Below are 144,179 nucleotides of genomic sequence, written 5' to 3' on the forward strand. Positions count from 1 at the left end.
CTAGCCATTTGCTTGAAGGTTTTAGGCTCAAATGCAAATACTGATATAATTTGGGAGAACAATTTCACCCAATTATCTTCTATCGACTGGAATACTCTACAGAGTAAAGATAGACCATGAAGCGGTCCAGAATCTGCCACTGTGGCATAAAAATTATTTTGAGCAGAGGCACTTAACTTCCTGCAATCTCTTATCTGCCTGAAAGAAGAGCCTTCCAAAAAAACCTGAATAGAATCCAATTGCCATGAATCAACAAGAGAAGATTGGTTCTTATCACCAAAGATGTCGAAAAGTGCCCACATCACACCAAACAGACATTGCCACCAAAACTATCATCCTCATTCCTAAGGGCCCATTCGTTTTTCCAAAACCTCACGTTCTCCCCATACATTCCCTTTCTCTCCCTCCCCTCCCCTTATTAGTGAATCTTTCACTGTTCTGTAAGTGCCCTTCTCCCTATCCCGGCCCCCATTAAGATGGTATATAAGTCCCCAAGTCTAACTGCCCCTTTGAATACTGACAGGATAAAGTCAGCCCCATTTATTATCGTGGCACCATTTGCTGAGCAGGCCTGTGACCTTTTGAAGGGTGACTGCCATTTCACTCTCCTGAGCTTGTCCCCAGGACTGGAAATTACGGGAAAGGAAGAACAGAACTAACTGCTCCTGGCAGCCACAGGCAGAAGATAACACTGAAACAAACTGCAGCCCCCACAGCCCAGGGGACAGCCCTCCACCCTGTTTTAACCCAACTGTAATCCAGTAAAAACTCAAAGCCCCCCCCCTCCCCTCCAAGGCGGGTGTATCTCTCCACACCCTGCCCCTCCCCTTCCTTGGGAAAGTAAAAATAAAAACCCTTTACACTCTGCACTTTCTTCTCTTAGTGAACTCTTTCACAGCCCACCTCACCAACAACCCGAACAAGAATTTCTGCACAAACATCAATAAAAATATGTGATTTTTTGTCTTTTCACTTGCAAATCCTTCTTTTGTCAGGTTTAATTCAAAGGCCCCCAACAACTGAACCCAAGAGAGCAAAGGAAAAGAGTTTCTTCCCTGGCAACCTTATGATCTAGTTTTCCAATACTTCTTTGCTAATGCTGAATGCTAAAGCTAAGAGAGTGAGCATGTACGGTTATTATATTAGCACTACATTTGGAAGCTACAAGCCAGGTAATTACTGCCCTGGCTGCCCCTGCCCACTCCACCCACGCTGGAACTCGGAAATAAGATTGCAATCAGTCACAGAGGAGATATGTCAAGGGACCCAGAAGAGAAGTCCAAATGCTTTCATGAGGTAAGCCTGGACCAAAACCAGACTGAACATGTAATAGAGCTACAGAATAAGGAGTCTGAGAAGGTCGATTGGTCAAACTTGAAAGAAAAAAAGAGAGAGAGAGAGAGAAAGCAGCAGCAGAGGGTACAGTCTTCCCCTAATGCCTGCATTACCTGGGGTAGGGTCAATTGGCCACTACACTGGAACAGTATGGTCTCCACAGCAGGGAGGAGCAGTCTCTCCCAAACTTCCTCAGCTGAAGAGTCCTTACAATCTCATTCCTTGGCTCCAACACTGAGTTGGCACTCACTAAGTAAGTGCATATACTGTATGAAGGAAGGAAGGAACAAGGTTCCCACGTGCAATTGTCCGACTGTAATCTGGCTTCCCTGTAACTTCCTGTGGGGAGAGAAGATGCTGACAAGGACGCTTGTTTTTTGCATATTAATAAATGAGCAAAAGAGGGTGGCGCAAAGTTGGGTTAACAAGCTGCTTCCCCAGGGTTTCAAGCAATGTAAGGACCGATTAGGAGAACCAGGCTCTGACAGCGCTCAGCCAAGCTGAGAGCGTGACATGGTGTGAGGGAGCAGCCAGCAACCCACAAGACTCCACCGTCAATCCCACCCTCCTCCACAGCGCTTACCAATCACACAGCTCCCACTGATCCCCCAACACCTGCCCCATCCTTTCATTCAACGGTATTTACTAAGTGTGTAAATACTAAGTGTAGAAGGGCCAAAGACTAAACTGTGTGTACGCCTAGGAAACAGGGTTCTTGGCCTCCTGAAGATTGAGGTCTGTTTATCTGGGTGTACAGATTAGCAGACAGTTGAGATCAACACAGTGGGCTAACATCTATGGGAAAGGCATATGGGAGCGCCAAACTCTGGTGGATGGGGGTGGTGATTTCTAAATTAAAAACTGAAGGAGTAGGAGCCAACTTTGTGGAGAGGAGGTGGTCCAGGTGGAGGGTAAGCAGAGGCAAACCCCTGGAAGTAAGAATATTTAGGAACTGAAAAATGTTTAGTGAAGCTAGACTTTAAAAGAGGCAGTGGTGGCGGGGGTGGGGGGAGGGAAGCAAGGGGAGGAAAGGAACAAGGCAAGGTTTGAAGTCTGAAAGGCCATTGAAAATCATTTTCAATTTTATCCCGAGGGTAATAGGGAGGTACTGAGGTGTGCTGGCCAAGAGAGAAACCAGATGAGGTTTTCTTCTTAAAAATACCACAATCTAAAGCAAGAACAAAGGAGGGGTTGGAGGAAGACAGGCAGCATGGAGTACTTTCAGTATCTTAGGCAGCTGGCATAGTAACTTACCTTTCGTTCATAATTTCCTCCCTCTTTTGCTAATCATTTGATTTATAAGATGTTCTCCAGGTCACTTCATTTTCTTATTATGACTTTCATTAAAAGATCATTTTAACCTAACTGTAATTTCACTTTATTCATTTGGTCCACGTCTGTTATCTACCTCAGAGTAAATCCTTCTCTTTTTTCCCTTTATTTTTTAAAAAAAAATTGACTCTAGAGAGAGAGGAAGGAAGGGAGAACGACAGGGAGAGAAACATCAATGTGAGAGAGAAACATCCATCAGCTGCCTCTTGCATGCGCCCTGACTGGGGACCGAAAGGGCAACCATAACCAGGACCTGTTCCCTGACCGGGAATCACACCTGTGACCTTTTGGTCCAACCAACTGAGTCACACCAGCCAGGGCATAAATGCTTCTCTTCGTAAATTTTGAATCTTGGGCAAAAATGCAAAGCCTTGTGTAATTTTTCTATACATCTTTATTTTTTTTTTACTTCTAGCCCTGCCCAGAGATCTCCTGAACCCAAGAGCCAAACTTGGAAAGGTAATGCCCAGAGGGGATAAACCCCAGACAGACGGGTCTCAGGTACACTGAACTGCATCCAGTCCCACCTGGAGTTCCTCAGAGATGCAAAGTGCTCGCTGGAGGAAGGAGAACATCCATAAAAGCCTGGGCTGCACCTTCAGGCTACCTAGGAGGCAAAGGCCCAACCAGAGAAAGCAAGAGCTAAGGGAAACTGGTTTTATTCTCCAAGTAAAAACCGAGGTAGAAGCAACTGGGGATTCCATATCACCATTACAACAGAAGTCGGGGATTATAGATAAGAGCCAGATTTCCTCGCTTGGGTACTTTCTTATGCCTTTTTCCTGAGGATGATCTCCAGTCAGTTACTCTGTAGAGATTAGTTATAAAGCTTATTTAACAAACAAAAGGCCTGTGCTGGTCAGAATAGCCTGGTTGGAAAACCCAGAGTGTACTCCACTCAGCACTAAACCTGAAGGAGAGGGGGAGCCCTGAGAAAGGGTAGAGGAACGTGGGCACAGAGCGGGCCCAGAGGCTAAGAAGTGAAAGGGCCTCACCCTGGGAAAGGTTCTACAGCCACTGGGAGGAGCCTGCCATTTAAACGGGCATCAAAAAGAGAGGGTAGAAGGAGAGCTCTGTGGCAGAGGGCTACGAAGAAGGAATGAGTGCAGAAGTTTCTCCATATCTACAGACTGTTAGATGTCAGAAAGTTTCACTGACATCTAAAACTCATGGATAATAGTAATAATATCTATCATTGTTAATGTGTTTACTGAACGCAGGAATAGTGCTTAGACTAATGAGCACTCGCGAGGTGGCAGGCACTGTTTTAAGTTTTTACGCACACAGACACACGTGGATGAAAGGTGGCTCAGGCGAATACAAAAACGCACACACATCACTACTCACTTATTTAATCCTCATTAATCTGCACAGCAGTCCTATCAGGTCAGTTCTATTATTATTTCCACCTTGTAGATGAAGAAACAGTCTCAGAGAGGTTATATACGTAACAAGATATAATGCACATGTGAGTCCTTTGGATATTCTATTAAGATCCTACTTACTCTCAAACTTCAGGCACTCTAACAAACCTGGCTATTGAGGCATTATTGTACATTCCTGCATAATGTCGTAGACTCTGGAAACAGACTGGTTGTGAATCCCAAGCACTACCTCTTGCTAGCTGTGTGACTTTGCCCAAAAGACCATAGCATGGGATACCCTACACTGTCTACCCTACAGGGCAGTTACAAGTTAATATGAGATATATTAGCTAAGATATGCAAAGTCCTTAGAACAATGCCTGGAACACAGTCTCCACTCATAAAAGCTGGCTACTACTAAAGGTCCACATTAGATCACAAGTCATGAATTAGAGGGCAAAGCACTATTCTGCATAGCAAGGGGAACTGGAAGCTAACAACCTTCCCAACCGAAGAGCAGAGCCTAATAAAAGGTATGTGTATGACCTGTGACCCTGGAGTCCTACACACTCACAACCAGGTTAGGGTGAAGGAAGGAACCTGAGATATCTATTACATTTAAGGCAATTATCGAATTGATGAATGAGGATGCCATGCACATTTCTTCTATAAAGGATAATTACTGGTTAGCATCATTATAATCCTGTGGTGTAACAAATCAATTTAGAAAAATATTGATTGTGATGGGTAATTCAAATGATGAAAAATTTTAGGTAGTAGCTAATAAGCTCAGTAATCAATGCATGTGAAAGCTATTGTTCCAGGAACTGAAGGTATGACCCACCCTGACTCCAGTTCCACTCTCGTGCCTGAGGAGGTCTGCAAGCAATCAAGATGGGATTTGAGCCATTGTAACCCACCACCCAGACGCAGATAAAGACCACCGCCAAGGACACAGAAGAGAGAATGCTGCAGCTTTTAGCTGATTAACTTTCCCCCTCAATTCCAAACCCCTGACCTAAGTTTTTACCCCCTTATAAAAAGGAATTTACCCCCTGGCTTAAAAGGAATTTAAGATGGTCTGTTAGGCTATAAAGTCACTGTCTTCTCAGACTGTGGCCATCTGAATAAAGCGCCCACAGAGATTCAATCCCTGTCTCTGCTCATCGGGTCTGGCAAGTGACAACAGGAACAGCAGCTTTCCCGGTTTCGGTCGGGCCTTCACCTTGTCAAATATAAATCTTATAAAATTAAAATCAACTTTATTTTTCCAAAGTTATAGTAACTATAGAGCAAAATAGGATTTAAGGAATATAGAATCTATTATTCAATATTAAGTATTACTTAATTTTTGTGTTATTTTATTGATTATGCTATTAAAGTTGTCCTCTTTGTTCCCCCTTTGCCCCTCCACACGGCATCCCCCACTCCCTCAGGCTGTCCCCACACCACTGCTCAAATCCATGGGTCTCGAGTGTAAGTTCTTTGGCCACTCCATTTCCTATATTGTACTTTGCATCCCCATGGCTATTCTGTAACTACCTATTTATACTTCTTAATCCCCTCACCTCCTTATCCAAGCCCTCACTGCCACCCCCCATCTGGCAACCATCAAAACACTTTACATATCCATGATTCTGGCTCTGTTCTTCTTGTTTGCTTAGTTTGTTTTTAAGATTCAATTGTTGATAGATATGTATTTTGCTATTTTACTGTTCATAGTGTTGATCTTCTTCTTTTTAAATGAGTCCCTTTATCATTTCATATAATAATGGTTTGGTGATGATAAACTCCTTTAGTTTTTTCTTTTCTGGGAAGCTCTTTATCTGCCTATCAATTCTAAACGATAGCTTTACTGGGTAGAGTAAACTTGGCTGGAGGTTGCTGCTTTTCATGACTTTGAATGTTTGCCAATCCCTTCTAGCCTGCAAAGTTTCTTTTGAGAAATCAGCTGACAGCCTTATGGGAACTCTCCTGTAGGCAACTAACTTCTTTTCTCTTGCTGTTCTCTTTATCTTTATTAAACGTTTGGCATTTTAATTATGATGTGTCTTAGAGTGGGCTTCTTTGCATCCATCATAATTAGGATTTTCTGTGCTTCCTGGACTTGCCTGTCTACTTCCTTCACCAAATCAGGGAAGTTTTCTTTCATTATTCTTTCAAATAGATCTTCAATTTCTTGTTCCTTCTCTTTTCCTTCTGGCAGTCCTACGATGCTAATGTTGGACCTCTTGAACTTGTCTCAGAGGCTGCTTATACTATGCTCATTTTTTGGATACTGTTTCCTCTTATTCTGATTGGTTGTTGGTTTTTGTTTTTTTCCTAAGATTTTATTCATTTACATATTTATAGAGAGAGGGGAAAGGAGGGAGAAAAAGAAAGAGAAAGAAACATCGATGTGTGCAAGATATATCAATCGGCCTACAAACCAGGGATATGTCCTGACTGGGAATTGAACTAGCAACCTTTTGGTTCACAGGCCGGCATTCAACCCATTGAGCTACACCTGTCAGGGCTGGTTGTTGTTTTTTGCTTCCTTATGTTCCAAATCACTGGTTTGACCCTCAGCTTACCATACTCTACTGTTGTTTTCCTAGAAACTGTTCTTTATTTCAATTATTTCAAGTGTATCTTTCATTTCTGACTGGATCTTTTTTATGCTGGTGAGGTTCTCACTAAGTTCCTTAAGCATCTTGCAACCAGTGTTTTGAAGTCTGCACCTGATAGATTGTTTATCTCAATGTCGTTTCATTTTTTTTCCCTGGAGTTTTGTTCTGTTCTGTTCTTTGGGCCATGTTTCTTTGTTTCCTCATTTTGGCAGCCTTCCTGTGTTTATTTTCATGTATTACGTAGAGCTGCTTTGACCAAATGTCTTGGTAGTATGCTCTAATGTAGTAAGTGTCTTATAGGGGCCAGTGGCACAGTCTCCTCTATCACTCAAGCTGGGTACTCAAGGTGCACCCTTGGTGTGGGCTGCATATACCCTCCTCTTGTAGTTGAGACTTGGTTCCTGTTGCCAAGTCAATAGGAGGGATTTACCCAGGCCAGTCAGCTACAAGGATTGGCTGTGACCACTGACCACCAACCTCTACCCTCCGTGGCAGATCAGCTGTGCAGGGACAGGGTGGTGGTGCTCTGATGTGGTCTGTAGTCATCCACTCGCCCTGGGGTTTCCTGGGTTGTGCAAGCCAAGGTCAGCCCCCACTTGTGTTTTGCCCACGGCCACCCTGCCTGAGCCATAAAGCAATCTGAGATGGCTGCTACTTGGGCTGGGCTTGGAGATTCCCAGGCAAAGCCAGGCTGTGAAGCGACCTAGGCTAGCTGCAGCTAATGCCAAGCCTGAGACTCACTGAGGCCAGCTGTTGCTTGTTTGAGAGGATTTAGGAAGTTGTGCAGCAGAAGCCAAGACCAGTCATTCATAGGAAAAAGTAGTGTGGGTGGGTCTGTAAGTTGGGTGTGGCAGAGCCTCTGGGAATCTGCAAGGCAAGTCAGAGCTTGTTAGCCAAGTTGGTGGAGTCTCAGATATGGCACCAACTTGCTGGCTCTGTGTGGGGGAGGGCCCCTCAAAAAGACAATGGCCTCTGCTCACCTTGATGCAAGACTTCAATTTCTCCCTGTTTGCCACTGGTACTCTTCAAGCTGTTTCCCCAGTGCTGGAGCTCAGAGAGAGTAAGTCTGTGTAGGTGAGTCTGTGTGTGGGTTTTTAAAGAACTGCTTGTGGCTCCAGCAGTTTCTTGCACCAACTCAATCCCTGCTTGTGTTTGCAGCCAGCAGTTGTGGGAACTTATCTTTCTGGCACTGAACTCTGGGCTGTGGAGCTGGGACCCCTTGCTCCCGAGATGTCCCTCCTGAATTTTTTCCCACCAAATGTTAGTGTAGCACCGGGCCGTTTCGTGTCTGTGACCCCTCTACCAGTCTGGATGGATGTGGTTTTTAATTCCATAGTCTTCCATCCAACTCGATTCCTGAGGGTTGAGTGAGGGTTGTTCTATACTTTAGGCATAATTTTGATGTTGTTGTATGAACGATTAGGAATGTGCTATAAACTGAAATGACTACTCCCTCCTGGGGGACAGGCATTGTTTGCAGGGAAGTATCCTGCAAAGCATACTTCAAACCAGAAAACCAGGCACTTTGAGAGTGGGTCTTAGGAAGGTTGTCAGGGCCTGTCCCTTGCCCTGCCTCTCAGGCTGGTCTTGAGCAATCTGGGTAACTACCCCTCTCCCTCACCGGGCTCATTTCTGAGAAGGGACCTTCCATTTCGTTCCGGCCCCGTAGTACCAAGCCTGGTAAATGATTCCTGGATGTAGGGAGTGAAGGGGGGCCGGATCAGTGATGATCAGAACTACAATCTGCATCAGTAGTTCAAGAGCTAGGAAGACAGGACCTCCAGGGAGCTGCAAGGTGAGACTCAATAGCTTTCCTTATAAAACAGATTATCTAGATTCACATCACTCTCACTCTCAGTGTGTAATGCTCGGTGGTATCTTGCAAATAGAACCCAACCTTAGGCTGGGCTGTAGACTTGACTAGAAGCCAGTAGTGAATGATGCACAGCCTTGGAAAGGAAACAGTGCCCCCAAGAGGCCAACACACTGGAGAGACCTAGGAAGGTACATCTCTTGGAGAACAGATTATGACCCACTTGATCCTCTCTACTCAAATCTCCTTATTTAAGTTTAAAGGCTCATTTTTATTTTAAAAGTTTCATTATTTTAACAGATATTGTGAGGGTTGCTAACCTGTTAATCATGACTACTTTTAACGCCATCAGCTCACCTTCAGCTTCAAGTTGGTGCAATAGTCTGAATATTTGTGTCCTCCCCAATTTCTATGTTGAAATCCTAACATCCAATGTGATAGTACTTTAGGGTGAGTCTTTGGAAGGTTATCAGGTCACAAAGGCTCCAAATGGGATTAGTGCCCTTATAAAGGAGGCCCAAGAAACCTCGCCTGTCCCCTCTGCCATGTGAGGACACAGTAGAAAGGGAGCAGTATATGAAATAGGAAGTGGGTTCCACCACACAGGATTCTGCCCGTGCGTGCCCTGATCGTAGGCCTCCAGCCTCCAGAACTGTGAGAAACAAGTTTCTGTTGTTCATAAGCCACCTAGTCTATGGTATTCTGTCATTAGTGGCTCAAAAGGACAAAGACACTTGGGTAATAACGAAACAGCTCTGATGACTATTGGCTTCAATTTTATGAGAGGATATAAGCTAAAGTTGGCTAGTTAGGTTTAATGAAGAAACAAAACGCTTAAAGCTTGTTGTACATCCACTACATAAATAGGTACAGTGCCAGGTACTAAGCACTAAGCTATTATTGAACACTAATGATAGCTTATATAAATGGCAAAGTGCTTGGACCGCTTCCTGATGGATGGTGGATGACTCAACGTAAGAAACTAAGATGGCAGTCGCTCCTTGTCTCCATTTGTTCAGGCAAGATCACAGCTTTGTCACAGCCTAGAAGCAACTGGAAAATACTGTTACCGGGTAGACCTCTGTAACACATTGGATGGTGTTCCTTGTCTTACAAATTAACTATTTCAAAGTGAGGCAGCTTAGCTGGGGAAAATGAGAACCAGGAAAAGGCTACAGCAGTTGTCAGAAGCAGCCAATGGCATGACTATGGGTTGGTTTGGGAAGCAGGAGAGGGAACAAGTCCTGAGAAAGCTCAGATCAAATCCCAGTCACGGAGCTTGTGACCTTGGCAAGTAACTGAACTACTTCCCTTCAGTATTCTCCTCTCACATAAAGGGGATGAAAGAAGGAAAGTTGAGAGAGTTAATGGAGATGATACATGTAAAATGCTTAGCACACAAAATTGTCGGTAGTAATTGTTGTTATAAAATAATATCAACCACCCCTACAGTCAGGTAAAATAGGATATTCCAAAGGATCTTCACAATAAGATTCACCAAATCTGTCCTTCCACCCTTCTTACACTCCGTAAGCCAAAGTAAAGGAGAGCACAGGCAATAATAATAAGGCAACGTTTATTAAGCCCAGCTCATAACTGGACCAGGATGGACACCTGACTCAAGCTGAGCCAGTTAGATTCCCAGAATCATCCTGAGACAGTTGTGGGGAGCTGAGCTGTGAGGCTATGAGGAGTTTAAGCTGGGGTCTGGGCAGTGATAAGCCAAAGCCACTCACAACCTTGGCAACAGAGAGGCTGTGAGTTGGCAGAGAAAGCAGGTCACAGAGAGAAGCAAGAGAATGAATTAGACTCATGAAAAAGCAAATATGAGACTATGAAATGTCTCCTACCACACACACAGTACCTGCGTGGAATTCAGTTTTTATGAGGCTGGGCTGTGCTTCCTGAAAATTTTCTTGAAGATTCCCCTATGTCCTTACAACAGACCCTTATTTCCTGAGTTATTTTGTAAGATTTTCTGTTTCTTTAAACAGGAGATGCTTTACAGTCTCACAGAACTTCTTTGCAGCCTTAAATAATGTAATATCAGAATAAAAGAAATAGAGGCACCACTGTGGTTAAGGTGAAGAGTGAATCAAAGGGAGGATGTGGGTTATAGACATGCAAGTATAAATGACAGTAACACCTCACCATCTACACATCTTAAATTTTATTTTCAGAGACCCCAGGGTCTCTGACAGATAGTGAACCATCATTTAAAAATGTGATCAAGAGGCAAGCCACTGACTGAGTAGAGGGCCTGTGTGGGCACCTCAATGGGGCAATGACTAATCTTTACTTACTATTTATTTATATGTTTGGATGTGTGTGCGCATTTATGCATTTATTTACATCTTGCACATTTTGTGAGAGAGATGGCAAATACTCCAGGAGTACCTGACAATGTGAGGGATCTGGGAAGGCCACAGATAGAGCTCTCAAGAATGTCCTCGTTCTAATGTGCTCTTTCAAAAAACTCCAGCTATGAACGGAAGGAGGAATAGTGGTACCCAAACCTCGGAAGACTTCTGGATCTTTTCCCAAGACAGACTCATGTGTTAAGGGTGAAATTTGTTCCCACAACCCTACCACTGTTATTTTTCATTTTTATTGCCCTTCTTAAATTACCTCTTGCCACAGGACCCTCCTACTGCCAAAATCCACTCAAGTCTACCCCGTCTGGATAAAACCTAGTATCCCTTTCTTCAATTAAAATGTTTATTCATGCCCTGACTGGTGTAGCACAGTGTATTGAGTGTGGGGAGTAAAACCAAAGGGTCACTGGTTCGATTCCCAGTCAGGGGACATACCTGGGTTGTGGGCTACATCCCCAGTGCGGGGCTCATGAGAGGCAACCACACATTGATGTTTCTCTCCCTCTCTTTCTCCTTCCCTTCCCCTCTCTCTAAAAATTAAATAAATAAAATCTTTAAAAAATGTTTATTCTTGCAAAACATGGCTCTCATTTAGCTCCTGAGATATGTTGACCAAAAAAAAGCTAAGTTTTTTACAGCATAATTTTATGTGTTATAACTGCCTGGTTCGGCAGCTAATTTTTGATTCAAGGGTCTTTCTAGAACCTCCTAAATCACACTGTCTCCCCTCACTAGAATATAAGTTTCACAAAGACCATTAAAAAAAAGATCATTGCTGAATCTCCAGTGCCTAAGACAGTGCATAGCATACTGGCTGCTCAATTTGTTTATTGAATGACTATGTAATGATGGCAACATTCAAATCTAAGTCTGTCTGGCTCTAAAGTATAACATTCTTACTACTGTATCAAACTGTCTCTTTCTTATAAATAATCTCTTCTCCTACCTTAAAGTAGGGAGCAAAGAGAAAAAGAAATAAAGGAATGAAAGAGGGAGGAAAATAGCTGGTACCAAAGTAATGAAATGAAATTCAGATTCAGACATCAGCTGCAAGCTGTATGGAGCCCCTTGGGCCTCTCCTTGCAAGCACACTAATAGGTTCTTAGGGCTCCAGATGCTTCTCTTCCAAAACTGTTTCTATTTAATATCTTTTCTAAGTTTATTATTTGTGACTTTTTTTAAAGGCATGCTTGCTTAAAACAAAATTACTCAGTGTTAATTATGGAACAGTTGAAAGGAGAAAACATCATCCAGATCCTTCCATCTAAAGGTAACCACCCTGCCCATCTTATTACATTTCCTTCTACCCCAGGGGTGTCAAACTCATTTTCACAGGGGCAACATCAGCCTGCGGTTGCCTTCCAAGGGCTGGAATAATTTTAGGACTGTATGAATGTAACTACTCCTTAGCTGTAAGGAATTGAAATTACATTTGGCCCGTTGAAGGCAACTGCAGGGCTAATGTGGCCGCCAGTGAAAATGAGTGAGACGCCCCTGTTCTAGGCGTCTTCCTATGTATATATTTTAACCTTAGCTATGATCATTTGGCACATATAATTTTGTATCCTGATTTATCACTTTTCTACCTCAACTTTTAATTTCTGTCACTAATATCATCATGATGATATTATTCTATGACATTCAGGGTAAAACTCTCAGTTAAATGAAGTGAGATTTGACTGCCAATTGTTATTAAAATTTCATGTTCTTTTATGCTGATTCTGTGATAAGGGAATTTTAAAATTCCAATTCCTATCCCTGGTATGATACAAAAGATCTTTATAATTCTTGCTCTCTTTCTGTTAAATATTTTTTAAGTGCAAATAATTAACAGAACATGCAGTTGTGTTTACTTATAAGGCTGAGCAAATATCGTCATTATCTGGCCATTTTCCCCTCCCAGATCTGTCTGGATCATGATCCCTAGAGGGAATTAATAGTCATTTCCCCAAAAGAGAACTTTCTTGGACTTTATGGAGGTGACTGTGCTGGAATAGAAAGAAATTTGAATCAACTATAGATAAATGATAGACAGATAGATACAATGCTGGCTTTATCTAGCAAATAGGATCATTCTACAAACCCATATGTACATTATTACAGTATAGAGATAGTTTTAGTTGTACAGCTGAAAACATGCCAAAAGATTTAAGAGAATATACAGAATTTCTAAAACCAGCAAAGGAAACTACGGTGTACTGACTCAGGTTTACAGACCTATTTTGTCATTTACTAGGTATGTGGCCACAAGTGATCAAAGATAAACAAACAAACAAACTAAACCCAGTTCCCACAGGTTGGGGAGGGATATATATATATATATATATATATTTTTTTTTTTATTGATCTTTAGAGAGAGGGGAAGGGAGGTAGAGAGGGAGAGAAACATCAGTGTGTGGTTGCCTGCACTGGGGGCCCAGCCTACAACCCAGGCATGCTCCCTGGCTGGAAATTGAACTGGCAACGCCCTCCCCCCCAAAACCGCCCACCCCCATGTTTGCAGATTGGCACTCAATCCACTGAGCCACACCAGCCGGGGCCAGGGAGGAATATTTTTAAGTATCAATTGTGTTACAGGCTCCTTGGTAGATGTTTTACAAACATTATTTAATTTAATCCTTATCATGATACTAGTGGGTTGGCAAGTTGCTTACCAAGTTTATTTTCTTCTCTTTACTAAGAGAACCCCAGTTTTCTTGGGAGGGCAACATGCCCATTCCAAAACAAAACAATATACTAATGCATTTGACAGGCAGTGTTGCAGCTAAGGCTGGACACAGTTCTTAACAAAACAAGTGGAAATCGAAAGATGAAGCTTCCTGGAAAGCTTTTTATACAAAAAAAAAAAAAAAAAAGCTTTGAGGCCAACTGGCAACCACCAATGATTCAGGCAAGAATAGCAATAAATGCTAAAGCAGGAAGCTGACAGTCTGATGAGACATAATATATTTATCAGTATTAAGTATGCCCCCAACTAATACTTACTAATGACAAACTGTACAGTGGAGAACTTTGGCAGATAACACCTTAAACAGATGATCAAAGTTAGTATCATTGATAACTGGACAAAGATGTTATGTACCTCCCGACATGATGCACAGTGAGGAGAGCACTTCTGTGATGCTCCTGCCAAAGATGCACAATCTGAACCTAATCATGAAGCAGGATCAGACAAACCCCAATTGAGGGACATGCTACAAAAGAACTGACCTGTCTTGTACTCTCCAAAATATCAAAACCATGAAAGACAAAGAAAGACAGAGGAACTGTTCCAGATTAAAGGCAGCAGAAGAGACATAAGGTCTAAATGCAACGTGTCATCCTGGACTTGATATTGGATTTTGAGGAAAAAAATTTTTTTTCTCAAAAAGGAAATTAGTAGGACTACTGGCGAGATTTGAATAAGGTCTGTAGATTAGATCATTGCAATGTTTCCAGTGTCAATTTCCTGGCTTTGATTATTGTATTATGTTATTTAAGAAAATGTTTTTGCTGTTAGGAATAAAACACAAGTATTTGAGGAGTGAAAGGGGGATCGTGCACATAAATTCTTCTCCAGATGGTTCAGGAGGGAAATGTATATATTTAGAGAAAAAATGTGATAAAGTAATTGGGTGAAACATTAGGAAAATCTGGATGAAGAGTGTATGAAAATTCTTTATACAATTTTTCCAACCTTTCCACAATTCTGAAATTAGTTCAAAATAAGAGTGGGAGATGGGTGTCAGTTGATAGATAACTTTGCCCTTCACCTGTGCCCTTCTTCCTGTTCAGAATAAGGATGCAAGGCTGGAGATGAAGCAGCTGTCTTGTAACCGCAAAGATGAAAGTCTCAAGCCAAGGAGGTCTGAGCAGAAAGATTCCAACTGAGATCCTAGCTGGCAAATTAGAGCCTCTGTATCAGTCCTGCACTGCCTACCTCCTGGTTTAAGACACTGATTTTCTGTTGCAAGGCATGAAAATCACAACCGGCACAGCCAAGTTAAATAATTTGCCCAGGGCTACACAGTCCAAAAATGGTTCAACTAAAATGAAGACCCAAGTCTGTCTAGCTTTGCAAACAAAACATGCGTTTCTGTTCTATAGCATGCTGAAGCCCAAGCCTCTCCCTTTGAAATAAGAGTAAGAATTTTTAGCACTCCAGAATGAGATTACACACTAGAGAGTACCCACAGCAGAGCCTGGCAGAGGGCAGAGGTTCAAATGTTTGCTGAATCAATAGTTCAAGAAACCAAGTACATCTGTTTTCAATATTCTGCTACACCGAGCTATTTTAAGTACCGGGGAAAAAAAACTGCATTAATGTGGGTGTAATACTCTAGAGCTGCAGGTATTAGTCAGCAGTTTCATTCAGTTTCTTGTATCTCTCTTGCCACTCTCTCTCCTTCTTCTTTTTGCCTCTACTTCATAGAAGTCCTAAAACCTTCTCTTTATTTGTCAGCTCTTGTAACTCCATCTACCTGCCCCAATCTCCCCACTTACCCACTCTTCCACCTCAAAAAAAAAAAGGGACGGGCTAAGCACGGATCCTGTTAGAAAGGCTCTCATGGCCCTCACCAGTGTGGTTCAGTTGGCTGGGTGTCATCCCATGAAGCAAAAGGTCGAGGTTCACTTCCTGGTCAGGGCACATGCCTGGGTTGTGGGCCAAGTCCCCAGTGGGGGGCATGCTAGAGGCAACCAATGGATGTTTCTCTCGCATATCAATCTTTCTCTCCCTTTCTTTCTCCCACTGTTCCCCTCTAAGAATAAATAAATTTTAAAAAGGAAAAAAGAAAGAANGATCCTGTTAGAAAGGCTCTCATGGCCCTCACCAGTGTGGTTCAGTTGGCTGGGTGTCATCCCATGAAGCAAAAGGTTGAGGTTCACTTCCTGGTCAGGGCACATGCCTGGGTTGTAGGCCAAGTCCCCAGTGGGGGGCATGCTAGAGGCAACCAATGGATGTTTCTCTCGCATATCAATCTTTCTCTCCCTTTCTTTCTCCCACTGTTCCCCTCTAAGAATAAATAAATTTTAAAAAGGAAAAAAGAAAGAAAGGTTCTCTATGAACGAAGTGGCTTATTCTGCTGGGGAAGGCAGGAGTTAGCCAACAGAAAAGACCATCCTTCCCAGGTAGGCAGGAAACACCAAAAAACAGGGAGCCCTGGCCTCTGGCGAGAGCTAAGCAGTTTACCTAGAGGCCAAAGTTCTATAAAGCTCCAGGCAGAAGAGTTAAAGGTGCAGGAAGGCACTGAATCTGGCCTGGATCAAAACTATCAAACGTGCAACTCTTCTGAAGTTAAAGGACACGGCAGAATTTGGAATGGCTAGTTTCTGCTAAAATGAAATGTGTTTAATATGGAGTACCACTGATTTGTTTTGAATTCTGAGCTTTGAAAAAGCAAAAATTTTGGTACTTATACCATGAAATTAGTATTGAAACACCAATATAGTCATTTTGCTCTGTTCCAGACACCAGAACCAGACCTAGATGGCAACACCCTGCCGGGAAGGAGACAGGCTGTGGCAAGACCTATTGAGATGCTGGAGGCTAAGCTATTTAGAAGTCACTATTCATGAACCTGGGGGAGAGGGAATAGTTTTAGGACTTGGGTCTGGGTCACTTCGGTCTCAGATGGTGGGCCTGCCCTGTGGGTGGTTGCGGGTACTGGAATTGGGGAAAGGGCGGTGGGGAGAGCAGGCTGGAGCTCTTCCAGCTCTTTATACTACCCACCAGTAGCGTGATGTTCGTGATGTTTGTGATGGGCAAGCAGCATCAGAGAACAGTCAGTGCAAAAGGAAGACTGTTTTGCAACAGTCTTCATGTGCTCTCTGTGCTCATGACCTTCGCATCTTCCATTCCTCTGCCCATGGGCTCCAGAGCTGCTGGCAGAGAATTATGTCCACACTCAACTGTCTCTTTCCCCCAAGCCACCTGCCTATGCCAGTTCTAGACATGCCACCTACTAGCTGCAAGTTATTGAGCCCATCCCAACCATCTGGGTAGTGTGTTCACAATCGCAGGCCACAGACACTTTACAGTCAATTAAAGAGCTAGACTTGGGAAGTGAGGGGTTGTATGGAAGTGTGGGCTGGCTTTGAAGGTTCTGGTCCAGGGCAGCTACCATCCTGCTGGCCATGAGGCCCAATCTACCTTGATCTCAAAAGACAGCTTACAGAGTTCCCTGCCACCCGTCTCCCCACCCATACTTACTTGGGCGACAGACTCAGGCACATGAGATAGATCAGCTACACCTTGTTTTGGGACCATGGATTACTGGTGAAAAGTGACAGTGACTACATAATAAACCTTCTTTTTAAAAAATATTTATTTATTTTTAGAGAAAGGGGAAGGGGAGGGAAAAAGTGGGAGAGAAACACCAATGTGTGATTGCCTCTCATGTGTCCCCTACTGGGGGACCTGGCCTACAACCCAGGCATATGCCCTGAATGGGAATCGAACCAACAACCTTTGCTTCACAGGCCCATGCTGAATCCACTAAGCTACACCACTCAGGGCCGTAATATACCATCTTAAGCTGCACCACGGAATATTGGCAGTGATGTGAACTTAAAAGGATGTGGTCTGGCTGTGGAATGGGACAGTAAAGCTTCAATCCTATTCTGGCTAATTAGGACCTGCCTGTCCACTGACTGATGGGGGAGGAGAAAGAGAGCGGGTGTACAGAGATGACCGTCAAATTCTCCACAGGGGGCAAGAGTGCCAGGGCCTGGATCTGAAAAATTCGTCCCTCAATAAAGTTTTATAAACAGTTCTTTGAAACTGAAAATGGGGTTTCCTAATTTAGGTGTTTCATAAGTAAGCATTTGTTTATTCTATTCTTTTCTTTTTAAAAGATTTTATTTATTTTTAGAGAGGGGAAGGGAGAGAGAAAAAAAGGGAAAGAAACATTTATGTGTGGTTGCCCCTCCCATACCCTTCACATGCCCCTCACATGCCCACAACCCAGGCATGTGCCCTGACTGGGAATTGAACCGGCAACCCTTTGGTTCACAGGCTAGAACTCAATCCAATGAGCCAAACCAGCCAGGGCTGTTTATTCTATTTTCTTAACAGTGAAAACAAAACTGGACTGTACTTCTTAAAAAGGGTGTAGATCCAGCTTTGCTTGCCGATGTAAATACGAAGCAATGTAAAAGTACTTCTGTTAAATACTGCAACATGATCTTTTGAACCTTTTGCAGAGCAATACAACTGATGCTAGCAATATGCTAGCAGCATGGCTAGAAACATATTTTTCTAAAAAATTGGCCAGCAGTCAAGTCCATTAGGGGACATAGCAAACATCTGTTGTTTTTTCTATCCTGATAAACCTTCTCTTGGCACAGGATTCCAGCTCTTCTCCGAAGGCAGGCCCCTGTTTTTCTGCCATGTCCTTTGAGATGAGGGGAGGGTTCCCACTGCTTGCTTCGAGGTGGGCGTGTGAACCACAGCCACTCAGAGCATCTCACACACTAGACTACAGGAACTGGCCCAACACAGGGCCAAAGACCTAATCAGATCCAGTAAGTAAGGAGAATTTTACTGGGATTCTAAGGAGAGAAGTTAGATGTTCTTAATGAACTTGGACCTGGAAGATTTTAGGACTACATGTACTGACAGCCATCTTGCCCTTACATGGAGTCTGAGAAACCAATAAAAAGAGCAGAGTCTAAAAACAGAGAAAGCCCAAATCCTGGGGAGGTTGTCTTGTCCCAGATTAAGCCATAATGAAGTAACAGACTTTTCAGTGACATAAGCCCATGAGGTTTGAGATGAGTACCATTATGGGGTAATATTTTCAAATACTCGGTTGTTAAGAAATTGATGACCTGGGCCTCTGCTCTAACCTTTAGTGTATACTTAACCATGTTTCATGTACTAAAGTACTAGGCACATTAAAGCTATCTGATAAAAAATCCTAACAACCACATGAGGAGAGTACTATTATCGTTCTCTTCAAAACAGGCAGAGCAGTCTACAGCATGCAAGAGTGACTTGCCTTTTCCAAGTCCTTGCCTTGGTCACGTTTCATATCTCTTAAGGCAGATGGCTAACATTTTAGCCTCTGAAACTTGTCAAATGATATAGGAAGTATAAACAAATGAAATCAATCAAATGGAGCAGGATGGAGGGCGAGGAGGCAGAACCCTCTTCCTTGCGCTCTCCTCCCCCAAGGAATATCTAGAGCTTTAAAAACTATTTTGGGAAAAGATAGTGATGGACGGAGACTCGACTTGGTTGGTGAACACACAATACAGTGTATAGATGATGTGTTGTAGAATTATGGACCAGAAACCTGTACAATTTTGTTAACCAGGGTCAACCCAATAGAGTCAATTAAAAAAATGAGAAGTACTTCATGGAACACAACAAGAAATAGCACTGTTTGTATGGTACAATTTTCAAGATATATTAAACAGAAAAAAGTAAGGTGTAGACCTTGCTAGTGTAACTCAGTGGATTGAGCAAAGACCTGTAAACCAAAAAGTCACGGGTTTGATTCCCAGTCAGGGCATATGCCTCGGTTGTGGGCCAGGTCCCGGGTAGGGAGTACACAAGAGGCAACCACTGATTGATATTTCTCTTTCTCTCTTTCCCCCTCCCTTCTCCTCTCTCTCAAAATAAATAAATAAAATCTTTTTAAAAAGTAAGGTGTAGAACTGTGTGTGCAATGTGCTATATGTTTTTCCCCCAAGGGAGATTATATATGCATCTATGTATATATGAAAATAAACAAGAATTGTTTACATTAATTGCCTTGGTACCAAGGACTAGAAGGGAGACTCTTCATTATATACCCTTTGTACTTTTTATTTTAAGCTGTTTTAAAAAGAAAGAGGAGGCCCTGGCTGGTGTGGCTCAGTGGATTGAGTATTGGCCTGTGAACCAAAGGGTCACTGGTTCAATTCCCAGTTGGGGCACATTGCCTGGATTGCAGCTGGGTCTCCAGTGGGGGGCACACATGAGGCAACCACACATTGATGTTTCTCTCCCCTTTCTTCTCTCTCTAAAAATAAATAAATGGAGGAGAAAGAGAAAAGAACCACTGCATAAGTGTAATGACTTTCAAACCAAGGTGAGTGCCCCCTGGAAGATTGAGATGGCTCTCCCAATGGGTGGTAATCTGATTCTAAAAATGTAAGTCCTTTCTTGCACAGTCATTTATCTTTACATATGACCAAATATTAATTACTAAGTTGATCAGTGAAGACCAACGAAATATTCATAAACTAAAAGTAGGTAATAACATTTTCTGAGGAGCCTAACTCAACCTCAGTTTGGGAAGTCTGGCTGCCAGGCGATGCTTAGCAACATTGCAGAATTTCTGTTCCCATGCGCACAGTCAAAAGAGAAAATTTCCTCCTTTGGGGAATTCATTCATCCACTAAAGTTACCAAGTGCTTACTGTGTGTCCTACACTCTGCCAAGCCCTGAAAAGAAAGCAATTTACAAAGGGACTAAAATCTCTGCCCTTGTGGTTCACATCCTGGTAGTGGTGAAGAAAGAGACGATAAACAAGAAGGAAGTAAAACATATACTGTATTCCATTATTCTTACAGTTAACACTTTTCACATTTTATAAAACTTGAAATTTATCTTTTACTAATTAAATGTATTGGGGTGACATTGGTTAATAAAATTGTATAGGTTTCAAGTGTACATTTCCATGATACATGATCTGCACACTGTATTGTGTGCCCACCACCCAAAGTCAAATCCTCTTCTGCCACCATACACTTGGTCCCCTTTACCACCCCTCTTCCCTCTGGTCTTTGAGTAAAACCTGAAATTTAGATACATCTGTGGAAAAATGGCTTCTTACAACCTGGCCGGGTTTTTCTTTCCGGGATACACTTGATGTCGTCTTAGATCTGATGAAATATGGGAAAATAACACATATGGAAAAATAATGTTTCAGACTGATCAGTGCTTCAGAGAAGAATAACCAGCAGAGGGAGAAGTATAGGGAGACTGCAACTTAGGACAGTCGGGAAAGACCTAAGTAACATCTGAGCTGACTTCAATAGGGTGAAGGAGTGAGCCATTCCTCTATGTGGGTGGAGCAGCAAGTATCCAAAATATAGGAAAGAACAAGTGCAAGGGCCAGGAGGCAAGAGCAAGTTTCAGAAACACAAGAAAACCAGTGTAGCTGGAGTGGAGGGAACGTAGCAGGAGATGAGGTCAGAGAGACAACAGAGGGGCCAGATTATGTAAGGACTTGTAGACCACTTAGTGCAAGGTCCAGCCCTTGAGTCTAGACCTGCAGAGAGAGCGGTCAAAAAAATTACAACACAGGTTGCGTGCATCTAAGACATAATATTCATTACTAATATGTGTTGAAATGCAGGGGAAAATTGAAAGCACTGCAAATATGCATTTATTATATTTATATAATACACAATTTTTATTCATTTTCCCTTACAACCTAGAAATTATTAAACAAAGAAATATAAAAACATAAAGAATATACCCTGGCTGATGTGGCTCAGTGGATTAAGCACCAGCCTGTGAAGCAAAGGGTCACCAGTTTGATTCCCAGTCAGGGCACATGCCTGGGTTGCAGACCAGGTCCCCAGTCAGGGGCATGTGAGAGGCAACCACACATTGATGTTTCTCTCCCTGTCATTCTTACTCCCTTCCTCTCTAAAAATAAATACAAATAAAATAATTTTAAAAAGAAGAATAAAAATTTTTATTTTCAAATAATGGAAACATGGATAATTGCTAAAAAACTCAACCCAAAACTCTCTTTTTGCAAAAAAAAAAGATTTTATTTTTTAGAGAGACGGGAAGGGAGGGAGAAAGAGAGGGAGAGAAGCATCAATGTGTGGTTGCCTCTCACATGCCTTCCACTGGGAACCTGGTCCGCAACCCAGGCATGTGCCCTGACTAAGAATTGAACTGGTGACCCTTTGGTTCACAGCCGGTGCTTGATCCATTGAGCCACACCAGCCAGGGCCAAAAAAAGTCTTTAATTATTAATGAATCACACTCCTCAATGGTTGGTTTTGCAAAACGTTTGTAACAGTCATCACAATCTTGCTATGCTCAAGGCATAAATACTTTTCACAACACTTGCAAAAATATTTTGATAAGTGACTCATTTTGGATGCACAGTACTTAACACATCCTTTTCTTTTTCTGCTTGTCGAGGGAGCTGTATTATGTCATTAAAATTTCCTTCAATTTGTGTTTGAAATTGGTGAAGTATCAGGTGTAAAGGCTTATACACATCTGTAGAGATTTCTAAACACCTTCTTATTTGTTCTGACACGAACTGCATTACGAGATTTCTAATAAATATTCTGTGCCTTATTCCACATTGCTATTCAGCATATAAATAGTCTGAGCATTTATTCCTGCAATATTCAAAATTGTGTAGAATATAAACACAGGCCATCTTCTGATGTTCCTGGCCACATTATTTGTGCCTGTCATCTGGTTTACAGTGTCAACTTCTTACTTTATTTGGTTGTAATATTTTATTATGTCATGTGTTGTAACCAAAATCACAGCTTAAACGTTATGGCTTAACATTAATTATGTACAAATGTGCAGCTAGTCATGACCTTGAACCTACGAACTCAATATATGTAGCAATATTTAAGAAAAGAGTTTGTTTGTACCTCAGACCAGCTGCAACCTCCAAAGGGCTAGAGAGGTTAGACAAAAAAGTACAAAAGAATTAAGACTTTGGAGTCAAACTGCCAATTTATGACCCAGCTCTGCTACTTCCTAACTATATGAAAATGGACAGGTTACTCTGAGTGCCTTTTTTGCCACCAGCATAATGCAACTGATAACACTACCTATTTCATAAGGCTGTTGTGAGGATTAAATATATTATTTTATGTAAAGTACTTTGAATAAATAGAGACTAGCATACATGAAGCACAAATATGTGTTCAATGTTATTATTATTGATTGGTTATGAATTTCAATTGCTGTTTCATCATTACTGACTTATTTTGCAATGTGTTGTTCACTGAAGCCACACCTGTCAGGGCCAAAAAAAGTCTTTAATTACTAATGAATTCAATGTGTCTCTCTTCAATGGTTGGTTTTGCAAAATGTTTATAAGTCATCACAAATAATCTTGCTATGCTTAATAGCTTAATAGATAGTAATGCATAACTGTATCAACAATAGTTTTGGATACCGATTTCCCAGTAACTAGTCTTTAAAAACCTATATGTGGGTATTTGTAAGAGACTCACTTCAGATGGAAAGACACAAACATAGTGAAAGTAAATGGATGAAAAAACGTATTTCCTGAAAATAAAATGAAGAAAAAAAAAAGCCTGTGTATCAAATACTTACACCAGACAACATAGACTTTAAAACAGAAGCTATAAACAAAACAAATCAGGCTGAAAATCACATGTAAGATAAACCTTGAGTATCGCTACTAGCACATGGAACTAATTGCAATCAGAGCTAAGAAGCCTACTAGGTTTTGGGAGAAATTACACAGATGAACGTGGAATAAAAAGCCTTTTACTTAAAAAAAAAAAAGCTATAATAAGAGACAAAGAAGGACCGAGGAGTCCCACTTCTGAATGTTGATCTGAAGAAACACAAAACACTATTTTGAAAAGACACAACTATGCATCCGTATGTTCATCGCAGCATTACTTACAACAGCTGAGGTACAGGAGCAACCTAAGTGTCCATCAATAGATGAATGGATAAAGAAGTGATGCATATATATAATGGAATATGATTGAAATCTTGCCATTGTTATTGTTGAGTTTGTTACTAAAAATAAGAAAGGATGGGGAAAATGGGCCACTGAACGGCAGGATAGTAAGGAAACAATTTAAAAAATGAATTTAAAACCAATGACTTTTGTTAGTTGCTCTGGTGTCAGGTTTGCTTTAGTAAAAGAAAAATCATTTTTATTTACCAAAGTTAAAATTTTGGATTATGTGTATTTTAATGATTCATGCCATTCTTATCCTAAGTGTTTAGATTTATGAAAGTCAGAAGTATAATGGTGTAAGTCAGGCAGTAACAATTTTTTCATGTCTTTTTCTCCTTGACTTAAGAAATGGTTCTTAAGCATCTATCATAATAAAGGAATTATGCTAGATGATTAAAGAGTACAAACAGAAACAGGACACGGGCCCTGACTTTATAGAATCAGTGGAGGTGAATTCACATGTCCCTTTCTCTTAAACAAGGAGTCCATTTCATGGCTGTTCCACATGATTATGACTCTGCTCCCCTTTCAGACCCCAAATGAGGGACAAATTAGCCACTGTACAGTCTCTTCCTCCTCTTGAACCTAGAAGTAGCGGGCAGCTCCAGCCTTTCCCAGACATAGGGAAAAAGGCAAGACTGAGAGGTCAGGAAGGAGTCTGGGGGCTCCACCCTCATCTCTTCTGCACCCAAATGTCCATCCCTCCTGCCCAGTCCTTCCTGCCCAGTGATACTGTTAAGGAAGGGGTCAAATGAGGGGAAAACTCATTGTGACCTACTATACTCACCAAAACTTAAAACAAAGCAGGACATTTTGAAAAGTTCAGTGCCCTTAAACAATTTAGCTAAAATGTAAAAGCACTGCTTTTTATTACCAAATCATACATGTAGTAGACATCCAATGAGCCCCACTCCATCTTACAGCTTTATCCCTGATAATGGGGTAGAATAGGGCATGGGGAAGAAGCGAGGAGAGGCTCAGGGAGGGATGTGGCTTAGGGACTGGGTAAAGTTGTTTGCACACATTACTTGATAATAAAAAAGGTGAGCATTGGTCAGTTACTTTTTTTAGAATGCAACAAAATGCCCCCATGGAAAATGTGTGATGCAAAATGTCAAGTGTCTGGTTTTAAAGCAGTGGACAATGTTTAGTGCACAGTATTTTTGGCAGTACGACCCCCACCATTACCCAAGTCATTCAGGCTTAACACCTGGACACTATAAAAGGAACTTTTACCATAGCCTTTGTGATATGTGTTATCTACAATTCTACCTTACAGATGAACAAAGGACCCTCCTCCTCAGCATAATATTCATATATCCTTTAATGTTTTCTTCATTTATCCATCAATACCACCTCTTATGAGATAGTGCTAAACCACAGATACAATAATAAATATAATCCTGCCCTTAACATAAGCATTTATTGAGTTTACCACATATTAACAATTGCAAAGTGCACCATACAGATTTCAGGGAAAGCTTTCGAAGATGACTGAGTGAAGGCTTCAGCAGGAGTTTCCTTGATGAAGAGGAGGAAGGGGAAGGGCATATACCAGAATATGTGAGGAAGGCAGGAGCTGTAAGGATAAGCAGGAGCCGGAACATAATAGGTCTGTATTCCAAATTAAGGAGTTTGGATTTTATTATGAAGAGAATGGGCAACCACTGGAGGATTTTATATATGAGGACGGTCATGGACAGATGTTTTGTCACTGCTAGAGAAGTCAGGGCTTTAATAATGACAAACTAGTTAGGAAGCTATTGCCATAATCTTGGTGAAAAATGATGACAACATAAACTATCTCAGAGGCAGAGAGGATTCCACCTATTGCAGGAATACTGTATTCTATAGACATGACAGAACTAGACATGTGGGGGTGAAATCCAGAGTTTGTCTTCCCAGGTTTCTCCTTCTAGCTTAGGCAATTATTTGGCTAGTGTGGTACTATTGATCATGTTAGGGTACAGGAAGCACATTGATTTTTTTCTTTAAGGGACTCTAGGGAATCTGAAACCTGTGAGGGATCCTAGTGAAGAGGCACATGAATCAGTTGCCTAACTAGACCCTGGCTTTTTATGCTCAAGAAATCTACAAGACCACTCCAGAAAGATATATACTTGGCAATCTCATTTTGAAAAGAACAAGTCATACGATTTGAAAATACATTTTTCAGCGATAAAAAACCACCGAAATGCAGAGGTTGCGAGTTAATAACAAAACATTACGCTATTTGCTGTCAAGCTGACACTGCAGATCAATGTTATGTTCTGTGGTAAGCTAAATGCAGAGTTCGATTGGTCTCCTCCTCACACCAGTTGGAAATAGCAGTGTACCTGGCGTTTAGATCTAGAAATTCCTTTCAGCGGGATTGTAGAGCAAGATCTGAGAAGTGCGCCCCCCTGTGGCAGCGGGATGAGGGGGCTCTAGCATCCTTTTTATCACCAAACAAAGCCCCGTAAAAAGATACAATTTAGGGGGATCCGAAGGGCACAATGCTCATAGTGCTAACCGCAAAATCAAATGAACCCTCCCAGCGTCCGGGATTCCTTACCTGTCACGTCGGCCGAAGAAAAATTTCACTTTCGACTCAACGAAATACGACCCGAGATTTGACAGGTCACAGGTTCGGCGACAACGGAACAGCAGCGAGCAAAAACACGCACTCTATCCGGATCGTTTCTAGCCTGCAGGGCCCGGCTTCGACCACGTGGGTGATTAAGGTCAGCGAGAGCCGTCTGCTAGGGAAGGGTGTAGGAGGCGTGTCCCTGCGGAAGGAGGCGGTACCTGAGCAGTGGGCGGGGCTTGAACGAACCCGCGCTAGAGCCTCCTCTCTTCTTCTGTCTCCCTTTACCTTCGCCCTTCGAGCCGCCACGTAATGCCACGTATTCGCGCGTGCGCATCTCGACTGCTAGTGTTTCCGGGCTTAGGGGGCTGGAGCGGCCGCCGAGTAGGAGGTGGTGTTGACGGCGGCCGCCGAGTGTGAAGTGCAAGCTATAGCTAGGGTCAGCCCCTGCGGAGGGCAGGGGAAGTTATTCTTTCTTTTCCGAAGGGGCTGGTAGAGCCAGTCGCTCAACGACAAGATGAATTTCCTCCGCGGGGTAATGGGCGGTCAGAGTGCCGGACCACAGCACACAGAAGCCGAGACGGTGAGAGGGGCGGCCGGTCCGAGACTTGGGAAGGGTCCGGGCAGGAAGGGCGATGGAGGACTCCCGCGCCCCACCTTGGGGCCACATGCTGCCTATCCCTTTGCCTCCCTTTTTCTCCTGAGACCCCCGAGTTATTTCCTTACGCCCCCAGCACAGTCCCCACCGCGGCGGCTCGGCCCTGCTGACTGCAGCCGCATCCCCAAGTTCCGCAGGCCTCGCGAGGAGGGTGGTCTGTGGATGGTACCGCCCGGGAAGGGGTTAATACAGGGCAGAGGTGGCCTGACCAGTCTCCCACGCCCCTGGAGGCCACGGGCCTCTCTCTTTTGCAAGTGTCTCCACTGGCGGAGACGAGCCTGAAGTCCTGCTCCCTCTCTCGCGGTCTGGAATGGGGCATTGGGGAAGACTGAGTTTAAAACCCAGCTGTTAAGGAGAGCGTGTGGCTAAGAATAAAAAGATAGTTTAGGGCACAGAGCCACCTGCTCCTGTCCCATCAACTGGAGGATGGTCTTCTGCCAGGTGCTATAAGTTCGAATCCCCGTTTTACGGGCATACGCAAATATATGACATTTGGGAACTACTTTGACGTTGCAGGGATCTTTAGATCTTAGACTGCTTTGCAGGACACATCCGTCACTTTCCCTTCCGCTCACCCTATTTAGAGTCTGAATTCGTGGTAACAGGATTTTCGGCATCACGTTAGAAAAATTCTTAACCACTGAAAACAGTCTGATAGATGGTTCAATTTTGGGTTTACGGTAAATTTTGTGACTTTTGGTTAGTGTCTATTACAAGTTAGTGTGTATGACTTTTCAAAAATTAACATTTTATGTTAGGTCTACAGAAAAGTGACAAAGTATGACATTTTAAAGTCAAACTTTGGATAGTATTCATACACATAATTGGAATGTCTATGAACATAAATACCATGTTCTATGTTCCTAGGATCCTGAAGGGTAATAATAACTTTAATTGCCAAGCTCTGACCTTGTGCTAGGAATTGTGATGAATTCTTAAATCCACATTCTCCTTTAATCCCTAACCACCCTGTCAGATAGGTGATAGGAACCTCACTTTACAAATGAAAAATTGAGGTTGAGAGAGGTGAAGTAACTTGGCCAAGGTCACACTACTAGTAATAGAACCAGGGTTTGACCAAGGTTTGCTTTATTCACAGCCTAGGCTTTATTGCTTGTGCCCATAGTTTAAAAGTCATCTGGGAATTTTGTAGATTTATGTAATATTAAAAGTAACCTCACAGATCTGGGTTAGAACTATTTAAAGCAGAGATTTAAAAACGGTGAATCTTTTTTCCTTTATTTGAAAATCAGGAGATTTCCTACACTAATGTGCAACTGATATTTGGCTTCTCTTGTTAGTTCCCACATGGCTACAAGGCAACTGAGCTGCCCTTGTTAGAAGATCATGCCTCCCCTTATTACCATAGTCACAGTCACCACCCACCTCTTCAGCTTGTTTTTTTTTTCTTTATCTGTGGTATTTGCTTTTGTTTGGGGCACTGACTTTTAAAGTGTGGTTTACTACAACTTGCTTTGGAGTTAGACCTTAATTTGAATTCTTGTCTTCCACCCCTAACTTGATTGAACAGGTAAAAGATGGCCAATACCCTATATGTAAAAAGAAGGTAATTGCCTGCTCTTAATGGGTATAACGAGGATTAAGTGAAATAAGAAATAGAGCTGACACTTAGTGTGTGCTCAGTAAAGCATACTTTTTATTATGTTTTTTGGCAAAGAATACTCTTTTTTAGTTGGAAGGTGGTGTAAAATTGAGCATAGGATTTTAAAGCTGGAAGGTCCTTTGCAGCCCTTGCAAGTTGAATCTCCCTCAATTTGCAAATTAGGAGACTGAGGCCCAGAGCACCAAAACAACTTGCACGGTATTGCAGAACTGAGACTGGAACACTTTGATCTTGCCACAGTGAATGGAACAACAGATCTTTTTACATCAGATTCCAAAACCATTTTCATCCTCATCAAACTGTTCACAGTTTAGAGTCAGAAACTTTTAAATTTTATTTCTCTTATTTAAATTAGGTAGAAAAAGGCACTGATTCCTGATGATTAAAGCCTCCTAATAACTCTTCACATACTTTGCTGGGTGTAAATTATTTTTACTAATTATAATAAAAGTGCTACTCATTTTTTTGAATGCTTGCACAGGCTTAGGTTTAATTTTCTGTCTACTTCCCAACTAATGCCTTTTTAAAAGCTAGTATTTTGAAAATCCCAAGACAGGTGTTAACTACATTTTATGGTAAATCATAGGGAAGTTTTCCCTTGGCAAGTTGTATCCCAAGGCATGAAAAGTTGGCTAAAGTACACAAAAGTATGCAGAGTTAACATGCTGTTGGGCTATCTCTTTTTGGATCAAACTTTGATCAGCTGGCTTAAAAAGCCAATATAGACAGCTGTACTTTCTTTTAATAAAAATTGAGTGTGCATTTAAATTTAGACATGGTTTTGTCAAGCACATTTTATACCAGTGTCATAACTGGTATGTATTTTCTCTCTCGACTTTCTTGCAGTAAATGTCAGAGAATAATGATTTCTATATGTCAGTACCTGTTAAATTTTTTAAAAGATTTTACTTACTTTTAGAGTGAGTGTGGGGAGGGTGGAAGAGAGAGCGACAGAGAAACATTGATGTGAGAGAGAAGCATCGTAACTGCCCGAAGGAGGTCTGCATGAGTTATCCAACCATGTGGCCTGACTGGAAATCAAACCAGCAACCTTTCGCCTTGCCAGACGATGCCCCATCCATCATTTGAGCCTCACCAATCAAGGAGTGTCTGTTAAATTTTAAATATTCCTTCAGCATTCTAGTTTTGCAGCACCTTCTCTTTTTTCCGTTTTACTTTTCAGTGGTTTTTCACTTACACGTTCCTCATCTCACTTTTTGCTTCCCTAGTCTTTCTTATTCCCTTCGCTTCTCTTTTGGTCTCCTGTGTGTGTCACTTTTTTAACAAATTGAATCTTGATTGTGTTTTTCCCCATTACCATTTGGTGCCCTTACTCCCAGCCGTGTATCACTTACTAAAATAATAAGTGGCACCATTGGGTAGCAGATCAAATAAACATTAATTAGGTTGTAATTTTGATTACGAATTACAATTTACCAGTTGTTAGTGGGGTTATTTGCCCTTCTCATGTTTTTCTTGATAGGTGGAATTATAAATCTTGCGTGGGAATTACTGAAAACAAAAAAGTTTTGATACATAATCACCTGCACATAATGTTATGCCCATTATTTGATTACTAAGACTTCATTTTTTTAATTATACAAAGTAGCAGGTAGTACTAGTAAAGTTTAAGTCCCTTTGACTACCATCTCCAATTTCAGTTCCTTTTCAAAAAATAACCACTATTCTCAGTTGGTTATAAATCTTTTCAGACTTTTATGCATAATCATGCATTTTTCATATTTGCAATATGGAATTGTGTATTTGTATGAGGATATTTATCCCTTTTTTCACAAATGATATAGTGTTTATGGTTTTCTGTAGCTTATCTTTTTCGTTGATTGATCTCTCTTAGAGAACTTTGCGTGTTAAAACATGGAGCTACTTTATTAGAAATTATTTAAAATACCAGATTTTTTGTTATTTTTGTTCATTATATTAACTGTCTTCTAATAGACTGTAAAAGCATCTTTATAAAAGGTTTTATGACTAATTCATCATCTTTATTTCTCACAGCACTTTATACCTAGTTAGTATAATATGACTTTGTTGAAGAGCTATCTTTTTTTTCTTTTTTAATCCTCACCTGAGTATATGTTTATTGATTTTAGAGAGAGGAAGTTGGGTGGGGGGAGAGAAAAACATTGAGGTGAGAGTGAAACATCAATCTGTTGCCACCCACGTGTGTCGTAGCTGGGGATGGAACCCACAACCTAGGTATGTACTGTGACCAGGGGTTGAACCCACAGCCTTTTGGTGTACAGGACAACACTCCAGCTGAGCGACCCAGCCAGGGCTAGTTGAAGAACTGCTGTCTCTTGAGTTTTCCTTGTTATCCTTTTCTGGTCCCTCTAAATAAAACTAACTCTGGATTAAATTTTACTCAAAAATACCTTTTTCTCTTTAAACCTGCTTTTTGTTAATACGTAATATTCTGTTGCTTAATGCAAGAGTCACAGATTCAAATTTTAACACCGCCATTTGGATAACATCATTGTTCAATGAAATAGGTTGGGTTAGAGAAGAGAGCAGAGGTCCGGGATGAAACTAGAGCCTGCGTATCCTGGCTTGAGAGTGTAGCTAGTGCTCAAAGCCAGCCAGTTGTTGCCTCCAGGAATGTAGGCCCAGAGATAAAATTTAACCCAGTGATTAAGCACTAAAGCTGCTTGGCTTTGAATGCCATCCTACCATTTACTAGTTTTGTGAACTTGGACAAGTCACCCACTTGTCACCCAAGATAGAAAAATAGTGTCTATCAAATAGGATTCTTTTGAAGGTTAATATAATTAAAAATATAACGAACTTCAGAACACAACTGGCACATAATAAGTGCTATATACTCCAGATTTTAATGATTCTTAGATGCACATTTGCATTTAAAGATCTCTAAAATCAGGTTGTATCTTGTCATTATAATTGTCGCTATTTCTTTGTTTTTGGTAATACATTAAAAATGGTGGATTTGCCCTGGTTGGTGTAGCTCAGTGGATTGAGCGTGGGCCTGCGAACCAAACAACCACAGTCCGATTCCCAGTCAGGGCACATGCCTGGGTTGCAGACCAGTTCCCAGCAGGGGACTCACGAGAGGCAACCATACATTGATATTTCTCTCCCTGTCTCCTTCCCTTCCCCTCTAAAGATAAATAAATAAAATCTTTTTAAAAAATGGTGGATCTTATAATTGTTGGCTCCTTAAACTGTATGAAGTACAGTGTGAGCTATTACTTACCAGGCTGATTTTTCTTCAACAAAAGGTGGGAATATTTATATGAAATTTTTAGATTTTGAAATGTTGGCTTAAAAATTATTTTAAATACTGCATTACCATGTTCCCCTACTTACCAAAAATATCTTGCAGTCCCTGTGTAGTTTGCAGCAGGTACTCAGACCAGCATTTCTCTGCATGGGAAGCAGAATAGGATGGTAAAAAAAATGTGGGCCTTGGCGTGATAGATCTGAAGACCAGTTAGAATCTGAATTGTGCCACCAAATAAGCAGTGAGTTTTTCATTTCATTGCTTATTTCTTCTTTTTTTAAAAATGTTTTGTTGTTTATGCTATTACAATTATCCCATTCCCCCCTTTTGCCACCCTCCACCCAGCGTGCCTCCCTCATTGCTTATTTCTGAGCCTGATTTTGTCCTCTGTAAAATTAGTTTATTAGTTTAGATACTGGGTTAGCTGCTGGAACTGAGGCCAGTAAACAGAGGTCCAACCAAGGCAAAGTCAGGCTTTCTCCCCTAAATGGCCAATTAGAAGGCTATGCCTAGGGCAGGGTAGTTCTGCTTTCAGGGGAGTCCAGGCACCTAGGTGCTGCTTTTCATGTTGCTCTGCTGTCCCTAGGATGCTGCCCTTACGTGAATTGTTAGAGATGCCTCGTTGAACCAGATTCAGGCTCCAGGCTGAGGGAATGAGGAAGAGAAATGAAGAACAATTAGCTTCCTTCTAGGAACATGACCTGGACGTCACTGCCTACATGTAAGGAAAGTTTGGAAGGTAGTCTAAGGGACAGCTGTGTGCAGGCTAAAACATGTACGGTTCTAATCACTAAAAGGAAGAGAGAATGGAAAAAGAGGCACAACTGTACTATACTGAGTTGGTTTTTCAGCTAAGGAATAAATGAAATAATGGTCTTCAGATCTACAATTTCTGAGTGTAAGTTAAACATACTTGTGTGCTGCAAAAATTTTTTTCATTAAATACCAACTGAAAAATATAGACCCGTGTTTGGCCTAAACACTAAGTCTTTATAATGTTTGGAATATGTATAATATGTTTTTCTTACATTTGGCTTCAATTGTCTGTAAAGAGTAGCAACATCGCACTTTATTATGGAGAGATCACTTACTCAGAAGCTTCAACCCTCAGGACTATTATCAGGAGGTAATAAGGCTTTCACATAGCAAAGCAGAAGTTGCCAAATTTGTGTACTCAATCTTGATTTCAAACCCAAGTAATTTTTGGTTGTAGCCATATTACTCTCTTGCTTCATTCTCATATTTCTTAGTAACAAAACACAATCTTCAAAATTTAAATAACCTGTCCGAAACATAAATGATGGAAATGACAGCCACAACCTAGTAGAAGAATAATACAAAAAAAGTCATAAGAATCTTAGTAAAATTAAAATTCATTAGTATTTGAGTATTTGTAGGTACCAGGTACTATCCAGAAACTTTTATATTCATCACTTCATTTAACACCTTAAATATCTCTATATATGATATTGGTAAGGATTTAGGTTTAAATCTAAGAAAGATTATAAAATTCAGTTCTTTGAGAAGACAGAGAAGCTTGTAATTAGTTTTGGTTACTATCAAATGTCACTAAAATGGAAGACCATTTTGGTACCTGACAGAAAATATCTGAAATAGCTCAATTATGATTCTGGATAAGTAAGTTGTATTCAATTTCCACTCTCATTGGTTTCCAGTATGGTTGACTGATTTGTGTTTAATTCTCTGAAGTCACTACAGAAAAAGTTTTGATGAAAACCCCCAACTGGGAAGAATATGTACTTGCCAATAACACCCAAGTTTAATAGATAAAATGCATATTTATATTTCTAAAAATAGTCTCAATATATATCCAAGCTTGAGAATGAATGGATTTTATTACTGTAAGTATAAATAGTATACTTTAAATCGTGATTAATTTTAATATAAGATATATTACTTTAGGTCCTCGCCCAAGTAAATGCTTATTGATTTGGGAAGGGAAGGAGAGAAATATCCATGTGAGAGAGAAACATCAATCAGTCCCTGGTTGGGGCCAAAACCACATCCCAGGCATGTGTCCTGACTGGGAATTGAACCAATGAGCTTTCAGTTTGCAGGATGGCACTCCAACCAGCTAAGCCACACCAGCCAGGGAAGGGAAGTTACATTGTGTAATTACCTTTAAAAATTGTGATCAATCATCATTCCCAGAAACAACAGGCATTTAGAATTATTATAAAAGGAAATGATCATATTTGCCTGTGCAAGCTCCAGAGACCATAGCTCTATTTTGGGTAGCACAAGAGCAAAGATACATGCGTAGTCAATGTGTTTGAGTAATAACTGGATTATAATCTTAAAAATTTGTACTTTATCCTATAAGCAACAAGGAGCCAATTGAAAATACTTTTATAGTAGTTTATCAATGAAGAGCTGATTTTATGTTGTTATGATCAATGGAGTGAAAATAGCATCTTTGGGAGTGAGGGCATGGGTGGAGTAGGGGTGAGCAATGAGGGAAAAGGCAGGACAACTGTAACCGAACAATACATATTTTTAGAAAAAGATATTTTCAGACAAAAAATAACAATACAGAACCTGTAACACAGTAGTTCATTTTACCTGCCCTGTAACAATTATACTTAAAACTAACACTGTCTCTACCTTTGACACTGTAATATTCTCATGGTAGAAATAACTTGAATTTTAACTTCCAGTGGGTTCTCAGTCCTATACTTTACCATGAAACTAAGCCCAAATAAAAGGTTTTACAATAAATAAATAAATAAAATCTTTATTTCCTTATTTCTTTTTTCTGCTTATAAAGGTAATACTATTATTATCATATTTCAAACATTAGGAGTAATGTAGAAAATGAACGTTTCCACCTACCCCCTTAAAAGATAGTATGGTACACAGTGTTTTGTTTTGTTTTGTTTTTAAGATTTTATTTACTTATTTTTAGAGAGAGGGGAAGGGAGGGAAAAAGAGAGGGAGAGAAAAATCAATGTGTGGTTGCCTCTCGTGTGCCCCCCACTGAGGACCTGGCCTGCAACCCCTGTATGTCCCCACCCGGAATCGAACCTGCAACCCTTTGATTCGCAGGTCAGCACTCAGTCCACTGAGCCACACCAGTCAAGGCAGTATGATTCATGATCTTAATTTTTTCAATATATATTCTAATGGGTTGTTATTAATACAGTTTTAAACTGAAATGAGCTTATGTTAAGCATTGTATTTATAGTTTCCTTTTTCCAGTGAGTATGTTTTGAATATCTTTCCTTGTTAGTGTATATGGATCTGCTTCATTAAACTCAGTCAGCTGTATGATGTGCAGGGTGAGATGAAAGCAGATTTACTGTTGTGAGTACACGAAACAGTTTATTCTTGTATTATTTACTGATTATTGTATTACTTTTTTATAAAAACAATTGTATACCTACTTTTGCCCCATCCTGTATGTGTACCATGTATTAGTTCACTGCTCTCTGGCAGATAGATTAACCTTCAGATCTTTTAATTGAATAAACATTAGAAATTTATTGCTCCCAGTTCTGGAGGCTGGAAATCTGAGGTCAAGGTGCCAGCATAGTGGAGTTAGGACCTTCTTCCATATAGCACACTTATATCTGTACAGGGTAGAAGGCAGATTTCCTTTTTAGCTATTAAAAATGTTGCTACAGAGAATGCTCTTGTATATAATATGATGTAGTTGTGGGCATATTTTTAAAGGATAAATTCCCAGAAGTAGGAATGCCTGGCTAAATGGATATGAGCATTTTAAGTTGTAATATTTTTGTCAAATTGCCACTTTTTTAGGTTACCTTCCTTCTGAGAGAATATAAGCAAGTTCACTAATTTCTATCTTTGTCCTGGGTAGTTCTGTTATAAAATTTTTGAAGGTTATTTAATTAATTTACTTATTAATGAAAAGATTTTATTTATTTATTTTTAGAGAGAGGGGAAGGAAGAGAGAGAAACACTGATGTGCAAGAAAAACATTGATCGGTTGGTTGCCTCTCACACGCCCCTAACCAGGTACCTGGCCTGCACCTCAGGCATGTGCCCCGATTGGGATTCAAGCTGGCAGCCTTTCAGTTCATAGGCCAGTGTTCAACCCACTGAACCACACCAGCCAGGGCAATTATGAAAAATTCATTGAAATGTACAGAAATGTACACATGTCATATGTGTAAACCTTAATCTGAAATTACCCAGATAAACATCACCCAGATCAAGGAACAGAAGGCCATTGCTAGCACTGTTGAAGTCCTGGTTGTGCTTCATTCAGTCACTGCCAGCCTCCATGAGTAATCAGTCGCTGTCCTGACTTCTAATAGCATAGATTACTTTTGCCTGATTTTGATTTCATAAAAATGGAATCATATGATATGTGCTATTTTAATTTTAATTTTGTGTGGCTGTTAGATAAAAATAACCTCATTGCTATTTTACTGATCTTCATTATAACTGCGATTACCATCTTTGTGTATATTTCAAAGCTTTAAAAAAAAATTAACAGTGCTACCCTGGCTGTGCAGCTCAGTTTGTTAGAGCATCTTCCTGATCCAGGGGTGTCCAAACTTTTGGCGTCTCTGTGCCACACTGGAAGAAGAGTTGTCTTGGGCCACACATTAAATACATTGTGACATATAATCACAAAAACAATTCATAATGTTTTCAGTAAATTTATGATTTTTTGTTGGGCTGCATTCACAGCCATTCTGGGTTGCATGCAACCCACAGGTTGGACACCCCAGTGTGAGTACACCAAGTTTGCAGGTCTGATCCCTGGTCAGGGCACATACAAAAATTAACCAATGAATGCATGAATAAGTGGATAAATTAATGGTTATCTCTTTCTCTCTCCCACCCTCGCTCGCTCGCTCTCTCTCAAAGCAATCACTAAATTTTAAAAATTATTTTAAAAAATTTTTTCAATATAAAACTTGGGCCTGTGAACCAAAGGATCACAGTTCGATTCCCAGTCAGGGCACAGGCCTGGATTGCAGGCCAGTTCCCAGCAGGGGACGCACCAAAGGCAGCCATACCTTGACATTTCTCTCCCTTTCTCCTTCCCTTCCCCTCCCCTCTAAAGATAAATAAATAAAATCTTTACAAAAATAAAAGACAATTGAAAAAAATTTTAATGTAAAACTAATGGGGAAATGTTAGTTTTCAAAAGAAATGACTGACAATAAAAACAAAGCAAACCCTGCCCTCGCCAGTGTGGCTCAGTTGGTTGGACGTTGTCCTGCAAACCGAGAAGTCTCTGGTTTGATTCCTGGTCAGTGTACATGGCCTGAGTTTCAGGTTCAGTCCCTGGTCAGGGCACTTACAGAAAGCAACCAATCAGTTATAAAGTACCTAGAAAAAAAATTAAAGGTGTACAAGACCCAAATAGAGGAAATTATACTCATGCTTATTAGGAGAACTATTTTGGCCTAAGACATTTTTTAACTTGGGTAACAAGGTTTATGTTTGCAAAAGACAACTGCGTAGGTTTTAATGGTAGTTTTTCTAATGGTAATAAAAATTATACTAGGAAAATAGTCAACCAGTTATTTCATAAGGAGAAAGTTGTATTATTTCCAACTTGGAAAGTCACTATAATTATTATGAAAGTAAATACAATTTAAGATAAGAATAATCTCTAAATGAGAGCAGTTAGAATGAATAAAGTAAAGCTAAGCTTGGTCATCATACTGTATCTGCTGTATGAAGAAATGGAAATCAGCACAGTGAAGACTTAGAAATCCTGCAGTGCAGAAACCTATTTAATTTTGTCTAATCTTGTGTTTCCCACTGCTTCTGTGGTCATAGAAAATCTATTAATATCTTCAGGGGCACTATACATTCGGTGCAAAAATTTGAGTGATATGCCAAAATCTAATTTATAGAATCTTAGGAAGAACTGTCATTAAGAATGAATAATAACTTCTAGTAAAATAGTAACTGAGTGTTAGCACTACATAGGACCTGAGTGTGGTGGTTTTAAAAACCGTGCTTTCTCAGATGTTCTCCAAGTATTTTCATCCAGTCTGTGGCTTTTCATTCTCTTGACAGGATCTTTTTAAGAGCAGAAGTGATAAAGTTCAATTTATTATGTTTGTCTTTCATGGAATGTTTTCTCAATATATACCTGAGAAATAATTGCCTAACTAAAGGTCACAAAGATTTTCTTCTATGCTTGCTTCTAGAAGTTTTATAGTTTTAAGTTTCCAAATTTTATTAGTTTTAATTTGTTTTTGAAATCTTCATTGTATTTTTTTCCATTACCATTTATCTCCTATACCCATCTTCCACCTCCACCTACTCCCACCCCCTAAGCAAGCACCACACTGTTGTTCATGTCCATGAGCCTTTTTCCTTCTTTGCTCTATCCCACCACCCCCTAACCACCACCAGAGCTGTCAGCCTGCTCTCTGTCTATGAGTCTGCCTATATTTTGCTTGTTAATTCAGTTTGTTCATAGGTTCCACATATTAGTGAAATCATATGGTATTTGTCCTTCTCTGACTGGCTCATTTCACTTAGCATAATGTTCTCCAGGCCTATCCATGCTGTTAAAAAGGGTAAAAGTATCTCCTTTTATACAGCCAAGTAGCATTCCATTGTGTAAATGTCCCGTAGTTTTATCCACTCATCTACTGATGGACACTTGGATTGCTTCCATATTTTGGCAATTGTAAATAATGCTACAGTGAACATAGGGGTGCTTATGTTCTTTCGAATAAGTGTTTCCAGTTTCTTTGGATATATTGCCAGAAGTGTGTATGCTGGGTCAAGAGGCAGATCCATTTTTAATTTTTTGAGGTATCTCCATACTACTTTGCACAGTGGCTGCACCAGTCTGCATTCCCACCAATAGTGCAAAAGGGTTCCCCTTTCTTCACATCCTTGCCAGCACTTGTTTGTTGATTCATTGATGATAGCCATTCTGACAGGTGTGAGATGATACCTCATTGTGGTTTTAATTTGACATTTCTCTGATGATGAGTGACATTGGGCATCTTTTCATATGTCTATCGGCTATCTGTATATTCTTTTGGAGAAGGGTTTATTCAGGCCCTTTGCCCATTTTTAATTAGATTATTTGGGCATTTTTTGGTGTTGAGTTATGTAAGTTCTTTATAAATCTTGGATATTAATCTCTTATCAGATGTATTGGCAAACATGTTCTCCCATTCAGTGACTTGTCTTTTTATTTTATTAATGTTTCCTTTGCAGTGCAAACACCTTTTAGTTTGATATAGTTCCATTTGTTTTTTCTTTTGTTTAATTGCCTGAGGAGATATATTAGAAAAACTATTGCTATGAGCAGTGTCCAAGATGTTACTGCCTATGTTTTCTTCTAGGATTTTTATGGGTTTGTGTCTAATATTTAAGTCTTTAATCCATTTTGAGTTTATTCTTGTGTGTGGTGTACGAAGGTGGTCTAGTTTTATTTTTCTGCAGGTATCTGTCCACTTTTCTCAACATCATTTATTGAATAAACTACCTTTAGCCCACTGTATGTTTGCTTCCTCTGTCAAATATTAACTGACTATAAAGATGTGGGTTTATTTCTAGGCTCTCTATTCTGTTCCATTAATCTATGTGTCTGTCTCCAATTTTTGTTAATGAAAATTGACATACACACACAGTTTGGTATTTTTGCTTCAGTAGGGTCACAATTTACATACATTTTTACAACTTGCTTTTTTTTCACTATTTATTTAAATCATAGTATTTTCATATCTGTTCAGTTAATTCTTTTGAGTAGCTGCATAGTATTCCACCAAAGAATGTACCACAGTTTACTTTTTCTTTTGCTGAACAGTTAAGTTCTTTTCAGTTTTTTTCTATTGTAAATAATGCTCGAGGTTTATTTTAAAATTTAATTTGAATTTTAACTCTTGTAAATTTATTGTAAAGTTTTTATAGTAGAAATTTTATAATATTTTATAATTATAATAGAAATATAATTTTATAATAAAAATTTATTGTAAAACTTTTATTAATAGAAATTTATTGTAAAGCTTTTATAATAGAACTTTTCCTTCCTTGTAGATTATCATGTACACTCAAAACTAAAAAATTCTTATATATAGTTCTCATTTGTTCAAATGTAGAGTGAATTTATGATGTAAACAATTATTGTTTACAAGGTTTTAAAAATAACTTTCAATCTTCTACCATAACACTAATAGATTATGCTCTCCTCTTTGTTCAAAGCATGTTTAGAGAACTCTGGTTCTACTAATGGTTTCTCAATTTACATGACATTTTATTTGACTTCTCTTCTGCCATTTTCATTTTTCGAGTCTTTGTGAAAAATGTTTGTTCTCCGTAATGAGATTATAATATTACCCAGTTATTTAGATTTATGTGAGATCATTTTCATGACATCCCATTTGTTGATTTTTTTTAATGTGGTGTTATAAATTTGAGGAAAACTTCATGCTCCTTTTTTTCCTCCTGTTCTGTTAATGCTATTTCATTTTTCCATGACAGATTCAAAAGCTTTGTGACAGAGTAGCTTCATCTACTTTACTCGATGATCGAAGAAATGCTGTGCGTGCTCTCAAATCATTATCTAAGGTCTGTAACATATCATTAGCTATTAAGTTTATTAAGTTGGATATTAGTTTCTTGAACATTTTTCTTTTTGTACAGAAATATCGCTTGGAAGTGGGTAGTCAAGCTATGGAACATCTCACCCGTGTATTACAAACAGATCGGTAAGTCTCTTTAATGATTTTCCTCCCTAATTTTTCTTGAAATTTTAATTAATTTGTTTTAGAGTCTCTAGTAAGGGAATGATGGACATATTACAATTACAGCTATTAATTTTTACTTTTAGTTGTCATTTCAATAAATATATATTGGTGTACACCACTGTGCTAAGTATTAGGACAATCTCAACCCTGGGGGACTGAAAACTTTCCATTATTTAAAAATGGAATGAAGTATCTGCTGATTAAAAGATTAAGATCTTATGTTTGAATGGGCAAATGGATGTTTTGATATTCACATAAATATACTATGATGTACTATTCTATAATGTATACATGTTATGATAATCAGTTATCCAGACTTGGTTTTTTTGGAGAAATAAACTGTACTAATAGAAGTGTTAAATCTGAACAGAAAGATCATTCAACCTACTTTTAGCTCTTTCAGTTTCTCTTTAAGAGATTGTATCTGCATTTTTGGTTTTAATTAATAACTAATTATGGATACCTTTTAAGTTTTACCTCTACTTAAGTGTATCTTATAAGCTTTAGTTACTTAGTGGACATTTTTACCACATCAAAATCTCTCATAAGATTCCAGATATAAGATGTTCGGAAGTTAATTTATCTTTGGTTGCCCTTCTTGTAATTGCCTTCCCTCCAACCCATGCATCTCCTTCAACTTCCTTGTGACCCAGGTTCATCCCAGTTGATGGCACCTCCGATTCAAGGAGGAAACTGGGAACTTGGGCTGAATTGATCCATCTTCTTATCCCATTATGCCCATCAAGACCAAAAAACAGCTAGAATCCATGAATTTCTCTTAATTTCCTTTGTTGGTCTTAGTTCTGTCTCTCAATATCAATCACTTAAATAATTTTCATATCTTCCTTATTGGCTATCTTTTGCTGCATAGCAAATTACCTCAAAACTTAGTGACTCAAAATAGTATCTCACAGTTTCTGTGGATCAGGAATTAAGAAGTGGCTTAGGTAGGTGATTCTGGCTCAGGGTCTCATGAGGTTTCAGTCAAGTTGACAGCGAGGAATTCAGTCATCTGAAGGCTTGACTAGGACTGGAAGCTATAATTGCAGGATGGCCCATTCACATTGCTGTTCACCTCAGTACCTCACCGTGTCTCTCTGTAGGGCGGCTTGGGCGTCCTCATGATAGGGCAGTTGGATTCTCCAAGAGCGAGGGATCTTGAACTAAAGGAGAGACACAATGCGTGTTAGGACTTAGTCTCAGGTCACATCACATCAGTCCCACCACATTGTATCAATAATTGTTAGAAAAAAGTTAATAAATACAGCCTGTATTTATGAGGAAGAGAATTAGTTTCCATCTTTTGAAAGGAGGTCTATCAAAGAGTTTTTGGAAATAGTTTAAAACCACCACCAACCTTCAAACTGTATTCTTTGCCTGGGATCTCTTTGATCTTGCACTCATTCTATGTATTGCAAAAATTATGTCTAAAATGTTAATCTTCTATCACTCACCTATTTAATGGATTTCATTAGCTCAGTGCAATATGAAGTCCAAGTTTCTCAAAGCAAAGCATATAAGCTTTTGAAAAATTTTAATGCTGCCTTTCTGTCTAACTCAGGGGTGTCAAACTCATTTTTAACCAGGGACCGCATTAGCCTTGTGGTTGCCTTCAAAGAGCCAAATGTAATTTTAAGACTGTGTAAATGTAACTACTCCTTAACAGTTAAGCAAGAGCTCAGTGCTGTCACTGGGTAGAAGCAAGGTGCTGAGCTGGGTAAAACAAGGTGGAGGGCTAGATTTGGCCCACTGGCCTTGTGTTTGCCACCTGTGGTCTACCCTAATAGCCTCTTTTTCCATTGTATGTTAGCAATGTGCAGTTGATACCAGTTAGAACCTTTTCTCCACAGAAAGTGTAACCCATATTGGTTACTTTTTCAAAGCCAGCTAATTATAATGCATTTGAATAAATGCATTGTATGTATCAGGACTGTCTGTGTTATTAAGACCAAAGTGAGTAATTGGCAGGCAGAATAATGCCTCACCCCCAAAGATGTTCACAGCATAATCACCACAGCCTATGAATGTGACCCTAGATGGCAAAAGGAGCTTTGCGTATATGATTAAATTAAGGACTTGGTTATGGGGATATTGTGCTGCATTACCCAGGTAGGCCCCAGTGTATGTAGTCACAATCAATGCTCCTTAAAAGTGGAAAAGGAGTGCAAAAGAGGAGGTCTGAATGAGGTGATGGGAGATGACCTCCATCGGATTTTGCTGGCTTGAAGATGGAGGAAGCCAGCTTGTAGAGCTGTAAAAGGCAAGGAAGTGGGTTTTCCCCTGGAGCCTACAGAAAGGAAGGCAGCCCTGCCAAGAGCTTGATTTTAGTCCAGTGAGACCCATTTCAGACTTCTGACTTCTGTAAGTGTAAGAGGACATATTTGTATGGTTTATGCCACAAAGTTTGTGGTAATTTGTTATAGCATCAAAACTAATACATTAAGTTAGTTATCTTTTAAACAATATTCCAAGTTAGAAAAAAGGGATCCTATTTCAAAAAAAACTTTAGTGTGATGATTATACATGCATGTAATCTTTCTTTTTCATTCCCTGTATTTTTATTCCATGTATCATGTTTTCACTTGAGTCTTATAAAGTTAGTAATGAAATGACTTTCTCAATATGAAAAACAGAATGCTGCGTCTTATATAAAGTAGCATTTATTGTCATTTTTAGTGCACAGCAGAAAATGTGCAGATACTTTTGATATAAAAGTTAAGGAATACATTTTTAAAAACATTTATTTCACATTTATTGTGTACAAGGCGCTGTGCTTAGAAATAGGTGTACCACACAGTGTTACGCATGTGTGAACTACCAATTGTGTCAGATTAAAGGTGGCTGCCTCACAGAGAGCTGTTTCCTCTCTTGGCATGACCTAAAACTACAGCCATGGCTTCCCTACAGGCACCTTGAGAAGAGCTGTGTATTCTCCTAAATCTCACATTCACAGCTTGAACACTGTCTAGTTCTCATTGATGTTTCCAAAGCACTACATCTCAATAGTTTTTTTTATTGAGATATAATTTATGTACATAAAGTCCACCTTTTCTAAATGTACATATCAGTGGGTTTAGTATTTTCACAAATTTGTGCAACTATCATTACTATCTAATTCCAGACCGTTTACATCACTTCAGAAGAAATCAGTTCTCCATTAGCTGTCATTCTTTATTCCTTCATCCCTGCCAGTGTCTGGCAACTACTAATCTACTTTCTGTCTGTATGGATTTGAGTATCTTGAACATTTTATGTAGATGGAATCGTACAATATGTGGCTTTTCTGTTGGGCTTCTTTTACTTAGTGTAATATATCAAGATTTATCCATGTTGTAACATATTAGTATTTCACTTTTTAAAATAATTTTTAAAGATTTTATTACTTTTTTTAGATAAGAGGGGAAGGTAAGGAGAAAGAGATGGAGAGAAACATCAATGTGTGGTTGCCTTTCACCCACCCCCAATTGGGGACCTGGCCTGCAACCCAGGGATGTGCCTGATGCTCATATATGATCAGTTTGTCGCTTTCTGCACAAATGACAGCTAAGATTTTTATAGGGATGTGTGAATCTGTAAATCAAGACAGAAAATATTACCATCTTAATAATTAAACCTCTCTATCCATGAACACAATGTCTTTTTACTTATTTGACTTTGGGGTTTTTTATATTGACCATGCACCTTCAACTTTGCTGAATTTATTTACTAGTTTAAGTAGTTTTTTGCTGGATTCTATAGGATTTCCTATATACAAGAATGTCATCTGTGGTTAGGTGTAGTTTTACTTCTTACTTTCCTATTCGTGTGCCTTTTATTTCCTTTTCTTGTCAAATTGCTCTAGAACCTAGAACCTACAGTTCCTAGTTGGGTAGAGATGGTTAGAGGGGATATCTCTGACTTGTTCTTGATCTTACGGATAAAACATTCAGTTTCTCACCATTGCATTTTCATAGATTCCCTTTGTCATTTCAAAGAAGTGCCCTTCTATTCCTAGTTTCTCAAAAGGCTTTTAAAAGAAATCCCTCAAAATTTCTCAAAAACAAAATGATAAATGATAATGATTGTAAAATCCACTTTGTTTGAGATTTACATCCTCTCATTATGACCCCCTGTGTTCCTCATCGGTGCTTTCACCTACCACACCTAACCACTCATGTTCACCGATCTCTACGACTGGGGTCTGATTCTTGCTTTTCACTCTAAATGCCATCATCATCCATCTTGCTTTCAACATTTGTGTTTATCAATGACTATAAAATATTATACTTCTTGTTATAATAAATAGTGCATATTTACCAAAAGGTTTTTTTATAGTTTAGAAAATAAAGTATGGAGCAAGGAAATAAACTCTAGTAATCCAAGTAGAGATAACACTATTATGTTTATATAAACACTATGTATATGTGTCACAAAGCATATATATAAACATAACACATCTATAACATTTCCTAGGTTGAACTAATTTTACTGGTTTTAAAGTGAATTTATTTTACAAATTTATAGGAATTTTTCAACATATAAAGACAGATAAATATATATTTTGCTAAATGGGATCATTCTGTACATTAATTTTTATATTCACCATTTTCCTACTGGCATTAAGCCAAGGATATTTTCATTAAACATTCTTTGAAATATATTTTTATTGTTGCTTTATGTACGAATTAACTATACTATTTTTGTTGTTATTGGACATTTAGCTTGCTTCTACTTTTTCACTATTACAAATAAACTTTTACCTATACCACTGCTGATATCATCTATGATGGCCTGAGGGTGGTGGCCAACAATGTTGCAGCCCACAGTCTGGGCAGTCCCAGGATCCCTTTAATGGTTTCAGAGAGTTCTCTAGCTAAATATTGGTGCTGGTCTTTGGGGCAGTGGCAGTCTGTCTCATCAAAAGTTATTTCCACTGTGTGTAATGTTTTTTTGCTTCTTTTTGTCTCGGGGTGGTTTTTTGAGGGCTTTGATCATCACGGCACAGGCAGAAGGCACTACTTCAGTCTGGGCCTGTCTGTCCTGTATGGTCAATTTCACTGTAATCCTCAGACGTTCCAATGACCAGTGCTTGGGCGATGTCGATGTCATTACAAACCTTTTTTGGAGACAGGTCCAGGGGGCTGGTCTCGGGGCCCTGGGCAGACATAGCACCGACTTCCCCAGCTGGTGCACCTCAGGTATATGACTTTGATCTTGGGATCAAACTCCAGCAGTATGGTGGAGACAACTGCTTGGTGTTGGATGACCTGGGATTCGGGACCACCAAAGAAAGTTGCCCCTTCACCTCCTCAGAGCCAAAAGCAGGATAAATTTTAGAAATAAAATTAATTTTTCATAAAATTTTGCTAAATAACTGACTAAAAATGGTCCTAACAGTCCATACTCTAACTAACAATGTATAAATGTAATAATTTCTTTTTTCCAGATCAGATTCTGAAATAATAGGTTATGCTTTGGACACACTATATAATATAATATCTAATGATGAAGAAGAAGTAGGTAAGTTTCTTTCACTGTGTTTTTTGTGTATAAACTTAACTGGATTGTACTAATTTTGCTGGTTTTAAAAGTTGAATTTATTTTACAAATTCATTTATGTGTTTTTCTTTTTGTTAATTTTTTTAATCAATAAAGGAAAGATATATACTTAGTTCCAGAAAAGTATCTTTAAAATGATTGCCTTGTATGTCATTTGGAAATAGAATTAGATTCTTCTCTTTTAAAAAATACCTGTCAGAGTGTTTGGTTTTAGGTTAGCACTATGAATATTAGTAATTTCTGGATTTAAGTAATCATTTTTGGCTATTGATTGAAAATTAAACATTTTTATTTATATGTTATCTGTTGAGTAGTGTGGAGAGTTTTTCCATAATAAATACATAAAAACTTTTACCATAGGACTCATGTTAATTTATAAATAACAACAATTTGTTAAATTTAGAAAGTTTTTTTTACATTGAATCTGTTTGCTGTGACATATGTATGAATCAGTACATTTCTTTGTACATCCTTCCTTTCATGTTTCAAGTTACTTGCATACTAAAAATGAGGTAGTATTTCATTTACTTTATTTTATTGTCAATGTGTGAAACACTTGACTGGAAGTGTATATACAGTCTGTCTGTGTATTGTAAGGAAACACACGCATTGAATGGCATTTCACAGTGACGTTGGAGAGTGCTGTCCTCACAGCAGATTGGCTGTCGCGGTGGGATATAGTGGGTTTTTCATTATTCTAGACCGTCGGAATGATGGACAGATGCATGCATTTTATAAGTCTAATTTGTATTGAAATCATAGGATCTTTTAAAATTCTGAGTTAATGAGTCAGAAAGAAATGTAGATGATACTGAGTATGTAGTGTTTTATTTTTTAATAAAAGTAGAGCAGAAATATGTGGAAATATTAACTTCACAGAATATCAGTAATGGGAGCATTTGAAACTGGATTGTGTTGAATAGTCAACAATTTCTTAGACTTAAAATTTTTCTTAAATTTTATTTCTCTGTTATATCTAGCTTACATTTAACTTTATTCATTTCTCAGAGATGAAAAATCTTTAGTAAACATAATTTGGTACCCATGGAAAATGAATCTGTCAGTCAATACACACAAGAAAATACTTTGAGGAAAAAGATACTTATTTTTCTAGTTATTTCTCTAATAAAATTAGGTGTAACACTTGTTATAATATGTTAAAAGACTTTCCGCTGTTTCAGATTAGAAATTTATCTCTTTCTAGTTAGTGTATAGCAGATGATTTTTGTTTTAAGAAATCATGTAGCAGCAATAATCTTTAGTTAGGTGGTTTCCTTTGTCATAAATTGATAATAATCATGTTTGGAATCCAATTTTTTGTTTCTCTTTATGTATTGGGGCTCTTTATTTGTAATTTAATATCCAAAAAGGACCCTTTGTCTAAAACAAGATAAATAGTTCAGTAGAGAAACAGTACTAGAATCACTTATTTGAGGGAAGATTAAAATAGGAACTTAAATTTTTATCAAAAGGTACTTCTTACCTGACATAATGAACTTCCTCTGAGTTATTTACCTTGGAAATATTTTATAACCCTTTAATTTATTGAAAAAAATCTGCCTTATCATACTGAATATATAGTATATGCTGTATGTCTTTTGCTATCAAGTAAAATGAATGTGAGTCTCTTCTGTCAAAAGATTATATTGCTTATTTGACATTTTAAGCTTTTATTTATTTTATTCTACATAAACTGTTTTCATCATCACCCATATTTACATATTTATTTATTTATTTATTTATTTATTTTTGTCTACCTTTTCAGATGATGTTGAAGGTAAAATACTGTATTTACATGTGCATGATGCTTTGAGGCATACATTCTGGTAATATAAAAGGACACTGTCAAGTGATGCTTCTTCTGGCTCGTAGATCGAGATTCGTTTCACTGTATAAGAGTTCCTTAATTAAAAAAGGAATATCTGATCATTGTAGAACAATCAATTTAACTTACTTTTCATGTGCTTTCTAGAAAAATTTGAGATAATTTATTTAAAAATAAAAATAGTATTTGAATATGTATACATACATCTGTATGCATATGAATTTTACCCATATACAGTAAGAACTGGAAAGTTTTTCAGTTCGGAGAATACTTAAATGTTGATATTGTCCCTTTAAAATTATGCATGTTCAATAACATCTGGTTACTAACATTTTTAATAGTAATTCATAGAACTCACCAATATTGTATTTCTTTTTTTTTTTTGGTAGTCTGTTTCAAGTTCCATTTACTTTTAACATTCATATTTCTTTAACTCATAATTTAAGTTACTAAGTTTTATTTTATTTTGTTTTACTATTTTTTCTGAGGTCCTCAACTTTTTTAAATAAGGAAGGGAAGTCCTGGCTGGGTGGCTCAGTTGGCTGGAGCATCATCTCATACACAAAAAGTTGCAGGTTCCATCTGTGAGGAGGGCACGTACCTAGGTTGTCATCCAGTTCCCTGTTGGGGTGCATACGGGAGGCAATTGATGGATGTCTCTCTCTCTCTCACAGCATTCCCCCCACCCCCCAGCAGAATCAATAAACATATCCTCAGGTGAGGATTTAAAAATAATGAAAAAATAAAATAAAATAAGGAAGAGAATATTCTTATCTACAGGCAGTTTAAAATGGTACACAACAGAGTTGCCTACACCTAACAAAAAACTAACAAAGAAACTAACTTATTAAGGTGTGTAGTATTACCTTTTGTGACGTTTGAGTCCCTTGTTTGAAAACAGAAAACACCTAAGCCCTATACCGTGATTCTTATGACAGTAAGCTGTTACCTGGTGGCTAGCACAGATCAGTAGTTATTTCTGCCATTGTGTCATCGTACTTGTGTGGAATAATAAAACTTACAGTGCTTTTATGTCCATTATCTTACTTGATCTTCATAGCAACCTTGAGGTATGTGGTATTTTTCTGTTTTCTAAAAATGGAAGCCTAGAGACCTGTAACTTATATACTGTCATCTAGTAAGTAGGATAACGGTATTTTTGGATACATTCTTTTTTTTCCTTTTTCTATATATTTCATAGATTTCAGATTAATAAATTACGGCCATTTTCCTAACTAGATTCTTTATTAAAATTTATAATTTACATAAAGAGTTTATAGAAAATGCAGACAAGCATTTAAAAATATAAGTGTACTTGTTTAACTAATTAACCATGGTACAAAAGAAGATAACTTAATATTCCCTTACTCTGAGTTAGGACAACTTTTTTAAAAAATATATTTTATTGATTATGCTATTACAGTTGTTCCATTTCCTCCTTTCATTCCCCTCCATCCTGCACTTCCCTTCCCACCCACATTCCCCCCATTTAGTTCATGTTCATGTGTTACAAATTCTTTAGCTTGTGTGTTTCCCACACTACTCTTGCCCTTCCACTATTTTCTACCTACCATCTATGATACTATTCTCTGTACCTTCTCCCCCTCTCTCCTCCTCCCACTCCTCCTGTTGCTAACCTTCCATGTGATCTCCATTTCTGTGGCTCCACTCCTGTTTTAAGTGCCTGCTTAGTTTGCTTTTGTTTTAGGTGTGGCTGTTAATAGCTGTGAATTTGCTGTCTTTTTACTGTTCATATTTTTTATCTTCTTTTTCTTAGATAAGTCTCTTTAACATTTCATATAGTAAGGGCTTGGTGATAATGAACTCCTTGAACTTGACCTTATCTGAGAAGCACTTTATCTGCCCTTTCATTCTAAATGAAAGCCTTGCTGGATAGAGCAATCTTGGATGTAGATTCTTGCTTTTCATGATTTGGAATACTTTTTTCTAGCCCCTTCTTGCCTGTAAGGTCTCTTTTGAGAAATCCACTGACAGTCTGATGGGAACTCCTTTGTAGGTGACTGACCCCTTAATCTCTTGCTGCTTCTAGGATTCTCTCCTTCATTTTAATCTTGGCTAATGTAATTATGATGTGCCTTGGTGTGTTCCTCCTTGGGTCCACTTTCTTTGGGACCCTCTGAGCTCCCTGGACTTCCTGGAAGTCTATTGCCTTTGCCAGGTTGGGGAAGTTCTCCTTTATTTGTTCAATAAGTGTTCCACTTGTTGCTTGTCCTCTTCCCCTTCTGGTACCCCTATAATTCGGATGTTGGAATGTTTAAAGATGTCCTGGAGGTTCCTAAGCCTCTCCTCATTTTTTTTGAATTCTTGTGTCTTCATTCATTTCTGTTTGGTTGTTTCTTTCTTCCTCTGGTTCACTTCATTGATTTGAGTCCCAGTTTTCTTCCCATCACTATTGGTTCCCTGTGCATTTTCCTTAATTTTACTTAGTGTAGCCTTCATGTTTTCATCTAATTTGCAACCAAATCAACCAATTCTGAGAACATCCTGATCACCAGTACTTTGAGCCGTGCATCTGATAGGTTGGCTATTTTTTGGTCGCTTAGCTGTACTGGCTCTGGGGCTTTGAGCTGTTTTTTCATTTGGGCAATTTTTTTTGTCTTGATATGCCTGTTATGTATGAGGAGCAGAGCCTTAGGTGTTCACCAGGGCGGGGCAGCTCAGTTGCTGAGTTGCGATGCTGTATATGGGGGCGGGGTCTGGGAGGGAACAGTGGCACTTGCTCTGCTCTCTGTCGGGTCTCAGTCACTTCCACCACTTCCTCCAAGCAAACTGGGCCTTTCTGGTGCTGATTCCCGTGTGGGTGGGCTTATGTACATTCTAGGACCCCGTGGGTCTCTCCAACGAACTCTCCTGTGAGGCTAGGAGTTTCTCCCGGCACCTCAATCCCCACAGATGTTTTCAAGTGGGTGTTTTGAGGCTTTATTGCCCCGTGCTGGGACCCTGGGTTGTGCAGTTTGTCTTGCTCCCCGATTTCACCTGGTTTTCCTGCACATCAATGTGGGAACGCCCGGTCAGCGGCCTTGCTCGAAGTGCCTCACTTCACATTCGCCACCTCGCTAGGTCTACCCGCTGCCACCCTGTGCCTGGGGTCTGCCAGTCACTGCCTGCGCACCCAGGGTCCACCCACTTCGGTCTTGCGCACCTGAGGTGCCTTTGAGCCCAGTGCCATCACTTTTTGTGCCACAACCCCTCTCCATTCAGCTGCCCGACTTTGCCCCACTTACCACTCTGGATGAATGTCTATTTTATCCCTTGATTGTCAGACATCCATACAGTTCACTTTTCTGTCAGTTCTGGTTGTTATTTTGTTTCTAAATTATTGTTTTTCTTATTTTGGTTGTGGGAGGAGGCACAGTGTGTCTGCCTACACCTCCATCTTGGCCAGAAGTCCAGGATAACTTTTATTAGAATACTTCTTTCTATAAAATAGTTTTATCCTCCATAATAGGAGTTAGGAATTTGATATGGAGTGGAGTTCTGAAAAGAAGGTCCACAAATATTTTTGAATATTGTTTTTACCTGAAAATATAGTGGTAAATACACTAGAAGAATAAATATATATACACACTTAGTTAAAAGCCAATCATATAAATAGATTTGAAATGTTTTCGGGGCTATATAAGGACTTTTTAAAAAGCAATCATTAATTCTGTATACCTGTCTTAGGTTTGTTTTCACTATAGTAACAATAGGCCATTTAGTTCTTGTTATGTTTTTTCATTATCTTACAATAGTCACTTCTACAGACTATAATAAATATAGCATATAGTATGTAAAACATAGGATGCAAAAATATACTTAGTTCTAGAAGTTTTTTAATAAGCATATTATGCATTGGCTGGTGTAGCTCAATTAGTGGATTTGAGTGCAAGCCTGTAAACCAAAGGTTCGCTGGTTCAATTACCAGTTAGGGCACATGCCTAGGTTGCAGGCCATTTCCCCAGTAGATGGTGCAGGAGAGGCAACCACACATTGATGTTTCTCTCCCCCTCTTTCTGCCTCCCTTTCCCTCTCTCTAAAAATAAATAAATAGTCTTTAAAAAATAAAAGTAAATAAAATTAAGTAAGTATATTGTTTGTCTCGTATCTTTGGTTACATATAAAAGAGGTATAATTCTTCATGGGTCTAGTTTTAGTTTATAACTTTTAGATATAATTAATGTAGTAGTTTATAGTAGTTTTAGCTTACTGTACTGCTACACCAAAGTAGCTAATTGCTTAGCTAATTTTTGTGGGCCTCTAAAGTTCTGAAGTGCTATTTTACACTTAAAGGAAGTAGAGTTTATCTCATTAGCAGCTTTTTTTTTTTTTTTTTTTTTAAAGAATAAAGCTTTTGTTCACTCTCCAAGAAAGGGAAGTGGCCTGGTGTAGAGAGACTCTCCAGCATGGAGGGTTGGGGGCTTTGAGTTTTTACAGGATTACAGTTGGATTAAAAAAGGGTGGAGGGCTGCTGTCATGTGGTCCCTGGCTGCATGAGGGGTTACATGAGTCCCACCAAACATGAGCTGTTAGTTTGTCACAGTTTTTTAAAACTGACAACATTAAACCAGAAGGAACTGTAGATCCTTGGAACAGGATCATACTTAAAAGTTTCCTTATACTTAAATGTTTGTAACCTTGCTCTCCTCCTTCTAGTCCCTTTAATCACATATACGCTTTTGTCACTGTAGATTACTTTACATTTTTCTAGAATTTTATATAAATGAAATTATACAGTATGTATTCTCTTAGCTTTGGATTGCTTTGCTTTTCTTGTCATCTGATTTTTTTCCATTTCTAAATTATATTAATATTAAAATCTCACATTTGAAAAAGAACTGTTTGAGGGATAATAAATAGGTTTGATCCTGATTGCCAGCTTCATTGATTTATAGTCACTGCCAGGAACAATATGTAGAAAAGGATTCTGATGTGCAGCAGATGCTGTGATCAGTTGGCTGTGTCTGGTGTGGGTTAGGGAATGAGGAGTAATGTATTTGTCATCTCTATATCATGTTTATAGTATAGGCAGACTTTAAATGATAATTTTCTTTGGCAGTTGTTGCTTCAGTAATTTTTATTGATCCTTTATACTTTTTTGACAAAGTACACTTGTCAAAAACAACAAATAGTTTAATCTAAAGACTTTTAAGTTTTAAGGACAAATATCAAATCCTATAAAGAGTAAATGAGAGCTTAAATGGCCCTAGCTGGTATGGGTCAGTGGATTGAGTGCCAGCGTGCGAACAAGGGGGTCACTGGTTCAACTCTGGGTCAGGGCACATGTCTGGGTTGCAGGCCAGGTCCCCAGTCAGGGGCACGTGAGAGGCAACCACACATTGATGTTTCTCCCCCTTTCTCCTTTCCTTCCTCTCTCTCTAAAAAATAAAATCTTTTTTTTTAAATGAGAGATTATATGTCAAGTTCTGATTTTATTGTCAAATAACCTTATAAGATATATATGTTAATTTTTTTAAAGAAAGACACTGAAGAATCTGCAACTACTGGTTAATTTTATAATATTATTTAACACAGTAACACTGTCAGTAAGGACTATATGTTCAGTGTTTTCAAGGCAGGGAGTTTTGAGGCATAATTTACATAGAATAAAATTTACTTCTTGGGGTTTTATCATCCCTATGTGTTTGGGCAGATACATACACAGTAATGTAACCATAGTCACATTAGAGATAGGATATTTCCATCGCCTCAGTAAGTTTCCTTGTACCCTAATTAGAAGTTTAACCTAAAAATGTCCTCAAGAACTGTCTTACCATATTTATATATTTAAAGAATTAAGATTTGAATTTTGCCATTTTCAGCAACATGGATGGCATTTCAGAGTATTATGCTAGGTAAAATAAGTCATGGAAAAGGACAAGAACCATATGATTTCACTCATATGGGGTATGAAATAAAAAGCAATAAACAAATAATTAATAAAAAAACAAACTCAGGCCCTGGCTGGTGTAGCTCAATGGATTGAGTGCGGGCCTGCGAACCACACGATCACAGTTTGATTCCTAGTCAGGGCACATGCCTGGGTTGCAGGCCAGTTCCCAGCAGGGGACTCACGAGAAGCAACCATACATTGATATTTCTCTCCTTCTCTCCTTCTCTTCCCCTGTGGAGATAAATAAATAAAATCTTATTAAAAAAAAAAAAACTCATAGTACAGACAACTTAATGGCGGTTACCAGAGGGGAAAAACAGGGAGGATGAAGAGGGTGAAGGGGGTCAAATGCATAGAGACAGAAGGAGATGAGACTTCAGGTGGTTAGCACACAGTAAAGTATACAGATGTGTTACGAAGTTGTTCACCTGAAGCTTATATAATGTTATTAGCCAGTGTTACCCCAATAACTGTAATAATAAAAAAGAATAGAAATTTATTTAAATGACATTGAAAATTATTTTAAGGATATGTTTTCCTTGGAACAGTTTGGTACTCGCCACACTATTCCAAGGAAATTATCGTTTCTGCCTAGTTCCCTCAAAAAAAGGAGACTTTAGCATAACAACATCATAGTGAAATGCTTTATCTTTGACTGTTACAGAAGAAAATTCCACAAGACAGAGTGAGGATTTGGGGAGCCAGTTTACAGAAATTTTCATTAAGCAGCAGGAAAATGTCACTCTCCTATTATCTTTATTGGAGGTAAATCAAGAATCTTGCTATTTTTTTATCTTAATAAGCTTCTTTTTGTTACTGTTGGGCTGAAGCATCATATACAATAGCTTTTTAAGATAGTGAAATTTGTTGGATCATTGCAAGAGATTCACATGCCTATTTTAAGACCTATATACTCTATTAAAATGCTGTTGGCTTATTTCCATTTTTACAAAGTACTGTTTATCTAGTCATTAACAGTGAATAAGTTTGATCAATTTGTATTAAGTATTTTTTTATTTCTAAGTTTGCTTAATTTTTGTTTATAGTTGTTTGTACCACTATTAAGTTGGTATTTCTTAATGTAAATTATAGATGTTAAATATTTTGAATTCTTATATTGCAGGAGTTTGATTTCCATGTCCGCTGGCCTGGTGTGAAGCTTCTTACTTCTCTCCTAAAACACTTAGGGCCTCAGGTGCAGCAGATTATTTTGGTTAGTCCCATGGGTAAGTGACTTACCTTCCTTACAACACTTTGATTTAAAAGTGAGGATTGTTCCTAAAGAAGAGGACTGAAATCAAGTGTAATACATTTTTTATGATTTGAATCACCATTTGTGTTTTTGATCTGCTAGTATTTTTCACATGTTTGTGTTCTAGGTGTTTCAAGATTGATGGACTTATTAGCAGATTCCAGGGAGGTTATACGTAATGATGTAAGTTAACTTTGAAAAAGAAGCCTCAGTGCAGCTTTTTTCTCTGTATGCAGATCAAATATCTGTTGACCCTTACTTATAGTCATAAGGAGTTGGATTTGGAAAATTGGGCTAATGCCAATCTTTCAGACATTTTTAAGTTACATACAAGACCATAGTATTTCTTTTTTTCCTGCCTACCTAGTATTCTGACTTAGACAAATGAATTTGCTATTCATATTTATGCATTCCACAAGTTTAGGATTCCTTCCATTCTCTTCTAAAAGTCTGTCTCAAGAGGGAGTAGAGGAAACATCCCTAGAGTGTAAAGTTTGCACATTGAACTATGTAAACTTAAAACATTGCATTTGGAATCCTCCCTTCATTTGATTGAACACATTTTCAGTGGTTCTTTCTTGTAATCTCTATTTAACTATAGAGCGTGATTTGCTCTGCAGTTGTTTTCCATTCTGATTTATTTTAATATTTGCATATAAGTTGAATATATTGTGTTAATGTGATGTTTTGTTACTTGAATATTGTTCTCTATTATTTACAGCTGTATCAAAACTGTAATATTTAACAGCAATTAAATTCTAGAGCTAGGAGAGCATATCACACTAATTTAATCTCCACATTACACTGAGATGCCCAAAATTCATGGAAACTAAGTGACTTCTTTGTTAGTGATGTCTTACTTATAATTGTATTTTGATTTTGAATCTGTGCCTTACTCATCCTAAGTGCTACTAAATATCATTTGGATTGATCTTGGCTTCACAACTGGTTAGCAGCAAAGCAGAGAAAAAACTGAAATGCCTTTGACTTCTAGTCCATACAGACAATTTTTTAGCTTTGCATTTAAAAATTTGTAGTATATATGTCAATGCAGTATCATGAGTGGTGAAATAACATAGTAATGTAATTCATGAGATGAGCGTGTTTATCTTTAATCTTCTTTTAAGAGTTGTTTTATTTAAATGGATACCTATTTAATGTGAGTATTTTTCCTTGACTAAAATATTACTGTTTATCATAAACCTTGTTTCTAACTTTCCCTCTTAGCCTTCAGTTTAAATAAGATGATATCATACAAACTAATAAATTCTTCCTGGGGTGGTGTTAGTATCATTACCATTTAGTTTCATTTCCAGATAAATTTTTTTTGTTTTGTATAACTAACTGTATTGTCCTGATTCTCAAACCATTTTTTTAGGTTTCTACTCTTCTTTCCTGCTCCTAACCTTGTTTATGTCATTTTTCATCAAATTTATGGTTAGGGATTAACTTATTTTTGGTGTAGCGTCTAAATTCTTGGTTTTTACATGCTTTCTAGTTATCTTTTCTTTGATTTCTATAAACCTGTTTATTTGGAATTCTTATGGATACTCACTTGTAACATTAGGTAAGGTTATATATTACACTATAGAGTGTTATATCAGCCGTAACATACCGCAGTTGACAGCAGCAACCAGAGGCAAGGAACTCAAACCTCTGGCAGTGATTAGTCTTACTCTGTGACTGCCGGGAACAATGTACTACTTTTCCCCCCTCTTTTATGTCTTTTGTTTTCTTTAGCCTTCTTTAAAAATTCTCTTTTCTTTCCCTTCTTCCTTTTTTTAAAAATAAAATTTATTTTTTTATTTATTTAAGAGAATGGGGAAGAGAGGGAGAAACATTGATGTGCAAGAGATACATCAGTCAGTTGCCTTTCACATGCCCTCAGCTGGGAACCTGTCCCATAATGCAGATATGTGCCCTGACAGGGAACTGAACTGGCAGCCTTTCAGTCTGCGGGCTGGTGCTCAATCCATTGAGCCACACCAGCCAGGGCGATCAACTTTCTAACTGATTTCAGTGACAGTTATCAACACAGACTAGCCTCTCTGGGAACATATTGGTAAAGATTTTTAGCCCCAGTTGTGTTATATTTAAAACATTGATCTGGATATAGAGAACTAGTTGTCATTTATTATAAGTGCATGACACTATCACATTTATTTGTTACTTAGTGCTTAAAAATTATTTTTAAAGTTTCAGAAAACTATTTATGAATTAACTACAAGTTCAGTTCTAAGTGATAGACTATAATTTCATTCTTAAATGAAATTAAAGAGAGAACACAGACAAACCCACCCCCCTGAATCCATCAATTTTTAAGATTTTGTTACAATTGCTTTATTTGTGCCTCTCCTCACCACTCTCCTTTGATTTTTTGACTGGAGTATTTAAAAGCAATCAAACCATCAGTATAATTTCACCATTACATACTTCAGTATACATGTCGAAAAATACACACACACTTTCTTATATGACAACATCATTGGCACATTTAACAAGTTAACAATGGTATCTAAGCCCATAGTTTGAATAGGATAACCATTACACATCCTGGTTTCCCAGTTGTCTCAGAAATGTCTTTTACAGTTGCTTTCTGCAAATCAGGATCCAGTCAAGGTTTCTCTCATTACATTTGATTGTTATTTAACTTAATCTAAAGGGCTTGATTAGGTTCCAGTTTACCTTTTTGCTAGGATATTTCCTAGGTGATCAGTGTACTTATTGCAATACATCAGGAAATGTGTAATATCTGGCTGTCTGACTTTTAGTGATCACTGGGTTTGATTCAGGTAGTGACAGCTGGAACCCTCCATTGCGAAGCTCTCTACCAACCTTAACTCAGATTTATCCATTTCATGTGATCATCCATTGATGGGCATTGCCTAAATTGGTTATTTTGTTAACAATCAAAAAATGATTTTTATAATTTTATAATTATTCCACATTTATTAAGTTATAATCTTACACAAAGAATTTACTGCATCAAGTAGTCTTATTTTATTTATTCTGAAATATATTTTATACATGAAAGAAGACCAAATAAATAAATTAGCCCTTTAGTTATGTTTTTAAAATAAGGAATTGGTACCCACTTACTTTCAATGACCAGTGAGCATACTTTTATTCTTTTTTTTTTTTTAAGATTCTTATTTATTTATCTTTAGAGGGGAAGGGAAGGAGAGAGGGAGAGAAACATCAATGTATGGTTACCTCTCGTGAGTCCCCTCCTGGGACCTGGCCTGCAACCCAGGCATGTGCCCTGACTGGGAATCGAACCGCAATCCTCTGGTTTGCAGGCCTGTGCTCAATCCACTGAACTACACCAGCCAGGGCTATTTTTATTCTTAATAGCATTTTAATGGATGTGTTTGATTAGAGCAATGTATTTCTTTTATTTTAACAGATTTTTTTATAATCCTCACCTGAGGATATTTTTACCAATTTTTATAGAGAAAGAGGAAGGAAGGGAGGGAAGCATCAATCGATTGCCTCCTATACACATCCCACCTGGAGAGCAAACGTGCAATTTAGGCATGTGCCCTGACCGGGAATCTAATCAACAACGTTTGGTGTAGGGGAGCAATGCTCCAACCACTGATCCACCCGGCCAGGGCAGCAACATATTTCTTAATGGTCAGGTAAAAGAAACTAACATTGAGAAATTAAAAGTAGCATGCAATGTCTGTCCAGGGGGAATCCCGCCATGTAATATGGAAAGTATTTATTTTTCCATTTATTGAAGAAGATAACAAGATACAAAAACTTTGTACATGGGACAATGATGCCTCAGCCCCCTTCAAAGTAGGCGTGTTGGAAGCTTGCACAGTTCTCCTAATCACCATCTGCTGCCCTATCATATTTTCCTGAATCTCATCTGCAGTCTGAAATCTCCTCTCTTTCAAAGGTGATTTTAGTTTTGGGAAAAGCCAGAAGTTGCAGGGCACAAATCTGGGCTGTGGAAGTGGGAGATGCCGAGTCACCTGGGTGATTCAATATTTCACAAAGAACTGCATGAGTCGTGATGCATGAGTGGGTACGTTGTTGTGATGAAGCTGCCAATCACCTGTTCCCCATAGCTGCAGCCTTCTGATACCCAAATAGTTTCTGTGGAAAAATGTTCAAGTCTAACACAAAATTTGATGCAGATTCATTTGTCCACACAGTCATTTTGAATGCAACAGCCACATAGTACACATGCTCATTTAGTACACACCACCCCCACAGACTAGTACAGTGAAGTCATCACTGTTCACACATGAGTATTCCAGTCCACTGTCCTTGGCTGTAAGGTTACATGGGTGCCACGAATACCATTCTCGTTATATTAACAATGGCTGGACTTTTTCTGGACAGACCTTGTAAAATGTACATAGTATGTTTTATAAAAGTTATTTATCTCCTTTTGTCCTCGGAGAAACCCTGTGACAAAAATATTAACTTTGTTTTACACGTGGATTTACTAATACTCAGAACTTACATAATTTGCTTAAAGTTGCACAACTAGTGAGTAGGACAACCGTTTTTAAAACCCACTTTATCCTGTAACTCAGAACCTCAGTATGCTTCCTATTCTATTCCTTCCTCCCTTTATTAGCAGTTAAACTCAATTTGGTAGGATTAAGTAGGAGAATTTCATGTCTAAAAATAATCACTTTTGTCTTTCTCATCTTACTGTTGAGACTTGACAGGAGAATGAGGAGAGCAGGCCCAATAAGGCCACGGACACTTTTGTCTTCCATGAGTATCATCTGCCCAGTACTGATAGTCAATAGCTAATTTCCCTCTTTGGAACTTTGGAACTATCTGTTTGCTATTCCTTTTTCTCTGAAGTAATACTTGTTTTTTGTTTGTTTTTTTTCCCATAAAATATTTGTGTCTCTTTGAACACTGTGGTATTGTAGGGCTCTTTGGGGCTCATAAATACTTGCTGTTTGATAGTGAAAGAAGCATAAATGGGTATCATTGAGTTTTTCTTGAGTGGTAAGAGTTGCAGAATTATATAAATAAAATCCAGCATAACAGGAGCTTAGGAAAGCTAAAAATCAGAAGCAAAAACTACCGTAAATTGTCTCATGCCAGATATGCCATTTAGAGGTGTGAATTCTCATTTCTTCCCAATCACCTAATAATTGAATTTTGGGAATTTGGGATTTATGAGAATACCCAACTTTCTCTACTAGAATGTGGTGATGTGTGTTGACTTATACTCTCGAATTCACACTTGCATGTAATTACATTGTGAAGCATGTGCAGAGGCATTTCTGAGATACATGTAATCATGCTCAACTATTACATTACCATGAAAATTGTGTAATGATAGATGAATATGCAAGAATTGTTGAATATATTGCATGGTGAAAAGAGAACTGAGTTAGGCATTGGTAGACATGGAGTTTAGTCTAGTCTCTGTCCCTTTGAGATTAACCATAAGGAGGCGTATTGGTCATTTTCTCAGTACTTGTTTTTCTTATCTATAAATTAAAGTAGTTGGACTTGTGAAATTTCTACCTATTCTAAAATTTTATGTTTTTAAAAATAATTTTAAAATGTCTTATAAAAGTTGTACTCCACTAAACATTGTCTTTTCTCCCCATAAGGGTGTCTTACTGCTGCAGGCACTGACAAGAAGCAATGGAGCCATCCAGAAAATTGTTGCTTTTGAAAATGCTTTTGAGAGACTACTGGACATTATTACAGAGGAGGGCAACAGTGATGGAGGTAGAGTATGAAAAGGTTGATTTAAGAAATTCCTTTTGTACTCACTAAATTATTATGTGCTTCTAGAGAAATAATGGAGGGAGAATTGAGGACTCACTGTATTCTTTCTTTCACTATGGTGTGTTGAGTATGGATTTCTTTTTATTTATTCTGTTTGATACTTGTTAGGCTTCTGGAATCTAGGTTGATATCCATCATCATTTCTGGAAAATCCCAGCTATGTCTCTTCAAATACTGCTCCGCCACATTTTCTCCTTTCTAAACTCAGATTCAGATCTCTGTCATATGATTTATCTTTCTCTTACTTGTTCTTCTGTTTTGTCCATATGTTCATCTTTCCAGGCTTTATTCTGGATTAGTTTTTCTGACTTGTTTTCTGTTTCAACAATTCTCTCTTTGCCTGTATTTAATTTGCAAATAAAAGTGTTCATTAAGGGTTTTTCCCCCAGTTGTATTAAGATAGAGTTGACATACAGCACTGTACACATTTTAGGTATACAGCGTAATGACTGCTTCACATGTGTTGTGAAATGATTACCATAGTAACTTTAGTTAACATTCATCCATTGAGGTTTTTTTGTTTGTTTGTTTTTTAAGATTTTATTTATTTATCTTTAGAGGGGAAGGGAAGGAGAGAAGGAGAGAAACATCAATGAATGGTTGCCTCTCGTGGGTCCCCTGCTGGGAACTGGCCTGCAACCCAGGCATGTGCCCTGACTGGGAATCGAACTGCAATACTCTGGTTTGCAGGCTTGCGCTCAATCCACTGAGCTACACCAGCCAGGGCCCATTGAGTTTTTAATGTTTCTTTTCTACAAGTTCTATTTGGTTCTTGGCTGTGTGGTTTTTTATAATTTTTTTTTCTACAGATGTTTTCACCTATCTCCTATTTCTTTGAACATAAGAAACAATTATTTCATAGTCTAATCCCAATATTTTAAGTCTTTGTTGGCCTGGCACTTTTGCTCTGCTCATTCTTGTACATGGTACAATGTTTTCTGTGTTCATGATTATCATTGACTTTCTGTTGTGTTGTACATAACAGAATTATAGGAATTTGAAGCCTAGGAAGAAGATAATTTCTTTAAGAGAAAACTTATTTTTTGCCAAGCCCTATGGGTGCAATTTATTTGGGATCCCATTAATCCAGAGTCAAGTTGGGATTTCCTAGGCCACTCAGGTAATACCAACCTAGGCTGCAAGACCTATGAGGACTAGTTAACTTTTGGTTTTCTCACTGTCAAGATAAAGCTTTTGAAGTGCCCCCCCAACTTAACTAAAGGGAGAGCTTTCTATTAGATTTTCTTCCCACTTGTATATGCTCAGGGCTGTGGTTTCATTTTTCTTCTGCCTCATGAGACTGTCTTAATGAAAGTTCTAGATTTTTCAAGAATGAGAAATGTACTCCCAGCCAAAAAGTACTTTATATATGTTTACCTCTCTAGATATTTATTTTCTCTTGAGTTTTAGCTTGCTAAACTGTCAACTGTTCATTGCTACCAAGGCTTTTTCCTTTTTAAATTCAGCATTATTAGTTGTTTTTAATGATAAGTTGGTCCAAAAACCTAGCACTAGGGTCAGAGGAGAAAATTAGTTTATTTTTGTTCACTAAACTGGGACAGAAGTGAACTGGCCAGAAGAATAGAATAGCCAACAGCTGGCTATATGAAATTGGAGAGGAGAACCAGCCTGAAGATAAAGATTTTGGAGTCTTTAGAATAGGTGAAACAATTAGATAAAAAAAGATTAGATGAGTCACTTAGGGTGAGTGAAGAATGAGAAGGGAAGTGCTGGGATAGAACCCAAGGTAGACCAGTAGTTATGGGATAGTAAAGGAACAGTTGGTAAAAGAGACTGAGAAGAAAAAGGCTGGGAGACAGGAGGAAAATTTCATTTTTAGAAGGGTTAGGGGAGTGGGTAGCAGTGTTAGAATTTGGTGAGATATGAAACCAGATAAGGGCAGAAATGTATCTCTGGGATTTAGAATATGGACATCATCAGTGACTTAAGGAGAACAGTTGTGTATAGTTTTTACCTTGGAATCCAGATTGCAGTCTCAAAGGAGTGAGTTAGAAGTGGGAAAATAAAATAGTAAATAAAATTTATACAAGGAATTTGGAAAAAGCAGGGAAGAGAAGTAAATAGGAACTGGAAGTAGAAACATAATTTTTGTGTTCTTAAATTTTTTTTATTGAGACATGAAATATTTCAAACATACAGAAAACAATAGAATATAACATAACAAACATTTATGCATCTACCATCCAGTTCTATTAAATGCTTACATTTTGCCATATATATTTCAGATTTTTTAAAGAAATAAAACACAACAGATAAAGTTCTTTATGTAACCATTCTGATATGTTCCTCAACCTTCTTTCTATTTTTAATATTTATTTATTTTTAGAAAGAGGGAAAGGAGGGAAAAAGAGAGGGAGAGAAACATCAATGTGCAAAAGAAACATCTATTAGTTGCCTCTCGCATGCCTACCCTGGGGATCCAGCCTGCAACCCAGGCGTGTGCCCAGACTGGGAAGTGAACTGGTGATCCAGCTTACAGAACAACTCACAATCCACTGAGCTACACCAGTCAGGGTGTTTTCAACTTTTAATCTTTTTGTGTGATTGTGTATATACACATACATATATATCCATAAACAATATATAGTATTCTGAAATATATGTATAGTATTATATAGATAAAAATATCCTGCTGAATATATTGATGATTTTACAATGCTCTTTTTATTCAATATTTTGTTTTTGAAATTTATTTATGTTAACTGTTACTGTATTTAAGTGCTACATATCATTCTGTAGAATTAATGTTCGGTGATCTATTGTTTTTTTACCAAGTTGACAATTAGGTTGTATCTGTTTTTGCTAACATAAGCTGTTGCTGTGAATTCTTTATGTATCTACTTATGTATAAAGTTTCTCTATTTTATTTACCTACATAGAGAATTATACTTTTTTCATCTTTACTAGGTATTTGTCAAATGGCTTTTTAAAGTGGTTTTATCGGTCAATCTATTCATTAGCAGTGTTTCCAAGTTTGTTTTTTTCTACATTCTTGCTTGCCAATCTGATGGATGTGAGATTCATCTCACATCCATCAGATTTATCTCACTGAGATTTTATTTTATTTCTTAAACAAATGAGATTAAAGCATATTTTCATGGGTATATTTACCATCTGTTTTTCTCTATTTGTTTGTCTTTTGCCCCTCTGAATAACCTACATGCCAATTTTAATATCTTTGCTTTTCTGGTTGGTTACTGGGAGTTCTTTTCGTATTCTGGATACTCATCCTTTGTTGATTGTATATTTCTTGGTCTGCTTATAGTATTTCTATTAAAGTTTAAAAATGTAATATAGTCACTTTTTATAGGTTATGTTTTTGTGGTTTTTTGGTATGACATCTATTTCTTTTTTCTTTTTTCTTTTTATTCTTCAAGTACTGTTGTCTCCATTTTCACCCCACCACCTCACCCATCCCTGCTTCCCACCGTTAAACCTACTCCCTTTGGTTTTGTCCATGTGTTCTTTATACATGTTCCTTGTAAGACATGTATTTCCAGTTCAAGGTAGTAAAGAGAATTTCCATCATTTTCTTCTAAAGACTGTAAAATTTTGTCTTTTACATTTATTGAACATGTATTTTTGCATTTTAACAATGGTATGAGATTTGTAATTAAATTTTCATATGTGTGAAGGTCTATTTTTGAGTTCCCTGTTCTGTTCCAAGAGTGTGTTTCTTTAGCTCTACACTAAAACAACACTCTTTTTACTTAATAAAACTTTATAATAATCTCTTATCTTTTAGAGTAGAGGAAAAATCTCCTATCTTGGCTCTTTTCAGAATTGTCTTAAGTGCCTTTTCCTTTTTGTCTTTTCATTTGAGTGAAACTTGTTTGCTAGTAAAATTTTATGGAATCCCTGTTGGAATTTTGATTGGAAATATTGAATTTACAGATTAAGGAGAATTGTCATCTTTACTGTATGGAGTTTTCTACCCCTAAACCCTGGTATATCTCGTAATTTATGCAGATCTTATGTCTTTCAGTTACGTTTTATCCTTTTGAGGAAAGGAGTCATACCTTTTTTATTAGATTCTTTCTTAGGCATCTTTTTTTTGTTACCATATAAATGGAATCTTTTTCTATTATATTCTCAAATTGGGGGTTACTATGAATAATTGATTTTAATATGTTGATCTTATATCCAATCACCTCATTAAACTATTAGTTCTAATGGGCTTTTTGTATAGGTAACCACATTTTCTACAAATAAGAATAATCTTTTTCTCTTTTTCACTTCTCATACTACTTTTGTTTTTACCTTACTGCACTAATTACAACCTTTACAGTGTTGAATATTGCTAACTTTAATGAGAATGTTGATGCTTTACCATTAAGTTTGATTTCTGTTTTTATTATGAATGACTTGAATTTTATTAAGTGATTTTCTACATCTACAGAGATGATCAGATTATTCTTCTCCTTTAATCTAAAAGGGCTCTTTTTTAAAAAATGGAAGAGACTCCGCCCTGTGAGGGTAGCTTAGTTGGTCAGAGCATCGTCCTGATGAGCCAAGGTTGCGGGTTCGGTCCCTGGTCAGGGCATGTACAAGAATCAACTAGCGCATACATAAATAAGCGGAACAACAAATTGGTATTTCCCTTTCCCCCTTTCTTCCTCCCCCTCTTTCTCTTTCTAAAAATCAGTAAATAAAAAAATATTTTCTTTACTTAAAAAAAGGGGTGGGGGCGAGTCTCCAATCAATATAAGCAAATAAGAGGAAGAGATACAGGAGAGAGAGGATGATCAGTCAGTGGTACATAATACCTGAAAAAGGAGGAAGGAATGGAATCCAGAGTAGAGGAAGGAGGAGTTAAATTGAAGAAACAGTCATATTCAAAGAGTGGAAGAGAAGGACACAGTTAATAATCATGGAGAAGGTTTAAAAATAATTATTTTGGAGAATAGGAAAGTCAGTTGACTCTTTTAATTAGGAATTTACAGACAGGGCTATAACGTCCTCATTAATAGTGTTTACCATCATTTTACAGCAGCACAAACTGTTTATGTGGTTCCTGCCTCTTCCTCACCACCCCAAATGCTCAGCTACCTAGGTGAAGGTATAGGGAAAAAGCAAGGTAGGTAGTTTTTCACAGGATTGTGCCCTTTCCAAGAAGGTGCTATGAAAAGACAGTAAGACAAGGAAGTTTAGCATATTATCTATAGAGTAGAAGGAGTGAAGGTCTGTATAATCTTATTTAGATAGGAAAGGAAGTAAAGATGAAAGAGGTTTATAAAAAGTGAGAAAGAAGACTTGTTGATGGGTTGGATGTTTCGGGGAAGTCACAGAACAGGAATATTGACAATACCTGAGCTGGAAAGATAGCAGATTTTAGAAACAGAATGGCAATTATCTCTGAAGATGATGCTGAGGACCTGAGAGGTCCTGGTACTGGGTTGTCATTGAAATTGAAATCAAGAGTGACAGCAAATTTGGCAAAAGGCTTTAAGCAAGGTGCTCCTGGTGTTTTCAGTGAACAAAGAATAGTGGCATAATATAAGAGATAGTACAGCTGAATAGCCTGAGGCTCGAGGGAGTGAGAGGTTTTACCAGAGGGTAGGGGAACTAGGATCTCCGGAAAGTACTCTGAGATATGAAGGATTGAGAGCATGAGTTGCCTTCACTTGATAATATTCCAGTGTAAGGCAGGCTCTTAGAAGAAAAAGGAGTCTTTCTTGAAGTAATTGAGGATGTAGTGGATTTTATTAACCAGTATTTGGGAGTTTAAGGTAGCATCATGAAAGGGTTTGAACAGAGATTATGTGGGGAGAGGAAGCCCAAAGCATTCTAAGGTGAGGAAATGGAAGAGCATAGGTGACCAGAGAGGTGAATATTTTCAGAGGAAAACTGGATTTTAAAGCAAGGTTGAATTACCTAGACTTAAGGGTCACTAAGACAAGTTCCAACAGCTCCTTGTAACTGGTGTGGGCCTTCATGTCTAGAATTCATCTTACACACTGGAAGGAGAGCCTACCAGTTACAGTGAGGGCTTTGATATTCTGTTTCCTCCAGAGCCTTCAGATGGTCCTAATGGCAGATCTTATTTAATGGAGATTTATGGTCCTACATAAGAGACAGATGTAGTGGTTTCTCCTCATGAGGTGAGGATCAGTCACATGGTTCAGCAACATGAGGTAAGGAAGCCTTCAATCTGGAGAGATCAGGACTGGTTAAATTTGAGATTCTTTAAAAGTACTTAAAATATGCACCTTAAACATTTTAAATAAAATATAATAAATGTTTTTAAATGGACATTTTTGTACTGATTTTTTGAAGTACAGCCAGAACTTTTTCTCTGAATATGGGTTTGCTGATTGGAGTTTTTTGTCATCTTTCTTGCATGTATCACACCTATAACACATCATGTAGGATTTGCATTTTGGTTTCTTTAAAATAGAGTGCAAGATCTCTGTGGGTTTCTACAGTTATTTTCCTTGTTCTAGACTTGTCTTACCCCTACATAACAACAGTCATTTTTAATGACTTGCTTTCATTGAGTTTTGACAAATACAAACATAGTTTTCATAAAAGTAGCTCTGTTGTCATACTTAAATCTTGGCAGTGCACTAGCAGGATACATTTGTGAACAACAGTAATTTATTCTTGGATACAATACCAAAAGCATGACCCATGAAAGAGAAAAATGATAAGAGAAAGATGAAAAATGGTAAGGGACTTCATTAAAATTGAAACTTTCCCTGCAAAATACACTGTTAAGAGAATGAACAGATAAGCCATAGACAGGAAGAAAATATTTTTAAAACATCTGAAAAAGGGTTTGTATCCAAAATATACAATGAACTCTTACAAACAACCCAATTTAAAAATGGGCAAAAGGGAACAGACACTTTACAAGAGAGAGATATAGATGGCAAACAGCATGTGAAGAGATGCTCAAAATCATATGTAATTATGAAAATGCAAATTAAAACAATGAGATAGTGCTGCATGCTCATTAAAATGACAAAAATCCAGAACACTGACAGCGCCAAAATCAGGCCAAGGTGTGGTACTACAGAAACTCGTTCATTGCTGGTAGGAATGCACACTGATACTGCCACTTTGGAATACAGTTTGGCAGTTTCTTAACAAGCTGAACATACTCTTCTCATTCAGCCCATCAATCACTCTCTTTGGCATGTACCCAAATGAGTGGAAAACTTAATATCCACACGAAATCCTGCACGTGAATGTTTCATTCACATTATCAAAACTTGGGAGCTTTATTCACATTGTCAAAACTTGGAAGCAACCAAAATGTCCTTCAGCAGGTGAGTGGATAAACAAACTGGTACATCTATACAGTGGAATCTTATTCCACAGTAAAAACTTAGCAAGGCATGAAAAGACATGGAAGAATGTTAAATGCATATTGCTAAGTACAGTAATCCATCTGGAAGACTACATACTCTATAACCCAACAACTGACATCTGGAAATGACAAAACTGTACAGACAGTTGCCAGGGATTTGGGAGCGGGAGGAAAGAGGAATGAATAGGTAGAACCCAGAGTTTTAGAGCAGTACAGCTATTCTGTATGATACTGTAATGGCAGATACATGACACTGTACTTATGTCAAAACCCATAGAACTGTTCAACCCAAAGAGCGAACCCTAATGTAAACTATGGACTTCAATAATGTATCAGTATTTGTTCATCAGTCACAACAAATGTACCACACTAATACTAAATGATAATTAGGGGAAACTGGGATGGAGGCAGTATATGGGAATTCCCTTTCTTTGTTGCTCAGTTTTTCTGTAAAGCTAAAGCTGCTCTAAAAAGTAAAGTCTGTTAATTTGAAAAAAAAAAAAAGACATTGGTTCTATAAACAAAGCTTAACTAGTAGGGACAGAAGTGTAGGTGCACTACACAAAGGTGTCTATTAGCTATGAGCAGTCAGCATCAGTCATATGCTTCCCAGGGTGATGTACAGATCATTGATTAGACTAGCATTTGATAGAGTAGAGCTCAGTGGTTGGAGAGCTTTAACTAAGATAAAAGTGTAATCTGTCATGTGGGCGAAGCTGTCCTGGAGAGTGGTGTGTTGTAAGCGAAGAAAAGATGGAGAACCACCATGAACGCTACAGGCAGGGAGCCTGAAGAGAGGTCATAGGTCCCTACAGAAAACCAGGGAAGAGTGTTTTAGAAACCAGGGGAAGAGGAAATTTCAAGGAAGAGACAGACAACAATGTCAAGTACTTAGAAATTAAGATATGATTGATTCATTCAGCAAATATTTAAGTGACCTACTATGTATGAACCTGCTATCTTCTCTGAGTCTGCTGAGGATACAGAGCAGGTCACTGGATCCTAGTTCCTAAGTTCCTGTCGTCTTGAATTATAACTAGTGGAGAAGACAAATGCTATATCATAATAAAAGGAGCAGGCTACTGTGAAAGCATGTAGCTAGTGATGCTAACCAGCCTAGTCATTGGATCTTGGTAATAGTTTCGGAAGTTATGTTTCACTGAGGATTTGAAGAAAAATTAATTACTGAGCTAACTCATGGTCATAGTTGAACATAGAGGTTCCAGAGATCATTGGAGGTCCTGAAAGAGCACATAGGTTGTAGCCACCAGAAGTCAAACATGCTCTCTGCCTTGCCATACTGAAGAGATGTTGGGAGTTAACTTTTATCTTTTTAATGTTTGGGGATTGAACTTTCCCTAAGGTGTTACCAGCCTAACACCTCCATTTTATATTCTTTCCTCAGGTATAGTAGTGGAAGATTGTCTGATTTTGCTCCAAAACTTGTTAAAAAACAACAATTCCAATCAAAATTTTTTTAAAGAAGGCTCATATATTCAGCGTATGAAACCCTGGTTTGAAGTTGGAGAAGAAAATTCTGGCTGGTCTGCACAGAAAGTAACGAATCTGCACCTAATGTTACAGGTATGCTGAACTTAGACATGAATGTGGTTGGAATTTTGACTGATCCTTTAAGAGAAAAATAAATGCTTGTGTTTGATAATAAATCCAGGATGTTCAGTAGATTTCAGGTGGGCTTTAAAAATTTTTTCTTTTAAGCCCTGGCTGGTGTAGCTCAGTGGATTGAGCACAGGCCTGTGAAGCAAAGGGTAGCCGGTTCGATTCTCAGTTAGGACACATGCCTGGGTTGCAGGCCAGGTCCCCAGTAGGGGACACGTGACAGGCAACCACACATTGATGTTTCTCTTCCACTTTTTCTCCTTACCTTCCCCTCTCTCTAAAAATAAATAAATAAAATATTTTAAAAGTTTCCTTTTAATATGGAGATTTGCATTTATGCTCAGAGATAAAGATCCCTTTTGACCCTACACACAAACACCCCATCACTCAGCTTCAGTAATTATTACATCTGGCAGTTTTGCTTCATTTTTGTATTGCCCTCTCTTGTCCTGCAGAATTATTTTAAAGCAAATCCAAACATAGTTTCCTAGTGAGTTTTACAACAGAGGATAGTCGGTTATAGTGTTGATTTGAATTTTTAGATTGTGCTTTCTTCAGTGACAGCTCTGATAAAAATTTCAATATTCAGAATATTAAGTTTAACAAATAAATTCATTCAATAAACATTTACTGAGAGCCAGGCACTGAGAGCTAGGAAATGAATGATAATGGACAAGAGCCCCCAAAGACTGATAGTCTGTTTCAAGTCCAATACAAGTTAAATTGACAAGTCATCTGTAATTTTATTTAAGCTTTGTGATCATAGATAGTAAAGGTGAGGACAGTAGGATCCCAAATTATATCTGCATCCTAGAAATTGTGAAGTTCTTTGAAGCATTTTACTTATTTATTCCTTTATTGAATTCCCCTACTCCAAACACTTTTAAGTTTAGACCAGCCTCCTAATTTACTGACTCTAGTGATTCTTACAAGTGTTTGGGTATCTCTGAATTTTGCCTGCATCTCTGAAGTTCTGTTTCACAAAACTAGATTGTCAATCCCTCTACTAACTAGAGTCCAAATATTGTTGCATGCCCTGGAGTTGCCTACATAGGTTTGGTTGATACAGTCACCACATGCCCCGGATTGCCAGGTCAGTATTCATTTTGTAATTACTCATAGTGTCCTCTTCCACTTCAGGTGTCCCGATTTGGGTAACAGATTATATAGTTACCCTATCTAGAATCTGCCCAGCCACTATTAGGAAAATATTTTATAGGAGAACACCTGCCAAATCTTTCTTTCTATTTATACTTCCAACTTCATCATTTCTATTTTCATATGTCAGTCTTACACATTTCAAGACTTTATTCATTTTTTATGTTTTAGAAATAGCATCCCAAGTAGTAATCTTGATATCTTTGCTCAACACCACTTTCTTGATAAAGGTAAAGGAAATTCCTCTAGAAAAGTAATTTCCAAAATGTGATCAGAGGGAGAGGGAAGGGATCAGGCGATGTGCAAAACCTTGCAATATTTCCTGCCACACAGTGAAAATTAAACTGCTTGAGGAGCCAATTCATGTTTTATAGTTTAGGATGCTATGTAAAGAACAGTTTTTTGAAGACAGTGTCACTTGAAAAAGTAAAGTACTATTTTGGCCAAAACAAATTTAGAATACAGTGTTGCATGTAAACAGAAAAATACAGTATCCTAATTAGAGAGTGAGTTGGTTAAGCATCTTTTACTTTTAAAAAGTGAGTAAACTAACTACATTCCTTTCCTGAAGAACATAAACTTCAACATAAAGACGCCTGAGTTTAATCCACTTTAATATATTCTCAACCTCAAAGATCGAATGGTTAATGTATTCATAACTTCACAGGCCACAGGTTATCTTCTGCTTTTCAGCCTATTAGATCACTCTTTATTAATATATTCAGCATTGCTTGTATTTTAAGTTTTCTATTATGCAGCAAATGAAAATGCATCGTGAATGATGATAACCAGTCCTATTTGGATTAATACACCCTAACTGGGAATTATTCATTATTGCAATTACAATCATAATTGAATTCCAAGCCAGTAAAGGTTGAAATTGATCTGCTTGAGGATATTTCATTCAACTTTTGCAGATTAAATTTGGGGGAAGAATCTGTTTGAAAAGTTTAGTCCTAAAACATTTTGATTTGTTTTTGGAGTGATAGTTTAGTGCCTAGTACTGCCTCCTGTCCCTACAGGAATCCCTTCTATCCCAGTTTTTGGACAGATATTGACAGTGACCCCCAGAAACCTCATTACCTTATGAGAGAATCTTTTTCATTGTTGGGCAGTTCTAATTATGAAGAACTTGGTCCATACAGTGAATCAAAATCTGCTTTTTTAGCCTTATAATAAGTACTCCCTCTTTTTTCAACCATTCTTCCTGCTTTTCATCAATACAAATATCTATCTTTATTAGACCATATTAAGAAATTATTATTGATTTTCTTAGGTATAATAATGATTTGATGACTGTATTTTTTAAAATCCATATCAGAGATACATACAGAAATATTTGTGGGAGAAATGACATATAGCTTGTACTTTATTTTTTTAGTATATTTTATTGAGTATGCTATTACAGTTGTCCTAATTTTTCCCCTTTGTCCCCCTCCACCTGGTACACCCCATTCCCTCTGGCATCCTCCCCTCTAGTTCACATCTGTGGGTCCTGCATGGAAGTACTTTGGCTTTTCCATTCCCCGTACTGTGCTTAACATTGCCCAGTTTATTTGGGGCCTACCAGTTATGCTTCTTAATCCTGCACCTTTTCCCCAATTCTTCCCTTCCCCCTTGAAGCTGATAACCCTCCATGTAATCTCCATGTCTGTGATTCTGTTCCTATTCTGCTTTTTTGCCTAGTTTGTTTTTTAGATTCAGTTGTTGATAGTTGTGAATGTGTTACCTTTTTATGTTCATAGTTTTGGTCTTCTTTTTCTTAAATAAGTCCCTTTAACATTTGATCTAATAAGGGCTCAGTGATGATGAACTCCTTTAGCTTTACTTTGTCTAGAAAGCACTTTATCTGCCCTTCAATTCTAAATGATAGCTTTGCTGGACAGAGTAATCTAGGTTGCAGGTCCTTGCTTGTCATCACTTTGAATACTTCTTGCCAGTGTCTTCTTTCCTACACAGTTTTTTTTTTTGAGAAATCAGCTGATAATCTTATGGGAGCTCATTTGTAGGTAACTCTGCTTTTCTCTTGCTGCTTTTAAAGTTTTTTTTCTTTAAATCTTTGTCATTTTAATTATGATGTGTCTTGGTATGATCCTTTTTGTGTCCATCTTGCTTGGGGACTCTCTGTGCTTCCTGGACTTGTATGTCTATTTCCTTCACCAAATTAAGGAAGTTTTCCTTTCATTATTTTTTCAAATAGATTTTCAATTTCTTGCTCTTTCTCTTTTCCATCTGACACCTCTATGATTCAAATGTTGGGTTTGCAGTTGTCCCAGAGGCTCCTTAGCCTATCCAGAGAGAGTGAGCCTGCGTGAGTCCTAAGTCCATTGCAGGCCCTTTAATAGGAAGCATCTGAGAATCCCGTAGGTTCCTCCGCCGCCCCAACCCCCACTGGTTTTCACAGCCAGAAGTTATAGGGATGTGTCTTGGGGCACTGGAACCCTGGGCTGGGTGGTCTGGTATAGGGCTGGGATCCCTTGCTGCCAAGGTATCCTTCCTGATTTTTATCTAGCACACGTGGGTATGAGACTACCTGTTCCATGTCTTCATGTGTCTCTGCATTTCTGACCCTCCTGTCCATCTGGATGAATGTGTTTTCTTTAATTCCTTGGTTTTCTGACTTCCACACAACTTGATTATCTGATGATTCTGGGCGATAGTTGTTTTGTTGTAATTTTGTTGTAGTTTTGTTGTAATTTTTGCTGCAGTTGTGAGAGGAGGTAAGCCATCTATGCCTCCATCTTGACCAAAAGTTCTGTATTTACTCTAAAAAAAAATTTTTTTAAGTAAGGGTAGCTAATGAAAGAAGTAGGATTAGCCAAAGAACGTGTATGCATATCCCATAGACACAGACAACAATGCGGTGATAGCCAGAGGGAAGGAGGGCTAGGGCTGGGTGGAGGTGGGCAAAGGAGGGGAAATGGGGCTATCTGTAATAGTGTCAACAATAAAAATAAAGTTAAAAACAACAGCAGCAAAAAATCCATGGAGATCTTACTAGAAAGGTCCAAGGACAGTGACCAATGTATAATCCTAAAGCCTTTCTCTAGTGACATCAATTTATTAATCAACACTCTTAATAAATTATCATAAGTATCCCATTTGATCTTGATATACAAGATTTTATACACATATATTCATATAGCTCTAGTTTTAAATGCAATATATATATAAGTATAAATTTTTGGAAGCTGTAACTGTTGGACCACTTGTTTGGGATGACATTTTTCAAGTAACTGAAATTTCATCTTCTTCTTTTTTTTTTTTTTTTTATTTATTTATTAATTTATTTATTTATTTATTTTTAATATATTTTATTGATTATACCATTACAGTTGTTCTATTCCCCCCTTCAATCCCTTCCACCCGCACCCTCCCTCCCCCACCATTCTGCCCCCCTTAGTTTATAACCACATGTCTCAAGTTCTTTGGATTCTATATTTCCCCCACTATTCTCACCCTCCCCACTACCTATTTTCTACCTACCATCTATGCTATTTTCTGTGCCTTCTCCCCCCTTCTCCCCCTCCCACTCCCCTGTTTCTAACCCTCCATGTGTTCTTCATTTCTATGGTTCCACTCCTGATCTAGCTGTCCTCTTGGTTTGCTTTTGTTTTAGGTGTGGTTGTTAATAGCTGTGAGTTTGCTGTCCTTTCACTGTTCATATTTTTCATCTTCTTTTTCTTAAATAAGTCCCTTTAGCATTTCATATAATAAGGGCTTGGTAATAATGAACTCCTTGAACTTGACCTTATCTGAGAAGCACTTTATCTGTCCTTCCATTCTAAATGAAAGTTTTGCTGGATAAAGCATTCTTGGCTGTAGGTCTTTGGATTTCATGACTTGGAATACTTCTTTCCAGCCCCTTCTTGCCTGGAAGGTCTCTTTTGAGAAATCCGCTGACAGTCTGATGGGTACTCCTTTGTAGGTGACTGTCCCCTTATCCCTTGATGCTTCTAGGATTCTCTCCTTCATTTTGGTCTTGGCTAATGTAATTATGATGTGCCTTGGTGTGTTCCTTCTTGGGTCCAACTTCTTTGGCACTCTCTGAGCTTCCTGGATTTCCTGGAAGTCTATTTCCTTTGCCAGACTGGGGAAGTTCTCCTTTATTATTTGTTCAAATATGTTTTCCACTCGTGGTTGTTTCTTTCCCCCTTCTGGTACCCCTATAATTCGGATGTTGGAACGTTTCAAGATGTCCTGGAGGTTCCTAAGCCTCTCCTCATTTTTTTGAATTCTCATTTCTTCATTCCTTTCTGGTGGGATGTTTTGTTCTTCCTTCTGGCCCACCCCCTTGATTTGCGTCCCAGTTTCCTTTCCATCACTATTGGTTTCCTGTGCATCTCCCTTCTTTTCATTTAGTTTAGCCATATATTCCACTAATTTGTGACTTTGTTTCACTAATTTGTGACTTTGTTCCTCTAATTTGTGACTATAATCTACCAGTTCTGTGAGCATCCTGATAAATAGTGTCCTGAATTGTGCTTCTGAGAGGCTGGCAATTTCTTGGTCGCTGAGAGTTATTGGCTCTTGGACTTTGAGTTCTTGTGCCATCTTTCGGGTTGTTCTTGCCTGTTCCATAGCAGGATCAGAGCCCTAAAATGTTCACTAGAACGGGGCAACTAAATCGCTGGTTTGTGTCGTTGTATGTGGGGGCGGAGTCAAAGAGCAACAATGGCTCTCACCGGTATTGCAGGGAAACTAAGTCGCTGGGTTGTGACGCTGTATGTGGGGGCGGGGCCAAAGAGGGACTCTGGCGTCCCGTCTGCCGCCTGCCGCCCCGGCCCTCACGGGTGCCGAAGGGCAACTAAGTCGCTGGGTTGTGACGCTGTATGTGGGGGCGGGGTCAAAGAGGGACTATGGCGTCCTGTCCGCCGCCTGCTGCCACGGCCCTCACCGGTGCCGCAGTTGCTGCCGTCACCTGGCCCACGCGTTTCGTCCCACTGCTCGCGAGTGCGCCACCGCCGTCAGCCCTCGCCCCCTGGGGCCTGCGTGGTCTGTCTCACTGTGCGCGAATATGCGCCCGCGGTCTGCCCCGCACCCCAGCTGGTTCTCGTCCGCCTGCGCGCCTGGGTCGGGGGCCCTGTCCTGCCCGACCCCGCTCACTGCTGGCTCCGCCCCTCTTACCGTCCCCGTTGAACGGTTAGATGTAGTCGGACTTCCGTATAATTCAATTTTCTGTCCTTTGGTTGTGTCTTTGTTTCTCCAAACCTTTGTTTTATTCAAACTTGGTTGTGGAGAAGGCACAGTGTTTCCACCTATGCCTCCATCTTGGCGGAAGTCTGAAATTTCATCTTCAATTTCAGACTAGTCATAGGATCAGAGTTAGGGACTTAATTAGCATTAACAAGCAATAAGGCCAGCCCCTTGCTTATTCATGAATCTTCTACCATGTCTCTAGTAGTTTGTTTTATCCTCTCTTTAAATATTCCCAGTTTAGGAGTTTATCACACCTCCATTCATTCCATTTTCAGACCTGCTGTATAATGAGGTTGTTCATCTTTACTTCCATAAGAAATCTTAACTTCAATTAAATACCACTCTGTTACTTATTCATTCATTGATTTGTTAAATATAGACTTTGTTCCTAATACTGTGCTTGGCATTTGGGATGCAAGAATGAACTCTCTGGGAGTTCACAGTCATATGAAAGAGGCAGGCTTAAGCAAGTGACATCCTAGAGTACTGTAACAGAGCTATAGCCATTATAGCATGACCGAAGGCACACCAGATCTGGCTGAGCAGGTGAGGGGATCCTTCACATAGATTTTCTTGTTCTTGTAGATCAAATTTGCCTCCAGACTTTTTGAAAGTCTTTGATCTTTAAAAGATAGATTTTGTTTTTTCTTTCTTTTGCAGCTTGTTCGTGTCCTGGTATCTCCCACCAACCCTCCTGGTGCTACCAGTAGCTGCCAGAAAGCCATGTTCCAGTGTGGCTTATTGCAGCAGCTTTGCACCATTCTCATGGCCACTGGAGTTCCTGCTGATATTCTGACTGAGGTAAACTGGGTGGAGGCAGAGGCCGCTCGGTGGGAGTTGAAATCCGGGAATTATTAGAAAAAATTAGGTATCGGCTAAAGGAAAAACAGTAATAATTAACAATTTTTGTATGTCAAATTCTTTATTGATCCTACTAAAATATAATTAGCATAATGATGACAGCATCAATTCCAAAAGGTAGGCTCATTCCTCAATTTTAATAGTAATTGTAAAGCTTAGAAGATTTCTCATTTTATTGTGTTCAACTTATCTTTTTATTTTTCTCAAATTAACACATGTACATTAAAAGCACCAGTAGTAAAAGTTTTATAACAGAAACAGCTGCCTTTGGCCTCACTCCTCCCTACATTAGTACCATTACCCCCTTTATAACCCTTTCACTTTACTTCCTCCTGGCAGCCCAGTGATTTATGTTTACATCAATAATCAGTGTTTATATAGTTTTATGACTATGTTAATACTGTTCCTAGGTGAGCCAAACAGAGCCCTGTATCTCTTTTTAGATATTCCTTTCTCAAGTCTGTGTTATACTAGTTTTTTTAATTATTGTTTTTCTCTATATCTATGCATATTAATACTGTGATACGCTTACTACATCGTTCCCCATTCCAGACCTTTTTCTAGAAGCTTCCCATCATCTTACTCCAATATGGACTGGTTATTCTCTATTTGTGCCACATGGCTTTTGTCCTGGACTTTCATTCACCGTTTCTCCTAGGATTTCTTTTACCCCTCTCTTGACTTGGATTCTTGTCTTCTTCCCTCCCCCTTTTTTCTGTATCTTATTTTACCTAACTTCCTGAAAAGAGACAAATGGCAAGAGAATATGCTTTTAGCTCTTGTATGTTATTCCTCTGCCTACAGAGTTAATCTGAGGTATGGCTCGGTGTGGAATTCAGAGTTGGAAATGACATAACACTCAACTTGCAGAATGATGTTCCAGTGTCGCTGCAGTCCAAAGCCGTGTTGAATCTTAATCCTTCTTATATAACCTGCTTTTTCTCTCTAACACTTCTGGGATTTTTATTTCTGGTTTTCTGAAATTTACTGGTGATGTGCTGTAATGTAGACCTTTTCTTCCTCCAGTTATTTCAAAGGGTACTCACTGGGCCCTTTCAAGCAGAGATATGCCCTTCAGTTCTCAGGATGTTCTTTATAGTTCTTGATAATTTCTTCTTTTCTCTTCTGTTTTTGCAGCTCTATTAATAGATTGTTGGACTTTGTGGACCTAGTTTGGTTTTCTATTCTATTGGAGATTTTTTTTTAAAGCATTTGTTTCTTGTTTTGTAGAAACAGATTTTCTCTCTTAGAGGATAATATGAATTTTAGTTTTTTGAAATTTTAAATGTGTGCGCAAAGTGTTACTTTTAATTAGAGGCCTATACTTAATTTTTAAAAATATTATCAAGAAAATATTACAAGATTTTATGCTGTCACTGAAATTTTTGGTGTCTGAATTTTGGCACTGAAAAGCAAAAAGCAGAGATGAACAGTTTCTTCTTTTGAAAACAAGTTTCCTTCTTTAACTCACTTCCTCTAAATTGTTTTTCCCCTTTAATAGACCATTAACACTGTATCAGAAGTTATTCGAGGCTGCCAAGTAAACCAAGACTACTTTGCTTCTGTAAACGCGCCCTCCAACCCGCCGAGGTAGGAGAAGGGAAATACTGACATTCTGCTGAGGAAATAAAAATGTACTTTGGGTTTTTAGTGTGTCATTGATAAATATATCTCGTGTGTGTGTGTACATATATATATCAATAATATATTTACATCATTATATTTACTCTTTTAAGAAGTTGTGTGTTTTGAAGCTAGAAATTATCTGACAAGATAAATATGTTGGTACTTTAAAGGATTGGTCTTTGATATGTACACATTACTTAACTTGCTGGTATTCTGGTTATGGTTTTTCAGTCAACAGAAATGACTAGTTATTGATTTGTGCACTTGGGTTGCAATATTTCTTTTTGTCAACAGACCGGCAATTGTAGTACTTCTCATGTCCATGGTTAATGAAAGGCAGCCATTTGTATTGCGCTGTGCTGTTCTCTATTGTTTCCAGTGTTTCTTATATAAAAACCAAAAAGGACAAGGAGAAATTGTGTCAACACTTCTACCTTCCACCATTGATGGTAAATAATTTAGTTCTAATTTCTATTTTAAAAAGTAAAGAAAGTCTTTCCAGCTTTTAGTGATAAACTGTATTGTAAATGATAAAAGACCTTGGGTGTAGTAGAAAATTTAATATATGGCATTTCGTTGCATTAAGGTAGACATTTTCTGAAATACTGCCACTATCAATTTGATGCCTAAACTGTTGATATTTCTTTGTTCTGCTACTTTTCTTCCAGGTCTTTTCTGTCATCTTTCATTTTTGTTTTGAAAAGCAGACTTTCAAAAATATTACTAATATTACTGCATATTTACTAATTAACAAATTTTTAGATTGGTATTTTACACTATTTTTCTATGTGTGGAAACCAACATAATAAATTTTTCTGTTGCTATCATCTGCCTGCCCTTTTTGTAGCAACAGGTAATTCCGTTTCGGCTGGTCAGTTACTATGTGGAGGTTTGTTTTCTACTGATTCACTTTCAAACTGGTGTGCAGCTGTGGCCCTTGCCCATGCTCTGCAAGAAAATTCCACCCAGAAAGAACAGTTGCTCAGGGTCCAGCTTGCTACGAGTATCGGCAACCCCCCGGTCTCTTTACTGCAGCAGTGCACCAACATCCTTTCACAGGTAAAATAGCCCGTGAAGCTTCTCTGGGGGCGGGGTGGGGGTGGAGGTTTAGCTACAGCACATTTTGGTGCCAGTGATGTAAGAATTCAAGAGTGTTCTTAGTAGGTGCGGATGAGAAAGGATAGAGGCAAGGACTTGCCTGCTTATTAGCTCATTGTAGCCATAAACAGTTTTGTGGAGAAAAAGTAATAAATATTCTTAGAAGAATGATTTTGCCAAATACTTAATAAGGTCTGCATCCTGATGGAAACACATATTCTAGGCAGAATGATATTTATTGTTTTTGTTTTCTTTTTAAATTGTCCAGAGTGTTCTTGCATGTTATTTTCTTTCTCTGCTCAGTAGCTTAATTCAGGTCAGTTTAAGAAAGAGAATAGAATAAAGTGGTTCATAGCTATGTATCTCCCTCTTTCTCTTCCCAGAGCAATTGATCTTCCTTTCAGGAAACAAAGATAGAATAATCAGTTCAATGCTTATGTAGTTAACCTGTATACCTCTTGATGTAGGTGAGCTCTCAAATTCTCAAAACCCCAAGGCATACAATTTACCTAGTAAGGCAGAGGAAACCATAACTAAAAATGTTTGCATTTTTTTAGACTACTGATAAGAGCAGTAGTAGTCTTGAAGAATGGATGTTAAAGCATTTAGGAGTATCACTTACAGTTGGATGATTTGCCCACACATGGCAGCATTGCCATTGAACAGTTCAAGTTCATGCTTTAGCAACAGCATAATGGCATCAACACTCAGATTCACTTGGGAGGAGGAAAAATGTCAGAAAGTCTAAATTGCTCTATCCATTGTAATTGTCTGACCCCCTCCCCATGATAATGGGCTATATCCTTAGTTTTTAATTTTTCTGCATTTATGGAATATTTTGTTGTTAGCTTTAAAGAAATGTCAGTGCCATTCATATGAAGTGATAAATGAAATCTTAAAAATTAACTGTAAGTGAAAAGGGAGTTGAGAACTTCCTTTGATGTTAAAATTGGTTTACTTCCATTGAAAGTTTATCTTTATCTTTGGTTTATCATTTATGTCTCACTGTTTTAAAAACATCATCCAAAAATATTCATATTTTTGCTTATTTAATACTTGCCATTTTTATGTTGCTGTCCATTGGAAATAGCTTTTCTTTTTTAAAAAAGATTTTATTTATTTATTTTTAGAGAGCAGGGAAATGAGGGAGAAAGAGAGGGAGACAAACATCAATGTGTGGTTGCCTCTCATGTGTCCCTTACGGGGGACCTGGACTGCAACCCAGGCATGTGCCCTGACCGGGAATCGAACTGGCCACCCTTTGCTTAGCAGGCCCATGCTCAATCCACTGAACCACACCAGCCAGGGCTGAAAATACCTTTTCTTAAGCCAACCAATAACTAACTGCCTAACCACTGTCACTACAGACTTTGGTCTAATGTTGTAATTACAATTAATACATAATGAGAAATCCTCAAGATAGTTGTGTCTTCCCACTCTTAGTAGTCACAGTGAGTGCTATAACCGCTTTCTCCCCTCAAGTATATATGCGTGGTTATGTAATAAAAGATTAGAACTGCCTTGTCCCAAATTGTTGGCTTGGGTTTGTAGAGACTGTATTTGAGGGGTTTTTCTAGATCTACATTTTTCTAAAGCAGTAATATTTATGAGTAATGTTTAATGTATAATTTGCAGGGTGATAAGATCGACAGACGGGTATGTATCACTTCTGTCAACTTAGGCCTTTTCCTCTTACAGCAAAGCTTTTCTTGTCTTGGGTTTGCTGACTGGTTTTTTAACTGCTTGTTTGAAGTTATATTCTACTCACACTTTTACGTGCCAGCAAGTTGATCTCTGTCACAAGTGCTCTCCAGTTTTTCTCCTTGGGATACTGTAGCGGTTTTTCTAAGAGCTGTGGGGATGACATTCTGAAGCTATCCTGTGCTTCCTCCAGGGATGCTTCCACTTTCAGGAATTCCTTGGTTTGGGCTTTTTGGTGTTTTTTTCTGTTTTTTCACCCAAGCTTGCTTCTTTATTTCCCCTGAAACCATTTCAAAGGTAGTAAATTTAGGATTAAGGATTTTCCCTTTAGTTAATCAGTATATGAAAGGATGTAATGGTTTCTATATTAATTAGGTTATTGAAAATGTACTATAGTAAGTATAATTTTGTAATTTGAAAGATTTTAAATTTAATGTTATGGCTTATTCTGGCTATAACTCATATACAACTACCATTGGGGATTTGTTTTTGATGGGGGGAGAGTGTGATTTATTAGTTTTGATTTGTTTTGTTTTGTGGCGTGGACCTTAATGTCCCTGTTTGCGCATGTGTTCATTTGTGGTGTGGGTAGTAATAACAGGTTCTGTTGGGAATTGTATCTTTGTGTAAGAGCATGATTTGACACGTTGATAACTCACACACAGACATATTTGGCCTGCAGAATCTTTGATATTAAGTATTTTATAAGTATACATATCAGTCATTTAAGAGGGAATTTTTTAATGTATAATTTCTACAAAGTAAAATGGAGACCTTAAGTTTTCAATCTGATCATTTTTGGTGGTTGAATATATCTCAAAACACCCAATACAAGGTATATAACAACATAATCCTAGTCCCAGATATTTTCCTCATGCCTCTTTCCTATTAATTCTTTATCCCCAGAGGCCACCATTAGAAAATGAGTCTCAGCATAGTACTATAGACTCTCATTTTAATACTTTAACAATAGAAGTTTAAAATGTTGGCTTTTCACATTTTTTATAAAGAAAAGAAAAATGCTAAACTTGAAACTCACAAAGTAGGAATAAGATATTTTTATTTAAATGTAATAGAAAATAGCCCTGGCTGGTGTAGCTCAGTGGATTGAGTGCGGGTCTGCCAACCACATGATCGCAGTTTGATTCCCAGTCAGGGCACATGCCTGGGTTGCAGGCCAGTTCCCAGCAGGGGACTCAGGAGAGGCAACCATACATTGATATTTCTCTCCCTCTCTCCTTCCCTTCCCCTCTATAGATAAATAAATAAAATCTTTAAAAAAATAAATGTAATAGAAAATATAATAGGGGAAACATAATAGCTTATGTTAACAATAAGATGATTCGAGTTGAATTATTATTATTATTTTTTTTTTAAGAAAGAGAGGGGAAGGGGAGAGGGAGGGACAGAAACATCAATGTGTGGTTGCCTCTCACATGGCGCCCACTGGGGACCGGGTGCACAACCCAGGCATATGCCTTTATATGCCTTGACTGGGAATCGAACGGTGACCCTTTGGTTCGCAGCCCAAGCTCAATCCACTGAGCTACACCAGCCAGGGCTCAACTTGAATTCTTTAGTTTGTGGTTCTCTTCCATCAAGTAAAATACGTGATTTCTAATAACTGCACCCTCAGATGCTCTGAAATTATAATAATTTCACTTGTTCTTCCAGAGATCTTCCATGGTTCCTGTACTCTGGGGGCCTAGGAAGAGATACATAAACTTGTGAACAAAAATACAAATATGTAAACATTAACAAAATGAATAGTTTTAATCAGCAAGTGGGGTATGACTTTCTTTTAGTTGTTCTAGGTGTTTATCTTGTAAAGGATCCATCAGATGATTTGAGAGCAATGACATAAAATGTTTTGATAGCTTTTAATGCTCATTTTTGGATTTTATTTTGAAGGAATAAAGCAGCTTGAACAGAATTTTGTTGGATTGATCTTACTTTTAACATTTTATGATGGTATACTGGACAAATACTATAGCATTTTTGTACTCATTAATCATTTATTTTCCTTACCATTTTGAAAAATTTAGAAAAGTAGACAGTAGAAAAAGAATAATGTTCCTCATTTTACTACCCAAAGATAAATACTGGTAAAATTTCAGTTATTACCCTTATTCAAGGATATAAAGAGAAGTAGAAGTAAGTAAAGTTTAAAGGCTGTTGAGTTTTAGAACCAGGGTATAAATCCTGGTATCCTCTTAATGAGCTCATTTAATCCAAATGCCTCTGTTTACTCAGTGAGGAAATTGGGGCCCACAGAGCATATTGAACTTGTACAAGGTAGGACGGTAGATTTGGTACTTTCAATTCCCAACCAAATGTCCTTTTTACTGATATCATACTGCCATACTTAAAATTAAACTTCAGGCCTTTAAAAATATGTGTATGTCCCTTTGAAATGGGTAATACATGGTTTAGAAATCAAAATGATATAAAAAGTTATACAGTAAGAAGTTTTGGACCCAACCCCTGTTGTAGTTCCCCACTTCTGTTATTCAGATGATTTGCCAGGTAAAAGGCATTTCTTCCATACTCTTCAAGTGCTTTTTATGCATATGCACTGTTTTTCACCATGGTTTTTTTCACTTAGTGCCATTTTACACTTCCACTAAGTGAAGTAAGACTGCAGTGTACTAGATTGTCTGTTTCCCCATGGTCAACAGCGTGTTGTCACACTGTTGTCATACAGTGACTCAAGGTGAATCATTGTATTTTTCCCAGTCTGATGAGAGGTGAAAAATGTTATCTCACTGAGTTTTAATTTGCATTTCTCTTACTAAAAGGTTGAATCGCTTTCTTTATGTTTACAAACCAATTGAAGTTTTTCCATGAACTCTCCTTACTTAATAGTTCATCTTCCCACTTTTCTATTGGGTTGTTAATCGTTTATTGTTTATAGGGACTCATATTAAGGAATTCAACCCTTGTCTGTGGTAATTTACAAATACATTTTTCCTGAAATGTCATTTTTCTTTTGACCTCGGTATTTTTGTATCACTTTTTTTATTGCTTCTACATTTTAAATTGTTTTTAGAAAGGCCTTTCCTACTTCAAGATTTTGAAAAATTTGCCTGTATTTTTATCTTTACTTTCCAGTTTAATTTTGTATTTAAATCTTTGTTATCTTTTTCTCATTGAACTATATGAGATATGGATCCTCTGATCTTTTTTAGAAGCTGTCTAGTCAGTCGTCCCAATATTATTTTAAATCCATTTGTAACCCACTGATGGTTATATGCTAGCTGTATTCATGAGTTAGTATCACCTCATTGCTCTTTTTCATTTTTTTTACAGTTTCTCTGGTTATTCTTGCTTGTTTACTTTTCTGTATGAACTTGAGAACTAGATTGCTTAGTTCCAAAAGAAAAAACTCTGTTGGCATTTTTATTTGGGTTACATTAATCTTACAAACTTTACTATTTTTCTTTTTTAATTTTAAAATTTTTATTAACTTTATAAGTTAATACAGGATGAATATCTTCATACTCTTGAGTCTTTCTACCTGAACATGGTTTCTTTCTATTGATTTATGTCTACTTTTGTGCTCATTAGGAGTGTTTTTAAATTTTTCTAGTTTAGGTTTTATGCAATTTTGATTAGACTCATTCTTGTGTACTTTATATTCCTTTGTTGTTCCATTCTCTCTTCTAATTAGTTCTAACTAGTTATGTTTGACTCCACTCTTCTTATCCTTTAGTTAGACCACTAATGGCATACTTCTAGAAAAATTCAAATTCAAATCTAATTTCATCTTTGTTTACTCAGACATCAGCCAGTGATTTGACAGGAGGCCTTGATGTATGTACAATGTAGGTACATTTGGCACTACTATATATTACTTTCAAGTAGTAATCAACATTTTATGTAAAACTGGGGAAATCAGTGAAGCATTTGCATGTATGATTTGAGTAATTACTTGTAAGTTCTATAGAGCACACAGTCAATTGAGAATAAGGGTATATGTTTTAACTATTCAATTTACTTGGGTAACGTGAAGATATGCCACACAGTAATGGCATAGAGGCAAGAAAAATAATGCATCATGTAAAAACTAAATCCATGCAAATTAATACTTACTTGGCAAATCATTTGAAGAGGTGTAATTTGAATTTATTTAAATGTTAACTATACTTGGAAATAAATTATAGAAAGGCCAAGGTAGTGACATCAAGATTCATTAAATTAGAACAGTCTGGGTGCTAGAAATTTTTCAAAACACAGTAATGGTTATTTTAAATTCATTCCTGTCTAGATCTTTGAATAATTGTGTTTGGGATATTTTCTTCCTTAAATTACTCCCAGTGTAATCCATTATTATTTTTTTAGATTTTATTTATTTATCTTTAGAAGGGAAGGGAAGGAGAAAGGGAGAGAGATATCAATGTATGGTTGCCTCTCATGCATCCCCTGCTGGGAACTGGCCTGCAATTCAGCCATGTGCCCTGACTGAGAATTGAACTGAGATCCTTTGGTTCACAGGCCCATGCTCAATCCACTGAGCTACACCAGCCAGGGCCCAACGTAATCCATTATTGTGCTCATTTACATTATTCTGTTTCATTTAACTTTTTTTTCTTAATAAGGTTCTATATAATACAGTATGGACTGTAACAGTGCTATCATCTAAAGAATATTCTATAAAGGAGATATAAATATGTTGTATAAAAATTTAAGAAAACTGCAGGTTTGATGGACATGCTAGTGTTCAGTATTGTTTAATTATACTTGACAGCAGTATAGTTAGTGATTTGGGGCATTTAACTAACTACCTTAAATAGATCTTTTTGTCCATTATATTTGTGATTTCTTATTATCTGCCATATTGTCTGTAAGTGTATAATATGGCTTATTTATGTTTCTGTTAGAGAATATATTCTCCAGTGGAATTTGACTAAGTAATTCAGGAGATTATTTCTTTGTCATTTCCTCAGTGATTTTTGAAGGAGGTAGAATTTGTTCTTTTACTAGAAATTTGTTTTTAACATTTTAATTGAAGCATCATAAATTTGCCTGGTAAATTAATTTTTTTGTAAAATGATTTAGGATTGATAGATTTTTTTTTAAGTATCTATAGCGTACAGTTCTTCTTTAGTAGAGTAGGCTTTTCCAGGTATTTTAGGTAACCCGCTGCATGCTCATGAACATAAATCAATTCTGATTTCTTCTTACTGTTCATTTTGGGAAGTACAGCACAGAGGGAACATAAGAATGCACTCTCGTTCACTTTCTAAAATCTGGATTTCTGACACATCTTTTATAAGATGTTAAATATCTTTTTATGCAAACAGGGAGGGACCTTAGGGCAACTTCAAATTTGAAAAAGTAAATTGAGATTTTTGCCAACTTATCTGTTTCAGGGAAGCAAAATTCAGACAAGAGTTGGATTACTGATGTTGCTTTGTACCTGGCTAAGTAACTGTCCAATTGCTGTAACACACTTTCTTCACAATTCAGCCAATGTTCCATTTGTATCCTTTACATTGTAGTAAGATATAAGTAAGTATTTGCTTTATTATTTTATTTCTTCCTCTCAATCAGAGGTAGCTCTGTGTCCCAAATATTTGAATTTTCTCTGTTTGGAAATATTAAGATGGTGATGGTGCTTGCTAAAGCTGTGTGTGTGTGCGTGTGTATATACATACCATTTTTTGTGTTTTGCTTGCTAGGACTGTATATAGAATTTCTTATAGAAACTTCTACCTGAAATACATGTCAAATTTAAATTATAAAATAAAGCATTGTAAATATTATGAAGCACTAGTCTCCTTAATGAAGATTTCAGCTTACGGGACAAATTGCAGAAAATCTTGGAGAGGAAGAGCAGCTGGTCCAAGGCTTATGTGCCCTTCTGTTGGGCATTTCTATTTATTTCAATGATAACTCACTTGAGAGCTACATGAAGTAAGTAAGGGGAGAATGACCGGCTAATGCCATCACGAGAAAATCATTTCTTCTTCTGCCAGAGTATAATGTAGATCAAGTTTTTATGTTTTGTTTGACTTTTTCTTAAGCATCTTAATGTGCTTATCTCTGTAGAGAGAAACTAAAACAACTAATAGAGAAGAGGATTGGCAAAGAGAATTTCATAGAGAAGCTAGGATTTATTAGCAAACATGAGTTGTATTCCAGAGCGTCTCAGAAACCCCAGCCCAACTTTCCCAGTCCAGAATGCATGATATTTGACCATGAGTTTACAAAACTGGTAAAAGAACTCGAAGGTAAGATAAGAACATTTATATTGGTATTCATTAGAAAGTACCTACGCTTATATTGTATACAACGTATATTCTGGACAGATGCAGATTTTATGATAGGCCTAAAAGTGTTTTTTTTTCCCTAGCTGTTGGTGTATAGCCCATTGAAGGGCTTTTGGCCATTAATAAATTGGAGAAATTATTTCTCATCTCTCATGAAGTTAGGACATATGTTTTTACTGCCTATCCTTAGTATTTTAAATGTACAAAATAAGTTTTGAATAAACTTTCTTTTATAGGTGTGATAACTAAGGCTATTTATAAGTCCAGTGAAGAAGATAAAAAAGAAGAAGAGGTGAAGAAAACATTAGAACAACATGACAGTATTGTGACTCACTATAAAAATATGATTCGAGAGCAAGTACGTACCAATAAATTGTCTACCCTCTCTGATATACTGATACTTTTCTACTTTAGGGAAGAATTTTTCCTGGCATTTCAAATGCAAGAGGATACAGAGAATTAAACTCATTATTTTTCTAAATAATTCAAAAATATCTGCCATGGCCAGGGTGGCTCTGCTGGCTGGAGCGTCATCCCACTCACCGAAAGGCTACAGGTTCTTTCCCTGGTCAGGGTTCATACAGGAGCAGCCAATTAGTGTTTCTCCCTGTCTCTCTCTCTCTCCACCCACCCCATTTCCTCTCTTCTAAAATCAGTATTATGTTTTAAGCATTATGGAAGATGTTATGGATAAAGACATAAATCAGACATGTTTCTGTACCACAATCTTATGGGGGGATAAACCTATAAATAGATTATTATGACACATAGATTACAATATATTAAGTCTAGTGATAGAGATCATCAAAGCTATATGGCAGCACTGAGAGGCAGCTTCAAGGAAATGGAAGTTGGGTCCTGCAATGATGACTAGGAGAGTAAACTAGGTGAGAGAAGGGAAGGGAAAGGAAGGAGGGGTACTGGGCACACACAGAACATTTGGTGGCCCTGCCAAGGAGCACTCTGAGAGGCCAGGCGAGAGGGAGGGAGCCCACGAAGGAGGCGGCTGTGGTGCGCTAGGGGAACCAGTGGGAGCACCGGTGATGACGGTAGTGATGCTGGCTGCCGGATTTTCTTTACTCTGCTCTAGGTGATCACTGAGCACATTTGAAACACTGTCTCATTTAATTTTCACATCATCTGTACAAAGTACTTAACATCTTTAGTTTAAAATAAATAAGGACTCTGAGGCAGAATTTAACCTTGTCCAGGATCACTCACTGGCTGGTGCAACAGAATTCAAATACGTGTCACTGGGACTAAAGCTCATGCTTCGTGGAACAGAAGCAACCTGAGAAATGTGGAAAGTGAAGAAGATAAAATTAGCAGGACTTGGTTGGATGTGAGGGAGCAGAAAGGGTCAAATACCATCCTCAGATTGCTGACTTACACAACTGAATAGCTGATACTGAGTTAGAACTGGAAAGGGAGCTGATTAGGAGAGTGGATGATTACAAATGAAGTTGAAAATACATTTTCAAAATCAGTTGACATTCTCCTCTCAGGATACCAGAACCTCCACGTTTGCTTTGTGCTGTGCACCTTAAATCTTCCACCACATCCCTTAAAAATGTTTCTTCGTTTTTTTCTCTCATTTAATTCGTCGTGTTACCTTGATTGGAATCCTAGAAAGTGCTTACTGAAAAGAGATCAGTGATGGTGTTAAAATCCCAGCATCATAAACACAGTGCGCTAATAGCGGTTCACGCAAGATGGCCTTGCACTGCGGCTGGCTGTGCACAGCTGTGGCAAGCGAGGGATCGGGAGGAGCCCTTAAGTGGGGAAGGCGCCGTGTTCTGTTCTTCCCCGTAGTCTGCATTGTTAAGACTGAAATTGTGAGAAAGAATGAAATTAGTATTATATTTAGCATTCCGTTTGAGCTTTTTCAGTTTATAAGTAAATGAGTAAATTAAAGTCAGCTTTGAATGACCCACATTTGAACTGTTAACCTTACCCGTGGTTATCAGGATTTTTCATCTGTATCTTAGTACAAATATGGAACCATTTCCAGATGGTGAAATGTAATGTCTTTAGAGCACTGGAAAATAAATACATGGAATGTGACGTCATCTCCTACATGTGGGTCTCATAGATAGGTGATTCAGAAGAAAAAGTGATTTGACACAATTACTATAATGACCCTTCTTTAGAAATAATTATTATTAAATATTCTCCCCACTTTAAATGCTACATTTAACAATTCGGCAACAAGCCCAAAGAGCTATGAAATGTATACACTTTGACATATGAGGATCCATCTTAAGGAAATTCTCCAAAATTCAGGACAATTATATGGACTAACAATTATTGTAATAGTATTTATTATTCAGAAAAATGGAAAGAGCCTCACTGTTGCTTTGAATATAAATCATATTGCATCTACTGATGAGATTGAGAGTAAAAATTATAATGAAAACTGTTAGTAATATGGAGAAATTATTGACTAGTAAGGAAATTAAAGGTTACAAAATGATATATGGACTGATATGACAAGTTAAAAAACTTGTTTTGGAAAAATTCAAAGAACATAAAATAGAATAGATCAAATTCCAACTAGTTACGTCAGGTGGTGATAGTTGGAAGCTCTCTTTTCAGTCCTTCTAATGTTCTGTTCCGTGATGGTCTCATAATGTGAGAAGTGATGTAGATGCATATGTACACATACATGTGCTCCCCTTTTTACATAGGTCACTATAGATTTCTTGAAAGTTTTGATGGACCACAAAGTGGAGTTTTTCAGCTTGGTCCTCCCACTCCCCGTGATTACAGGCAGGTTGCAGGGTGTACCATAGTGCTTATTAGTGGGATTTTACTTAAAATCTTGGTTCTCTTGCATATTAATTGGTGCATATATTGATGTATTACTGTCTAATTAATGAGTGATTTGGGGAGTAGGGAATACTTTAACATTCTGACTCCAAGTAATCTCTAATTTTTAATTTGTCCATCATCTTAATTCTTACCGGTATGAATTTACAACACTTGAATTATGTTTTGTTCCACAGGATCTGCAACTTGAGGAATTAAAGCAGCAGATTTCTACATTAAAATGTCAAAACGAACAGCTCCAGACAGCAGTCACACAGCAGGCATCTCAGATTCAGCAGCACAAGGATCAGTACAATCTTCTGAAAGTACAGCTAGGTGAGTGTGGCTGGCCACACCGTTCTTGCAGTGTTCCCAAGAGCTGGACAGAGTCAAACAGATTATTCTTGTACACTAGTCTCTCTCTAGTCTTAAGTTAATCACTGTGACAAATGTGTGAATCAAGTTCACACATTTTGAAATTCACCCTCTTTGCTACTTAATTTGATTTTATCTGACCCATTGGTTTTCAACCTTCCTACACATTAGAATCCCCTGAGTTTTTTTTTAATAGCACCAGTACTTGTCATATGGGTACTAGGTGTATCTGGGTGGTCACTTTGTACACTTTGTAAATATCTAATCACTTTGTTCTATACCTGAAACTATTATAATACTGTAGCTCAGCTGTAATTGAAAAATAAAAAATAAATAAATAGTACCACCGAGATCCCACTGTGTTTGTGATTTAATTTGTCAGAGTTGGGTCTAGGTCTCAGTAATTCATTAGTTCAGTCTCCTCCCCAGGAGCTTCTAATGTGTAGCCAGTTAAGAACGACTGGTCTAACTTTTCAGTTTCCTTGTCTGCAAAGCTGAGCTGATGATAACATCTGTGTCATCTGGGAATTAAATGAAATAATGTCAGTAAAATTCTAGTTCAGTTCCTGGCACATGAAAAGCTCAAATTTGTAAGTAGTATCACCCTATAGTGCTTATGATTGGAATACAAGCTATGTAGAAATGTAGTTCATTTATATCAAAGTGACTAAAATTTTCAGAAAAAAACAGCTATTCCTTTATTTATGACAATAACTTGCCATTATTTTAAAGACTTTATTTTTTTAAATTTTTATTTATTTATCTTTAGAGGGGAAGGGAAGGAGAGAGGGAGAGAAATATTAATGTATGGTTGCCTCTTACGCATCCCCTGCTGGAAACTGGCCTGCAACCCAGGCATGTGCCTTGACTGGGAATGGAACCGCGATCCTCTGCTTCGCAGGCCCATGCTCAATCCACTGAGCTATACCAGCCAGGGCTAGTTCATAAACAAAGCTATTCCTTTGAGGAGATTTTTTATTTTCTCTTATATTGACAGAATCAGAATTGAAACTACTGTGATTTTTAATCTTACATCACCAAACCAGTCTAGTCTTAATAAGACTGTGCTGTTTTTCCTCTCGGAAACCCTGAAAATATCATCAATTTACTATTTTTATCAATACACTATTTTGCAAAAATGAAATGTGGTTATAAAAGTGCTGCCAAAGGAAATTAAGGAAATTACATATTTATATTTATATCTGAGTCTTCTAATTCCAAAAATGACAAAACTTAGGTTTCACGCTGGCTCTTCACATCTCTGCCTGTCTGACAGGGAAAGACAGTCCGCATCATGGCTCTTCCAATGGTGGGGCCCAGGTGAACGGCATCCCTCCAGAAGAGATCTCCAGGCTGCGAGCAGAGGTAGAAGAATTAAAAAGTAATCAGGAACTTTTACGAAGCCAACTGGCCGAAAAAGACTCTCTGATTGAAAATTTGGTAAGTGTTTAAAAATTTTAAGATTTTTATTTATTTTTAGAAGAGCAGGGAGGGAGAAAGACAGGGAGAGAAACATCAATGTGTGGCTGCCTCTTGTGCTCCACACACCGGGGAACCTGGCCTGCAACCCAGGGATGTGCCCTAACAGGGAATGGAACCAGCGACCCTCTGCTTCGCAGTCTGAGCCACACCAGCCAGGGCTGTTTAAAAATTTTAAATAAGAGCACTAGAGTAATCCTCATTATCCTGCTTATTTATTGTCTGGATCCCGTAAGTCAACATATCATAGTAAGATTTTAGAATATGAGCTGTGTCAGACTGTCCAAAGTTTCACTGCTTCCTAGCTAATTGAATTTAAGCAGTTAATCTCTTTAAACTTATGTTCGTATCTATAAAATGGTGCTGATAATCTTTTTCACTGTTGCAAGCATTAAATGAGATACTTTGTATAAAGCTCTTTTAATACATGGAAATCACTAAAAAAATACTTTGTTTGTATGCTCTTTCTCCATATGACATCAGATAAGTGTTTATATTTAATAAATTACTTTTTATAAGTATAAATTTATTAACCATGGACAAGTTGTAGACAATATATGGTGTCTTGACATTTTATCAAAATTAAAATGTTGATAGGAAATTTATTGGTAAGCATCTGTAAGATATAGCTCATTCGGGGGTGAGCAAAGTAGGGTTACAAAGTTATAATACAATAAATAATAAATGACAGTACAAGAGTAAACTCTTTTTCCAGTATTTACAACTGTAAACCTACTTTTGCCCACCCCTGTTTGTGTATAGTCTGTTTTGGTTTTTTCTGTATCTTTAGACTGAATTTATTTCATAGTTTATTTCTATGCTGCTTATAGAAATCTTCCCAAACATCCCTGGACACAAATGAAGCAACAGCTTCAGCTAGAGATTCTGAACAAATTGCAGAATTGAAACAGGTAATTTTCCAGCTTGATCCACATTCTGTTTTGTCTTCTTTTAACTGTAATAGAGTAACCACCTTCCGGTTCCAGTGATCTAGAACGACTTTGTCAGGCGTAAGCAAACCCAGTAGTGACAGCAGCCACTGGAAAGTCCAAAAGCTGTCTTAATTATACAGTCATGGTATTTGAGTTTCATTGTGTTTAATTTTTTAATGGGGTTCTTTTTAATAGATCTCAGCATCTCACCCAGATTATTTGTAGATTATCAGTGAACTAACAATTACGGGAAATATAAATATGTTTATAAGATGCAAATATGAAGATACAAAATCTTATGCCTAATATCCATACACTGTCGACCATGATAATTGCTTGGTTAAATGTTTTGGATATTTAAACCTTTTTGTCCAGAAAAATGTTGGTTTTTAGAACTGAGAAGAAAAAAAACAGGAGGTAAAATTGTTTGTATATCCTGTAAATAGACATTTCCTTGACAAAATTAATGCCATTTATGTTACAACGCAACTGTTTTTTCTGTCTTAGGAACTGGCAACATTAAAGTCTCAGTTAAACTCAAAATCTATGGAGATCACCAAACTACAGACAGAAAAACAGGAGCTGTTACAGAAAATAGAAGCATTTGTAAGTTAGTGAATTTTTTCTCCTGAAAAGTAGTAAACACAAGGTTGAGGTGCAGTTTCTCGGCCACTGTGGAAAAGAAGCAAAATTACCGAAAGTATATGCCCTTTAGGTTATTCACTAGCCAGAGTCACATCACCTTCTTGTCCATGGTGGTACAGACAGACTCCCAGGTCAATTTAATCAGTTACTTACTGGTTCATTTTGCTGGTATTTTGGATTTCATCCTGTCTCTGTACCCTTTAGTCTAAGTTAGCAGGTTTACTGCCGGCATAAAATTGTCAAGAACCTTGTTGGCAACACGTGCAATTCGCAGGGGTCCAAACTGTCGGAGAAGAAGGTCCCCCTGGTCCTCCCTGGATAATCACCCCTTTCCTCCAGCTCCTGCTGAGGTGGTTGCCGGGGTCCCTGGGTCCCACAAGCACCCTCTTCACCAGTGGCTGCTCGCCCCACCCATGCTGCTCCACCAGAACACGCCTCGTTGTTTACTGCAGCGGAGATAGGCTGTGACGTTCCTAAACCTTCAAGTTCTGATTTCCTCTTGCTTAACAATTTCTTCTTCAATTTATTGCTCTCTCACATTTTATTATAAGCAGCAAGGAGAAACTAGGCCACACCTTTAACACTTTGTTTTGAAATCTGTTCAGCTAAATATCCAACTTCATCGCTTACAAGTTTTACTTTCCACAAAACACTAGAACACAATTCAGCCAAATTCTTTGCCACCTTATAACAAGAATCGCCTTTTCTCCCCTTCCCTCATTTCTGTCCGAGACCTGAACAACAACAACAAAAAAGCACAGCAACACATTTTTATCCTCCATATTTCTACCAGCATTCTGTTCATCATGATTAAAGACCACAGAAACTTTCTTTACAGCTCTCCTTACTTCTTTCTGAGCCCTGGCCAGAACTGCCTTTAATGATCGTATTTCTGCCAGTAGTCTCTTCAAAGCAATTTAGGCTTTGGCTCACGTGCACCTCAGAACTCTTCCAGCCTGTAGCAGTTCTGAAGCCCTTTACACATTTTTAGGTATTTGTTAGACCAGCACCTCACTTCCAATATGTTCTAGGAAAAAGGTGGGGAAAGACTGAAAAACTGCTTTAAGAATACTCCCTATAGCACTTAAGAAAATTCCTACATGTCACCAATTAATGGCATTCAGCTTCATGTTCCCACCTGTCTCTCTGAAATGATAGTGTCAGCTAAACTTACAGGAATTTTATGAGGAAAGGGCTCTGAAAAATATACTCTGCTTATTAAAAGCTATGTAATAGCTGTGTTAGCACCGTCTCATCGATTGCTTTTCTGGTCTGACCTTGAGGCAGCTTGACCCAGCCTTCCTCATCCTCTGGTGAGAGCTGCTGCCCACCACTCTTGTCTCAGCCTCTACTTTGCTGTAAGGGACAACGCACCTTTCTAGGGAGAGCACTTTATTCATGTAAATTTGTAAGGGAACTGTATTTTCTGTCATTGGAAACAAAATGTCAAAATAGCAAGAAAATTAAATCACCTTTGGGATTTCATAATGATCATAACTTTCAAGAAACTGTTCCCCCACCCCCCAATTTCTGCTTTCAGTCACAGTCAGTTCCTGTACCAGGAGAGAGCGAAACTGTAGTAGCTGCAAAAGCTACTGATGTAGAAGGAAGGCTGTCGGCATTATTACAAGAAACTAAAGAATTAAAGGTTGGTTTTGGTGAAGCTTTATTTACTGCATATTATATGAAATGAACTCCAGGAACTTAGAGATTATTTCATTCAATTTCTCAAATCCTTAGATTTATGAAGAAATCTCTAACGAGGTGTAATGTTATCTTACAGCGTCTCTATTCTGTTACTCAAGATAACACAAATGAAGATATTTTTCATACCTTTTCAAATAATTGTGTTAAATATGTGAAATAAGAATATCAGCATGTACTTTGAAAGTAAAAATCATTGAAAAGTTTTCTTACCAATCTCTAAGAATTAGCAATACAAGTTTGGCCAATACACAAGCCACATGAAGGCTTTCCACAGGACTAGGGAACACAGGCACGTGAGATCCTGCCAGCTTATTGAGTGACAGAGGAATCGTATTAAACGCCATGAGAAAGGGAATGGGGTGATACCAGTTTAAAAAAGGCATGAAGGAAAAAATGGAAAAAGGAAGATAATATGTGATTGTGTGTGCCTAATTTTGGTCAAATAAGCCATTGATTTTACTTGAAAAGCTATTTTTTCCCACATTTAATTGTGTGCATGAAGTTAGGATGAAAGTTTGTGTTTTTTTTTACTTACTCTAATTTGTATGCTAATCGGGCTCTGTTTTGTGTTTTTATTCCTCTGGTTATCTGACATAGTGTTATCTCTTAGGATTTTTTTTAAATATTTTATTTATTTATTTATATTTAGAGGGGAAGGAGAGAGGTAGAGAAACATCAATGTATGGTTGCCTTTTGTGCATCCCCTGCTGGTAGTTAGCCTGCCAGGATCTGGCCTGCAACCCAGGCATGTGCCCTGACTGGGAATCGAACCGCGATCACCTGGTTCGCAGGTCCACGCTCAATCCACTGAGCTACGCCAGCCAGGGCTCTCTTAGGATTTTTTGAGGAATAACTGATCAAAACTATTTTTTTGGATGTTAAACTCTTATTTTTCCACAATAACCACCTTTGGTGTGTGGCCTAACATGCATTCTCGTGTTCCTGCATGAGTGTGTGTGTTAAGTCCCCAGTACTCACAGCCCGACCCCTACAGTCTTCAGATTGGACAAGCACAGTGATTTGTCAGAGAAAGAGCCAGTTTGTTAAAAACCTTAGGAGGGTGAATACTAATTTGAAATTAATGATTTTCACCTTTCTCTTCCTAGAATGAAATCAAAGCTCTGTCTGAGGAGAGAACTGCTATTAAAGAGCAGCTGGACTCATCCAACAGTACCATTGTCATTTTACAAAACGAGAAAAACCAGCTCGAGGTGAACATCACGGATTCTAAAAAAGAGCAGGATGATCTCCTGGTGCTGTTGGCTGATCAGGATCAGAAAATACTGTCGTTGAAGCATAAACTCAAGGAACTTGGTCATCCGGTAAGATTGAAATGTTTCCAAAATGTTTTATATTGTGTCTTTATAACACATTTTCAAAAATTACACCGTTCCTTGAAATGTTGTACCTGTATATCTATAGTACAGGCATAGATGTGTCAGGTGCATGAATTCAGTATCGCCTACACAGTTTCTAGCATTTGTTAACTGTTCTCTTTTGGGCTTTGAGCCTATAAAGTGAATTGATTTGCTTGTTCCTGTGATGACAAGACTCTCACCACCCAGACGTGCCGTTCTATTTTGACATGTTTGGTTCAGGTGAGAGTTATGGCCATCTGTCAGCAAGTCAACCTGAATATCTCATCTCATATTAAAAATGACAGGGAGCCTTCAGCGTTAAATCGAGGAAATCAGATGGCATGTAACCTAGTACAATTGCTGGAATAAAGAATTTATCGATAGATGTGTTACTATGTATTGAATGTGAAGTGAACAAGCTTCATAATGTTAAATGTGTATTTTCCCATTAGGATGAAGAAGAGGATGAACTTGAATCCATAGACCAAGATGATGAGGATGATGAAGATGAAGTTGCTAACAGCCAGGGTGATAACTAGCTTTAAAATCTCTAGGAATGATAGAGATCATATGGTGACTTTGAACATGGAGTCTTAAGATAGTGCTTGCCTCCACAGACAGTAAAACTTAGACCAAGTGGGAAAACATTTACTGATAAGACTATTGATGCATTTTTTAAACAGTGCCACCATGTTGAAAACCCTTCAAACTCTAAACTTTATGCAAACACACATCTTTTATTAAGATTCATCTAAAGCTGTCCCAAAGTAGAATTTTAAAAGAGCTTCAGACACCAAAAATATACCATTTTATGGCATGTGGTGGCAGTGCTATTTGCCTTAGTTCATTGGTTGTTTACATAAGTTCTGTCTTGTATATTATTTTCACTTTCCAGAATTTGTGACTTTAAGTACTAACACATTTGATTGAATGTGTATTGGAATCACTGTTTTTAAACTCAGTATTGGAGTTCTTAGCTAATGATTTCCTTTTAAAGAAATGAAGTTACTCAAAGGCAAGATGGCATGAGCAGGAGGTGAGGGGGGTCACTTGTCCCACCAGCCCTTCATGCGGGGCTGCCCCTGGCAGGAGTGCACTCCGAACCCCGGGAAGAAGCAGGACACGGACAGGGCGTGGAAGGCAGCTTCTGAGAATCTTTCCCAGCAGTGTATTAGCATGTGGTTGGTTTGGGTTTGAAGCTAAAACAGATTACAAGTTAACCGCTGTACAACTCAGATTTAGGATTGTTGTTTGATTATTGTAAAGCATATTATGTTCCTAGTTAAAAAGACCGAAACCATGATTTATATAATTTATTGGCATTTTTGCTGAATAAGTTTAAGGCAGATAATAGATTTTTAAAAAGTAAAATGAAGCAATGTGTCAAAATTTAATGTTTTCATAATAAAAATAGATATTATGTTCACTTAATTCTTGGCCATGATTTCCTTTTTTTCGATTTTGAGAGAAATATTTTATTCTTAATAAAAAATAAGGCAAGTGGAAGTGGTGTTCTTCTCTTACTAAAAGTACATTACTGTTTCTGAATGTTAAAAGCAGTCTGATTCAGAACTAATGATTAGGATTCCCCAAGGTTGGAGGGGGCTCATTGGAGCAGAAGTAGACGGGCACGGAGAAGGGTTTAGGTGTTTCTCAGTGGAGCGTCGGAGTGCTTCACAGTGGTTTTCCTTTAAACGAGTGGGTTTACCTAAAGGCAAGGCAGCAAGAATTGGAAGACTACATAGACCATCTGCCTCCTGGCTTTAGGAATCGTTTGTGTAGTCCACAGAGGGATACAAGCTTTTGAAAGACACATCGAGAAAGAGGAAACGGCGTTGTGTTACCAAGCACTCGTGAACTCAGCTCCGTGCCCCTGTCCCCTCACCGCCATCCTGAGGCCCTTCTTGTCAGAGAACTACATGACTGTTACTTGAGCAGCTTAGACACTGTGACGTCTTGCTAACATTGATACCACATAGTAAACAATGAGTTAATGACTTCATCTCAGGCTAATATGATAAAGATAAAGGAAAGTGAATCAGGAGTTAAGAATGAGACTTCCACGGATAATGGGGTACCAAAGATCTTTAGAAAGAAACACTTGCAAAGTCAGCGATATTTTGTCAACGCTCAGTCACTTGGGCTGGTCTGGAGCAGAGGAACAGGAGGAGGCCTCAAAGCTGCACAGTCCAGCCCGCAGGGACGTCTTTCTCACCGTAGCCATAGATTTTTGCCTGGATTGCTCTGGAGCGTCCTAAACCAGTCTCTGCCTCCAGTCAGGTTGTTGCCTCTACCACACCCTCCCACCAGCTGTCATATTCACCACAAGAAGTTTTCTAAAATGCAAATAGAAGGGATTGCAGTTGCCTGCTGTTTGAAGTCCTTAGCCAGGTGCATTAAGGCCCTTTGTGCTTTGCTGCTCTCTAGCTGTATCTCCCCAAATACTTGCTGTTGTGGCGTGTATCCTGGGTTTTCAACCCTCCCTTTGCTTTTGCACGTGCTCTTTCCTCCACCCATTTGTCAGCCTTTGCATTAAAGGCTGTTTTTCCACATGTAAAGAGCCACAACGGGGGAGCAGTCATCATAAAGCATAAAACATACTTTATGATTTGAAATTTTATTCAGGAGTAGTTTATACCTCTAGCACCTCTACAGTCATCACCCAGGATTACTATAAAAGGTAATTACTGTAGCAGCTCACATTTTAAAGGTTACTAGTCTGAAATTATGCTCATTAAAAAACCCTTGAAGTTCAGGAATTTTGTTGCAGCCAGGTAAGGGCCCATGAGGCTCCTCTGTAGTGTAGCAGTAAAATGAGTTCATCCCGTGGATATTGGGTGTGTAATATGCCAGGCTCTGCTGTGGATGGACACAGGGGAGATGGTGGTGAATAAGACAAGTCCCTTCTCCATGCGACACTGTGGAAGAGTAAATAAGTGCAGAAGACAGTGTCAGGTGCTATGTAGCTTCTGGAAAAGTGCTTGCATTTTATCCTGAGTTTGGTGAGAACAGTGATTAGATCTGGTTTCTGTTTCATAGATTATTGTCTGCTGTGTTGAGAATAGTCTACGGAAAGGAGTCTATTGCCATCATCTAAGCAAAAGCGAATATAGTCACACTACGTGGTAGGGGTCAAGATGTCTGAAGTGGTAGGGTTTGGGGTGTACTTAACAGGCAGAACTGAGAGGACTTGAAGAATTGCATGTGTCTGGGAAGTAGAGGAATGTGAGGTCAAGAGTAACTCCTGGGGAAGGGGGTTCCCATTTTGCTGAGTTGAAGGAGACAGGAGCAGGTTTGGGGTGCTAATCTGGAGTTGTGGTTTTAGGCTTGCTAAATCTGAAATCCAGTAGATACATTTACACACATAGGTATGTGCAGTAGGCAGATGTATATAGAAGTTCGGAGCCCTGACCAGTGTGGCTCGGTTGGGCATCGTCCTAGAAAATGAAAGATCAAGGGTTTGATTCCCAGTCAGGGCACTTCTCTGAGTTGTGGCTTCAGTACCTGGTCAGGGCGGGTACAAGAGGCAACTGATCGATGTTCCTAGCATCAGTGTTTTTTTACTCCCTCCCTTTTCTGTCTAAAAATAAAAATCTTTTCAGGAAAAAAGAAATTTAGAGCTCATTGGGGCTGGAAAAGATGGTACAAAGTCCATCCAGCAGCATAAGTTCTTAGCGGGAGTGAATGGAGAGAGAAGGCGGCCAAGAACCAAGCCTTTGGGCAAACTCGGTTTAGTGGTGGGGAGGGAATCCTCAGTAATATCAAATGAACAAAGAAATAATCTTACCCCAACTTGAGCCTTGGAATTAAGTGGAAAACTGAGAAAGCCATGATCTTTGCACTGATTTTGCTACTGCAATTTTGGAAAATGAAAACTCTTTTCAAAATGGCTTGAGTGAAACATTCTATCGATGCAGAGTGGTTCTTTACCAGTGAATCTAATTAAACAGTTTTTGAGAAATCTGTCCTGCTGACCAAATAGTTGATAAGTATTTGAAGAAAATGTTCATTTACAGTTACATATATCATTTGAAATATTTTTCAATGCAAATTATTTTATCAAATTGCACCTTTTGTGGATTAGAGACACTTCTCTGCCAGAAACTCTAAAGAGAAGTTATTCTTGCAATTTTGTGTGTCTACAACTTAGAAACTTTAGGATTTTCTATAACCTTTCAAAATGAAAATTGAGTCATGGGGAAAACCTTAAGGTGTGACACGTATCTACCTTGAGATGTGGTTTCCTTCCTGCAAAATAACATTTTGTCTACGCAGGTTTTTTACATATTCAGTCTTAAGTGATTGTAACTACTTTTAGTTCCAGAAAGCTTTGTACATCAATCTTTCTACAGTTATACATTATTTTTCATTTTGCTCATTACAAAAACATGAGACCACTTCGTAATTATATTTTTCCACCTATGAGAATGTAAACATATGAGTCTTTAATACCTGGTTTGCTAGTCTTTTTCCAGCTCTGGCTTTTAATTCTAGATTTATCTAAATAAATTTATTCTCTGAAGCCAGTGGGGTATCTATAGTAATAAGGCTTACCATTTTGTGGCTCTTTAAGTTTGTCACCTCTCTGTGACATTTCATGCTCCTAAAACCCTCATGAAACAGCTTGTTCTTGATCCCAAGTGAGGTTGCATAAAGCCCATGAGACAAAAAAGTAGGCAACTGTCTTGGAGCACAAGGAGGTTAGCATGTTCAAAAATATGATGAGATGAATAAATTCTTAAGTTTTACTTAGGTTTACTTAGGTTTCTCTACTGCCTTACAAATTTCCTCAAATTTAGAGGTTTAAGATAGTGCACATTTATTACCTCACAGTTTCTGTGGGTCAGGAGTCAGGGCACAGCTTAGCTAGGCTCTGCTCTTGGTGCCGAGCCTGCAGTTAAGGAATCAGCCAAGTGGTGTTCTCACCTGCAGGTGCCACTGGGGGAGAACCAGCTCCCAAAGCTCCTCCCAGGTGTTGGTAAAATTCATTTCCTTAGGGCTGTAGGACTAAGGCCTTCAGTGCCTTGCTGGCAGTTGGCTGAAGTCTGCCCTCAGCAGCTAGTGGTCCCCCTAGTTTCTTGCTGGCTGGGCCCCTTCACTTTACTTCATCAAACCAGGCACCACTGGGAAATGTTGTGCATTCTTTTAAGCCACCAAGTTTTGGGATAATTTCTTGTGCAGCCATTCACATGGTATGATGCATAGTATTTACTTAATTCCTTTTCCTTTCTTATGTCTCTTCCAATTTTGGCACTTTTTACCATTACAAATTTCTGCCTATGTATTGAGATGCAATCTGTTTTTCTGTGGCTCTCCATTCAGTGACACAGTTGGAGTGTTTGGGGGCATGCAGTCTCAAACAGCAAGCCGTACTCCCCGAGTTTGCTCTCCAGGCAATCTCCCCTGCCCCTTCAAAGAGTACCCACGTGGTTCCTAGGACAGACTCTATGTACGTTGATGCCCAAATTGAGTGGAAAGAACGATCACCTTCATGTCTGACAGCTGCTCGCTCTATGCAAAGCAAGGCAGGTACGATGCTCAGTAAATGTTAGCTAAGTCCAAAACTCATGTTTTCAGCTCAACCCAAAATTTTATTAGCATCTTTTTAGGAGATAACATAATATTGCCAACTCTTGCCTAGCTTGTTTTCTGCAAGTGCTATTGTTAAGCCATTCTGTATTTGTGCAGTTGTCCTTTTGGGCTCCCAAAGACAAGATCTTTTATATCTGTTTAAATTTAGAGTTATGAGGTTCACTTGTATTACTGAAGCCTTCGGGGGTATTTTTCATAACCTAGTTTTTATCATAAGCACTTCACTTTTCCCATCTTTTAAAAAAAGTGGGAGAATTGTTTTTGCCCTACTGACCTCAGCAAGTTATTACCACAGTTCTATATGTTCATGCATAGTAAACATCACAAAATTTCAGGTTTTATTATGAGAAATTGTAACACTATGCAGTTGAGATTGCTTATTAATTAAAATAGCTATTAGATACATAATATATGTAATAAAAAGATATACAATGAAGAGAATATAATTTTGAACCTCATTTTTAAAGTACCTCAATATACTACTAATATTTAGATAGCTTAAATTTTCTAATCTTAATACTTGTCACTAAAAAACTTAAAAAGCATTTAGTGTTCAAAGAAATGACAAAGCATACACTTGGATTGCAAAGATAATACTTTAATTTGTCTTGAATTACATTCTCTAATATCAGTCCAGACTAGAACAAATACATCAGTTATGAAAAAATGGAGATATTAAATTCAAAGAAGTAACTTCTCTGTTCACATTTAGATGTGAGCATTTCCTCAATCTGGTCGTATTTGAAAGGTATTCCAGCCTGCTGCTTTTTCAATGATGGATTTCTCATATTGAAACTCTCTTGCTCCCAATTTAATAATCTCAAATCATAGTAACAACCAGTGTGCAATGGAATAAATTGTTGAGTTTGTGAAGTTATAATATTTAAGATAACTTGGCCTACAAGCAACACTCAATTCAGAAAAATAAGACTAGAACAAGGGGAGGCAACAGACACAGAAAACTGAGGTGTTTTGTTGTGATGGGGAGGAAAGAAATGGGCCGTAGCTGGACTAGGGTGTGGGTCCAAGAGATTTTTAAAATAGGAAACACTAAAGGTTCTATGCTGATGGATAATCAGCTAGGGAAGAGGAGGGTTTACAGTTGCTGAAGTGATGTCCTTGAATAGATGATGGGCACAGGAGCTAAATAAAGCACAGGTGGGGGTTGTGGCCTTGGAGGGCAGTCTGGACAGGAGATCCACAGTAAGAAGAGTGAGGTGGAGGATATGGTAAAGAAGGGAATAGTTTCGTCTATGGTGGCGGGCAGGTGCAGAAGTTTTCTTATTGCTTCTATTTCCTCAGTTAAGTAGGAAGCAAGAAATCAATTGACAGTAAGAGCTGGGGAAGAGATCTGAAGAAAGCAGAGAAATTGTGAAAATAGCTGTTTTACAGTGGAGCTTGGGGAACTAAATGCACCCAAGGTGTGGAGAAACACGAAAATGTGGAGGAACCAGAGTTTATCTTCTTCTGTTACCCTTCTTTCAAGCCTGGAAACCTTTCCTTGAAGCCCCCAGCAATTTTTTTCCTGCGAAAAAGGAGTAACATGAGGCCTGGGTCTCCAAACAGATCCACACTCTCTAGGAAGCTGACCTTGGCTCTGCTTTCCCATAGCACTGTTTCCTTGGCAACTACCATGTGAAGCCAGAGAGGAATGCTTTGTGCCGGAAGCTGACTCTCTGCCTTGTCTGCTGTGAAATCCTCCATCTGTGGAACTGCACCTGCACAGAGACAGCAGCAAGCCGGCCCCAGGCAGACACTGGTGAGACTCCATCGCGTCAGTCTGTGCACCCTGATCTTCCTTAGCAGCTGTCCATGACCCAGGTGGGTCATCAGGGCCAAGAAGCCAGTGTATCTGGGTAGCCCCCGAGCCTCCTGATGATGTGATGAAACTACACTCAGTGTGCCTGTCTTGTGTGACTCTAAGATAAATATAGGAAGAATCAGAATAAAGTCTATTAAATCTTATGAAAAGCAAACCTGTAACTATTTCTGATGTAGAGCAGAATGACACTTGAAATAGGATTGACATTCAAATCCTTAGCTCAATTTCTTTCTTCCTTTCTCAAAGCTAGAGTTGGCTCAGCCTCATTTCCTGGCAAACCAGTTACCCCCAAAGGAAATAAGAGCACAGTGACTGCCTTGACTAATTGCAGTTCACCGCTGGGCTGTGGTAGGTGACTAGGCAGCGCCTCTGAAAGCACACAGCTGTGAACAGGTGGGCAAAACTTGAGCAAAATTAAGGTTATGTCAAGAAGAAGGAAAGGCAGGAGCCCGGGTCTGGCAGGGAAAGGCCACTGGGCAGGCCATCGGTTGCATCTGTTGTGCACATGAGCACATAATGCACACGCACAGGATGAAACCGAATGTTCTCTCAGGTCTCATGGCTGTTTGCTGTGACAGAAGGACTGGTGTCAAAAAGTCCTACTTAAAATTGTCCATTTCAGCCCTGGCCAGTGTGGCTTAGTTGTTTGGAGCATTGTCCTGTAAACCAAAAGGTGGTGGGTTCGATTCCTGGTCAGGGCACATGCCTAGGTTGCAGAGTCAGTCCTCAGTCGGAGCACATACAAGAGGCAACTGATCAATGTTTCTCTCCCTCTCTCTCCCTTCCCTCCCTGCTCTCTCAAATTGGTAAGCACGTCCTTGGGTGAGGAATAAAAACAAAAGTTAACTATTTCATGTTAGACATGAATTATATCACAGACCAGGTATGTAACCCAAGCACCAGATTCAATCTTCCCATTTTCTAATATAATGTTCATATTTATATGAAACTCACACTTCTGTGGTTTTAAAAATATTTTCTATGCTAAATTCTATCAAATGTCTATTTAATTTTGTGTGTGTGTGATTGCCTGCCATTATAAAGTGCTGTAAAATTACCAGTGTCTGAAGAGTAGTGAAAAATTCATTACTTCAGTGTCTTCCTAAACAACTTCTTAACTCATTGGGGTTTTTTTTTTGTTTTTTGGTTTTTTTTTGTTTTTTTGTTTTTGTTTTTATTTTTTTTTTTTTGCTTAGAAAGTAGTGATTCACCAGCAGACTGCGCTCATTAGAAACTTTGTGTTCCACAGGTGGCAAGCTCCAATGTCAACTCATTTTCCTGTTTACCCTATATGGACTTTTAATGCAGAAGAGCAAATAGGCTTGATACTTAGTGGAGTAGGCAGACCTCCACCCAAACCCTTGCTCTTACACTTTTAAGTTTCTGAGTGTTTTCTGCAGCTCAAGCTACCACGACAAAGTACTACAGACTGAGTATCATCACATTGCTGGGTAGGACTTCAACATACAAATTTGGGGGAATACTAATGTTCAGCATATACCACTGAGCGGATTACTAAAACTGTGAATCTTAGTTTATTCCTGGAACTAATTATACCTACTTAATAGGGCTTTAGTAAACGTTAAATGAATTTTTAGTATATATGCATAAGCCTGCTTAGACTGAATTATGCTATGGAAATGAATGACTCCCAAATTTTAATGGCTTACAGCATCCAAGGATACTTCTGGTGGGTGTTCATACCTTCAGCTTGTCAGCTGTGCTCTGCTCCAAATCTTTATTCCAAAAGCCACACTGAAGAAGCAGCTTATGTCTGAGACTGGCAGGTCTCATGGCAAAAGGAAAAGAGAGATGGCAGGACCTCACAGGGACTCTCAGAAATGCTTAGAAAGGGCATCACTTCCATTCACGTTTCAATGGCCAAAGCAAGTCACAGCCAAACTAATACAAGTATGGCCCTTCTGAAGGACAGGCCTGAGAGCAAGGGGCAATACATATTTTAGCAATCATATAATCTATCATAGCATATAAAAATATAACCAGTAATGTTGGTGTCTTTCCCTTCCCTCTTTCCCCTTACTGCCCCTGCTGAGGAAGATGGTGCCAGAGTGTGCAGAGGCGGTGCAAAGTCACACTTAGGAGTCTAGATTCTGGAGACAGGCTGCTTGAGTTTGAATCCAGACTCTGCCATTTTCCAGCTCTGTGACCCTGGGCAAGTTATTTAACCTTGTGGCTCAATTTCCTCCTCTGTAAAATAGGAACAATAATAATAATAGTGTCTATGCCATAGAGCCGGGGGTTAAATTAGTTATGCATATAAAGTGTTTAGAACAGTGTGTGGCATATTCTAAACCCTTTATAATTAACTGTTGTTACTGCTGCTATTATTGCTATTATTGAAAGAAACCTGACTCAAAGTCAAAAGATTTGATTTATAATTTCAGCTTATCATTCTGTTAGTAACCTTGAGCAAGTCACTTAATTTCTGAGCGCTGATTACTTTTTCATCTGTAACTGGACTAGCTCTCATTTCTAGAGAACCTGTGTAGGTGTGGACATCGGAGCTGGACTACCGGGGACCAGATCCAGCTACACCACTTTCAAGCTGTGTGACTTGGGACAAATTACCTAACCCACAGGCGCCTCAATTTCATTACCTGTAAACAGGGATAATAATCACACCTTATGTTCATAGGAACGTCATGGGAATCAAGGGAATGAATGGTTAATATATGTACATGGGTTAGAACAGTGCCCACCTCTGGTAATGACTGATAACTGGATGGCACATATAAGAAGTGTTTAGTAAATTTTAACTAGTTTCCCACAGATCTTTGAGGATTGACTATGTAAATAGGCATGAAAGTGCTTTATATAAAGTATTGGGTTGACCAAAAAGTCTGTTTAGTTTTTTCTGTAATGAAGAGACAAATTTTTCACTTTTATCAATAACTTTATTGATCTGGATTTTTCAAGTATGTTGGCCATCTCCTGCTATTGGCTTCTACTGAATAGAGGCCAGAGATGCTGCTAAACATCCTCCCATGCATAAGACAGCCCCACAGCAAAGAATTATTTGGCTAAAATGTCAGTAGTCCAAGAAACTTCACAAACCACTTTTGCCAATTTGATCAGTCACAGAACCTTCTCCATACACTACACAAATCTTTTTTTACATTTCAGTTGCATTTTTACTTTTCTTTTTTAAAATATATTTTATCGATTATACTATTACAGTTGTTCAATTTTCCCTTTTTGCCCTCCTCCGCCTGGTATCGCTGTTCCCTCCAGCAATCCTGCCCCCCCCGCCTTAGTTCATGTCCATGGGTCATACACATAAGTTCTTTGGCTTCTCCATTTCCTATACTATTCTTAACTTCCCCCTGTCTGTTTTGTACCTACCAATTATGCTATTTAATCCCTGCACCTTTTCACCATTCTTCCTCTTCCCTCTCCCAACTGATAACCCTCCATGTAATCTCCATAACTATGATTCTGTTCCTGTTCTGCATGTTTGCTTAGTTTGCTTTTTTAGATTCAGTTGTTGATATTTGTGAATTTGTTGCCTTTTTAATATTCATAGTTTTGGTCATCTTCTTTTTCTTAAATAAGTCATATAATAAGGTCTTGATGATGGTGAACTCTTGTAGCTTTACCTTGTCTGGGAAGCACTTTATCTGCCCTTCAATTCTAAATGATAGCTTTGCTGGATAGAGTAATCTGGGTTGTAGGTCCTAGCTTTTCATCACTTCTAATACTTCTTTTCAGTCCCTTCTTACCTACACAGTTTCTTTTGAGAAATCAGTTGATAGTCTTATGGGAACTCATTTGTAGGTAACTCCTGCTTTTCTCTTGCTGCTTTTAAGATTTTCTCTTTCTCTTTAATCTTTGGCATATTGATTATGATGTGTCTTGGTGTGGACCTTTTGCAGTCCAACTTGTTTGGGACTCTCTGTGCTTCCTGGACTTGTATGTCTATTTCCTTTGCCAAATTAGGGAAGTTTTCTTTCATTATTTTTTAAATAAGTCTTCAATTTCTTGTTCTTCCCTTTCTCTTTATGCCATTCCTATAATTTGGGTATTGGTACATTTGGAGATGTCCCAGAAGCTTCTTATATTATCCTCAGGTTTTTTTTTTTAATTCTTGTTTCTTTTTGCTGTTCTGGTTGAATGCTATTTCTTCCTTATGTTCCAACTCACTGACTTGAGTCCTGGCTTTCTCCCCTTCACTGTTGGTTCCCTATAGATTTTTTAAAATTTCACTTAGTGTAACCTTCATTTCTTCCTTTATGCTGTTACCATACTCAATCAGTTCTTTGAGCATCCTTATCACCAGTGTTTTGAACTCTGTGTCTGATAGGTTGGTTATCTCCATTTCACTCAGTTCTTTTTCTGAGGTTTTGTTCTCTTCTTTCATTTGGGCCATATTTCTCTGTCTCCTCATTTTGGCAGCCTCCCTGTGTTCGTTTCTATGTACTGGGTAGAGCTGCTCTGACTCCCTGTCTTAATGGTATGGTCTATTGTAGAAAAGTCACCCATTTGGATGAGTGTGGCTTCTTTAAATCCTTGGTCGTTGGGCTTCCACACACTTTGATTTCCTGACCGTTCTGGGTGTTGTTTTGAGATTTAGTTGTGATTCTCTCTGTGGTTGTGTGAGAACATGAAGTGTGTCTACCTATGCCTCCGTCTTGACTAGAAGTTACATTTTTACTTTTCTTGAAATAATAAAGCATAATATGCTGAAACATTGTGTATTTTCTTCCACTAAAATGACTGCACAAAAATTCACCAATTTTAATAAATTTTTTTAATCTTTTTTAAATTTAATTCTTATTCAAACAAAATTTTCTATTTTATATTCTCAGTCCTGCTCCCCGCCAGTGCTCCCCACCTCCCTCCCATTTCTGCCCCCCACCTTAATTATTGTCCATGTGTCCTTTATACTTATTCATGCGAGTCCCTCCCCTTTTCCACTATGATTCTCTCCCTTCTCCTCTCTGGACCCTGTCAGCCTGTTCCTTATTTGAGTGTCATTGGTCATATTTTGCTTGCTTGTTTGTTTTGTTGTTTAGATTCCTGTTAAAGGTGAGATCATATGGTATTTGTCTTTCACCGCCTGGCTTATTTCACTCAGCATAATGCTCTCCAGTTCTATCCATGATGTTGCAAAAGGTAGGAGCTCCTTCTTCCTTTCTGCAGCATAGAATTCCATTGTGTAAATGTGCCATAGCTTTTTGATCCAGTCATTTACCAATGGGCATCTAGGTTGCTTCCAACTCTTGGCTATCGTGAATTGTGCTGCTATGAACATCGGGGTGCATAGGTTCTTTTGGATTGGTGTTTCAGGGTTCTTAGGATATACTCCTAGCAGTGGAATTGCTGGGTCAAAAGGCACATTCATTTTTAGTTTTCTTAGAAAATTCCATACAGTTTTCCATAGTGGTTGTATCAGTCTGCAATCCCACCAACAGTGAACTAGGGTCCCCTTTTCCCCACAACCTCTCCAGCACTTGTTGTTTGTTTCTTTGTTTATGATAGCCATTCTGACTGGTGTTAAGTGGTATCTCATTGTGGTTTTAATTTGCATCTCTCTGATAGCTAGCGATATCGAGCATCTTTTCATGTGTCTCTGGATCCTCTGTATGTCCTCCTTGGAGAAATGTCTGTTCAAGTCCTCTGCCCATTTTTTAATCGGGTTGCTTGTCTTCTTTGAGTGGAGTCGAGTGAGTTCTTTGTATATTTTGGAGATTAAACCCTTATCTGAGGTATCATTGGCAAATATGTTTTCCCAAGCTGTTGCTTCTCTTTGTATCTTGATACTGTTTTCCTTAGCTATGCAGAAGCTTTTAATTTTGATGAGATCCCATTTGTTTATTCTTTCCTTTATGTCCCTTGCTCTAGGGGACGTATTTGTAAAAATATTGCTGCGTGGAATATCTGAGATTTTCCTGCCAATGTTCTCCTCTAGGGTTTTAATGGTTTCACGGCTTATATTTAAGTCTTTTATCCACTTCAAATTAATTTTGGTGTATGGTGTAAGTTGGTGCTCGAGTTTCATTTTTTTGCATGTAGCTGTCCAGTTCTCCCAACCCCATTTGTTGAAGAGGCTATCTTTACTCCATTTTATGTTATTGCCCCCTTTGTCGAATATTAATTGACTGTAGAGAGTTGGGTTTATTTCTGGGCTCTCTGTTCTATTCCATTGGTCTTAATAAGTTTTTTTTTAATGCATGGTGATATGACAGCTGTCACAATACAATCTAACACAGTTATTTCAAATGAAATTGAAGACAGTTAAGCACTACTAAAGCCATTGTACAGAAAAAATTAAACAAACTTTTTGGCCAACACAATATGCACTGGTCAAGTGTGAAGAATTAGGAATTTGCAATGTAGGCTTCTGTGGCTATGTAATTAGGATAAATCAGGCTTAACAAGTCTAAGCAGTAGTAAACATTTTCTTTTTGAGGTGCACCCAGTTCAGAGCAACCCCCTTCCATGCCTCCTTTATCTGGCATTGGGTCCTCAATACTGTTTGTAGCTTTTGAATTATAGAAGCAAAAGCTGACATTGGGCCCTATTTCAATTATGACTGAGCACTTTATATATCACAACCAGAACAAACAAGGCTTTGCACTCTGAGATAAACCAAAAAGATTGAAGTCATCTTGACTAGTTGTGATCTCCAAAATAGTAAATCCTTGACTATTTCCTGTAAACTGGACTTGGTAACCAAACTAATTTTATCCCTAATTTTCACTATGCTGATATCTACAGAGACATCATGACCTTGGTAAAACTGGTAATCATGTGGGAAAGTCACTGTTTTCCCACCATAAGTGGACTAATGTAACTCTCGTAATCTCACTAATTTGAGTTTCTTTAAAAAGATACTTATGTAGTTTTTTGTTTTTGTTTTAATTTGGGAAGTCTATTCTCTTATACTTGTAAGTAAACTTTATCTTTCCTATTCTAAATGCTTCTGTTTTGCCTATAGTTGATTGACCTAGGGATTGTACCTCTGACCCAACATGGGCCAAATTCTCCCTCCAGGAATTTGTATTAGTTTTCTTTTTCAGCTTTTAAACCAGGAAGAGGTGAACTGGAGGGCTTTGGAGTGGCCATCTTCACCAGATATGGGACAGAGAGGAGGAGAAAGTTTATCCTGCAGAGTGGAATAAAGCAGAGACACCTTGGGGTGGGAATGAGACAGGGATGCCGGACCACCCTGCCACCCAATATCCCAACAGCGTCCATCCCACCACACTGCTTTTTAAAATTCATAACACAAGTCATTGTCTGCAGATGTTTGTTTCTTGTGTCTCTGTTACTAAAAAATGATAAGCATTGCAAGAGCAGGCAGTTGTCTTGCCTGTCATTGACTCTCAGTGTCCAGATCAATGCTTGGCATATAATGGAAATTCTGTAAGTACTAACTAGATAAATGAATTCTAGTTACTTGTTCATAACCAAATTAAGTGTCTGAGAACTTGTGTCCCATTATTTCAAAGATCTTGTTATATGCTTTGAGTTATTACAAATTTAACAAAATTAGGAAGAGTGACCAGATGGCACAGTATTTAGAAGTGAGTAAATGTGATACATCACATAAACAAAATGAAAGACAAAAATCACATGATCATATCAACAGATGCAGAAAAACCATTTGATAAAATCCAGCACCCATTCATGATAAAAACACTCAGCACAGTGGTAATAGAGGGAAAGTAGCTCAATATAACAAAAGACGTGTACAAAAAACTACTGCCAACATCCTACTCAATGGGCAAAACTAAAAATGTTTCCCTTAAAATCAGGAACCAGACAAGGCTGTCAGCTCCTGCAACTCTTATTCGACATAGTACTAGAAGTCTTAGCCACATGACCAGATAAGAAGAAGAAATAAAAAGCATCCAAATTGGGAAAAAGGAAGTAAAACTGTCATTATTCACAGGTAACATGATAGTGTACATGGAAAATTCTGTAGGCTCCACTAAAAAACTACTTGACCAAATAAGTTAATTTGGCAAAGTAGCAGGATACAAAGTCAATATTCAGAAGTTGATGACACTTTTGTACACCAACAAAGAACCATCAGAAAGAGAAACTAAAAAAATCCCATTTAATATAACAACAAAAAATTAATAATAAAGTCCCTAGGAATAAAGTTAATCAAGGAGGTAAAAGACCTGGACTTAGAAAACCATAGAACATGGAAGAAAAAAATTGATAAGATTATAAATAAATGGAAGCATATACCCTGTTCATGGATCAGAATAATTAACATCAAAATGTCCATTCTGCCCAAAGCAATCTATAGATTCAATATAATTCCTATTAAAATGCCAATGGCATACTTCACCTATTTAGAACAAATATTTCAAAAATATGTATGGAACCAAAAAAGGCTTCAAATACCCTCAGCAATCTTGAGAAAGAAGAACAAAGTAGGAGAGGTCACAACACCTGGTATCCAACTAGACTGCAAGTCCTATACTATGATCATATGCCAGCCTGGTACTGACATAAGAACGGACACATAGATCAACAGAACAGAATAGAGAGCCCAGAAATAAACCCATGCCTTTGGAGTATGAGCATACAATGGAGTAAAGATGTTCTCTTTAACAAATTTTTTGTGTTGGCGGGGTGGGATGGAATGGGAGTAATAGACAGAAAACTGTACTTGAGAAATAATTAAATAAATTTAAAAAAACAAATGGCATTGGGAGAACTGGGCTGGGTACATACAAAAAATGAAATTAGACCACTAAGTCATATCACACACCAGAATAAACTCAAAATGCATAAAAGACAAATATAAGCCACGATACCATAAAAATCTAGTGGAAAACATAAGCAGTAAAATTTTGGATATCCCACGTACCAGTATTTTTGCCTATTTGTCTCCTAGAGCAAGGGACATAAAGAAAAAAAATAAACAAATGAGACTCCATCAAATTGAAAGCCTTCTGTACAGCTAAAGAAACCATCATCAAAATGAAAAGGGGACCAACTGTATGGGAAGATATATTTGCCAATGATATATTACACAGGCTTTAATCTCCAAAATATGTAGAGAATTCCTATGATTCACCAGAAAGACACCAGAAAGAAAAACAATCCAATTAAAAAATGGGCAAAGGACCTGAATAAACACTCCTCCAAGGAGGACATACAGATGGCTCATAAGCATATGAAAAGATGCTCACCATCACTGGCCAATGGAGATGAAAATTAAACCCACAATGAGATACTACCTCACACCTATTATTCATAAATTAACAAACAACAACAACAAAAAAACAACAACAAGTGCTGGCAAGAATATGGAGAACAGGGAACCCTAGCACACTGTTGGTGGGATTGCAGACTGGTGCAGCCACTGTGGAAAACACTGGGGAATTTCTTCAGAAGACTGAAGATGGAACTGCCTTTTGACCCAGCATTTCAACTGCTGGGAATATACCCTAAGAATCACAAAACACCAATTCAAAAGAATTTATGCACCCCTCTATTCATAGCAGCACTATTTACAATAGCCAACATTTGGAAACAACCTAAGTGCCCATTAGTAGATGAGTGGATCAAAAAACTGTGGTACATTTACACAACGGAATATTACACATCAGCAAAAAGGAGGGATTCCTGCCTTTTGCAATAGCATTGATGGAAATGGATACTTCTGTGCTAAGTGAAATAAGTCAGTTGGTGAAAAATAAGTATTATATGATCTCACTTACAAGTAGAATCTAAAGAATAAAATAAACTAATGAGCAAAATACAGCTAGAGACATACAATCATGGAATACACTGATGACTGCAAGAGGACAGGGGGAAGGTGGGGACTGATTGAAAGAAGGTGAGGGGATTAGTTGAAGAACATGCAAGAAGCACCTATGGATATGGACAACAGTGTGGGGATTAACTATGGAAGTAGTAGACAGGCTGTGTGGAGAGGGGTGAAGGTGGGGAAATGGGAAATCTGTAATAACATAAACAATAAAATATTAAAAATAAAAATAGGAGGGTAGCCATGACCCATGTGGCTCAGTTGGTTGAGCATCACTCCACAAAGTGAAGTATCACCAGTTCAATTCCAGGTCAGGACACATGATTGGGTCGTGGGTTTGTTCCCTGGTCAGGGAACATGTGGGAGGCAACTGATAAATGTTTTGCTCTCACATGATGTTTCTCTCCCTGTCTCTCTTCCTCCCTTCCTCTCTAAAATTAATAATCAAAATCTTTTTTAAAAATAGGGGCTTCTGGCCAAGATGGAGGCTTAGGTGGAAATATGGTGCCTCCTCACACAACCAAAATTAAGGACAACAAAGATTCAGAAACAAAACCACAACAGAACAGACAGAAAATTGAACTGTACAGAAGTTCAACAAGCATTCAACCAGACAGGTAAGAGGGATGCATTCGGTGGCCGGTGGAAAGGGATTGCAGCAGGAAAAGGCAGTGGCAGCCAGACCCGGGAGCGCAGGTGGTGCAGGGCTGACCACAGTCACACATTTGTGCACAGATAAACTAGGCAAAAACGGTCAGTGAGACAGACCACACAACCCAGGGCCCCAGCAACGGGAAATAAAGCCTAAAAGCATCAATTGAAAACACTTGTGGTGGTAAAGGTGCCGGGAGAGACTCCCAGCCTCACAGGAGAGTTCGTTGGAGAGACCCACAGGGTCTTAGAATGTACACAAGCCCAGCCACCTGGGAACCAGCACCAGAAGGGCCAAATTTGCTTGTAGGAAGTGGCAGAGGGGACTGAAATTCGAGAGAGAGCGGAACAAGAGCCATTGTTCCCTCTCTGACCCTGCCCCCATATACAGCATCACAACCCAGCCATGCAGTTGCCCTGCCCTGGTGAACACCTAAGGCCACTCATACATAGCCAGCACAACCTGACCAAAAATGGCTCAGACAGAAGAACAAATCAAAGCCCCAGAGCCAATACATCTAAGCGACCAAGAGATAGCCAACCTATCAGATGCACAGTTCAAAATACTGGGACTCAAATCAATGGAGTGGACCAGAAGGAAGAAAGAAACAACCAAACAGAAAAGAATGAAGAAACAAGAATTTTAAAAAATGAGGAGAGGCTTAGGAACCTCCAGGACATCTTTAAACATTCCAACATCCGAATTATAGAGGTACGAGACGGGGAGGAGGAAGAGCAACAAGTGGAAAACTTATTTGAACAAATAATAAAGGAGAACTTCCCCAGTCTGGCAAAGGAAATAGACTTCCAAGAAGTCCAGGAAGCTCAGAGAGTACCAAAGAAGGTGGACCCAAAGAGGAACACACCAAGACACATCATAATTACATTACCTAAGATTAAAATGCAGGAAAGATCCTAGAAGCAGCAAGAGATAAAGGGACAGTCACCTACAAAGGATTTCCCATCAGACTGTCAGTGGATTTCTCAAAAGAGACCTTACAGGCAAGAAGGGGCTGGAAAGAAGTATTCCAAGTCATGAAAGGCAAGGACCTACATCCAAGATTGCTCCATCCAGCAAAGCTTTCATTTATAGTGGAAGGGCAGATGAAGTGCTTCCCAGATAAGGTCAAATTCAAGGAGTTCATCATCACCAAGCCCTTATTTTATGAAATGTTAGAGGGACTTATCTAAGAAAAAGAAGATAAAAAATATGAACAGTGAAAGGACAGCAAACTCACAGTTATTACCAACCACACCTAAAATAAAAGCAAACTAAGCGGACACCTAAAACAGAAGCAGAGCCACAGAAATGGAGATTATATGGAAGGTTAGCAACAGGGGAGTGGGAGGAAGAGAGAGGGGGAGAAGGTATAGAGAATAAGTAGTATAGATGGTAGGTAGAAAATAGGGGGAGGGCAAGAATAGTATGGAAAATGTAGAAGCTAAAGAACTTATGACACATGGACATGAACTAAAGGGGAGAATGTGGGTGGGAGGGGGTGTGCAGGATGGAGGGGAATGAAGGGGGGAATGACACAATTGTAATAGCATAATCAATAACATATATTTTAAAAATAGGAGGGCAAAAGAGGTCAAATATATAGTGATGGAAGAAAATTTGACTTTGGGTGATGGGTATGCAATGCAATATACAGATGATGTATCATAGAAATGTAAACTTGAAACCCACATAATTTTATTAAGCAATGTCACTCCAATAAATTTAATATAAAAAGAAAAAAAGGAACAGTGACCAAGTATAATCTTATGTCATTAATTTTGAAGTTTGAAATTAAAAATGATAAGAAACCACCCTGGCTGGTGTGGCTCAGTGAATTGAGCACCGGCCTGAGAATTGAAAGATCACCAGTTCGATTCCCAGCCAAGGCACACACCTGGGTTGCAGGCCAGATCCCCAGTTGGGGATGAGCGAGCGAGAGGCAGCTAACTGATCAATGTACCTCTCATGGATCGATGTTTCTTTCTTTCTACCTCCCTCCCCCTTGCTCTAAAAATAAATAAATGGAATCTTTAAAAAAAAATTTCAATTGTAAGAGCCTGCATTCTATTAAATGGATTCAATTATAACATTCCTTCAAGACGGCCAGCCCTGGCAGAGTAGCTCAGTTGGTTAGAGCATTGTCCTGATTTGCCAATGTTGTGTATTCAATCGTTGGTCGGGGCATCCACAGGAATCGACAAATGAATGTGTAAACAAGTGGAACAACAAATCTCTCTCTCAAGAAAAAACATCTACTAATAAAAAAAATTAAATGAAACAGACGGCCAAGCCACACAGGACATAGCCTCACTGGTCATCATGTCGAGTGGGCTGGGATAATTTCTCCCAGCCACAACTGGGGTCATAATGATGAGCCCTTAAGAAAGGGGCAGGGGCAACCATGATTTGTTCCTGTCTTCACTGAGAACTCCCAAGGCCTGTAATTGCTTGGTTTTATGTATAACTTATAGAGATCACTAATTATGCAAAAGAAGTTTCCTTTAAATTGCCTTATCTTCTAAACTGTTCAAAGGAATGTCCTTTATAAATGACCGATTAACATGGCATTTTGTGCAATTTATAGTAATGGAGTAAGAGTTTATCCATGGTATTATCCATGAAGTGCTTGTTAATGATAAATGTGTTCTGACTGTAACAAGTATTACTTTTCTCTGGTTAGATATTTAATCTTTGTTAATATGGAAGTAAATAATTTATCATCTTAGTTAAGGAGTAATATAGATCTGTACAGTTCATTTTTGTTTGTTGTCCACTAACCTTACCTTTCCTGAGTTACAATTTTTTCTATGGGCTAAAATCCCATTTAATAAACTTAGGCACTCCTTGAATTTTTTAAATTTATTTTCCAATATTTAAATCATCTTTATTTACAAAATACTATCCTGAGGATGTAATTCCATTAAGCTCCAATTAAGCATAAGTATAATCAGTGAAGTAACAGTAGTTACTTAAACTGAAATTGGGAGAAATCAAAATCACTTTTGAAGACAGACCAAAAATGTTGTCAGGTTCCTTGTGCTTCTGGATGTCCATTCAGTAGTAGCTCGTCCAAAGTCAGAACTGATGCGGATGAAAACTCCTACTTTTAAGACGTGCAGGTGAGGGAGGGGGAAAAATCTAGCTCTGGGGGTAAGATCATGAGGAATAATTCTCAGTGAATAGGCATTTCTCATTGCAAATGGAGGAGGTATGTCCTGCCCCAATTTTTTAAAATAAAAGTATTAATTAATTTCATTTGTTCCCAGAGTTTCCTTCTGTTTGAGTTTTTAAGTTTTCTCTCCACTCTGTGTGTGTGTGTGTGTGTGTGTGTGTGTGTGTGTGTTAAATACAGATAAACCATTTGGGAGGGAAATACTATTTGGTTTTTTTTTTAGAAGAGTCATTTTCAAATGATGTGGCAGAATCTTTGACCACATTTTATAAGCCCTCTGATCTATACTTAACTGATAGAGGATTTCTTTATAATGATGAGCCCTGAAAGCACAGAGCTTGGGACAACCTCAGTTGTCCCTGTCTTCAATACTAACCCGAGAATCTTTGGTTTGACTGCTTCCCTATATTTACATTTATTTGGGCAAATACATTTTACTTTAAGCCTTCTTTTATGAAAACTCTGTTGAGTTGAGCTCTCCATACTTTTTTCATTCTCTCTTTCATTTGCTTTATGTTAGTGTGATAATGCCTACTACCCTAAGATATTTTATGTTTTTCCTTGTTTTCTTTAACAATGAGGTTACTTGCTCTGGCTGGTGTGGTTCCGTGGACTGAGCGCAGTCTGCGAACTGAAAGGTCGCAGTTTCCATTTTCAGTCAGGGCACATGCCTGGATTGTGGCCAGGTCCCCAGTGGGGAATGTGTGAGAGGCAACCAATCCACATGATCTCTCATACATCAATGTTTCTCTCTCTCTCTTTCTCACTCTCTTCCGCTTTCTGTAATAATAAATAAATACATAATCTTTAAAAAATAAAAATTAAATTAAAATGAGTTTACTCTTGTTCAAATTTATTTGAAAGCATTCTTAGTGGTGACTTGTGAGACACCCCTAGATGAAAATGGGCCAACCTATTGCCAGCTACTGTCTTTGAAGGTTTTCCTACTATCTCTCACGTGACAAATGAATCTTCATGCAGCTCATCTGGTTCTTTATCATTCATCACATTTTTTAAAACCTTGGAAGTTTTGGTTTTTGGTCTCTATTTTCTGTCCTTTCTACTTCTTATAATTAAAATTGCTCAAACCGATTAAAATATCAAATTGTGAGAGAAGAGTGTATCTACATGAATAAAAAGTTATACTCATTGTCAAAATGCTATCAGAATAGATAATGACCTTGGGAGATCGTTGTGTTATAGACGAAGCACACTGAACTCTGTCCCTGTTATTAAGGAATTACAGATGGGAAGACTTATCTACCCAGCCCTTACAGGGTGGGGCAAAAGTAGGCTTAAAGTTGTTGGTATGGAAAACAATACAATCATTAATAAATAAAATAATACAAGAATAAACTTTGTGTTTCACTTACTCACAAACTGTAAGCCTGCTGTTGCCCACCCCAAAGTAAATTATTACTGCATTAGCCTCACCAATTATCTATTAACTGGACCTCAGTGAAGGCAATGTTTTTAAAGGCTTGAAATATAAATGTTTCCTGTTGGGCACGAGCACAAAGCTGAGCTTCCTGCTAGTCACCTGCTCATCCAATTGGCTTTAATGGAAATAAAACAACCATTAGGATCTTTTCCAAGCCGTTAGGCATTAGATAATTTTTTTGCAATTAATGTGGCAGCAGTTTTTGATTTTGAAGTCCCTGCAGCTATAAGTTTGACTTCAAACAGTCGATTACTTTCTACAGTAGTAGATTAGATGATTTCTTTGTGTTTCGTGTAGCCATATGAAATTTTTGTCAGTTTGTTGTTGTTGTTGTAGATCTTTATTTATTCAAGATCTTTTTGATGGCATACCTCAGCTAGTAAGTTCCACTTTGTGTGACAACTTGGTATACTGGGTTGAGATCGTGAGACCTCACGATTAGGCTGGGTGGCAGAAAGGTAATCCTGCTCGATTAGTGATGTCTGCCCTGGGAGAAGAATGGATGTTAGTGATGGGCTCTGCATGTGCCCTCCAGTAAGCACAGTAAAGCCTTTAGGCAAACTTTGAAAGGCCACTGAGTTACTACTCTTAATGTGTCCAAAAGGAAATGTTTTCTCTCCTTTCTCGGCTTAGTGAATCTGGTCTGTGAATTTAATGGACAAAAGATAGATTAACATGAAGAAAGGAATACAAATTTATTAACTTTTTATGTGCACAGGACTTTACAGGAAAGTAAAGGTTAGTGACTAGACTAGAGATAGGGGTTTATATACCATCTTAACATAGGAAAGGGAACTTGGGGTTCAAAAGAAAATAAAGTGTGGAGAAGTGACCAGGAAATTGATGGGAGAACTAAAGAGTTCAGTAAAGTCTGTTCACGCAAACTCGCTCAGTGCCAACTCAGCTTCTGGTGATAAGAGTGCCTTTCTTCTCCGGGCACAGAGCAGACCACCTCCCTGAAGGGACAGTCACGCCCTGCCTTCAGCAGACAAGAAGGCAGAGAACTCTTCCTGTACCTGTTGATTCTCAAATGACTTTAGATCAAAATGATCCTCATGCCAAAGTGGTGCGTTTGGGGGTGGCCCATTCTGACCCTCTTCAAGTGCTAACCTTTTCCTCAGATTAGAAGATTGTATGTAATCATTTCCCCAGCTCCTCAACTTTGATTTTAAAAGTCTTTTCTCCTCTCAAATTGCCCCTGAAAGTCAGCAAATCTATAAAGCAAATACGTCCATTTACATTTCTAAGTTCCCTTTCTTACTACAAGTGCTTTTGTGATGTTTAAGTCTCCGAATGACAAAGACTGATTCCAAAGCAGACAAGGAGCACATGCAGTCTCTCAGGTTGCTCTGTGTTTGTCCAGCTGCTGTTCTCCTTCCTTTTCTCCTGTGTCTCCACCCCGTGCTAGCACAGGCTTTGACAATGACAGCCCCATCAGTTTGAAAATGTCCTTTTCCTTTTTTCTTCTGGATTCTTTAGAAATACACGTGCTTTCCCAGATGCAGTCCAGTGGGGGAAAAATCCCTGTGGTACTTTGTAACTGTAATCACCAGGATTTCTATCTCTCCTTTCATTTGCAGCTTTTTAAATGTTTCCATGCTATGTCTAGAAATACAATAATATACTCCCTCTGATACTGCAAGATTCTCCGTGTCTGCTTCCTTTCATCTTCTGATTTAATCCTCATGCCCAGTGGTGTGCTGGAGCTGATTGATAATGTAGGGATTTTGTAAGCCATTTCTGACATGGTTATTATCAAAAACTAAATTATATAAACTTACAGTTAAATAACTTATATTGAAAACAAAGGTATTAAGTACTCTAAATGCAATACTTTCTATTTTACTTTGTCTTACTATCTGTGCTGTTAAGGACATTTATGCCCGTCACCTCTACCTGTACAGAGGAAACACTATATAAAGGTGAGCTGCTGCACATCCTTCCCAGCTCGGTGGGCGGTGATGTCACGGTGAAAACCACGAACCAGGGCGTAACTTTCACTTTGAGAGCCTGTTGTGGCACATTTGCCAGCACGCCACTGCTCCAAGCCCACGAGATGCTGCCAGATCATGTTTTAAGCTTGAATAACCAAATTCTCATTTTTGCTGTGCTTAACATCATTCTTCTTTCTTCCAGTGTTAAGATTGGTATAATCGGTTCATAGAAATATTCCCATCCAGTCATAGGCTTTGTCCTTTTAACCTTTTCTAAGCAGAAATAGTTTTCACTCGAAGGGTAGATTGACTTCCCTTTTGTAGTTGGCATCTTCTTTGTTTCATTTGCTGCACTCAGGACGCCACTAAAATCCTTGAGGGAGTCTCTGTCGGTCATTTCGCGTCAAACGGAACAGTTGCTGAAGCTCTTCAGTAACAGCTGTCTGTCTAGTCGGCTATAGTTTTAGTTTCTAACCTGCTCACTCTTCCGTATCAGCTCTGCCAATTCACTCTCGGAAGACACTTGGTCGGTGCAGGTATTTCCACTAGGAGGAGAATCTGTTTGGTTTAACTGGGAAGAAAACTGGTGAATTTAAATATTTTGCTGCTAAAACAGTCCCTTTCTGAGCCCTTTTCTTTAAGAATGTTTCCATTTAGAATCATTCTGTTTGTTTTATTCTGGTCTACCTTTGTCATTCTGGAGTCCACAGTTCAAGTGTTAGAAACCAATGAATGACATCAGGATTATTGTAATGGTCTGAAGAATACCCACATCAGAATCTCTCCAGATTGGGTAGAAACAGTTTGAGAAGATTTCAATCCCTAGGGCAAGAAGAAAATGCAAAAATAAAAGGCACGACATGGCAACAGTTGGCAGATTCCTATGGCTTCCAAAATTTTGCCCAAAATTTGCTTTTCAAAAAAATCTTAAAACATTCAGAGGTGATTTAGAAGTTGTGCTGTTTTATTTTTAGGTAATGGTGAGAAGTTGCTTCAGAGTTGTAGGACATGTGCCAACATCCCTTTCCTGGATCTGTGAAGCTTCTTTATGGATGAATTTCATTCCTAGAGGAGGTGGCGACTGAGGTGAATCCCATAATAAAAATAGTCAGGTTCACAGGATACAGCATCATGGGTGATTGGTCACCCAGGGCCTGGCAGGTGTCTTTGCGGCTCCTCCCAAAAGAAGGCGGCACTTACCACTTCAGCTTAAGCGTCTCCTCGGGGCTCCTTAGTTGTGGGCGAGGTGGGGAATATGGTGCTCTGAAGTGGTCCCCTTGTGGGGAAACCTGGAGTAGTCAAAACTTGGGGTGCCGGGGAAAACCTGGCTGAAACGCCGCAGCACGTTCCCAGGTTCCCAGGTACAGAGGTCGCTCCGCGGTTCTCCAATATCTTGGACTGGGTGGAGAGTGTGAGGACGGGGCCTCGCACAGCTGTGCTCCCCCACACGGGAGGAAGAGTCAGGGTGGATGGGCTTTGTCTAGGAATGGCACGCTCTGGCGGAAGCTGGAAGCTTACTACCTTGCTGACAGTGGGTCTAATTGTACCAGGCACTCCAAAAACACTGGAAGTCCGAATAGCTAGCAAATCAGCTGCCTTCCTGTCAAAAGCATTCTCTGGTTTCCCTTTCAGTCTGTGAATTGGCTGTAACTAGAAGGACAGAGATCAAGTTAGAGAAAGCACTTTCCGGCTGGAATATACAGGTGGCACCAAGCTAATTGACAGAGTTTTGTCCTGAAAGAGCCTGAGGAAGGGGGTGAAGGTGGAGGCAGACCGCGCACATGTAACACCTACAGAAGATAAAATAAAGGGGGATCCTAAGGTTGGAGGGACGTGCAACAGGTAGGTGTAGTTGAAGTTGGGCGAAACTGGGAGATTGGTTTGGCTTTTGCCTGATTTGCCTACATTTTGAATGTCATCTGTCCCCTCAGATGCAAACTTAGAGCATAGGGAAACGAGTCATGGGAATGGGTCCCAATCAGTGTAGCCAAGTAGGAATGCCCTAAAGTATCCTTAGACCCCTGTGTATCCTGGTCACTGCCACCAACCACCTGGTCCTTTCCAGGCTGGTGCTTTGACTAAACAGTCAAGATGGGTTAGATATTTTCTGCCCTTTGATTCCCTTTCTTATCAGTGTGACACAGTGCTAGGATATTTTCAACAACAAAAAGAAGTGTTTTGGTACAACTGTGCCATCTTGCACACACTACAGGACCAGTGAATCTGGCCTTGTATTTTTCTGTCCTTCCTTGTCTCTGCAGACCTGTTTATCATCGTAGGTCAAATGCCTGTTGGAACAGGTAAGTGCCACAAGCAAATGGGAGTCAAGTCAAAGGTTTTCTTGAGCCCAAGTTCTGTCGGCTGTGTGAAGGGGGCCACTGAGCTTTTCAGGCAGGAGTTAGCGCCTCCAACACCCTCACCATTATGCCCTAAATGAGTAATTGTTTTGTGGGTGGTGGGTGCTATTTTAGTCTTAGTATTTTCTTCAGGGTGATATTAGAATTCAGGTGGTTAGTTTCAACTCTATAACTTCTAAACTTAATGCAATATTGAATTTTGCTAGTATGACAAAGGTATGTCATATTTTAAAAAAATCTTTTTCAAATTCAGCACAGAACGGTTTGAAGACTTCAGACACATTCAAATTTTACCAGTCCCTCAAATACTACCATTGTACTAAGTTTCTGCAATTCAAATATGGATTTGCTTTGTAAATTATCTAAAGCAGGGAGTTCTAAACCAGGAGCAATGCCCCCAGGGGACATTTGGCTATGTCTGGGGACATTGTTGATCATCATACATGGGAGCTAGGGCATCTATTGAGACAGCCCAGGGATGCTGCTAAGTGTCCTACAATGCATAGGGCAACCCAATGACAAAAAGTTATCCAACCCCAAAAGCAATAGTGCCACTGTTGAGAAACCCCAATGCAAGGTAACTTGATTTTCTAGGAAGGCAGTACGTTTACTCACTTACCAACAGCTGAAACATGTAGTAGCTTTTTCTGTGCCCAGGAGTGCTGTCACTGCTCTCATCCGGCACACCAAGTGCTCTTGTCTAGAGAAGAAGAACCTTGTGTTAGAGCCTCGATAGTCCTCCAGTCTGTTGCTTCCAAAGACAAGGTTTGGAGGTCTCCATTCACACTTTGAAAGTGAGGTCTAAAAACACCTGATTTTCCACTCTAAGGAAATAGGAGATCACAAATGATGTATCTGCATTACAGACTCTGATCCGCACTGGTATTTAGACATTTTTAAAATTGTTTGGAAACATCGGTTAGTGTTGCGCGCCTCCTGGCTGCCTTAACTAGAGTGTACTAGACACAATTTGCATTTTATTGGTAACTTACGGCCTCTGTAAATGCCATCTATCTACTGCGACACTGTGACAGCCCCAGAAGGATGCTCAGAGTCAGTCAGTTTGCCCCTGCTCTAAACGATCCTAAGTGGGAGTCCAGTCAAACAACCTTTGCTTTGGGACAGTGGGGGGAAGGGGAAGAAGAGGCGTTGCGTTACGTGCTCTCTGTGCGTTCATCCAGTCTCCGACTTCAGTGTCAGAAACTCCGGCTAGGGACTGACACATGTTTATGGGACACAATTAAGGAACACTTTAAGATCAGTAACCTAATTGAACATGTTCAGTAAGAGATTATTTGATTACAAAGTGTGAAGAAAATGAATGAAATATTAAATACAAAATGCAGTTGGTAGACAAGGTTCTTTAAACATCAAGCCTCTGGGGGGATGTTTAAAAAAAAAGGCCAAAAAAAGGAGTCCTAGTTAGCAAAGAGATTGAAAATATTCCCTCCCAAGTTCCTTTCCAACACTAATTTTCTACGCGGCTATGACTGCATTTTTCACTGAGGGGTTCTGCTTGCAACCACAGGCAGTCAAGAGCCCAAAGCTGTTTTGCCAAGAATGCAGTGGCGGCTAGAAACTATTTAGAAACAGAAAAGAGTGTGTCTGTGTATGTGCAGGAGAAGATAATGAAGTGGAACCACAAACAAGAAGAAAACACACAATTACTCGGCTCTTTTCTCTAGAGAAAATACATGACTTGATACTATAAATGTTTCATATTCAGTGCCATAGATTAAAATAGAATAGGATGTCAGTTCTAAATAGCTATAATATTCTTAAAGCACAGTTTTTTTGTTTTGTTTTGTTTTTAAATGATACACTTCTTTTTAAAAAGATTTTATTTATTTATCTTTAGAGGGGAAGGGAAGGAGAGAGGGAGAGAAATCTCAATGTATGGTTGCCTCCTGTGTGTCCCCTGCTGGGAACTGGCCTGCAACCCAGGCATGTGCCCTGACTGGGAATCAAACCGCGATCCTTTGGTTCGCAGGCCCGCACTCAATCCACCGAGCTATGCCAGCAAGGGATAACTAGCTATAATTTTTTAAAAGGAAAGAAAATGGAATAGAGCATGTTTACTATATATACCATATAATTTATTTTTTTACTTCATAAATATAAAATGCTCATTACATATAAATGACAAAAGGATATGGATATTTCAGGTGGTTTGTGTGAAGAACAAAGTTTTGGAAAGATAATTCAATTGCAAGTCACAATGAAATCCACTATTTTCTGGATGATTGGGATTCCAGGAGTGGGGGAAGCTATTGATATTTAATATATTGGCATTGCCCTGGTATCTAACATCATCGGAAAGAAATCAATGGATGTTCCTTCCCCACTGCTGCCTTTCTTGTTTCCCCCTCCCTTCCTACCTCTTCCTCACAAATCTGAATGAGGGAGCTCTTGTGCAGAATTTCCGCCTGCCAGGCTACTCTAAGATACTTCACTTTTGACTTTAGAGAAAGCAGAGAAGGCACCTTGGTGTGGCCACTCAGAATGCTGGCTGGAGGCTGGAAAGAGAGCGCCTGACCGGTCAGCAGGGACAGTGAGAGAGGTGTGGATGTGAGTAAAATTTCTTCACGTTTCACCTGTCAGGAAGTGGACAGTAGTTGGCCTTTCCATAAAGCAGCAGTACTGTATCTTAGAAGTCCATGAACTTCTAGAAGGTCTGCTTGAAATTTTACGCAAAATGCCCATGAGGAAGTGGAGGAACCCCATAGATACTCAGAGGAGTACAATGACTCCAAAGGAGGTAAAGAGAGTGTCATGGAGCTGTCCTGGTCCTCGCTGTGTCCTTAGACCCCGTGTGGTATCCCTGAAGTACTGTCTGTTGAATCTTCATGTGCCGATGAGAATGAAGGGCCCAGACTTGATGCTAGGTGAGGGCTCATGAGCGAATCTATGAAATAGCAAACACCAAACTATCCAATTCCACAGCTTAATCCTTACTTTTGTGTCTATCAGGAAGAGGAGAGGGATCTGTGTTTTATTTTACTTTGTGCCCATTAAAGGATATTTGGAAAAGGAGAATATAAGCATGTTTCTACACAAACATAAAAGGAACACGTGTCAAGCATTATATTTAACTCATTAATTAGTAAGGAAGCTGGCAAGACCTTAAAAACAGTTTAAGAAGAGAACTGAAAGTACTACACATTTGTACTCAGGTATAGACAATCAAAATGAATTTACAAATAGAGCAAAGCTTGTCGTATCCACAAAGCGATAATCAGTTGCATCCCACCAGATATGCCTGCGTTTCTATGCACAGGATTTAATCACTTTTCTATCAGCTTTGTACAAGTTAACCTCTCTCTCTCTCCATGACTCTCAAATCATCAAAGACAAAGGAGATAATGGAGTTAAAGTTACCAACCAGAACATCAGTGAATAGTAAGCAGTCTTTCAAAATTTTCTCTTATGGTGCCTTTGTTCTTACAATGTTCTCTTTGAGACAGGCCTTATAAGTTAGTGGGCACCGATTTTGGTGTGATTTGGGGAACATGGAGAAGACCCTTTGTTATCACCCAGTTCCTGCTTACCTGCTTGCAAGATACCTGAAGTTCCAACTTGGGAGCTCTGGTCTTGGAGTGGGCCTTGATTGATGCCATTCCAGACCCCTCCTCCCCACAAACAGCGATGTTTGTAAGGCGTTTTGAGTGCACAGAGCACTTTCATGTTTATTAACACATCTGATTCTCGCAACAGCTCATTTTACAAATTATGAAACTTGATGGCTTGCCCAAGGGGGCGCGGGCCTCCTGAGTGATGCAGTGGGGACGTGCATCCAGTCCTTCTGCTTGCTGGAGGTGCCCACTTCCTGCCACGCTAACTTGTCATAAAAGTCCAGCGCCTCCGAGAGAAGTTCCACTGAAGGCAGACAGAGGCACCGGAAGAGGATTCACACGTGCTCGCCACATCCCTTGCACACCATCCCCCCCAATGGAAAGTTCACCCAACATTCATGACTCACACGTGTATTGAGCACCTACCTTGATTCAGGCACCGGGGTCACAGCACTGAACGAGGCAGGGTCCCTGTCCTGAGAACTTAAGTTCTAGTATGGAAGACACGCATCAAACAACTAACAACCCGGTGCATCACTCAGGACTGTTAGAAGTGCCACACAGAACCGCAGAAGGTGGCGTGGGCATATCTGAGATGATCTGAGTTTCGGTGAGGGTGAGGAGGGAGGGTCAGGAAGTGCTGGTTAAGGGGCCCTCTCAAGGATGAGTAGATACTAACAGGTTGCCGGGAGAGGAGAGCGCTGCTATCAGGGGAGGATGGAGGGAAAAGACACCGCACCCAAAGAGAGCAGCAGCATGTTGAAGCCTCTGAGCTGGACACTCAGCTCTCTGTCCTGCTCTTTCGTCTCCCTCTGTGCCTTTGGTCTCTCCTCTGCATCATAACACAAAAACCTAAACCTAAGTAGTCTCCTAGGGAAAATGTGTTGTGGAGCTATTCTTGAGCAGAAAGGCCTCCCCCTTATCCAAGTTAGACTCCCCACCCTGAGAAGTACAGTCAGTAAGTTAAACATGATTTCTGAAATGTACTGACTCCTAAGTAAGTTTTAGTCACCCTGTGTTATTAGAATGAATTTAGATCCTTTCTTGAAAGAGGGAATGGATATAAAAGGGTGCGCGAATGGGGGAGGGGGGCCTGGACACAGTTCCTCATGTCCAGAGATCTGGACGTCCTGCACCCAGCAGCGCATGACTTGGGGATCGCTTGAGTTCACTGCGCAAGCTCTGCGAGGCAAGAAGTGGACGGCGACAGCACCACTCACCGCCTGAGACGTGAGGGCTCCGTGGAGAATCACCAGCAGACTCGCACACCGGGCCATGCTGAGGTGCTGGAAGCACAGGTGACACTTTTTTACTCATAGAAACAAATGCATATGTGTATACATACACGATACCTTGGGCCATTCGGTCTTTACTTATCGAGCACCAACTGTGACCCATGGAAGCAGCAGGTGCCCAGCGGTCACTAGAGCAGGCTGGGTTTGAAATCCTGACTTTGACACTCGATAGCTGTGTGACCTGGGGCAAATTATTTCACCTTTGCGTGCTTCATTTTTCCTCGTCTATAAAATGGAGATAATGTTGAAGGCTATTTTAACAGTCATTATGAAATTGAATGTGGCAGTGCGTGTGAGGCATTTGAATAGTGCGTGGAACAGGGAGCCCTCCATGTTTTGAGCTTTTGTTGTCACTACCACGCTCTGAGCACCAAACAGATACAGAGAAAAATGAGACAAAGGCTTGGCTCTCAGGGAATTTGTAGTCTATTTTAAGAGGCTAAACAAAAGGAGCAGATTTCTGTCTCTACTGCATGGGTCCTCACAGTGGTTACTCATAAAATATTTGTTAAGAGAATCCATAAACTGGATGCGACTCTGGGTGACTGTGACATGTGCAGTGCCTTGCACAGATGTCTTGGTCAAAAGATGGAACTTTCAAAAGCAAAAAAATGCCTAAAGCAGAAATAACTGATAGTCATCCAGGTCCTCCAAAATCAAGCTCTCAGTAATTGACACCAGCAACATCCTGGCTGCTTCTTGCCCTGCACCATCCCAGCCCACTGCAAGGCGGTGAATACAGTTAATTTGCCAACCACAGAGGCCCTTAAGGCATTTTCCAAGGACCTGGACTCAGCAATGGGGTGGGTGACTCTGCAGCTTCCTCCAGGAGCCACTCGGGGCCCACTGAGCCCTGTGAGTTGGGACCCAGGGTAGAGAGGGCAAGGACACACAGGACCGCTCCCCACTGGGCTTGCTTCCTGGTTCAGGGGAGGCCCTGCAGGTCCCTGCTGGGGGAGCAGGAACCACCTGAAGAGCTCTGATGTGAGCATCCGTTGACCATCGAAGGGTACCAGCATAAGCCACCACTGATCATCCACATTAAACAGTTCTCAAAATTTTAATATATTTACTTCACCTGTATTTCCTTTGTTTCTCATCTGTTAAATACGGAAGCGAAACCCCTGACACTCCCACTTCACCCCTATGTACTTCATAATGGCCCCCACTGAGAACCAGCAGATGCAGGAGAGATTCTGAAAATAGGGCACAAGTGCCCCTTGTGTATCAGGAATTTCTACTTGTGAAAAGTGTGCCCCTCTCCCTGCCAGGAGGAGAAGGGCTCCCGACAACTCCTACTAACATGGAAGCACTAGCTTAAGTCTGCGTACTTAGCCTCAGTAAACAACTCTCTCTCTTACTAATCTTTCCCTGGACACCTTCCCGTAACTCACCCCCCCTGATGTACAGGCCCCAAGCCCCTTTTTCTTTGTTTTAGCCTGAAGTTGTGTATGAGCCCAAGCCCTAACCACCACTCCCGGGGGCTCCTCGCTGGGAATGCCCAGGTGCATATGCATGACACACATGTTAATACACCGTTTGCTTTTCTCCTGTTGACCTACCTTTTGCCAGGCTAATTTACAGCACCCCACCTGCAGAACCTATGATAGGCAGAGGAAAAAAATTTTTCCTTCTCTGCACTATTTCCTGCCGACCCATCACCCCAAACCCGATACAGTCCAGGCCCTGTGTAGCGTGCTTTACACACATGATTTCATTCAGTCCCTGGAGTATGTGCATCAGGTGGATATTCCGTGACTACTTTGTAGATCAGGAAGCCAGGGTTTACAAAGGTAAATCATTTCCCCAAGGTCACACCAAAGTAGGTAGTAGAGTCGGGATTTGAATATCTGTCTGACCCCAGTTGATTCTTTCCCAGTGACTCAGAGCCCCAGGCCTGTTTCTTACTTGGCCCCTTGGGGTTAAACAAGATAATGGCCGTATGTGATTACTGTGTCATTTACACAGTACTTTTCTAGAAATTGCTACCCAGTCCCTGGTATTTTGTTATAGGAGCCCAAGCTGACTAAGATACAAGCGGTCCTCTGCCCTGCTCTTAACAGTTGACCTTCAGGCCCCTTGGTTCTGCATGTGGTACAGTTCCAGGTTCCAGGACACCTGTGCACCTGGGAGCTGACTTCCTGTCACGTGCAATGATGCTGTCAGCTTTCATTCTCCCGTGAGGTCTAGGTCTTCCTCTGGCACACCTCTGACCAGCACCCCCTCTCCCAGTACTGAGCCTTCCCCTCACCCACTGCTCTGGCTCCTGTACTGAGGAAGGAGGACAGCTAGAGAGACTTTACGCAGGTAGAGTAAGCTGATACTCTGTAGTGCCGTCCAAGGAATGGTAAAGCCCAAGGATTTCCTCTCCACCCCTCCCTATGATATTGTTGATATTCTACCTTTAGGGAGTCATTCTTTTGACTTAAGTTTCTAACTCTCCTAATACTCAATTTATTGAGCACTGTGCAAAGGGGCAAGGACACAAAGAAGAAAGATGTTACCTTTTAGGCAGCTGCATCAGCAGGGACCTGCTCAGGAAGAAGTTCCCTGTCAGAGGAGAATGAAGCCCCAAGTTTGGTCAGAGTCAGTGGGAAGTGACACCAGGCCTGGCTGGAGAGAGGGTTTCCCAGGGTCCCAAATAACCTCACGTATCGAGAGAACCACCTCAAGGAAGTTAGTCCAAGTGGGGAGCTATATAATGTTAATAAAATAATAATAATAATAATAGCAATAATAGCCCTGGCTGGTGTAGCTCAGTGGATTGAGTGCAGCCTGTGAACCACACGATCAAGGTTCGATTCCCAGTCAGGGCACATGCCTGGGTTGCAGGCCAGTTCCCAGCAGGGGACTCACGAGAGGCAACCATGCATTGATATTTCTCTCCTTCTCTCCTTCCCTTCCCCTCTAAAGATAAATAAATAAATAAATCTTAAAAAAAGATAGAAACATTTAATTGTTAAAAAAATAATAATAGCAATACTAAAATTAATGCTCCCAGACAAGGTAGCACATTATCTCATTTGACCTTCACCATGCCACACAATAGGTTTTAATAAGCAGTAAATGTTTAAATAAGTAACCAATGCATGTTTACATTACCTGCACTTTTAATTTTTTTTAAAGTTTGGCTGAATGACTAGAAAAGGCAGTAAACAATGTGAACAGAATGTCCCTTTATCCAATAAACCCTAATTTTTAAAACAGGCCTTGTAGGCATTGGGGTGTTGCTGCCCCTACTTCAGCTCTTCTCGTCACCACACACTCCCGCAGCGGTCCAGCCAAGGGAAACAGGCACCGCGACTGTACTCTTGTCATTTCTTTTCTTAAAAAATGTATTTGTTTATTTTTAGAGAGACAGGAGGGGGAAGAAAGAGAAGGAGAGAAACATCAATGCGTGGTCGCCTTTTGTACATCCCCAACCAGGGACTTGGTGCGCAGCCCAGGCATGTGCCCTGAGTGGGAGTCGAACCAGTGATCCTTTGGTTCTCAGGCTGGCGCTTAGTCCACTGAGCCACACCAGCCAGTGCTTATTATTTCAAGTTGAAAACCACAAAGAAATGTAAGGAAAACTTTTCCCCAGCCACAGACTTTGCTGATTCTGCCGCTGCTGTTTCCCTTCAGCGAAGTTGTCTAGCGAGATCGTGAGGGAGAAAGAACTGGGAACCCTGAGGGCTCATCAACAGGATCGCTTACCTCACAGACTTCTGCTGCCACGGGCTCCATTTTTTTCTTTTTCTTTTTTTTTTACCACGCATATCATCAATAAAAACATTCTAAGTATGTACCCCTTACATATATTAATATCATTTATCATTTAATTTTTAAAATCTGTTTTCAGCATATTCTACTGCATATGTATTATGTACATCATAGAACTCACTAAAATAAATTTTAAAGTATGAAATTCAAAATATAAAAATTCTAAAATCTTTTTCTACCCCACTGCGTCTACCCCCCCACCCAGACACAAACGAACCACTCCACTCTAGTGACCATCTCGTGTTGTTGCCACGTCCACCGGAAATAGCTGCATCTGATGCCTGGAGGTTCACTGAGCCCGAATAAATCAGTAAACCGGAGGCTGGACATTTCCCTCCAGACTCACCTGCTGCCAGTGCAGCGTTCTAAGACGAACAGGAGATTGCATTCGGTCGCAGCGAGGTGTTCTCTTCACCTTGCCACATGCCCTGGTGAAGAATCCTGCGGTTTTGTGTGTTTTCCAGACAGGAGACCTCACAAATGTGATGTCAGATAGTCTGTTTTCAGGACTGGTTTTGAGAGAACCGCTGACTCCTGGCTTTGCAGCCAACCACACACCTCTCCCTGCACATAATTCTACAGAGGCTGGAGGCCAAAGGCTCTGCAGGAGGCGGGTGAGGCCAGAGCCTCCGGTAAACATATGCGTGAATCCCTAACCACCAGAGAACCCTCAGACAAGCAGAACCAAATACTATAGACAAGAAACATTCGAAATGTCGTGTGTGTCAGTTTTGTTTTTTCCAGTCAACTGATTAAGAACTTACAACTGTCAGAGAAAAACATAAGGCAGATGGCAAATTCTAACTAAATGAACCTAAGCTATACCAATCACATCATCTTCTGTGCTGGTCTTTGTCTCAGACATTATTTTGTTATTCGGAGTTTAAAATCTAGATGGCGTGAATTGTAAAAATTCTTCTGCTTCAGGAGGTAAACAACACCTGTTTTTCATTTCCTGTGCTCCTTCCAACAAATGCCAGAAAGACACAGAGCTCCAGCACTGGGCTTGCTGAGCACATGAAAGTGTACCAGAAAATGCACACTTCCCACAGGGAAGCTCACTCGACAGAGATTCCTGGAGACTGCCAACCCATTACCCCGCACAAACGTGTGTGAGAATTACTTTGCTGGCTAGCAGAGGAAGCTGAGGGGACCTGTGCCCAGCCCTAGCTCAGCAGACTTCCCGGCATACTCTGTCGGGAACCCTGCAATGGCTGTACCCATCCCCACCCTGCCCCCCACAGCTGGAGAACCTCTCACCCAGCTGTGCTCGTCCGGGAGTGCTGGCTGAGCCGGGCCCTGGGCCGTCAGCGGGGCACAGGCCTGTCCTGAGTACTCCTGCAGAGCCGCTGTTCTCAAACCCGGCTGCATATTGGAACCACCCCGGGCATTTTAAAAATGCTGATGGTCTAGCTCTTTCCACAACTAGAAATTTCACTCCAATTGGTCTGGGATGGGGCTTTGGTGTATTTTTAAAAGGTCCCCGATATAAATCAGTAATAAATAGGAGGTCCCCAGATGATTCTAAAGTGGAGCCAGGGCTAGGAAGTTCTGGGTCACATTTCTCTCCAGGCCCCAGCTGTCAGGATGAATGGCACTATATCCTTTTATGGCTACGTAAATGTTTGTTTTACTAAGTGCTCTAGTGGTTCTCTGTGCTTGGGTCATGAAAAGGGAATCCCTAGCCCCTAAGGTATCTGTCATACATTCAGGTATTTTGTCACTTTTCACAGCATCCTCCCAGGTGTAGGGAACACCGCTTCAAGGCAGCAAGACGCCCAGGACAGAGGCCCAGGCTCTCTGGTCCCTTCTGTTTCCCTAGTGCCTGGAACCAGAGAGACAGGTGAACATTGTTTGTTGAATGGGTAGATGATTGAACAGAGAAAGCCAAGACCATATATTGGACTGCTGAATTCAAATATATTGAATGATAGAATCTAGATTTAAAAAATCTCTCCGTGTGTGAGAATACTGAGCTGAGTCTAATAAGGTAACTTGTAACATAGGTAAATGTCAGGTCTGGCTCTTCAGTCTAAGGGGGCAGGTACAGAAGGCACCAAACATGTTCTCAGCAACATAGGAAAAGAACTTAGCGGTTACGCATGAAGACAGTCATAGCCTGAGGTCATATTATAGGCGTAGGATCTGGAATGCAGGAGATAATCATCTCATTTTTGTTATTTTCTAGATCACATCTGTGGTACATGCAATCCTAAAAAGCAACACATGTAAAAACTAGAGAGTATTTGCAGACGTCTCCTAGGATACTGGGAGAAATCAAACCATGTCACAAAGAGAATGATTACACAAGTGGAGAATTTTTTTGGAGAAAGTTGGGATTGAGAATGTTATCTTTCTTTATTTGATGGTTATTGTTGAGAAGACAAACTAGAGTTATTCAGTGTGAGCCCAAAGAGTTAGACTAGAATCAAATTTTAATTCCAGGCAGAGAATACTTTTCCAAGAACAAAGCAACCCAAGGGAGGATTATGGAAAGGGCTACCTTGCATAGAGTGAGCTGTTGTGGCTAGAGGTACTCAGGCAGATGTCTATACGTCAGCCAGGTGTCTAGCTGTTGTAGAGAAGCCCTGGGGGCCTTGTTTAGATGCAGACAGTGCTTTAGTAGGTCCAGAGAGGGGCCTGGCTTGCCTGCTTTTCTAACGGGCTTCCAGGTGATTTGATTCAATGGCCTTTAACGTCCTTTCTGAGTCTGAGAAATAGATGGTCTCTAAGAAATAGATGCATGTTCTCTCCTACACAAACTCCGTTCCCTGTGACTTCTAGGTGTGGCCCTGTTGCAACCAGTTACAAGAAGAAAGCTTTGGGAAACTCCCCAAAAGTCTGGTATGAATGACATGTAGCAACTGTTCCACCACAGAGGAACAGACAGGAGAAATAGATTGTGATCATTGTTCTTAATTAAGAGGTGCAAAGATTACCATTCTCTATTCTGGAAAACAGACCACATATTTGTAGAGACGGAGAATGAGTAACACCTGTAAAATCTTTCTTGCTCCCTTTTGCTTTGTATACCTGTATAGACAGATTAGGAAGAAACTTGTCATTTTACCTCCCAAGTAAAACAAAAGGAAATTTTCTGCATTTCCCAGGGTTCTCAATTTCTGTCCTAATAAAAAGGGTCAGAGCACCCACTTCTCTTGCTGGAAACATCTAATAGTCCCTTGCAGGGCTTGAATGTGGGCTGGGGACACCATCCTCTGTCACCCCCCACCTCCCCAAGTTTGGCAGAGGCTGCAGGCTGCAAGCCCCTCCCCAAGATTGTTGTTTGTTTCCTCCTTTGTTGTACAACCTCCTTCTTAGGGAGGCACACGACTTCCCAAAGACAGAAAGAACCTGTTTCCTAGATAGCTTTGCTTATCTTCCTGATTCCTCTTTAAAATACCAAAAATGATAGGAAACAACATTCTACTTGGAAATAACATAGTGATACAAAAAGTTTCAATAGAGCGCTGTCATTTTATTCAGGATATCAAAAAGTGCACATGCAGTGACATAACATCTTTGATCTTCAGCTGTGGTATCAATGCCTGAAGGAAGAAGCTGCACTTGGCTGCAAAGTCCTACAGGAATCACGAATCTCCCCGTCTCTCAGTGGTAAGAGGGATCGGTGGGTCAGGGGTCAGAGGAGGAGCATTGTCTGTCTTTGGTGAAAGTGGTGTCACAGGTATCATGGTAGTTCTTCTGTTTACTGGTGGGTTCCACTGGGAGAACGAAAACCAAGATAAAAGTGCATTATACAATGCACAGTCAACATATTACACAGCTATTATTACTTGCATAATTAGTTTTAAGTTTACACAGGTAGGAAGGGAAGAGTTTTCAACCAATAGCCTATTTAAAATTTTTTTTCATTAACTTGGTAGAATAGGGTAAAGGGAGGATACATGGTGATGGAAAGAGCCTTGACTTGGGGTGGTGAGTACACAATTCAACATACAAATGATGTATTGTAGAACTGTACACTTGAAAACATATGTAATTTTATCAACTAGTGCCACCCCCAATAAAGTCAATTAAAAATAATAAAAAATAAATTTAATTCACTTTTTACCAATTTCCTCTACTTCTTTGTAAATGTATGGCAGTTAATCAGTGAAATTCCAGAAGTTTTCATTTGATCTTTAAAAAGATAATCAAGTATCCTCCTCCCAAACTTGCTATTCCAGCCAGTCCTCCTGGTGAGAACAACTAGAAGCAATGGACCCAAACATTTTTGGGGAGCGCCTGTTGAAGGTAGCAGAGTGCTAAGAAACATGAGGCTTTGTGGACTAAAGCTTGCAGTGAGGCAGACTCCTAGGGAGGCACCTGAATACTCTTCTCACAGCGACTGGCAAGCCCAGAAGCAGTGGCTTAAAGGCTGAGAAGCTGAGAAGAGCTTTGGACAAATTCATCGTGTGGAGGATAGACGCTCACGTTCAGGTGCTGCCAGTGAAAAAGAGGACCCAGTAAATAACCAGGCTTATGGTTGGAACCCAAAGGAGTGTGCCCTGGGAACAGCAGTCAGCCAGGGGGCTTGCTCTGATCGCCTCAGTCTCTGGTTGAAGTAGGGTGGTCTGTGAGCATTGTGCCCACAGCCTACATGCCAAGAAAAAGGAGAAGAATTCCTCTTGGGAGAAGACAACTTCATCCAGAACTTCAAATTTTTCTCTACAATTTTTAAAAACAATGTTTATTGTTCAATCAAAAATAAACAGGCTAAAAAAAGAGGGGGATTCAAAGGTGTGAAGATGCTGGTTTGGGGGGGGCAGGAAACTCAATTGAAAAGTAAAAGGAAAAAGTGGATAATAGAAGCACACCCTCAGGAGAGCCAAAAAACGAACTTATCAGACACTAATTTTAAAAGGACTATGCTTAAAATGTTCAAGAAATTAAAAGACAGATAGTGACTTTGACATCAAATGGATATTTTTGAGCTGAAAATATAATAACTGAAATTAAAAATTCAGTCGATTGGTTTCCCATCAGATTGAATACAACTGAAGGTAGAATTAGTGAACAGAAGAGGCTGAAGCAGGGGGAAAATAAAAGGATGGAAATAGAAAAGAGCACGTAAGACGTCTGAGGATCAGTGTAAAGGCTGGTGGTGAGTCTGAAGTTTAGGAAGAACAGACAGAATGACAGGGAGTCGTCTTTGATCAGACAGTTGTTAAACATTTTCCAAAACTGATGAAAATTTCAAGGAGCACTGCAATTCTTAAGCAAGATCCTTAGAAACAACTACACATTAAAGTAAATCTTCCGAAAAACAGAATTAAACAAATAGTTTTTGAAATATTTTCATAATAAAAATTAGGTACATTTAAAATTAATTTTTTTCTTACAAACTTTCCTTCTCAGATATTTTTAGTAGGAAACAGGTAATGGGAGTTTAAGAGGGCTGTTGGTTAATAACGTCTTTAAGAAATGGAAACATTTTTCAGAGTCATGAGTTTTCATTCTCTCATTGACTAGCAATTTTCATGGTCTGTGAAACATTCACAATTCATAAATAATGACTTAACCTTTTTTTAAAAACATATAAATGGCAAAAGTAGCCACTATGATGATAACAAAACTTGCAGACATGATTTCACATTTCCTATGTCTTTCCCTTGTTTTCTTTTCTCTTTTTAAAAGATTTTATTTATTTTTAGACAGAGGGGAAGGGATGGAGAAAGAGAGGGAGAGAGACATCAATGTGTGGTTGCCTCTCACATGCCCCCTACTGGGGATCTGGCCTGCAACCCAGGCATGTGCCCTGACTGGGAATAGAACCAGCAACCCTTTTATCTGCAGGCCAGCACTCAGTCCATCCACTGAGCCACACCAGCTAGGGCTTTCCCATGTTTTCTTGAACCTTGATTCCTCTTTCAAGTCTTGGTAATGATCAAAAAATCAAAAATAAAAACTTACACAGTAGTTCCACTGTTTAAGTAACCACTGCAACTGCTGCAAGAAAAAAAAAAAAGAAACAAGTTACCTGACATTTAATAGTTGAGAAACTTTGTTTCAGCTCAAAAGTATTTTTAAATGTTTTGAAGAAAATAAGATGCTTCAAAGACAAAATGCAAAGATGGCTTTAAGATCTGTGATTAGTAAATAAGCTTATTGTAGTGTAAATTGGACAACTGTATGGAAGGGAAGGGAGTTAAGAGTCGGCTGAGATGACTAACAGTACAGTCATTTCCCAGAAACAGTGATTTCTCTCTGCTTTTCTATTGAGACTAAGAAAGAAGGTGAAGTCTGGAGCCCAGGTGGGGAGCAGAGAGCTGTGTGCTTTGGCGATGTCTCTGAGCAGAAAGCTGAGCTTGCAAAGATTACCCAAGCACCTCCAGAAAGAGGCAAAGTAGCAAGCAATATTCTTGTGACCAAGAGGTCATACTCTATAGATCAAAATCCCTGCTAAAGATAATTACTGAAAATAAGTATAAAATTATCTCAGAGCTTGCCTGGAAAAAGAAGTGGAAATTTGTCAGTTGAGATTAAGTCTTCTAAAAGGAATGAACACATAAAACTTTTTATGAGGAATTTTGATTATTAAAATGAATATATTTAACCAGCTTACAATGTACTACATTAGTACTACTTGGGATCATTCTTCAATGGACCCTTTGAAGTAAAGACAAAAAAGTTGCAGAAACCAAAATATTCTGGTGAGTTCTGAGTTCTAGTTAATTGATTTCTATTTAAGTCATATTATGCTAAACTTGCAAAAGAAATTTCATGACTTATGTTATCCCTTATTTGCAAGCAGAGGTCGATTGAGAAAGGTGATGTTCACCCAAACGCGAGGTGACTCGGGGCTGCTGTGGAAAACGTCCACAGGCCTGGAGACGACTCTCCTAACGGCCGGGGCTGCCCACAGGATTCCTAGCTATGCCAAATCAGGCCATTTCCTAAGCTTCCTACCTTAGATTTTTAGTTTCCACCTTAGAGTGAGTCTTATCATCATACTTCATGTTCTTGAAAATATTACTTCATGAAAATGTCAAATATTTTCTCCCGGAGTCAAATCTTTCTAGCAGACAGCAGACATTCCTAATCTAGGTGTTTTTTTTTTAAGGGGGAACAATTTACCTTCCAGCACAAGAAATGATGACGTGGAATTCCAGAATGAAATTCTCGTATCTGTGGAAATTAAGAACAGACTGTGGGGACTGAGGAAATTGATACTAATGATAGTAAAATTAATGAGCTAGGAAATTTAGAGTCTGAGTTCCTTGAAGGCAGGGACTGTGTTCTGGCCTCTGTGGAACCTTGGCACCCGCGTGACCACCATTTCCAATAGGTATACAACAGAAATTGGCTCATAGAATGAGTGGATGAACTTGCCTATGTTAACGTCAGTCACTAATCCTTTTCAATACCAGAAGTATTATCTCGGGTAATTCTCTCAGCCCATTCCACTCTTCTTTGTTCACAATAACAACTTGGGCTGCAGCCTTGTTTCACCTACCACCCTCCTGAGCTACTGATTGTCTTGAAGTTCATCAGGGGCTTCTCCAGAGCAATCAGTGCTCCCAGGGAGCGCCCCTTGCTCACACAGTGGTTCTCAGCGTTGGCTGCCCAGTGGAATCATCACCTGGGGAGATTATAAAAATCTGGGCACTTGAGTCCCAGGCCAGGCCACTTAAGGCAGAATTTTTGTGGGTGTTGGGGGGAACCCAGACATCAGGACTTTGTGAAGTTTCCCGAGCTATTCCAAAGTGCAGTCAACCATGAAAACTGCTGCTCTGCTCTGAGACGAGGAGACCTTCCCCACTTAACTTAAATTTTTTGCTTTTTAAACAAGATCCTTCAAGACAGGTTAAAATAGGTTTGCTTTCAGCTCAAAAAAAGGAAACAATGTAACATGGAGATTGTGACAGATCCCAATGAAAGTGTTTTTTTCCTTTGAGGATTGAGTATAACTGAAAGTTCAGAATCCATGAACCAAGGCTGGCTTGCAGAAATAAACATTAAGAGGTTACTTACTGGCGTGCAGTGAGCTGTGGCCAAAAGGAAAGTGATCAGAAGCACCGCTTTCATCTTTGGACTCTGCAAGTAAAACCAGAGTATTATTTCTTAACTCGGGAAATAGAGCCCTTTCCTACTCATGCACATGGCACTGGCTCAGGCACGTTATTCTCGCTATTAAGGAGCTTGACTGGGAACCAAAGGGTGTGTAAACCTTAAAAACTGGAATAGAGATTATCATGCAAATTCCTTAAAATGGCATGTGTCCTACTTTGGGATGTACATCACACACACACGTTCGAATGCAGCGTAAACCATTTAATGTATATGAGGAATATTTTCCCAGTGAGTTCTAAACAACATTGGTCTATTCTATTAACTGCTTATAAAAATATTTATCATTTTCTCTGATTCTTACAATGACTTTGAAAGGAACATATGATTAGTGTAATAGCCACTTAGAAGTGAGTATCTTTCCTGTCTACACACCTGTGAGGTGGATTGTTTATTTGACAGATTCGTAAATTCCAGTAGGTACAAAAGGTGTCTGTTTTCTACTGTATCATGGTGACTTTTATTCTATTTTAATCATTTTCATTTTTCATGGAAACAAGAAATATTCTGGTGTTAATAATACACCTTTTAAATGATATACAAAATGCCTTCTTTTAAGGGAAAAGAAGAAATAAGGCTTCAAAAGATAAATATAATTGCTATATTTCTTCATCAGCAGAATACTATCATTTTCATCAGGAGTGTATTAATTGATTCATTTTTGACATGCCACTCATGGTAACTGTTTATTTTATAAAAATTCTGCCACTTGAAATACTTTTTACAAAGATGGCTATAAATGTAAAATTAAAACAAAACAAGACATAAAGTAAAAACACATACCCAACAATCTTAGATTTCAGAAAATATAGTGAACCAACTTGCCAATGTCTGATCTAAAAAATCAGTCTTCAAGATTAAACAATATTTGAAGTGGGAAGAGAGACTTCAAGAAACGATAAGAAGATCAAGTTTATTGAACTATTATTGCCTCTCAGGAAGACCTACGTTCACGTCCCTCTCTGATGAGTGCTGATGTTGCCCGTATTTCTCTTTACATTGCAAAAACATGGAGGAGAAAAGGACTGTACATTTGCAGAAACCTTTAAAAATTTCACTTACGTAGAATTTTTGTTACTCTTCTTTTTTCATAATTTGTTTTTAGTCATTGATTATTTTAAAGCCCTAATATGACCCAGAGCAAACATTAGAGTAACATATTTAAAATAAATGTACAGGTGAGCATATAACACAATAAGAATCAAATAAAGACATATGCCATGACTATAAACGTGTACTACATTAAACTAAATTCTTTAATTTGCAACCTTTCCAGTTGCCCATGTCTCTTAAAAGTGTTATAATTTATAATTAGAAAGATACTACCTTGTATGCCAGGAAGAGTGAAATGTCCAATATCATTAAGATCTCCTTTGAAGTCTCACTTCCAAATGATCTGGATAATGAAAAGATATTTATATATGTAGAAATTAATGACGTGTAATATTGGCACATTAAAAAATGGGTTCTGATGACCCTCATTTACATAGGGATGAAACAAAGATTTTCTATCAACACCTCATTCTTTGTGGGGCTAAGGCCTTTGAATTTGATCATAATACATTTCTGTGGTTATTCAAGACACATGAATAATTCTTTCAGGAGATTCTAGGGTTTTGCAAATGAACAATGAGAACAAATAATTGCAACAACTAGAAAAGTACAGTAATGAATTCATAGTTTAGCTAGGAAATTCACCTTGAGAATTTCAACTTAAAAGACTTAAAGTAAATCCACTGAAATGCATGAGTCATGCATTTACAGGGGTAGGTCTTCTTCCCCACCTCATTCAGTAGGAAAGCAGCCTTTTGATCTGGATAAAGGGAAGGCGCAGTAGCCTGAGCCAGCCCTCCAGGTTCAAAGAAGCAAGTTTAAGTAGAACAAAGTATAGTAAGGGGGCATCTGAGCAACCAGTGTCTGGTTAACTCATTAGGGACATCAAGACTTGGATAGTTGGGTGGGAAGAGAGGTTTGAGCAAAAGAGAAAATTTCTGGTTCCTTATCAGTGCGGGAGCAGACCAAATGAGGGGATGAAAATAGAGGTCCTGACTGATTTGTTAGGACAGCCCAAGCATGAGGAGGCTTTCTCTTTATCTCCTCAGAAAGGCAGGCAAAATATAATCAGTGTAGCTCAGAAAGAGGATGGATGATTGAGTTCCTATTCTGTCCACACTTGGAAAATCCGTTAAGAGAGGCATAAAGTACGTGGGTGTTGGACGTGTTTCCTTTCTGGGATAGATTATGAGTGGATTTAGGCTGGTGTTATAAACCCCTGGAGGCATACTTGCTGAAAATGGCACAAAGGTTGGCTTTCTTGAAGTTAGCAGGTATGACTAAGTCAATAAGCCAGTTTATATTGCTAATCTACATTCTCTTCAAAATAAAAAAAGTGTATTTAATTTTTGAATAAAATTTATTTCATCTTATAAAACCAACACATGCCCATCAGTAAATTTGGACCATAGGAAAACAGCTACAATTTTTCCTGGCTGGTGTGGATCAGTGGATTGAGTGATGGCCTAAGAACCAAAAGTTGTTGGTTCGATTTCCAGTCAGGGCACATGTCTGTGTTGTGAGCCAGGTTCCCAGATGGGGATGGGTGACAGACAACCAATCGATGTTTCTCTCCCTCCCTTTTGTGCTTTCTAAAAATAAATTAAAACTTAAAAAAAAAAGAAAACAGTTACGACTCAGCAATTTTACTTCTCAGTATGTCCAAGAGAATTGGAAACATATGTCTACATTAAAAACTAGTAGAAGAATGTTTATAGCAGCATTATTCATAATAACTAAAAAGTGGGAACAGTTCAAATATCTGTCAACTGATGAATGTGCAAACAAAATGTGGTATATCCACACAACAGGATGTTGTTCAACAATAAAAGGAAAGATGTACTAATACATGTTGTAACATGGATATACTTTGAAACATCATGCTAAGTATACAAGGAGTCAAAACCAAAGGGCCACATGTTACATGATTTCGTTTATATGAAATGTCAAGAAAAGGCAAATCCATAGAGACAGAAAGTAGAATAGTTGCCAGGAGCTGGGGAGAGGGGGGGTGGGATAGTGAGCCATAAAAGAATAAACTTTAGGGATTGTGAATTATATCTCAATAAACGTATGCATATATATATATATATATATATATATATATATATATATATATAAAGAAGCACGCATGATCCTAACACTTAGAGATGACCTCTAGTAACTTTTTGAAGCATTTTCTTCTAGGCTTTCCTTTAGCATATTACTTACATAGCAAAAATCTTAAGGAAGTCTTGTCTTTCTTTTTTAACATAATATGGCAACTATGTAACTATAAACTTTTTGTAAACACTAAATTTAACAGATGCTTAATAGTTAACTGACTGAAAGACCGTAGTGAGAGAAGAGGAAAAAGGGTGTGATGAAATATGGCAGACCAAAGGGCCAAGGAGAACTTTCTTGTCTGCTGCCCAGTTCCACAGTTTTCCCACCTTGCCAGATTCTTACCTGTAAAGAAACGCGTAGTTCTTGGATTAGAAGGAGGGAATTACTCCTCCTGACAAGTGACAAATAGGAACTATTCTTTTTTTAAAAGTATTGTTCAAGTACAGTTTTCTGTCTTTTACTCCCATCCCTGCCCACTCCCCCAGTGCTCCCCACCTCCCTCCCATTTCCACCCCTCTTAGTTGTTATCCATGTGTCCTTTATACTAGTTCTTGTAAACCCTTTCCCCCGGAAATTCCCTCCCCTCTGTTCGCTGTCCCCCTGTCTCTATTTCAGTGTCTTTGGTTATATTTTGCTTGCTTGTTTGTTTTGTTGTTTAGCTTCCTGTTAAAGGTGAGATCATAGGGTATTTGTCTTTCAACACCTGGCTTATTTCACTCAGCATAATGCTTTCCAAGGAACTCTTCTTATATGGGTCATTCCCAGAGTATGTGTGTAACAGATACAAATGCAATTGTA

General features: G+C 38.9%; 1 protein-coding gene across 4 annotated transcripts; it reads left to right on the forward strand.

Annotated features, from left to right (window-relative positions):
• Positions 1-26,405: 26,405 nt before the first annotated feature.
• On the forward strand, positions 26,406-97,511 carry USO1 (USO1 vesicle transport factor). Of its 4 annotated transcripts, XM_037050947.1 has the most exons (26): positions 26,406-26,660; positions 40,073-40,159; positions 40,235-40,299; positions 45,764-45,837; positions 47,642-47,653; positions 54,259-54,359; positions 54,718-54,820; positions 54,974-55,029; positions 60,447-60,567; positions 69,366-69,544; positions 76,598-76,738; positions 78,300-78,388; positions 78,719-78,873; positions 79,272-79,483; positions 81,158-81,178; positions 86,596-86,706; positions 87,021-87,139; positions 87,275-87,456; positions 87,732-87,853; positions 90,501-90,639; positions 91,955-92,118; positions 92,988-93,068; positions 93,597-93,695; positions 95,275-95,382; positions 96,548-96,763; positions 97,252-97,511. In XM_037050947.1, the coding sequence occupies exons 1-26, from the start codon at positions 26,595-26,597 to the stop codon at positions 97,336-97,338; spliced, it is 2,910 nt and encodes a 969-aa protein (XP_036906842.1). In that variant the 5' UTR covers positions 26,406-26,594; the 3' UTR covers positions 97,339-97,511. The 4 variants fall into 4 exon arrangements, with proteins under 4 accessions (XP_036906842.1, XP_036906845.1, XP_036906844.1 ...); XM_037050950.1 differs by lacking the exon at positions 81,158-81,178; XM_037050949.1 differs by lacking the exon at positions 47,642-47,653.
• The last annotated feature ends 46,668 nt before the right edge of the window (positions 97,512-144,179 follow it).

Source organism: Sturnira hondurensis, unplaced genomic scaffold, assembly GCF_014824575.4.
Source record: "Sturnira hondurensis isolate 20B ecotype Veracruz unplaced genomic scaffold, ASM1482457v3 Scaffold0007036, whole genome shotgun sequence".
Classification (NCBI taxonomy): domain Eukaryota; kingdom Metazoa; phylum Chordata; class Mammalia; order Chiroptera; family Phyllostomidae; genus Sturnira; species Sturnira hondurensis.

Excerpts from the sequence above, each read along its gene's own strand:
- USO1 (XM_037050947.1), top strand. The coding sequence starts at position 26,595 with ATGAATTTCCTCCGCGGGGTAATGGGCGGTCAGAGTGCCGGACCACAG. Across the intron at positions 54,821-54,973 it reads TATTTTGGTTAGTCCCATGG|GTGTTTCAAGATTGATGGAC; the intron begins GTAAGTGACTTA and ends TTTGTGTTCTAG. Across the intron at positions 78,874-79,271 it reads TCTACCTTCCACCATTGATG|CAACAGGTAATTCCGTTTCG; the intron begins GTAAATAATTTA and ends CCCTTTTTGTAG.